Source organism: Staurois parvus, unplaced genomic scaffold, assembly GCF_062004578.1.
Source record: "Staurois parvus isolate SC_StPar_1 unplaced genomic scaffold, SC_StPar_1.0 ptg000183l, whole genome shotgun sequence".
Taxonomy (NCBI): domain Eukaryota; kingdom Metazoa; phylum Chordata; class Amphibia; order Anura; family Ranidae; genus Staurois; species Staurois parvus.
In genome coordinates this window covers 292,838-404,526 of record NW_028317979.1, presented here as the reverse complement: position 1 = coordinate 404,526, position 111,689 = coordinate 292,838, and the positions used below count along the sequence as shown (strand labels likewise).

General features: G+C 41.8%; 1 protein-coding gene across 2 annotated transcripts; it reads left to right on the top strand.

Moving 5' to 3' along the window:
• The first annotated feature begins 34,122 nt into the window (after positions 1–34,122).
• On the top strand, positions 34,123–110,557 carry SOAT1 (sterol O-acyltransferase 1). 2 transcript variants are annotated; one of them, XM_089677265.1, is made up of 16 exons: positions 34,123–34,215; positions 51,093–51,213; positions 80,453–80,511; positions 83,084–83,232; positions 85,307–85,369; positions 85,585–85,692; positions 87,240–87,519; positions 88,511–88,589; positions 90,250–90,331; positions 90,562–90,607; positions 92,431–92,560; positions 93,420–93,517; positions 97,246–97,344; positions 100,114–100,249; positions 101,593–101,738; positions 103,674–110,557. In XM_089677265.1, exons 2-16 carry the CDS (start codon positions 51,096–51,098, stop codon positions 103,728–103,730), a joined length of 1,650 nt encoding a protein of 549 aa, XP_089533391.1. In that variant the 5' UTR covers positions 34,123–34,215; positions 51,093–51,095; the 3' UTR covers positions 103,731–110,557. The 2 variants fall into 2 exon arrangements, with proteins under 2 accessions (XP_089533391.1, XP_089533390.1); XM_089677264.1 differs by having other exon boundaries at positions 34,147–34,371.
• Positions 110,558–111,689: the final 1,132 nt, after the last annotated feature.

Genomic DNA, 111,689 nt, shown 5'->3' with positions numbered 1-111,689 from the left:
AATGATACATCTGTGCAGAAGCAATCAGGCAGCTGGGCAGCCACCAGAATGCTTCCATCTGGCAGTCAGAAGGCAGCTTGTCATATATACACATTCCCAATGGCTACAGCCATCAGGAGCCTGTGTAACATCCCCAAGTGTCAGGTCTGCACAGACCTGGCAGCAAACAGGTTACAAAATCCAATCCTGAGCCTAGAAGAAAACATTACACATCATGAACTGGATCTAATATAGAGCTAATCCAAATCAGTAAACAAGACTGATATTATTATATTGTGCCCAATCAAGAAGACAAGAGTTGATATTAGGCAAGCAATTGTTTCATATACTATATGTGTAATTAGCTGGAGAGACTTGAAACAAAACTCTGAAAGTAAATTTGTCATGAGAACAGAAGGGTGAATGCCATTGCTGACTTGCTTCTGAAAATGCTAGTTGACTTGTTATGTTACGTTCCTATACCTGGAACAAGCATGCACCTAGTTTTGTTTCAGGCCAATGACATGGGCTCAGTATTGAAGACATACCTCCCAACTTTGGAACTTGTCAAAAAGGAACACCTTGGGGTGGAGAAGATATTCAGCACATTTGGCGCACTCCTGAAAAAAATGTGTGTGGTTACATTGCTCTGAATATTGGGTGTGGCTTAACCACATGACCTCCCGAAGGTTTTACCCCCTTCCTAACGAGGGCTGTTTTTTTTGCTTTTCAGCACTGCACTACTTTAACTGGAAATTGCTAGGTCATGCAACTCTGTATGAAATGAAATGTATATACATTTTTACACACAAAGCTTTCTTTTGGTGGTATTCAATGACCACTGGGGTTTTTTTTATTCATATAAGTAATATTTTCTACTTTCTGTTATAAAACATATCCAATAAAATCAAATTTCTTCATAAATTTAGGCCAAAATATATTCAACTACATGTCTTTGGTAAAAAGAAATCCCAATAAGTGCATATTAATTATTTTGTGTGAAAGGTATAGCATCTAGCATGGTTAAAGTCAATGCATACCTTTAGTATAAGCTATACAGAGATCAGAGTCCACGTACACACAATTAACCCATTAAGGTGGCTGTAAAGGATGAAGGTTTTTTTACCTTCATGCATTCTATGCATGAAGGTGAAAAAAACCTTTTGTGTGCTGCTCCCTCCACAGCCCCCTTTAATGCTAACGTGAACCCCATCTCTATCCAGCAATGTACACGGGAGCCTTGGCTGTCCCGAGTCTCTCTCTGAGACACAGCTAGTGAGGAGAGATTGGGGGGAGCGAGGCCAAGCTGTGGCTGTGTGTGTCTTATGGATGCATAGAACGGGGCTCGGAAGAAAGCACGCACGATTGCCCCCATAGCAAGCAGCTTGATATTGGGGGCACTGTTTTATATTTTTTTTTATATGATATGCACCAATTATATTTTTTAAATGTAAATAATACATTTTGCTTTTATACATAAAATGTGTTGTCTCTGGGGAAGTTTATGCACCTCTAAAAGTCCCAAGTTTTGTTCTTCTTTTTGCGACTAGAGCAACAAGGGATGTGGTGCATGGGGTACCAACCAACACGATATATTTACACAGTCAGAGGGGACACATGGGGGAAAAAAAAGATGGCAATGAAGGGGGGCACGATGTAAGGGGGGCTGAAGGGGCACATTGGAGATCAGCAGAGGGTACCATGGTATGGTCAATGATGGCTGAGGTAGTAAATTGTTGGTCAGCGGGGGTTAATAAGGCACAGTAGTAGTCAATGGGGGCTGGAGGGCTACTTTGGTGGTCAGTGAGGGTTAACTGGGGAGCAGAGTTGTGGTGTGCTATAATGCATTGACCCCTACAATATAGTGTGTTCGGGTTCCTTTTACAATGAATGGCACTGCAACAAACCATACGCAACGTAATGCATGCATTTTACAGCATGGTAATGCAACTCACAACTGTGAATGGGCCCCTTAAGGAACAGTGGCCTGTGTGATGTTCTTTAAACAAAAAAAAATGCATATTTATAACAGAGCCATAAAAATACAGAACGCCACATTGCAAATAAAAAGAATGTGTAACTTTAATACGTAATAATATTTATTAGTTTGGCACAGAAAAGATTGAACTAAAATTACAGGATAAATCATATCGAATAGGTGTGATTAAAATTCATTCCATCATCTTTCTGTTTAGAGTAGAGCAAATTACTATTAATGAATTAAAAAGCACCTCATGTAGTGCTGTAAAATTAACATACATATTAAAGTACAGTACATAAAACTTTAAAGTAGTAACATACTGTATACAGTAAGATATGCTCATAGAGAAGCCAGCCTGTAAAAGTAGTCACAGCGTACATCTGCTAAGTTGGCCATTTGGCCCAATAGCCATGTTTTTACTAACTAAAGTTACAAACTATAGTTACATAAAAAATAACATCAGAAGTTATAATGGAAGTAATAAAACAATGCCAATAATAATGTCACATATTATTGCACTCTTTTAGCATGTGTTGCCCACTATTTTAGAAAATGGGGGGAATTGACTGTACAATTTCTTTACACCTCCGCACCTGTCAGGAACAGGTACATGAATTAGAGGTGGTAGAACTGAGGTTAGAGTGGAAAGAGAAAAAAAAGTAAAACCAGTGCTGAGGTCTAGAAGCATCCCAGAAACACGGTAACAGTCACTCGCTGAGATGCAGCCCTCTAAAGATCAGGGAATCTTGATAATACTGGAAGAAAGCAAAAAAAGGGCACACTCTCCTCATGTATTACCATTATATAAAAGGATTGATTGAAAATGACAAAAGTACAGTATATACTCACAAACCAAGAGTCATGTAAACAAACTAGGAACCAATGTGACAGTCCCAGCAAAGGGTGGTCTTGCTACAGGGTATGCTAACTCGTTTCAGGAGATGAACTCCCTTGGTGCAGCTCACTGAGCACACTGACAGAGGCATGGCCAAGTGTAGTGCAGTAGGAGGAGCCAATGGGGAACTCTGAGACTAGTTCCGCATCAGGTCTGCCTCCATCTATTGGCCAAATGTGGTATTTTCCACTTTACATCAGTGACAAACCACACAGGTTTTAACCTTTTTTTTTTCCTTCCCATTTGCACAGTACATTATACATGCACTTTCACTGGGCGAATGGCTATGCAGCTTCTTTATAATTTTAATTTAAAGTAGAAATTTAGTTAAGTCCTAACTATACTTAAACCTGCTCCCACCCCCATTCTAAGCATGTTTACTACCCAGTAAAGGAAAGATGTCTATATTTACTTATCAATTTGCCAACTGCCCCGTACAGAATCGTGTGTGTGTGTGTATATATATATATATATGTATGTATATGTATGTGTGTGTATATATATGTGTGTGTGTGCATATATATATATATATATATATGTGTGTGTGTATATATATATATATATATATGTATATAAATATGTATATGTATGTATATATATATATTTCTGGGTAGGGGTGCGTGCGCAGCAGCCCATCTACCCGTGCTGTCATTGGCTCCTGTACATGTCAATCACTGGGTCCCGGCCAGCCATTTTGAATCGGTGGCTGGGACCTGGTGATCGGTGGAGCAACTGATCGGAGAGAGGTATGTGAATGTAAACAACACAGATCTCTCTCCTATCAGTGGGAATGTACCGGTTTTTATCCCCCTGCATAACAGGGAGATAAAAACCAGAACAACCCCTAGTAAAACTCCACACAGTAAATATTAAAACACGCCCTGGCACAGTTAACCCTTTGATCACCCAAGATGTTAACCCCTTCCTGCCCAGTGTCATTAGTACAGTGACAGTGCTTTTTTATTAGCACTGATCACTGTATTAGTGTTACTGGAGATGTCAGTGGCAGTTAATCAGTTCCCACCCAGTGTCAGTTAGTGTCAGGATGCCCACCATACTATCACAGTCCTGCTATAAGTCGCTGATAACCACCATTACTAGTAAAAAATAAATAAATTCCAGTATCTATATGTAGATGTATGTATATGTAGATCTTTATGTAGATGCTATAATTTTCATGCAAACCAATTAATATACACTTATTGGGATTTTTTACCAAGCAGAATGCATTTAGCCTAAATTTATGAAGAAATTGTTTTTATTTTTTTTTTATTGGATATGTTTTACAGCAGATAGTAAAACATATTCTTTTTTTATTTTTTTTTAATTTTGAGTTTTTTTACGTTGATAGTGCAAAAAAAAAAGTGGTGATCAAACACCAGCAAAAGAAAACGCAGCACCGTATAGCAAAAAATGGCCTGGTCATAAAAGGGGGGTAAATCTTTCCGGAGGGCAAGTGGTTATGCTAAGGGTGTGCCGCTCCAGTTACATGATCTCTCCAGCAGCCAGCTTCAATGAAGAGGTCGCCAACATTGGCTCTAGTGCCTGGGCATTGAGGTCACCCATAGGCTTACTACAGGGCATTAGTTGTTGACTGTCCTTCCTCTTCACTGAAGCCGGCACTGGGAGTCGATCATGTAACCAGACTGTAGCACCCTCAGCAAAGGTAAATATATATTTAAAGCCCATACTATTTTGATAGCCCATATCAAAACCTTTAATTAAAACACACACACACGTCATTTCAAAAGCCTTATGGATCTTTGTACAACAGTTCCATCACAACATGCCTAGAAAACAAGAATAATACTTGGCAGATGCAATGCTTTATGTAAATGATTGAGTCTATACCATGATTAACAGGAGCATAGTGGGAAAAAAAGTATTATTCAACTATAATTGGTTTCCGGCTTAGGGTGGCTTATGGTATTCTTATTATTGTCCCAATAAATGCACTAGCCTTGATTTTTAAATTGCACGTGCCGATCCCAGAAAATAGGATTGTTCAGGTATACAAAACATCAGTGCCTTAATACCGAGTGGAATGTGTATATGCTCTGTAAAATGCATCCCAATATTCAGTCACAGATTCCTGCCATGCTGCTGTTGTGGCCTGAATTACATTCACTGGCATTCCTCCAGGATGGCTGATCTCATGGCATGGACAGGCCTTTGAAGAGTAATAAAATTATTTTAGAGGACACACATACTGAGACACACATGTAAATGGTGGGTTTAAAGGGACAAACTAATTAAAATTGAAAATGAAATCCTATCCTCTGGCTGCCCACAAAGCATACCTGTGGTGGCAAAGATGATGGGCTTTAGCGTCCACACACTTCACATGTATGAATCCATGGATGGCTGAGGTGTCCCCACTAATAGCAATCCCAATCCCAGCACAATGACTGAGCTGTCAAACACAGCTCTTGGTTTCTGGTCATGATTGGGAACAATCATGTGACCACTGTGACATCTGTCAAGACCAATTTAAAGGGATGCCAGGGTTAGGTGAGAAAGGGTTAAGATGCTTTTTTGGTTAGTATGGCCCCATTCCACTGGTACCAAAAAGTGGCACATGCTGGCAGTTTTGACCATTGTTAAATCCGAAAGTATATGTTTAGAATTTCCTTTGAACATTTAGATGGAATTTCTGACAAATCGTTCATTGGAGCTCACAACTGCTCCATCATTGACTGTGACGGGAGTCACTTTGGGTAGGGGGCCCATGGAACACAGCTCACTTTGGAGAGGTGGGGAGACCCCTGTCTCAGCTTCCCATATCCCTCTTATGTGTAAGTCACCCTGTGCCTGTTAGGGGTGCAGGGTGAAATGTCCTAATATTGTGTAGACATGTCTAGGAGATAGGTGGGGGTTGTTCATTGTTTAATGCCATGTGGTTGTATCCCATTGTTCTATTGTGTGCCTTGCTTGGGAGCAAACTATTATGGGATGTATGTGTTTGTGTATTGACTTGGTGGGGGGTGTTTCCAGCAGCCCTTCCCCCTGAGGGGACTGTCTGCTGATGTGTCTCTTGTTACTGGGCGTGTATTGCCCCGCCCTGTGTATATATCTTGCATCTGTGTTAAAATAAAGGAGTCTATTTCCTGATTTATTTCAAGACTGGTCTTGTCTAGTCTTGTATGGTCAGCGGTGGTGTCCGTGGATCTGTGTTCGGACAGGGAAGCGGGAGTCTAACGGAAATACCCAAGTGCAGTCAGAATCCGGTTCCGTTACATTGACTCAGCAAATTTTGTTTTAAAACGTAAAACTTTCATTCAATGACAATGCCAATGTTTAGATTTTAAAGTTCGATTTTGATAATGTACTGTGCAGAAGTGATGTCTTGTTTTATTATTATTGTATATGCATCCCTACATGATCCTTACAGAATGCATGGGATATACTTTATATTAAAGTGTATGTTACCCCAACATTTCATATTCCTGATCTCTTTGCATTGCTTCCTTTGTGTGAAATATCTGTTGATTCTGCCAGTCCCCATGCTTTCCCACCACACCAAGCATGAAAGCACATCCTTCTCAACTTGATCAGTTTGAAAACACGTGTTCAAAAACACAAAACGCACTGCAAAGTGCACCAGAAAAATACATCAATCACAACACTCTGAGGTGTGAACCTAGCCTAACACATTGAGCAAAATAAAATTAACATTCCCCAGTAAACTATTTGTTAGATGTATTACCCCAGCCCTTGCAGTTTACAGTTTTATGTGCTGCTGGCTCCTGCTATCAGTGCTGCTTCCCGGAACTTCCTGTGTTTATAGGAAAGAGTTACCACTGAACAATGCAGTTTCCAGGCAGTCTGGAGAAGGATGAGGAGGTTGAAGCAGCAGGGAACTGCCTTGCCGTCCTAGGCTATGGGGGCTGTGTATTTCTATTGGTGCACATGGTGTAGTAGGAGTAGGACACATCTCTAGTGCCTGCATGCAAGGCTCCAAAGGATTCTGCAAGACAAAGGAGCCACCCTAAAACAGCAAACTTGGGGCAGTGGTCATGGCAGCAGCTTAAACTGGGACACTGGCAAGGATTAAAAAAATAAAGATGCTGCATACTCACACCATGTCCAAAGACATGGGTATAAGTTCATCTTTGGAACATGGTACATGTTCCACCTGCTCTTAGGGTAGAACATGCAACATGTTCAGCATCTGCACCCCACACTTCAATCTCCCCCTCCCTATTACAGCGGGCGAGAGATCTTCTCCCCGCATCCGCTGTCTCAATTTAAAAATAGTTTCCTGTGAATTAATACTCATCAACTACTGTCAGACATTGCAGCTGACGGCTTGAAGCTCTCATTGATCTCATGGTGCAAGATACGAGGTACAGGCAGACAGCTATCCTGAAAGACTGCAGGAGCCTGACATAGCACAAGTGCAATGCTCTGCAGGCTCCTTGGAAAAAAATTATAAATGCACATTTTTTTTAACCTGCAAAAAAATTTGCATTTTTTATTTTTTCATAAGATGAACTTAGCCTTTTATCCACTTCAGCTCCGGAAGGCTTTACCCCCTTCATGACCAGGACATTTTTTGCTATTCGACACTGCACTATTTAACTGGCAATTGCGCAGTCAAACAAACTCAAACAAAATGTATCTAATTTTTTTTCACACAAATAGAGCTTTTTCTTGGTGGCATTTTGATTATAAATTTTGGCCAAAAACAATATTCTTTACTTTTTGCTATAAAACAAAACATAACCAATAAAATAAAAAAAAATTAAATTTCTTCATAAATTTTTGCCAAATAGATTCTACTACATGTCTTTGATAAAAAAAAAAAAAAATCCCAACGGGTGTATATTGATTGGTTTACACAAACATTTTAGCCTCTACAAACAATGGTGTATATACAGTATATTGGAATTTTTGACCTTTTTTATACCACTAATGGCGGTTATCAGCGACTTATAGAGGAACTGTGTAGTCAATCTGACTCTGGGTGGGAACAACAGTGACACTAATACAGTGATCAGTGATAATAGTATACAATGGCACTCTGCTAATGACACTGGCTAAAAAGGGATTAATATCTTTGGTAATCAAGGTGTTAAGTGTGTATTATGTGCTGCATTTTACTTAAAATCTATTTGTTTCTTCTCCCTGCTTTGCAGAGAGAAAAAACAAAGTGATTGTTCCCTCTGTACAGTGCTCTGTGTTGATAGTCAACACAGGACTCTGGGCTGTGATTGGATATAGCCAATCAGCAAGTCCTATGATTTATTGGCCCAGGACCTGCTGACAAACTCCTGCTGTATACAATCACAGCGGGAGTTGGCAGACAGGGGTGCACACATGCGCCTTTTACCCAGAAGAGCCCATTACAGGCTACCTGTTTGCAGTACATTGCAGGTGAGCAGTCCTTAAGTGGTTAAAGATAATACCCCAAAGTAGTACATTATTGTAGAAGCATTTGCAAAAGTTTACCAAGTTGGTGTAAATTGTTTGACAATCTTACAAAAATTTTATTAAAAGATAAGGAAAGGTGAAAACTGATTGAAAAGAATACATTAAGTGCTTTTCACACCATGACATCCTAGCGCATTGCATTAAATGTAACACACATTGAGATACAGTACATGTGTTTGGAGGTGCCATTTTGAATGTACCGAAGTTCCGGTGCACGTGTTGCAGCAAACCACAATGTTCATTGTGGTTTACTGAATTGCAAAAAATGGTGCCCCCACACCAAATATTGCATATATCTCCCCAATTGCACAAATCCCCCCAGCATACATTTACTTCCTCCCAAATCCCCCCCCCCCCCCCCAGCACAAATTGCTCGCCTCCAACCTCCCTTCTATTGCAAGCATAAATTCTGCCCCCCCAAGTCCCCTCTTCTAGTACAAACCAACTTCCACCCAAATTCCCCCACCCAGCACTAATCCTCTCACCCTTGCATTGAACTTGTTACCCTTCCCTGCAGGTCATTCTGTCTCCCCTGAACTTATAGTTCTCAGATACAGCATGGCATGGGAGACGTTCTCCCTCCCAGTACTCCCCTTGTCTTGTGTCATGTGGCATATCAGAGCCAAAGAGGAACTTAAGGGAAGCTTCCCATGGCTTAAACTGATATTCTGTAACAGACAGTTGGCTGGGAGAGATCACAGTGCTGCAGTGGTGGGGGAATGCAGCATTGGGGGCTGGAGCACCCCACAAGAGATGCAGGGCATGTGCCTTGGGTGCCTGGTATGAGTGATGCCCCTGCTGTGTCTGGAATTTTACAAATGATTGTAAGCAGATTATTTAGAACCAGTAATGCTGAGTATGATATTCTTGGTGTGAGATAATAACCATGAATTATTTACTAACCTTTCAGGAATAGCAAGTTCATTTTGTTTCAATTACATACCTATGCAATTTCTCATTGTATAATTCAGGGGTAGGCCACCCTGGAGAGCTGCAGATCTACCTGAACAACAAGGAAGAAATTAAAGATTGTCAGGGTGCAGTAAGCTCTTTTTTAAGGAGATAACATAACAAGGTCTTTTAAAAAGTAAACTGGTTTCAATAGTTTAGTGGTTAGTAGAAAGTAAAACAGATTTCAGAGATCAATAGCATATAATGTAGAGTACAGTGGTCAGGAGTAAGTAACACATAGAGCAGAGGTCAGTAGTATGTAATGCAGAGTACAGTGGTCAGGAGTAAGTAACACATAGAGCAGAGGTCAGTGGTATGTAATGCAGAATACAGTGGTCAGGAGCAAGTAACACAAAGAACAGAGGTCAATAGAATGTAATGCAGAGTACAGTGGTCAGGAGTAAGTAACACATAGAGCAGAGGTCAGTAGTATGTAATGCAGAATACAGTGGTCAGGAGTAAGTAACACATAGAGCAGAGGTCAGTAGTATGTAATGCAGAGTACAGTGGTCAGGAGTAAGTAACACATAGAGCAGAGGTCAGTAGTATGTAATGCAGAGTACAGTGGTCAGGAGTAAGTAACACATAGAGCAGAGGTCAGTGGTATGTAATGCAGAATACAGTGGTCAGGAGTAAGTAACACATAGAGCAGTGGTCAGTGGTATGTAATGCAGAGTACAGTGGTAAGGAGCAAGTAACACATAGAGCAGAGGTCAATAGAATGTAATGCAGAGTACAGTGGTCAGGAGTAAGTAACACATAGAGCAGAAGTCAGTAGTATGTAATGCAGAATACAGTGGTAAGGAGTAAGTAACACATAGAGCAGAGGTCAGTGGTATGTAATGCAGAGTACAGTGGTCAGGAGTAAGTAACACATAGAGCAGAGGTCAATAGTATGTAATACAGAGTACAGTGGTCAGGAGTAAGTAACACATAGGTCAAAGGTCAGTAGTATGTCATGCAGAATGTAGAGGTCAGGAGTAAGTAACAAATAGATCAAAGGTCAATAGTATGCAATGGCATAACTAGAACCTTCAGGGCCCTGGTGAAAGAAACCATGAAGGCCCCCCCTGACCCCTGGCTGGGGGCCCTTCCCTCTGAGCCCAGTGCAACCTTTGTGACCCTGGTAGTTCTACCACTAGTATCAGTAGTTTTTTTTTTTTAATTAAATATTATTTTTTACAATTGTTAGGAGCCCCATTGGGGTGCTTAGGTCTGATATGTCAGGAGTCTAAAAAGGAAGGAAGGAAGGAGGGGGAGAATTGTCAGCATGGAGCAGAAGCAGCTCTCTCTCCTCTCTTGTCTATGGATGGGGGAACTGTCAGCGCTAACTCTCTCAGCTCTGATGCAGCAGAGAGAAGCTAGATAGGAGGAGCGGCAGGAGGCCTGGATGGGAGGAGCGGCACTCCTCCCATCTCTTCAGCATGGGGCTGGGTTGCAATTGCGACCCTGTAGTCACACCCTTGGTAGTATGTAACACAGAGTTCAGAGGTCAGTAGTAGTAAATGCAGAGGTCAGTAGTATGTAACACAGAGGTCAGATGCAGTAGTATGTAACATAATGTGCAGAGGTCAGTAGTATGTAAAGCAGAGTGCAGTGGTCTGTTGTATGCAACAACATTTGAACTAGCATTCCACAGATTTATTTTTTACACTATTATACAGCATGCCCCACACTTATAAAGGATTGTGAGCATGTAAAGGGTTAGTCTACCCAAACCTCATATTTTATTTATGTGTATTGCAATAAATGCGTCAGAATTGTCACGTACCTTTAAGGAGAACTTGAGATGATGTCTTTTGCACAATTCCTATCTGAGCACCTGTGGAAGTTGGGACAGGGTCTGCAGGAGCAAGAGAAGGACACACATGCCAGGTTGTAGATAGTGAAGACTGGAACTTGGGAGCGCTTGTATCAGAAGAGCAGGAGTACAGCTGGTGATACAACGTGGATATTGCAAGTTCAGTTGTAAGTGGAATTCCATTCATTAACCTGGTCTAGTAATAGATGAGCAAGAAGGCCCCAAACCATAAGTAAGATCGGAGTCAGCAACAAGCAGAGGTTGGCAACATACCGGCAGTGAGGTACAAAGCTGATGGGCAGGATCTTGATCAGAAGTCCAGGCTGAGGTTGGTAACAAAGACAGGCAGCAAACATAGGCAGACAAGGGTAATTCAAGTGGAAGTCAGGTCAATAACATGGTCAGTTTAAGTTTCAGGATCAGGAAGACAGGAGAAAAGATTATTCAGCAACAATTCAGAGCTCAGGTTTAAATATCTTGCTTGGCACCAGTGCTCGTGCCAGCACGCTTGCGCATTCTTTGTGATGTGCACACCATTGCTTGTGTAGTTAGGCTTTTATGCCTGTTAACATATGCATTAGCCTGATGACTGGCACAATGTTCCTGACAATGATGATGCTTTCAGTGGTACAGTAGTGATAAAAAGAGACCAGAGTTTATTTATTATAGGTGTTTATATTGCACTGAAAAGTTACATTGCACTTTACATGGCCATCAGCACCCATCCTCAAGGAGCTTACAATCTAAGGTCCCTATCTCACGTACTATGGAAAATTTGGATGGGAGCAAATTAACCTGTCAGCATCTCTTCTGAGTGTGGAAAGAAACCCACAAAAGCAATAGGGAACATGCAAACTCCATGCAGGTATTGTCCTGGTTGGGATTTGAACCAAAGACACTAGTACTTTGGCAGAAGTTCTAACCCCTAAGCCACTGTGTTGCCATTGTTCCACAGAAAATGGGCCATGCTATCACCTCTGTAAATTCCTGTTTCTTATTCCATAGGTGGTCTGACATCAAAACTTTTCAATTGTCTTAATTTCAATTTGCAGTCTTCTAATTAAACAATAAAAGGAGCAAACAGTCTGCTCAACTCTTATGCTTAAAAAAAAAGGTCTTCTTCATATTGCACAGGAATTGAGGTAGTATGTGTTTATTGTAGACATGACGGAGCAGAGGTTTCTAGGTTACATACCGTACTTGGTTTCATTCATTCATTATTGATACTCTCTATTTAGATATTACCAGCAATCTATATACTTTTGTGGTTTTCTCGATGTTATATATTGTATGGTTCCAGACTCCCAATATCCACACGGTAGACAGAGAGGCGGATTTACCAAAGGCAAATAGACTGTGGACTTTGCAAAGTAAATGAGGTAATGCTTCACTTTGCAAAGAATACCCAATCACATGCAAGGCAATTAAAAAAATGCATTTTTGCTTGCACATGATCACAAGAGCTTCTACTCATTATTATTATTATTATACAGTATTTATATAGCACCAGAAGATTTGCTCAGTGCTGTACATTATAGTGGGGGACAGAACATGAGACAATACAGTAACAAGACAATACAGGAGGAGTTCGAGGGCCCTGCTCTTTCGAGCTTACAATCTAGGACTCATTTACCAAGCACTGGAGCAACTGTACTTTGCAAACTGCACAGTCTATTCGCCTTTAGCAAATCAACTCAACTGTGTGAGTGGCGGTTTTTAACGTTCCAACAATCTTAAACTAGCCTTACATTTACCAATTTTCTTGTTCAATTTCCTTTAGATTTACTTTAAACTATGTAGTACAAAGGCCTGCCTGATTGCATACAAATTGAAAGTGTTTAGGTTTGACCTCATATTATATAGTTTGGGTAAACCTACAAGAAAATTGTACAAGAAAATTGCATAATGTATGGCCAGCCCGGCCCTTTTACATGTTTGTATCATGAATAATGTGACCCATGTTATTACCCTATGGGGTATGCATATGGTTCAAATATGTTTTTTTATATAAGTAAATTATGCACATTTGTAATATGTTTTTTGTTTTAATTCAGATTGTAAATCTCATGCGATCTCCTGAAGAAGAGAAATTTGATTCTGAGTGAGGGCCCTTTTTACATGGGTGGACCCGTTTAGCGGATCTGCTTGCTCAGCGGGGGATCTCTCCACTTTTCCCCGCTGAGCAAGCAGATGGCAGGTCTGTGTCCACTCCGCTGCTGCAGAGCCAACACAGAGTAGCTCGCTCTCCTTAATGGTCGATTGGATGCAAATGGACTGCCTGCCCGGTTCCATCTAACCCAATCCAACAGATGGAAGGGGAATTGCATCCCCATCCATCCCTTTTTTGCAAATTGGATTGGATGTTGGCAGGTGTAAGAGGACAAATGTCTGTTTACAACCACTGCTACATAGAGGAGACTGGAGGTTCCCATCAGGATGGCCTGAAAAATGGGCAGGTGGACCCGATCAGAACGTACACGTGAAAGACCAAATGCATTGAGATTTAGGCTAGTCACACCCCCTGCCATTTATGTTTGATGAAATGTTTTATCTCTGACCATACCTGTGTGGATTATTAGGCTCCATGCACACTGGGCGTTTTACTAACGCTGGTAATTTTAGCTGTGTAAAGTCATGTTAAAAACGTGAGTTTTTCAGTGTTTTTTTTAGCATCTTTGTATTAGTCCTTAGCGGAATTTTGACGCATTTTTCGCATTTGCATTTTTTAGTGCTTTTTAGGTCTTTTTTACCCAACTTTTTTTTTGGGGGGGGGGGGGGGTAAAAAAAAGTCCAAAAAATGCTGGTTTGCCACAATTTGCCGTGTTTTTCAGAGTTAGAGCACTTTTACAGCTAAAAAACTCTAGAAACCCACTATTCCTGGGTTTTTTTCCAGCCAAAAAACATCCCTGCCAAGAAACATTGATTACAGTCTGTGCGCATGGACACATAGGATAACATGCTGGGGAGTTTACTGGCTGTAGAAAAAAACATCAAAAGCCAAAAACAGCATCTGTAAAAATGTCTAGTGTGCATGAGGACTTACTCTGCTTTGTACATATATTGGCAGTGCATTTGCTGGAAGTTCGACATAACAACATAACACTTTTTGGATGCGTGATTTTTGTGCAACAATTATGTTTGTTTTTTTAATTAATATACTATTTTAACAAAAAAGAAAACAATTTGTATATACATATTTGTGAGTGGGTGCCTTTAAAGTGGAAGTAAAGCCTATCTGCTTAGTTGTACTTACAGGTAGGCCTTTATTTAGGTACAGTAATTATCTTCTAAACGTGCAGCCAGTGACATCAATGGCGCATGCACACTGTGCTCTCAATGGACAGCATTCTGTCCATTGAGAGAGGAGTTCCGCAGTTGTGACTTCCGCGTACATGCGCGGGAGTGACGACATAGAGGCTTGGCTAGTCAAACAGCCGAAGCCCGTGAACCCGGAAGGAAGACCGGATGAAAATGGAGGCATCTACAGTGGTGACAGTGTGCCGCTAGAGGGCTTCTTTCTAAGGCAAGTCTTGCATAATGTGCTATTATGTAATGCATAATAGCACGTTAAGCTATTAATTTGCAGGAGAAAATTTTTCGGAAATTTTTTTTATTTTGCGGTTTACTACCGCTTTAAAAGTCTGCTTGGTGTGTACATACATCTTTTTTTCCCCATTGCAAACTTATTATGAGCTAAATAAATGGCAAAACAAGCAGACATATTTGTAAAAAAAAAAGAAGAATGTTTACATTCTTTGAAATTGTCTGTCATGGACAAAGGACAGGTTAGCCTCCCAGCAACAGAATGCAGCATGTGGTGAAATTTGTAGCAAAGCAAGTAGTTTAGTAGCAATACATGGGCAGCACAGTGGTTAAATGGTTAGCACTTTCACCTGACATCACTAGGGTTGTTGGTTTGAATTCCAACCATGGCACTACCTGCATGTAGTTTGCATGCTCTCCCTGTGCCTGCATGGGTTTCCTCCCACACTCCAAAGACATGCTGGTAGGTTAATTGGCTCCTGTCTAAATTGGCCCCAGTATGTGTACATATGAATGCAAGTTATGGACCTTAGATTGTAAGCTCCTTGAGGGTTAGGGACTGATGTGAGTACACAATATACAGTATATGTAAAGTGCTGCATAAATTGACAGCGCTATATAAGTATCTGTTATAAATAAAATATAACAGAAAGGTTAGCAAGACAATAATGGTTTAGTAAATTTATTTTTGTTCCTGTTTACAATTTTTAAGCCGATCTTATATTTTTTTCATTACCTGTTTAAAAATTACAGGAGTTGGGCTTTATGTTTTTTTTACAACATAGCAGCAAGTCATTCCGCAGGTAACCTAGATTTGTAGCGCCTGTGCTGAACATGCTGGCTGCAAGTCGTATTTATTTATTACAGGCACTTATATAGTGGGGTCAATTTAAGCAGCGCTTTACATACATATTTTGTACATTCACATCAGTCCCTAACAATAAAGGGGCATAAAATCTAAGGTCCCTAACTCAAATTCATTCACATACTAGGACCAATTTAAACAGGAGCCAATTATCCTACCAGCATGTCTGCATGTCCTTCTGGACTACCCAAAGGAAATCCATGTAGGCACAGGGAAAACATACAAACTCCAGGCAGTGCCATGGTTGGGATTCAAACCAGCAACCCTAGTACTGCCAGATGGAAGTGCCAACGATTAAGCCACCATGCTGCCCGGTATAAATTATTCAATAGTATGAACAGTATAAATATAAGCTATTAAAAAATATGCCATATCTTAACGTTCCCTGACTGCAGAGAATTAATTAAAAGTGTTATATTTTGGCTCTGAACATAATATATCAATGAAAAATATTTTTTAAAAATATATAAAAGCAAATCTATACATACCCATTGCTTTATAACTACATGATATTGCTTCTCTATAAAACTGGTATACCTAAATTAAACCAAATGACTTTATAACAATTTTAGGGCATAGTGCACACCAACACTCAACGCTGCATTGTCAGTGTCAAGAATATGTTGTAACTAGCTACAGCTAAAATGCTGGCACAATTCAATATTTAAACAGTGTAAACAATATATAAACATTGACAGTGCAAGCAATCTGTTAAGTTTACAATAAAAAAATTAAAACAGTGTGACAAAATGTGAGCATGACTAGGATAATGAAAGACCTGGGGCATCCTGGCATATGCAAGCTATTGGGGGCTCAGCCAGACTTTGCCTAACAGTGGCAGGGGCATAAAGGGGGGTGATTAAATAGAATATGTGCCTAGTCACTCTATGCACACAGCATGCATATACTACAGTCCTTGTACCCACAAAATAATCCTACTTACTATGTCACAGGTGACAGTCTCACAGATACGCACACACCTCAGAACAAAGAATTTTTTTTTAAATTATGTTTCCATTACATTTGCTATTCTGCACACCAGTAGTGTATCACTATCTTTCTGAGCATAACCTTACAGAAGAACTTCACTAAGACCAGCAACTGTTGGGACAATGAACAGTTTGGTCAGGACTATGTATCGCACAACAGGGGTTAGGAGTAAGTAACACACAAAACAACATATAGAGTGCAGCAGTTAAGGCAAGCCCCCCCCCCCATTCACATCAGATTCCCCCTCGCTTACATCAGGAGTCCCTATCAGAGTTCCTGCCTATTTCAGATTCCCCAGAGTCCCTTCCGCCCTTAGATCAGGGTCCCCAGGGTTCACTCCCTTACATCAGGGCCCCCAGTGTTCCCTCCCTTGCATCAGGGTCTCCAGAGTTCCCCCTCTTACATCATGGTCCACAGAATTCACCCCCCCTTTCATTAGGGTCCTAAGAGCTCCCTCCCCCTTTCGTTAAGGTCCACAGAGCCCTCTTATACACCAGGGTCCCCAGAACAGCTACTTATATTAGGGTCCCTAGAGTTCCCCCACTTAAATCAGGGTCTCCCCTCCTTACATTAGGCTCCCCAAAGTCCACCCCCATAAGTCCAGGTCCCTAGAGTTTCCCTCCTGACATAAGGTTCCCCAGAGTTTCTTCTCTTACATTAGAGTCCCCAAATTCCTCCCATGCATCAAGGTCCTCAGAGTTCCCTCTTACTTACATTAAGGTCCCCAGAGTCCCCACCCCTCCTTAATTCAGGGTCTCGAGCCCCCTCATTTCATCAGGGTCCCCAGAGTCCCCCCTTTCATCAGAGTCCAAAGAGTGCTCCTCCCCCACACCAAGGCCCCAGAACCGACCTGTCTTAAATCAACACCCCCAAATTACCCAACTTGCATCAGGTGTCCCCAGAGATTTCTCCCTTCTCACATCAGGGTTCCAGGAGTTTGCCACTTACAACAGGATCCCCAGAGGTCTCCTCCTCCTTGCATCATTGTTCTCAGTGTACCCCGCTTACATCAAGGTCCCCAAATCTCCCCCCATCTAATCAGGGTGCCCAGAGTTTCCTTCTCCCTTATATCACGGTCCCAGAGGCTCTCCCTACCCTTAAATAATGGTCCACAGAGGTCCCTCCCTCATATAAGCTGCCCCAGAGCCCCCCCCACTTATATCAGAGACCCTGTGGTCCCCAGACTTCCCCCCCTTACATTAGGGTCTCCAATGTTCCTCCCCCTTACTTTAGGGTCCCCAGAGTCCCCATTCTTATATTAGAGTGCCCAGAGTTTGACCTCCCCTTTTCCTTTACATTAGTAGAGCTGGGAGACACAGCTGGAAGGCAGACCACTGAGAGGAGGATGTCTGAGGGAGGAAGTTCCGTCCTCTGAATGCTGGCAAGCATGTGGAACACAGAATAAGCCACCCACTGCGCTGTCAGCCAGCTGCCCTATTTTCGCGAACAGTTCTCCCATCCACTAACTACTATGGATGGGAGAAGAAGGCTCATCCTACAGGTGTAAGGATCTGTATACCCATGTGAATAAGGTCTAATAATATTTTTTTTCACATAAAAGTACATTTATATATATTTTGTTTGTGTAAGGTAACTTGTATTATTTGTTGACTGTCCCTTTAATTATTACATACTGTATGTTAGAGTAAATAAATTACAGTACATACCAGACATACTTCTTACATTGATGTTAAGAAACAACCCAACAATAAAAACAGGTTCTTTTGTGGTTTATATTTGCATGTAACAGAATAAGCATAACAGATATGCATGCCTGTTTATATAAGATATTTTATTCTTTTTTTTTCAGAAAGGATAATATTTTGTTTATAATTTTACCAGGTCCATTTACTGTCTTACCAGCCTTTCCAGACCCAAAGTAAGTAGACTTTAAATGGTAAAAAGCTGGTTATAGAAGACATAACAGAAAAGGTAAATGGTGTTCCCAGTAAAACCTCAGCCTTCAGAGGGTGATCAGTGGAGGTGAGGTGGACAATCTCATACAATATACTGTATTTGACTTGCAAAATACCTCTGCTGAGAAAGATCTATAAGCATGCTATCTCTAACAGGTGTGGCTTATTTATCACAAGTATTTTTATGGAACCAACAATTTACGCAGTCTTTTACATATTGTACAATTACATCAGTCCTTGCTCTCCAGTAGCTTACAATCTAAGGTCCCTATCTCACATGCATACACACACAAACTAGGGCTGATTTACAACGGTGCCAAATAACCAGCATGACTTTGGAATGTTTGAGGTAACCCACGCATGCACAGGGAGAACATGAAAAGTCCATGCAGAGAGTGCCCTGGGTGGGAATTAAACCAATGATGCTAGTGTTGCACGGCAAAAGTGCTAACCACTAAGCCCACATGTTAACCTCTTCCCTCTGACCGTACGCATATATGGGGCATCACGGCAGGTGGGCTTTGACGCCAAGTAGCCACATATATGTGCCCCTTTGTAAACACTTTACTGTGCTGAGAGCACGCTCCCTGTGCTCTCTCAGCACAGTAATGAATGTGTACTGGAAAACTTTTAGTGTATGCTTTCTGATCATGTGACTGTTGTAACCGTTGATCACAGCGGTCACATAATTGGAATTCCCACCTCTGCCTCCCAGCATTTAGATCCTCTTAAAGGGTCAGGAGATGGCTGCGGGAAGGGGTTAATGAAATATGGCACAGGACACTAAACAGACATTTGGTTTGGTATAAGGAGCTAAAAAGTAAGAACACTGAATTCACAATTGCATTTACTTACATGTTCATCTCAAGTTTAAAGCAGACCTTCAATGAAAATGAAAAATCTGCATTGCTGACAGAGTTAGTCAGAAATTCCATCGCTGCTGACCGATTCTTCCCTCAAAATTGGTTGGCAGTGCCAATGGAGTGCCCACAGACACATGATTGTAATGACTGCCAATATTTTGTTAGGACGAACATGAGCATCTTAATGAATAGTTTGTCCACTATTCTTTCACATAACATCCAAACCCTTGATTTTTTTTTTTGCTAGCTCAATTAATTTTTAGTGGTTTCAATAAGAATACAAAGGTTGGAATAGTGAAACCCAAGATTTTAAAGTGAAACCCAAAAAGGGAAGCTACGCTTGTCTGCCTCCTCCCTTCCTCCTCTTTAAGTTTTGGCACTTTTTTTTTGGGGGGGGGGGAGGAAGGAGGTACCTGTTTTTGATACCTACCCACTCCCACTTGTGGTCAGATCAGATTGCCAAGGCAATGCAAAGGGAGGTTGGCCCCCCTTCTCCCACAGCCCTCTGGGACACGTCACAGGTCCAAGAAAGCTGTGGGACCATTCACAATATGCGGTTCGGCTTGCACATGCACAGTGGGGAGCTGGCTGTGAAGCCACAAACAGTCACAGACGGCTTCCCAAAGTAAACACACCAGAATGGTTGGTGCCATATTAATAAAAGTCAGCAGCTACAGTATTTGTAGTAATTGACTTTTAATTTTTTATTTCTAGGCTGAAGAACAGCTTGAAGCCTTTAACTGGGAAGTTAAAGTAATTCCAAAACCAACTTTTTTTTCATTTCACTCACCCACAGACACAGGAGTAAACAAGAACAGATGCCACCAAATCAAGTGTCCTCATTTGAAAAGTTACTCTCTAGTTCTATTTTGACAAGTGTAAAATTGTGAGTTTCCCATCACTTTCTGTTCCAATGCCAATGGTTACCAAGACAAATAGAGAATGTGGATTCACCCAATGCGATCACAAACAGCAATACAAACCTAAGAAGCAGGTTGGGCCAGTATCGTCAATGAAGGTGTGGTTGATATCTGCATTACAGAACACCTGGACTTTAGGGACACCTGGGCACTCCAAAGATAAACCCAGAGCTTAATTTTCATTTTTTTTGTCTAAAGTAGTTTCAGTTTGGAAAGTGATACAGGTAACAAGATCATATACCTTTGTATTTGTTTTAGCCAACATTACTCAATGATATACAAATTAGGTTCAGTATCATTCATGATCAATGTAAATCCAAGATGAAAGGATACAGTTTCGTAAGGGAGAACACAAGTGAGGAGGTATTGTGAAACATTGAATCTTTAATGCACAGTGATTCAATCATGAGGAAATAAATTGACATACAGTATAATCTATGAAGAAGAAAATGCTGTTTATTTGTTAGTGTAAGTGATATCTCTATTTCAAATCATTTTGGAAAAAGTTCAGCTCCTTCATGCAGTTCAGGGTACAGTTCTGACGTTACCCTCATACTTCTATTGTTAGCTACACACTCTTATTAGAGCAGTCATACAATATACCATCCTTTTTCAACCACCCTGGAGTGCCTTCAGGTTTCTTGAGGGGTGCCTTGGCAAAATGCTTACAAATTGCCAAAAAAATTGTATACAAGCCAGAGGGTGAATCAAGCCTGCCTTTTAATTCCACAAACCCACAGGTTTTCATTGTGCACTATTACAACCTTCCAGCAATCAGCGTCCTTACAACCAATGGCTTCATTGGTTGATAAGGACGATGTTGGGTACCTGCACAGCATCCTTGTTAGCCTCTCCTCTGGCCCTCTCCATCAGCACTGGGGTATGTGGACACAGAAACACTGGAATAATAGTTAATGCCAATAAAATATTTGCACTTAACACTTTTTATTATCCTACTACACAGGGACTCAGCACCTTTTTGGTGTGATCTAGTGTGTTTTTACTTTATTTTACTGTGTATGTTCAGTTTTATTAGCGCTGCATATTTATTTGTTATTTGATTTCTATTGGGTTCTTGAGGTTACCTGTATATGCTAGCAGCTACTCTATTACTCACCCAGCGCTCGGTTTACTATATTTACTTTTTATAATTTTAATAGTTAATGCCAGTGCGCAGAAGTGTATTTCCTTTGAAAGAATAAATCACCTCTAACGTTGGTTGTTCTATGTGTATGGACATAAATCACCTCTAACATTGGGTGTTCTATATGTGTGGACGTTGCTGCATCATAAAAAAAACTATTTGTTTAGTTTTTTACATTTTAGAATAGGGTTTCTCAAGAATGTGTAGAATTTTAAGCGTGCCTGGAATGAAAAAGTCTCCAGGCAATATGGCAGTATCTGAATAATACAGGCAGTTGCCTAGTTGTCCAACAGCTGGACAGGGCATTGAAACTATAATATTAAATTCAGGTGTCATACAATATTATACAAGATCCTATTTAAAAATTTACATTAGGCTCACAAATCTTTAAGACAAGGATAATTATCTTTATTCTATGTGGCTGCAATTAGCAAATATTGAAAATAAATGTAATTTTTTTTTAAATTAGTATCCCTATAATGATTTGGTTTGCTTATGTGAAATGAGCCCATCAAGCTCAATATATAATGCTGACACACCAGGATGAGTGTAGTGATTTGAAAAAAAAGTGACAGTTGTTTTCAGCTGCGTTCCTTGAGATTTGAGAATAATAGTCAGGTGCCTAAATTAGACAGCCTTATTCTTGTGTGAAGCTTTGTGAATTATGTGTTAATTGCTTATCTTTGGAAAGTGTTTACCTTTCATCTACAAGTATGTATTTATTTTATGATGTGTATGGCTGCTTTCTACTGAAGTCCATTGTCTGTATATAATGTTAAATGCGTGGACCTTTTCCTTTATAACTGTCAATTGGGCCTTAGTGTCAGGAAAATCAAACTCATGCCTGTGCTCAAAGGACTGCACATGCATGCAGAATGGTCCACGGACTGGACAGAAATAGGACCGTGTGCACATCTACATGTGCATGTGAGCATTAGTGTGTGCATGCATGTGTCAGAGAATTACTGTAAGACATCTGGAACGCAGGAATGAACATGCACATGGCATTTCACATAGAATGATGACCAGGTGCTCACATGCATGGGTGCGCCCACAGTACCTGTAGGCACTAGACGGCCAATTTAAGGATGCCTCTGCCCTTGCTCGGGTGCTGACTGGTCTTTCAGCTATTCCCCATGTCCTGCTCTTATTCTGTGTGTTCGCTTGTCCAGCTTGCTTCTGACCTGACTTTGGATCCTGCTTCTCTCTTGTCACCAGTACCTGACCCTGGTTCTGTTCCTGTCTACATCTCTGCCTATGATTTGTTACCTCAATGGTCATTTGCTGCTGACCTCAGCAATTCCTGTGACCATACTTCTGTTCCTGATTCTGACCTCACATCCTGTTCAAATGCCTGCCTGACAGTCATCTACACCAGCTCTTCTCATCACTGTATGTTCCTGTCTCCAGTCCTCTGGGAGAACCTGCAGCACATGTGGACTGCCCCTTTAACCCTAGCTGCATCACTGTGCGTAGCTACTGTTCCTGTGACCCACCAGTCTGGGATTGCATCTACTGCTGCAAGTGCTCCTAAAACACCTGCCAGCACTCATGTTTCTCCTGTCCCTCGGTACCCTCTGTTTCACCCTCAGTGGGGACTGGGCTGGAGATCCAAGAGAGGCCAACCTCGTAATTTCAGCCTCCTATCAGATACATGACAGCATGTTTGAATGGACTTTGGTGCCCAATGATCTATTTAAGCCTTTGCAGGACTCAGTATCATTGCTGAGAAGTCGTCGCCTACTTCTGGCTGTGACCAGACTCTGTGCTTACGTTTGTATCTTTATTGACTTTGCTTGTTCCTGAACCCCTGTTGCTGTCTCTGGCTTGTGACCCGACCTTGCCTCCTGCCTGCTGTTCCAGTACCTACTCTGCTTACCTAATATTGACCTCGTCCTTACCCTATCCTGGCTCCTGGATCTGTACCTACAGTATGTTGCTTGGTTGTTGCCAACTTCTGCCCGACTGGCCACACATCTGAGATTCTGCATCTGGCAGCTTTCCTGCTGCACCGCCTTCAGCTCTGCATCTGTTACAAGATCTCCCAATACAGATCTACAGGCAACCGTACTGCTCTGTGCCCTGATATACCCTGTCATAAACCCCAGGGTAAACAGGACAAGAGGTGCAACAGATAGCACTCTCATCAACTTGACCTTGACCAAGATATGAGATATTTAGATTAGGTGCACTTCACAATAAGGTCTACTCCTCAACACTTCTACAGTTTTTTGATTGAATTGTTTTCGGAGTTTTGTTGTATGGAGTGTCTCTATGAAAATTTTAAATGACAAGTATGTAAAACTCTCTTTATCAAAATCTAGAAACATTAATGAAATTTAACATTGTAAATGAATGTCAGGTCCATTGATAGAAGGAACAGCCACTGGCAGTCACTGATATCTGCATTTAATTTCCTGCTGCTAGTTTCAGTTAGTATTAGTCAGGGTGTAAATATACACTAAATTGCCAAAAGTATTGGGACACCCCTCAAAATCATTGGATTCAGATGTTCCAATCACCTCCATGGCCACAGGTGTTTTAAATCAAGCACATAGGCATGCAGATTGCTTTTACAAACGTTTGTGAAAAATGGGTCACTCTCAGGAGCTCAGTGAATTCAAGCGTGGTACCATGATAGGTTGCCACCTGTGCAATAACTCCATCCATGAAATTTCCTTGCTACTAAATATTCCACGGTCACCTGTTAGTAGTATTATAACAAAGTGGAAGCAACTGAGAACAACAGAAACTCAGCCATGAAGTGGTATGCCATGTAAATTGACAGAGCGGGGTCAGTGCATGCTGAAGCACACAGTGTGCAGAAGTAGCCAACTGTCTGCAGAGCTATAGACCTCCAAACTTCATGTGGCCTTCAGATTAGCACAACAGTGGATGGAGAGCTTCGTGCAATGGGTTTCCATGGCCGAGCAGCTGCATCAAAGCCTTACATCACCAAGTGCAATGCACTGATGCAGTGATGTAAAGCACACCGCCAATGGACTCTTGAGAAATGGAGATGTGTTCTCTGGAGTGACGAGTCATGCTTCTCTGTCTGGCAATCCGATGGATGTGTCTGTGTTTTGTGGTTGCCAGGAGAATGATACTTGCCTGACTGCATTGTGCCAAGTGTAAAGTGTGGTGGATGGGGGATAATGGTGTGGGGTTACTTTTCAGGGGTTGGGCTTGGCCCCTTAGTTCCAGGGAAGGGAACTCTTAAGGTGTCAGCATAGCAAGACATTTTGGACAATTTCATGCTCCCAGCTTTGCGGGAACAGTTTGGGGATAGCCCCTTCCTGTTCCAACATGACTGCACACCAGTGCACAAAGCAAGATCCATAAAGACATGGATGAGCGAGTTTGGGGTGGAGAAACTTGACTGGCTTGCACAGAGTCTTGACCTCCACCTGACAGAACACCTTTGGGATGAATTAGAGCAGAGACTGCAAGCCAGGCCTTCTCATCCAACATCTGTGCCTGACCTCACAAATGAGCTTCTGGAAGAATGGTCAAACATTCCCAGAGACACACTCCTAAACCTTATGGATAGCCTTCCCAGAAGAGTTGAAGCTGTTATAGCTGCAAAGGATTGGCCAACTCCGTATTGAACGCTACGGACTAAGACTGGGATGTCATAAAAGTTCATGTTCATGTAAAGGCAGGCACCCCAATACTTTTGGCAATATAGTGTAGTTTCACTTTATAATAATGCTTGATTTTCCCTAAATTAATAATTCCAGCCTTTGCCATCTCCCTGTCCATTTAGTGTACCTTTGTGATCACTAATACATTCCAATTAGGTGGTGGAATGGGCGTTGGCAGAATTTGGCTATGAAGCCAAGGAAAGTATATTAACGGTAAGAAACAAGTGAAGCTAAATCAGAAGTGTCCACAGATGTTTTTTCTGGCTGTCAAAGGTAATTCAGGCACCTTATGATATCTGCTCTTAGGGTGGATGTTTACTTATGAGCGTTTATAATGGAGTGCAGATTCCCTTTAATAACAACATTAATTCTATAAGATAATTTTATTTCATTCATTACCATAAAACACCAACTAACATCACGTGTAATAGATTTATTACTCCTCCATGTACAGTACTAACTTCCTGATCTGCAGATTCCTGCCGCCTAAGGCCTTCTCTGTGGTTTGCTTCATTATGCCTTCTCTCTGGCAGGGAGACAGATGTGATTGCAGTCTGTAACTCTATTCACAATATACGCCTGGAATTACTCAGACCTACTTTGTACACAGGTATAAATTATCTCCGTGATTAATCTTTTCAGAGCACTGTCGTTTGGACTCTTAAGAAATCACGATCTGGCATGATGCTACAAAATGGTATGATCTTCTGTCATTCACTGTAAAGAGTATACTGCAATGAATAACGTATTAGGAATGCAAACTGCTGTTTAGGAAACATTAAAAAACAATTAATACGTCAACGGTTTCTTAGTTAATACCCATCTATAGCATGCAAATTGTTTACTAATTACTTATTAGTTATTGGCTATGACATGGCATAGAGCAAAACAGAGGGTTATGCAGCCATGGAAATAATGTTATATTTGGCTTTAAAGTGGTTTTAAAGGGTCAAGGGTCAAAAAAACCTTTTGTTTGCAGCAGTCTCCCCCCCAGCCCTCCTAATAGTTACCTGAGCCCCATCATGATCCAGCAATGTGCACGAGAGCCTCGGCTGTCTGGGGACAATCACAGCCAGTGAGCCAATAAGGAGAGAGAGGGGGTGGGGCCGAGCCACAGCTCTGTGTCTGAATGGACACGCGTGTTATGGCCTGAGAAAGGAGCACGCATGCTCCGAACGTGCTCCAGCCAGCCGCTCCTCCTGCTTCCTCTTCTGGTGACATCACAGCAGACAGCTCCTTGACCATAGGAGCCCCAAATACCACCAGTGCGGCCGAGTGAGTTGCAGGACACATCGCCCATAGTGATCCAGTTTGAGAGTCTGCAGTGAGGCAACCACCTGACATGACAAGCGGTCTTTTAATTCTTGTTTGTGAGTTGCTCTATTGATTTTAATAAACCAGTCTTTACTTACTATACTAAGATAGCGCTGCTTGTTTCCCCTCCTTTGTTGTCTTTTCAGAGTTGCTTCTACTCTGACAGCTGGCTGCTCTCATAAGGAGTGTATATGGACTTATGATTCTCACCATTACCAAATGGACTTGAATGCCTATATCTTGGTGTTTTTCTCCATGGCTTTATTTAGTATCACCTTCTCTTAATTGTTCTCATTGTGCCACTTCATGTCCTCTTAATTTTGTACATTGTCCAATTTCCTGTTGCTTCCCTGGGACAGGAGGTGAAGGGAAATCTCCCCAGAGCAAGAGGTGAGGGTAAATCTTCCACTGGTGGCTCCAAGAAAGTCTCTAGGAAAAGAGATAAGGGTAAATATTCCACTGGAGACTCCCTGAAAGTCCCTGGAGCAACAGATGAGGGTAAATCTTCCACTGGAGACGCCCAGAATGTCTCTAGAACAAGAGATGAGGGTAAATCTTCCACTGGAGACTCCCAGAATGTTTCTAAGAGGGGAGTTTCTCTCGCATTAGAAGATTTCCTCCTTCCTATTTTCCTGTTGTGTCCCTGGGACAGGGGTCTCCCCAATGGTTGTTGTGTACTTGATAGAAGATCAGGATGATAAGAGAAGTCTCTCTTGTAATTCTTGCCCAAGCACTCCTGAAAGTCGAACACAGGCTACAAAGGGGAGTTAACACAAGTGCTGGAGAATGTAGTTTGCAGGACTGCAAAGTGGAAATGCCAACCAGGAATCCAGGTACTCTCGCTTGTCTGAGGATTCAAGATGGCAGAATTGTCTGATAATACTTGCAGGCATGTAGGAGAAATAAACATTGAAGTCACAGCTGAATCTGAACGTATGGAAAGCAGAAGTCACAGATTAAGCCGAGGTCAGCAACAAGCAAGCAACACTGTAGCTAAGCAGAAGCCAGATCAAGGTCAGGGACAAAACCAAAGTGAGAAACTGATTGAGCAATAGTACAAGGCAGGATTCAAAATCAGTTCAGGAAGAAGCTGGGTCGATAACAGGAAACATACACAGAACACAAGTCAGGAAGCAAGGAACACGCTGAAGACCAGCCGGCAGTGACACTGTTAAAGTATCTCTTAAATAGACCTTCTGACACCAATACTGACTCTGGGCATACACACAGGTTTGTTCACACTTTGTGATGCACACACACAAATGACTACATTCCTGGCATCGCCTGGCCATCACTCTGCGTGCAAAGCCATGAGCAGAGATACAGTTGTGTTCAAATTAATAGCAGTGTGTTGAAAAAAGTGAATAAAGCTCAAAATCCTTCTAATAGCTTTTATTTCCATACACACAAATGCATTGGGAACACTACACATTCTATTCCAAATCAAAACATGAAGAAAAATATATCACATTTGTGTTGTTCCTCTAAAAAAATTGAAGAAAAGTGAATATTAGACTGTTCAAAAAAATAGCAGTGTTTGTATTCTTCTTTACAAACTCAAACATTCACTATATAAACTGAAAAATGTTTGAAGATTTTGCTTTCCTTTGAATCACTTGATTAATATTTAGTTGTATAACCACTGTTTCTGAGAACTGCATTCCACAGTTCTTCTCTATTTCTTGGTTTTGCCTCAGAAACTGCATTTTTGATGTCACCCCACAAGTTTTCTGTTGGATTAAGATCCAGGGATTGGGCTGGCCACTCCATAACGTCAATCTTGTTGGTCTGGAACCAAGATGTTGCACGTTTACTGGTGTGTTTGGGGTCATTGTCTTGTTGGAACACCTATTTCAAGGGCATTTCCTCTTCAGCATAAGGCAGCATGACCTCTTCAAGTATTCTGATGTATTCAAACTGATCCATGATCCCTGGTATGCGATAAATAGGCCCAACACCGTAGTATGAGAAACATCCCCATATCATGATGCTTGCGCAACCATGCTTCACTGTCTTCACAGTGTACTGTGGCTTGAACTCAGTGTTTGGGGGTTGTCTGACAAACTGTCTTCAGCCACTAGACCCAAAAAAGAACAATCTTACTTTCATCAGTCCACAAAATGTTGCGCCATTTCTCTTTAGGCCAGTCAGTGTGCTCTTAGGCAAATTGTAACCTCTTCAGCACATGTCTATTTTTCAACAGTGGGACTTTGAGGGGGCTTCTTGCAGATAGCTTGGCTTCACATAGGCGTCTTCTAATTGTAACAGTACTCACAGGTAACTTTACACCTTCTTTGATCTTCCTGGAGCTGATTGTTGGCTGAGTCCTTGCCATTTTGGCTATTCTTCTATCCATTCGAATGGTAGTTTTTCGCTTTCTTCCACGTCTTTTAGGTTTTGGTTGCCATTTTAAAGCATTTGTGATCATTTTAGCTGAGCAGCCTATCATTTTCTGCACTTCTTTATATGTTTTCCCCTCTCCAATCAACTTTTTCATCAAGGTACGCTGTTCTTCTGAACAATGTCTGGAACGACCCATTTTCCTCAGAATTTCAGAGAGAAATGCACTGTAACCAGCATGTACAACATATGCTGCCTTCCTTCCTTAAATAAGGGCAATAATTTCCACCTGTTTTTCAAAGAATGAATGACCTCACTAATAGAACTCCACACTGCTATTATTTTGAACATGCCCCTTTCAATTAGTGATTCAATTACACAGAATCAGCAGCATGCATGTCATGACTGTTGGGTCTGTTGGATTTCTATTACTTTACTACACCTGCTAGTAAATTATTTGCCATGTAGAAATATAATTTCTACCAAAACCAGTGATTGATCAGGTTAGTGATGTCTGACTGCTATTATTTTGAACACAACTGTATATGCATTAGCCAGATGGCTAACAGGAATTACCTAATAATGGTACATAAACAGTAAAAAAATAATGTGATGGGGGCATTGCAAAGTTCTTTTTTCCCGGTGCCCAAAGTTGCACTTTAAGATGAATTGAATTATAATTGCTCTGTGTTTTTCATTTGATAAGCAGAAGAGATGCAATGTGTAAACTATCAATAAACCATCAATATCATAATTTTACTGTCAGTGTACACTGATGAAAGAACATTCTTACTGCCCCAAAACAATTTGACTTGTTAGTTTGAATAATGAACATTGTAATACATCAGCTTTTTTCATAAAGGTTTTATTGAACTTGAGAAATTGCAAATACAAGAACAAAAATAATCCAAAGGGTTTTGTTCAATAATGGAAAAACACAGGTGCACAGTGATGTTCAAACATACTCGAAAAGTATCAGAACTAATCACAATGGTCAGTAGCTGCAATTTTAGGTGAAGGCAGGAAGCAGGATACCCGAGGGAATAAATAAAATCAAATATGTAGAGTGCTTGTTGTCCATGAAACAGAAGTAGTATTACTGTACAGCATACAAACATTTAGTATGAGTTACCTACATGATGACTTTCCTGGCCATACTCAAACCAATTCTGGGACACCTTAAGAGGGCGGCATGTTAAGAGCTATAAAAATGCTATTAGCACATTAATTGAAAGGGCGGGGGAAGCCTCTATGTTAGAGTATTGGATATTCAAGTATGTTAGTGGCACCAACAGAAAAGAGAGACGGAAAACAAGAATTACAATGAATCACCTCCCCTGCACAATGTATTTCTATTATTTCCAACTCCAACACGCTGTACAAGTTCAGGGTGATGGCACAGTGTGGCGACAGTCTCCCACCCCACTATTTAATCTGATGCAGAGCACCACTATTGTGAAGGGATTTATTTCTAGAAGGTATGCAATGCTACTGGATACTTTTCTGTCTAACCATCCCTTGAAATTGGTGAAGTTGTGGGAGGAGGATCTGGGTCCTTTTGAGGTTGAGCAGTGCAAAGAAGCCCTAGAAATTACTCAGACAAGCTCCATGAATTTCACCCAAAGGCTCATGCAGATTTACATCTTGTTGCGGGCCCACTACACTCCACTTTAGACTGGGTGCTTTGCCAGATCCCACCTGAAATAAATATGAACGGGACCATGGAGATCGAATTCCCTTATTGTGGTGCTGTTCAAAACTGCACACATACTGGACGAGCATTGTGACCACCCTTAATGGGGTGTTCCACACCATTTTACTTGTTGAACTTAAATTATGTGTTTTGGGCATCCTGGATGAGCCACAAGTGGAATATTTCACTAGAGAAGCCACTACTAGAGACTTGTTCCAGGCCTGTAGGCTTATTCATATTCATTGGAAATCTCCTGACCAACCTACACATGCTGAATGGGTTACAAGTATGGGGGTGATACTCAAGTTGGAACACTTTATTAATCAACATAGGGGCTGCCCTGGTAAATTTGAGAAGATCTGGGGCACTTGGCAGGACATCCCAGATCTTAGCCCTACTGAGCTTATTATGGGCAGAATCTTGCTGTGAGATTGTATGCTTTGGATTTTCCTTTAGCACCTGCATGTCCTATTGTTTTAGCTACAACCTTACTATTGACATTGTTTGTGCATGTACTGTGAACTGGTTGCTCTGGATTGTTGTTACTTTTCTCCTGAACTTTTTTGTTCTTAATAAAATTGATCTTTTCTGAAGAAAAAAAAGGAATTAAAAAGAAGAATGAAAAAAGGGAAAGATAGGGATGTAAAGGGGAGTCAAAATCCCCTTCCTTCTTTGATTTCCTCCCTCCTTATCATGCCCAGGGAGTGATGTCTCTGATGTATATTGAACATGAGAGAGGTTAACATCAGCAGAAAGACCTCCAGATTTTAAGAAGGGCTCCTAGGGAATCCTCTTGGACTGCACACAGCTGCTGGTAGTCAATGGTGGTCTGGAAATGGAGCCAGCATGACCATATTGTTGTGAATTTTGTGAGTTTGCCATTAGATATGTGAATCAGCTCTTCCATCTCCATTATTTTGTTAACTCTAGCAATCCATTCCGAAATGGTCGGAACTTGTTTTGAGAGCCAATGCACAGGGATGCATAGTCTAGCTGCAATAACCATGTGCATCACTAAAGACTGAAGTAAGATTTGTGGGGTAAGCATTTATGATGCAGTAGGTACTAGAGCAGGGTATAATCTAGAGTGAAGGTAGAGACCTTGATGATGAGTCAGTGAACCTCAGGCCAAAAGAGATGGAACCTTGGACACGTCCACCAGAGGTGTAGCATCCTTCCTACCTCTGTATCACATCTCCAACACTTATTGGTGATGGTGGGAGAAAATTAATGTGACAAAGATGACTTCTAGTACTATCTAGATCTTATTTTCCTGATCTGTCACATTTAGCAAACATTTGTGGGCTAGAGTGTTTATCCTGGATATTTCAGACTTTACCATTAGCATGTATAGGAAACCTGTTTAAAGTGTTATGTTTTCATAGATTAGAAACTCTGAAAGATTTTTATTTCTGTCTGTGTCCCTGACTGGGAGATTCGCCCATCTACAGTGTTTGTCCTGATGACTGCCATTATTCAAACTCAAAGTGAGGAAAAATAAAAAACTAGAAAAGGAAAAGTGGAGAAAGCGGTAAGGATACTTGTGTCTTAAACTGGCCAAGCATATGTAGCACTACCCGCTTAGGAGTTGCTGAGTATTTGGATCCCCCTATAGTCCTGCACAGCCAGGCAACACGCATTTTTCACAGACTTGCATCCAGGAGTCAGTAACCAGTACTTGAGCTTGGGTTTTCTACATTTTTATTAGGGGAATTTCAACTTGGGTAAGATAAGGTGTGTATGGGATGCCCAATGGAACCGAGAAACCGAGGACAACCTCCTGGAACTATTTACAAGTCTCTACAGCAAAACAGGCTGTTTTGGAGAGCTAGCCAGCATCTCCTGTAGTACCACCCCCGACTCCAGATAAACTTCTCTTCTTTATCCAGCTGTCTGGAGGTATCCCTGAGCAGGGGATCCAGTGCCTGTCACTTTTAAGAAATAAGACAGTCCCAGGAGGTGGTTAATCTGGTTTCCCACCAGAGTGCTCGTTTCCCAGGGGGTGCATGCTTACTCACTCAGTCCTTCTCCTGTGCGGCTGGTGGGTTAGTGACTGCTACCAGGCCTTCTAGCTGGGCTGCCCCTTCCCTCCTACACAGGTGGTCCTGTGGGTCAGTGAGGGTCTGAGCTTTTTTCCTTCCAAGCTCCACTACCTGTAAGTGAGCACCTCTCCATCTGGGCCCCCTTCCCAGGCTCCTGCCTTCAGCCTCACATCCCCTCTGTCTTCCACCCGAATTCTCCTGCAGATGAGCAGGCTCGCTCACTTTTAAGGGTTGTCATGGCCCCTTGCCAAGCCTCCTGTTTGGGATTGGCCAGCATCCCTCAAAGGTGCAGATCAGTCCACCCACTGCTTCTAGACCTTTCTCCAAAGTTCTAGAGCAGGAAAAATTCCAGGACTGGTCTACAGAGCCTCTCAGCTCTGACCGTAATTTGACCCCTGCTATCACACCCAGGCTGCTACTTAGCCCTCCTCACTAACAATTTGAGTCTAGCTCCCCCTAGCTGATTAAGAGGGTGCTACACTTATAAGATTTCTCTCAGTCAGCAACTATTTTATACTGATAGCTGACATAGGATCTGGCTGTGCTATCTAGTAAGAGTATGGGCTGCTGCTCTACATTGAGAACTGATCGATCAAAGACTGCTGATTGCTCAGTTCTTGTGTCAGCTCAGCACAGTGCAATAACTGCCAGTCACCGCTCTCTCTCTCTCCATCATTTACTAAAGTGCTGTTCAGGAGAGTGGCTGGCCCAGGCTTTCAGCTGTGTGCTGAGAGGCTAAGCCAGATTGCCAGTCAGGCATCTAAGTGGGTCCATCGTCTTAACATTATTTTCTGGATCCCTGCAGAGCCTGCACCAGCTCTGTGATGTCAGTCAACAGCAAGATTTAACCGTCTAACTGCTACATCTGCAGGACAGCTTGTTCTGCTCAAAACCAACAGACTTACTGGCAGGATCACCAGATGAAAATATAGGAAGGAAAGCCTAAAAAAGAAAACTAATGCAGCCATCACATCTAAGAATTAGTAAGCTGCAATATAATAAATGTTTGCTTTGGGATTTAATACTGCTTTAACAGCCTCCCAAATGAGCCCTCACCCACCTTCAGGCCCCACAGTGTGGCCTGCTATGACTATTGTTGCACATACATATCTATGAGACCAACATTGCAGGTTCCCCGCTAGCTCTAAGACATAGAAATGAGTGATAACATGACCACTGATTGGTCAGTTTTTGGTCTTCACTGAGCAGAGAGGGGTGACTGTCAGTCAGTGCCCGCCTCTCTGACCCTCCAGCACTCCTTGGAGTGTCGGTCTGTGCAGGAAATGGGAACAGCTGGCTCAGGCTCTTAGCAGTAAAATTAGGCACTGAGCAGGCATCTGGGTGGATCCCGACAATATTGTCAGGATCCTTGCAGAGCCTGGAGCAGCTGTGACATCACATGACAGCAGGCTTTAGATGTATCAGCTGTCAGCTGAATCTGGGTCACAGGACAGCAGAAATAAGTGAACTTGTGTGACCCAGAAGAGCAGCATAGCCAAAAGAGCTTTACTATACTGCGCTTTGAAAATCAGTTGGCTCTGTTCTTGACTTCTCTCCCTCCCGGTCTCATCACAGGTTTCACCTCCAGTAACCTTGCTGACACTGAATTTAAAGTCTACACTTCCACCAGTACTGCTCACTATAACTAACTCAGTGTGTGTGGCAACAAATGCTGACTCGTACAGTTCACAATCACAACTGCACCTCCCTTGTTTGCATCACACAGCTTCACACCGGCCAAGGCAACTTAATATTCCTGAGCGAGCACTGCGCATGCGTGAGTGTCCCTGCGGTCCCCCGGTCCTCGGAGGACACATGCGCAGTGGTGACGGGAGCTCCATACCGTTCTGGTTACATGTACCCAGTTACCATAGAGGAGGAGCGCTGGGCAGAGCGGCGCGGTGAGTCACAGGCATTGCTTTAATACAGAGGAGCAGGAAGAGATGGGTCATATCTAAGGAGAGCCACTGGAAGCAGCTCGTTGAGCAGAGGGGGGGCTGGAGCTGGGCTCTGGAGAGGAGACATCACACGTCATCCCTGGAACCAGAATGAGCCAGGTACACCCCAGGACACGTGTGTGTGTGTGTGTGTGTATATGTATGTATGTATGTATGTATGTATGTATGTATGTGTGTCCCCTCACAGCCTGCCCTAGGAATGAATGAGTGATGGCACTCCAGCAGCCATTGTGTTTCTCCTCACACATGCTTCTACTACCACACCACAACTATGTAGACCAATGACAGCCCATAATATCTATTGCTAGAACTTCCATCACCCCCACATACTATTTCTATGTACAGCCCAAACTTGTTTTTTTTTTCTATTTTTTTTTTACTTATTAAATATTTTTTTGCTGGCTGTATCATTTGTGCGTCAGCGTAGTCAGGCAGGAGCTTTTTTTGTATGCGTATTTGTATGCACAGCTCGTAATACAGGAGCAAAATTGTGCGTTTCCTGTCCCCATAGACCTTAAAGAGTGCCATTATGGTCCATACAACAGAAAGTCAAAAATATTCAACCTTAAGGGGTCGCTTCTCACTGCTGCTGACACACACTATGGAGAGTGAAGTATATTCGCCCAAGAGAACAGCACTGTGAGAGTGTGGGAACACAATATTCACCTCCCAAGGAGGTATACATTTATTAATGCAGAGGAAGCCATAAGTAGGATGACAAATAGTGTAGTCTATGCCAGGATAGTGCGGTGGACCGTCCGCTCCTTGATGTACCCGAGCAGGGAAAGAAGCTTAGCAGCGGTGTGGCTGAGCCGGCCGGAGAACGTGGCGCACCGGATGTGACGTCACTACAACCTGGGTGAGACTTGACAAAGCACATACATGCGAAACGTGTTGTCACAGTTACAAGCACTGCTTGCGTCTCAAGGCCAGGATTCAGCTTCCGCCTTCACCAAGGTCGCGGTGACATCAGATCCGGAGCGCCGCCTTCCCTGGCCAGCTCAGCCACACCGCTGCTAAGCTTCTTTCCCTGCTTAGGTACACCGAGGAGCGGATGGTACACCGCACTATCCTGGCATAGACTACACTATTTGTCATCCTACTTATGGCTTCCTCTGCATTAATAAAGGTATACCTCCTTGGGAGATGAATATTGTGTTCCCACACTCTCACAGCGCTGTTCTCTTGGGCAGTATGCTCCACAGAAGCCTGACAGTGCTCAGGTGTGAATCAACCTGTTGAGAAGAATGGTGTTTGCCATTTTCAGAGCTGACCTGCTTTGGGGAATGGTGGGACAAAATGCCCAGGTGTGAATGGAAGCACGCTTCCTGTAAACACGTCAGGAGATGAGAGGGAATCTCTTTAAAGAAATCCCCATTGTAGTGTTGTTACAGGAACGATGTCCCCATCTGAGGATATTTCCTCACCTCTTGCTCTGGTGACAACTTGACATTTCTTGGTTTGCCATCACTTTCGGACTCGGGGACAGTGATCAGCAGGACATTAAAGGGGTGAATGATGGGGACACAGACCAATAAAAACTGGACAGGGGGTCCAACTTTTTTACTCTATTCAAACCCTAATCAAAAAAGAAAGTTTGCCTTTATATACACTTTTAAGTGATTGTAAAGGCTGAAGGTTTTTTTTACCTTCAGGCATTCTATGTATGAAGGTATAAAAAAACTTGTGTGCAGCTACCCCCAGCCCCCCTTATACTTACCTGAGCTTGATCCTGATCCAGTGATGTTCATGAAAGCAGTGGCACTCCTGGCTCTCTTCCTCCACATTGGCTCAAAGACAGCAGTGGGAGCCATTGGCTGTCATTCACAGCCAGTGAGGAGCGTGTGGGGCTGTGCCACGCTCTGTGTGTCTATGGACACACAGAGAAAGTTTGGTAGTGAGCCCTAGAGCAAGTGACTTGTTATGGGGGCACACAGCAGGGGGAGAAGGAGGAATGCCAGTGGGGGACCCGAGAAGAGGAGGTTCAGGGCTGCTCTGTTGAAAACCATCACAGAGAGCAGGTAAGTATGACATGTTTGTTATTAGAAAGAAAAAACCGCAAAAGAAAAACCATGTACCTTTAATATCACTTTTAAGTGCCCATTTGTGTGTAGAGTTGCATTTTGAAGTGTTAGGCAGGGTTTTGTCATGTGTTATTGTGTATTTTTTCCATAGATTGACATGAATGTTGACACATTTTAAAGATTTTTTGAATTTAGAATTCAGAGTAGGTTTATGAGCATTGAGCAAGACTTTTAAAAGTGTAATACCTTTTGCCAATGCATCAATGCAATGCAGAACAAATGTAGAATTTTTCTTAAAAGGTGCTGCACACCCAGGGGCGGACTGACCACTTGGAAACTTGGGCACTGCCCGAGGGCCCAGGGTCAGTAGGGGGCCCCATGAGATGCCCCTGGCACCTTTTTCATAGGCTTTTTTGAGTTTGGGCAAGGACACAGGGGCCCCATGAGTTGTCAGTCCGCCCCTGTGCACACCCATGCTGAGATGGGAATAGACCCAATCTCTGTTAGGCTAAGTTCACACTAGCTTTGTTAACAGACGTTTTGCAGGATTTTGAGGGGCAATTTTTATTGCTCTTCAAACGCCTATGAAAATTATACACATGGCAGCACACAGTGCTGTTCACACTGAAGCGTTAGCGTCAGGTCTCTGTAAAATTTACACCGTGCCGAGTCAAGAGGAGTTGAAGCCTCCCATTCAAGTCTACGGTGATGCTCCTCAAACGCCTGGTAAGCATTTGCGAGGCGTTTGTGGAGCATTAATACCATTAACTTCATTATAGGCGTTTGTGGTGCGGTTTTAACGCTTGGAAAACGTCTCAAATGCCTCAAAAATGCGCAGTGGGCGTTTGACAGACATTAGGGAAGAGTTATAAATTAGTCAAGTGTGAACAAGCCCTTATGGGTAGTGCGTATTTTAAAACATGACCGTGTAAATGGGCCTGTAGTGAGTTCTTACCTTTTTTAATTAACACTCATCATATAGTCATACATGGAGGACATTCCCAGCACAATGTATAAAGAGTGAATAGGACATTGTTTAGAATTTCAATTTGCTTCTACACAACGTAGGATGTGGGCTTTCATCATGGCCAGATATTTATACGAGCTCATTTACAGTACACTGGAATCTGAGCTGCTTTTCTATCCCATAAACATTGTTGCAAAAGTAACAATTTGGATGCAAAACATTTCCTCCTGAAAGCATACTGAATTTTCTTTGGTTCTGGGTCTGACACATCTCTACCTAATCCCTTAAACTGGGAACTACAGGATGGTCCGCTAAAAAGCCAGAAAATGTATTTTGAAACACCAAATAAAGCAGAGTATTTGACAAAATCATGAGAAAAAAAAATGTATCATGTTTGCATCTTTTTAACCCCTTGCCTACCTGGCACTTTCACCCCCTTCCTGCCCAGGGCAATTTTCAGATTTCAGTGCTTTCACACTTTGAATGACAATTCCGTGCTCTTGCAACACTGTACCCATGTGACATTTTTATCATCTTTATCACATAAATAGAGCTTTCTTTTGATGGTATTTAATCAACACTGGGGTTTTTATTTTTTGATAAAAAAAGACCAAAAATTTGGTAAAAGTTTTTTTTCTGTTATAAAATTTAGCAAACAGGTCATTTTTCTCCTTCCCTGATGTGCGCTGATGAGGCTGCATTGATAGGTGTCACCAGGGTGGATTTGATATAAATCACTAGTGAAAAGGCTTGATTTTTTTTAAGAGCAACTGTCATCTCTGTCCCGCATTTACTTTAATGGGATGGCTGGTGATGCAGCAGCAGTGACACAACAAGGTGAAGGAAGCAGCAGCAGCAGCAGCAGCAGCAGGTGATTGGATGCCCGCTAACAGGGTCTGCCATGATGGATCTAAAATAACAGGTACTCTTTAAATGTAAGGAAACTGACTCGTTCTTTCTGGCAGTTACAATCTTTAATATTTGCGAACCAAATGAAGGGTTCCTTTTTAGAATAATAAGCTGTGCGGTTAGTAAAACAGCGATATCTGAACCTATTGTAGGTTAATAAGTTAATTACACATAGTTGGAGCATTACTCAAATTCTTTTATTTTGTGTTTTTTCTCATGGTTACTGTAAAATTGTGTGAAGACATCAATGCAGTGCATGTTATCTCAGCTTGCAGAGCATGGATTCATTGAATGAGTTTACTAAAAATGTAAATATTGCAGAATATACAGCATCATGCTACATAACTAAGCTCCATTTCATGCTGAATAAACTAAATTATTAATGTATCTTAACTAGCTGCCGACCGCAGATAGCCGAATGACGGCTGCACTGCAGCCGGCCAGTTCTGAGTGGACGTCATATGACGTCCTCCCAGAACGCGCTCTCCTTCGCGCCCCAGGGGGCGTGCACCCGGCGATCTCCGTGATCGCTGTGTCCTACGGACACAGCTGATTACGTGATGTGTTAAAAGGCCAATCACAGCGGCCTTTTACCACGTGATCAGCGGTGTCCAATGACACGCTGATCACAGGGAAATGCAAGTGCCGGTTCTCGGCTGCACTTTCCTCACGCTGTCAGATCGTGAGGAAAGTATTGCCGAGAACCGGCAGTTGTCAGAGCGGGGATCGGCACCGATCATCAGGGCACTGATGATCAGTGCCCTGATGATCGGTGCCCAGCAGTGCCACCCACAAGTTCCGCCCAGCAGTGCGCCCACTAGCTCCGCCCACCTGTGCCCAGCAGTGCACCCACCTGTGCCACTCTGCAGTGTCCCACACCAGTGCCACCCACCAGTGCCACCCACCAGTGCCACCCACCAGTGCCACCCACCAGTGCCACCCACCTGTGCCCACCCACCAGTGCTGCCCACCAGTGCCACCCACCAGTGCAGCCCAGCAGTGCTGCCAGTCAGTGCCACCAGTCAGTGCCCAGGGGTTGTGCCAGTCAGTGCCGCCAGTCAGTGCCCAGCAGTGATGCCAGTCAGTGCCGTCTATCAGTACCCATCATCAGTGTCACCTATCAGCGCCGCCTATCAGTGCTGCATATTAGTGCCGCCTATCCGTGACACCTCATTAGTACTGTCTATCAGTGCCGCCTATCCGTGCCACCTCATTAGAACTGCCTATCAGTGCCCTTTAGTGCTGCCTATCAGTGCCCATCAGTGCTGCCTATCAGTGCCCATCAGTGCTGCCTTATCAAAGCACATCAGTGAAGGAGAAAAAATACCTGTTTGAAAAATTTTATAATAGAAACAAAGAAACTTTTTTTTTTTTTTCAAATTTTTTGCACCTTTTTTATTTATAGCGCAAAAAGTAAAGCGCCCAGTGGCGATTAAATACCACCAAAAGAAAGCTCTATTTGTGAGAAAAAAATGATCAAAATTTCATTTGGGTACAATGTTGCATGACCGCGCAATTGTCAATCAAAGTGCGGCAGCGCTGAAAGCTGAAAATTGGCCTGGTAAATAAGGGGGTATAAGTGCCTGGTAGGCAAGTGGTTAAATAGAAAACTATCTCTAGATAGCTTTTTACTCCAAAAGCATTTTATTAAAATAAATTTGATAAAAATAAAAAAAAATCTGATGTAAATTTGAAAAAAAATCACTTTTTTTTTTTTTTTTTAAATCTATTTTTATCCACCCTGGGTGGCACTGATAGGCCTCACTGACTGGCAGGACTGATGGCCACTGGTTAGCAGCACTGATGGACACTGTTGGGGCTGCACTGATAATCAGTGCCCTGATTATCATTGTAGATGTCCCCTTTCACACTTGCTGGTTAGCGGCTCTCCTCTCCTCATGCTATGACAGTGTGAGGAAAGTGCTGCTGTTAACCGGCAACTGTGTCTACATCATGATCAACTGTGTCATTGGACACAGCTGATCACATGGTAAAGGGCTGCTGTGATTGGCTCTTTACCGTCAGTAGATGGTCTCCCAGAACTGGACGACCACCCAAAAGCAAACATTTATTATTATTATTATTATTATTATAATATATTGCGGCTTACCAATTCTAAGACTTGTTTTACTGCATTTGTTTTGTTTTGTTTTTTTTGTTTTTTTAGGCTTTCTTTCCTTTATTTTCCCCTGGTGATCTAACCAGTAAGTTTGTTGTTTTTGAACAGAAAAAGCTCTCCTGCAGCTAGGTCGAGACAAACCATTTACCACCGACAGGGGTGTGTACAATGATCAGCTTTTTTTTATTCATGTAAAAGCTTTTATTCCCCTACATGGCCAGATCACCAGGCAAAAACAGAGGGAAAAAAGCCTAGGAAAAGTAAACTGATGTATACATCTCATCTAATGGTTGGTAAGCTGCAATATATAAAATTTTTGGGTTTAATACCAATATAAGGACTTGTGACTTGACCTGCAGTTGGGGTGTTAAAATGTACAGTTGAGCTGTATTTTTAGGGCTCTCCACTCCCCCCCCCCTGCTGCTGAGGCAGTGGACATGGGTATACAAACGCCACAGTAGCAATGCTTTGTTTCACACCCATGACAATTCCGACGCATTTGGCAAGTGGTACTGATGCATTTACAGGGTTAGAAAAGGCATTGAGAAGGCAAACATTCGCCTCCTCATCACCTGTCAAACACTTCTGAAAAGCATTTTGAACACAGGTTGCTTGTCAAAGGCACAACAGTTGAGACGTAAGTCTAAACTTATCCTTAGCTCTGGTTCACACTGAATCTGACTTTGAAATTGCGCTACTTCACTTGAAGTCATGCAAATTCAAATCCACAGGTCAGTGCGATTTCAGGTGTGACTTGCCTGACATTTGTGCGACTTCATGCACAGATGTCTATGCAAGTTGCACCTGAAATCACAAAAAATAGTGCATGAAACTTTTTTCAAATCAGTGCGGCTTCGCATAGTCGGAGTCTCACAGAATTGAACGGTTCCATAGCTGACAATAGTGTGGGACTTGTCATGCAATTTGGAACGGTCAAATAGCATGACAAGTTGCACCAGTGTGAACCAGGGCTTAGTGTCATACTAAATCAGTAATGATATTCCAGCTAACTAATAATAATAATAATTGTTATTGTAATTAATCACATATCCGCATAATATATGAACAGTTGTAAATATAACAAAATATAATGGTAGCACTGGGAATCTTGGTTTGAATCCTGGTCAGGACAATACCTGCATGGAGTTTAGATGTCCTCCCTGTATTTGTATGGGTTTCCTCCAACATGCCAAAGACGTGCTGGTAGGGTTATTGGCTCCTGTCTATGTTGGCCCCATTATGTGTATGAGATGGGGACCTTGGATTGTGAGCTTCTTGTGGGCAGGGACTGATGTGAATGTACAGTATGTAAAATGCTGCATAAATTGTCAGCGCTATATAAATACCTGTAATAATAACACAATTTAATAGTGTAGAAATCTCATAGACCTCAAACAGAAACTAGATGGGTCCTCTAAAGAGCAAAACTCCTTCCAAAGTTTCATGCACAAGGTCTCAGAGGGCCATACACTGTAAATATCAGCCGTACTTCTGTTCCGGGGGGTCACAGATGCTTACGTACAGCTGCCTCTACAATGCGGTGATGGAGACGGTGCAGATGTATTCTGGTAAATACAGATCTGAGGGTGTACGTATGCACAGGTATGGATGTACACTGTGGACATGGACATCAGTACCTGGATGTACATATGTATACACTTGGATATGCATTTACAAGCGTACAGCCACATTCTGATGTTGATTTGTGCAGGCGGCTGTATGCGACACCTGTGACCCCTGGACACAGAAACACAACCACTTATTTAAAGTGTATGGCCCTAAATGTTGCTGAGTTTAGGAAGCTTTCAGCACGGTGGAGATCACTTCTTGTTTTGGATGTTTTTCTTTGCAGATTGGCTTCAAATGGAAGTGTCTCATTTCCCCTGTGTTGAAGTGGCAGATAAGTGATAGCTCTGAGCACATGGTGTTCAGTATGTGTTAGTAGTGCTGACTTCCTTCAGTGGTTCTGACTGTAGATCAGTTTTCCCAAACCTGTCCTCATTGACTAAGAGGTCATATTTTCCAGACACTTTGTAGAATCAGAGATTAAATGATTATCTTCGTGCTTTTAAACTGCTGCAGAGTAAAAGTTTGAAAACAATATAGGGTTATGTTAGGTTTGCATTGCTGTTTGTGTCCTGTTGGGCAGATTTCACCCTCTTATTTTTCCTGGGGACTGGAATTGAGGAAAAATCTAAATTTTGAGATGTCACTGTTGCAGGATCGTTCCACTGACATATATTTAAAGATTTCAAGGTATGGATATTTTTACATAGTTACATTCCAAGGGTTTTGTGTGCTTCTTGCAGCCTGTCAAAGTCTATGATGGCTGAAATATTTGATGCACAGAGCTAAACGTGCAGTGTGCATGAGGCCTAAAACTGTTAAAATACATGTAGGTATATGTTTGATGGCCGAGAGTCGTCTAATTCCTGCTATTTTTGTTTGGGAAAATAGTTTGTTAGGATAAGTTGATTTGGATGTCATAATTTTAAAAGCAGTCCAGATACTGACTTTAAAGGACATAGTGGGGTTTTTCATACTATGTATGTTTACACATGATGGCAAGAGCTAAACAATTCTCCACCATTCAACATTCCCACTTTAAGACAAGGTCCACACTATTGCAGGTGGTTGCAAAGTGCGCTACTCTTTAGAGACGCGCGGAGCTGTCATTTATTCTTAATGGCATCCCACGCATTTTAAATTGCAGTTTGTGTATGGGAGCCACTGGGAAATCCCATGGTGTTAAAGCACCATGCAATTTTTTTTTTCTGGCTGCAGGAACTTTAAAACATTTAAAAATGCTGCAGGAACTTTATTCTTGAGTGAAACGCAGGCACAGTAGCTTATTCAAATGACTGGAAAACACACTCACAACAGTGTGAAGCTAGCCTAATGTAGAACTTTTTTTTTTTTCATAAGTTATAACCCCTGCCAGATTTTTTTTTTCTTTCTGCCATCTGTGTCCTATTTTGGAGATTTCCTTGTACTTCATGCCCCACAGCAAAACAGGAAGTGAGAGGAAATCTCTGCAAATTAAGGAAATCCCTTGGGGACCCCTCGTCACCAGAACCCCATTAGAAGATTTCCCATCTATTACTTTTCTGGGAACAACGCAAAATTAGGGGTTTTCATTTACTTTCAATAATAATGGTAAACAGAACAAATAGGGTAAATCTCCCTAACGGGGGCACAAACAGCAAAAACACAACTGACAGGGTTCCTAATCCCTCTCCACTCCATCCAAAAAAAAAATAGCCTTTAGTTATACTTTAAGGAAAACAGTGCCAAAAACTCAGATATGTGATCACTTTAAAGGATTTGAGCATGTTACTCATTGCACAAAACCTTTGCAACCACTATAAGGAGCAGCAGTAACTCGCTAACATATTCACTATCTCTTCTGACAAATATAATTCTATGTCCGTTCCCCTTTTTAAGAAAACAAAACTCTCAAAAAATGAAGTGAAATTACACATGATTTACAAATTTCCTTCAATTTAGCTAAACAATGCCAAAAAAGTGCTTGGAATTAGAGGCACCTCAGCAGTCTTTTGCCATTGATCCTGGGAAATGCTTTCTATAGTAGAGAAAAATGTGTTTGCTGCTATTGCTGCCTTTTCCTTCCCAAAATGCTACTAATCTTTCATACTAACCTAGTGTTGTCAGTACTTTAGGAGTCTCTGACCTGAAACAAATGTGCCTAATGTCTTCACTGGTGACATAATTCTTTTGGCCTTGCAGTTCAAAGTATCAAAGTCAATAGATAATGTCAGAAGGAGGTATGTGATGGCAGATGCCTTCTCTCTGGGTACAGTTTTCCTTTAACCCCTTTGCTGCCATCGCTTTAACTAATACAGCAGTGGCACCACGTAAACAAAATTCCAGTCACTATAGCATCTGAGAATTCAAATTTTTTTTTTCTGCTAGGTATGCACTTGAAGTGGCTTGGGTGTCTGTAAGGCCCTATTTAAACTTGATTCGGTAGTAGTTTTTCTGGCTTATTATAAGTATTTGTGCAGGCGTCTTCATATGAGTTTTGTTCTTGTACTGAAAAAAGTACATGAGCTTCTTTTGGGGATTTGGTGTATTGACCCAATGGACTTCAATAAAAGCACACATTTGTTGGGCATTCGATTGCCTGGTAGCTAGCTTTCTGCTATCTTCAAAAAAAAAAAAGTGTATATATAGATAATAGAAATACATTTTTTATTTTTTTTTTTGATAGCAGAAAGCTAGCTACCAGGCAAGGTAATGCCCAACAAATGTGTGCTCCTATTAAAGTCCATTGGGCCAATACACCGACTCCCCAAAAGAAGGTCATGTACTTTTTTTTCAGTGGTCAGCTTCAGTTAACACTACTCTGTTGTGAATGGGCACCATTGCATATAATGTAAAGCCTAGTGTCAAGTGTTGATACACTATTGGTGAAGCTTCAAATCATTCAGATGTGCTGCCTGATGCCCCCCTTTCTCCTGCCATGTGTCCTGGATTCGCATGTTGCTTCTAGGATACCAACATGACAGGTGTCAGAGCGACAGGAGATGAACAAATATTCATTCACTTATCTCCCCTGGGTATTATGAAGCAGGACTTGCTTAGCTCTGAGCACTTTCAGAGCTGTCAAACTCTGCTGTTCTGGTCTGGGGAAGAAGCTGTTTGAGCACAGTATGTGCTTGATTGACTTCATTTGAGTGCAGGAGTAACATTAGGGGACTGCATTGTGTAAAGTTTGGTGGAGGGGGGATTATGGTGTGGGGTTGTTTTTCAGGGGTTGGGTTTGGCCTCTTAGTTCTAGTGAAGGGAACTCTTAAGGTGTCAGCATACCAAGACATTTTGGACAATTTCATGCTCCCAACTTTGTGGGAACAGTTTGGGGATGGCCTCCTCCTGTTCCGCCATGACTGCACACCAGTGCACAAAGCAAGGTCCATAAAGACATGGATGAGTGAGTTTGGGGTGGAGGAATTTGGCTGGCCTACACAGAGTCCTGACCTCAACCCGATAGAACACCTTTGGGATGAATTGGAGTGGAGACTACAAGCCAGGCTTTCTTTTGCGACATCAGTGCCTGACCTCACAAATGCACTTCTGGAAGAATGGTCAAACATTCCCATAGACACACTCCTAAACCTTGTGTACAGCCTTCCCAGAAGAGTTGAAGCTGTTATAAATGCAAAGGACGGGCCAATTCATTATTGAACCCTACAGAGTAAGACTGGGATGCCATTAAAGTTCATGTGCGTGTAAAGGCAAGCGTCCCAATACTTTTGGCAATATAGTGTATATAAATGCAAACGCACATGAAAATATTGGTTGTACTATAATTAAGTATTGCCAGAGTAAAAGCATTAAGGCCATTGTTCACAATTATCTTCATGAGTTGTAAAGACTTTTTTAGTGTCACATGTGGATAATTTTGTACACAGTAACTTTTCACCACTTTTGCAGAGGTATGCAGTTTTTAGGGTTGACATATTTGATATTGGTTTACTTTGACACAGCCTCATCTTTTTTTAAATAAAAAAAAAATGTGAACTCATCATATTCTTGTCTTCACTGTCATTGACTTGAAGCAAGTATGGTTGATGGGATCGAATATAATTCAGGTCCCGGGCCTGCAGCTGTGTCATTTCATGTATTTTTGTCTTCACAAGTTCATATCAATAAGATGTTGTCCTGGCACATAGTGAAGACTGAATGTCTTAGTGCTTTGTTAAATTGCCAGACACCGCACACATATTTTTCCAGCTTTATGTGTTTTTCCTGAACCTCATCCTAAAAAATAGCAGGCTCCTGCCTGGTCAGTTGTCACTCTAGATTTGACTATTGAAATCTGATAAGAACCATGGTGTCGGTATTGCTGTTCCACAATGTCAGATTTCAGTGTAGGTAAACTTAGAATATCCATTTTAATATGGACATCACTTTAAAAATGTAACAGTCGGCAGTATAGATTTCTTGGTTAGATGTTGCATCAAAGTGGACCAGGCTGAGATTGATTGCTGATTGACTTGGGCTTGAGTCTGGTCAGGGTAACTTTCCAGCTAGTGGGCTAACGGAGTTGTTCGGAAATGCATTGCAGCAGTAGTCTGTTTTTATATGTGGAGAATTGATTTTTATTTCACTTTTAAATTGTTTACAAGCTCTGGTGAATAACGGTTGTGGTTCTCAAAGACACGTGTTGCTTCTCCAGCTATCCATGCATTGTGGCCTTTTTTTGCAGCAGAGTACATTTTTCAGAGAAAAAGAGTTTGTATCTGTTAACTACAATTCAGTTTGCTGCAGACCTTCTCAAACATTTGAGGATATTATTCCAGTGATAATTCACCACATTTGTGATCAGAGAGGTGTTCTAATAGTGCAGCCTTTCCTTGTAGGGACTGTTTCTTTTTTTTTTTTTTTTACTAATTTCTTGTATTTTCTCACTGCCATGCTGATACTCAGGCTGTAAGGCTATCCATGTGTTATTTGAGTGAATACTAGTTAACACACACTCAGAGTGCTCATATAAAATACACTTTCAGAATACCGTGAAATGAAAAGGAAAGGCTTTGTTCATTTACAATTTTACCCTCCACCATCAACCTAGACAGTGTGTCAAGTATCGGCTCTGAGCCTTTGCAGGGGCTTTATAGTCTGAAAATGGATTATTTTCTCTGCTATTGCAAAGAAGACAAATAAATAACAGCAAACACTTCTGTCTGGGAGGTAAGGCAGGGCATAGATGATGCAAGTTGCCGGAAGAACACAGTGATTATTGCTAGCAGCTATAGCCACTGGCAATAATTGCATGGAAAAAAGTCTGATAGGCTGGTTGTAACCAAGTCATACAACGCTTGAATTGTGTACAATCATCCTGCTCATAGATGGTTTGAATCTCGGCCGGTCCCTGCTGAACTGGCCGAGATTCAAACCATCTATGGCTGGCTTTGGGCTGCACTGGTAAAGGACAACTCCAGGCAAACTTTTATTTTCATGCTTTGTGCTTTTCGTGCATTTTTTGGTGCATGCTGGTCATGAGTTTTCAAGTGTGTTTTTAATTCATCTTCATGTACTTTTCTTGTAGGAGGAGTAGACTGGTTGTTAAACACAAAAACCTACCAGAAACCATAAATTTTAATGTTCTCCCCAAGTCTGCGGGGTCAAATTGCAACTTCCTGGTTGAAATAAAATGCCTGCACCTTTTCTAAAAACACACTGCAGGAAGCTGCATAGATATGAAGGGTCCTATAGAAAACAATGTTAAATCAAATGTCAGCAAATGCACTGAAATGAACAGGTGCAAACCAAGCCTAAACGTTGCCCAGCAGTAGGTGGAAAAAAACAACTTTGCCATCAGTTTGTAGTTAAAGGCAGTGTGTTTTGTTTTTTTAATTTTTCTAGCAGACATACTGGGAAAAATGAATTTTTTCTTCGGTGTAGTTTCAGTTTCTGTACTGTTGTCTACCTATCCCCTTGCAGGAATGGTAACCTTTTTAGCTTGCGTTATAATGTGGTGATGTGGGGAGACTATATGACTATCCTTATTGGCCATTCTATTTCCGGTTTCGTCATTTTAATCACAGCCCAGTCACACCACTTGGTATCCTCTAGAGGTTTATGGTTTATTGTAAACCTTGGGAAGTGATCAAATGATAGCATGTCCCCAGGGTGAACCTATTTTACTGAGCAGTTATCAGACTGATAAAGGATCCTCATATAGGTCAATCTAACATTACTCTGACAGTCAGTAGTTGTGCACCCACATAATCACCAAAATGTATCTGATAGATTAGATTATCGCCATCCAAAAAAAGTCATGTAGTGTCTCTAAGAAAGCGTCTCCACCTCTGCCCAGAAAGTATTTGCATTACTCTAGCAATTAATGGTAAAACAGAACATTTGTATTTTTTTGCTTGTATCTCTACATTGGTATTCCTGTACCTATGAACTGCCTCCATTGTCCACATGAAGCTCCTTAGCTTATTAATTGCTTTCATGATTACATGAATGTAATCCATTTGATGCTAAGGCTGTTCCTGTGTCAGGGATCCTACCGCGGTAGCCTCTAGCGCTCCACAGACCGGATTCCCCCAAGGCGCAAAATCTAAGTCCCTACCTGCTTGTTCACCAGGGCACCTGATGGTGGGGATGGACTTGGAGCAGGCCGAGACCAGGTTGCGGCCCCTGGGTTCACCCAGCTGTGGTAGAAGCACCATTGGAGGTGTATAGCAGGTGAGAGTCTGATGTGAGGAGGTCACAAGAGCAGCGTTGGGCAGGCCGGGTCAGTAACAGTGGTGGCGGCGTGGTACAAAATCAGCAGGCAGAGGAATAAACAGGTCACAAGCCGGGTTTGTTAACAGGAGATCAGAACGTGCAGGGTTAAGCAGGAGAATGGTCAAACAAGCCAGGGATCAGAACAGGAGACAGACAGCAAATCGGGGTCAGGCAGGGTCAGCAACAAGACAATCTACATATCAGGAACTTCAGGAAACAGGTAAGACCATACGGCACTTGAGCATTGCAAGAGCCGGGTTTAAATAGCCCGCCCGACTCCTGACAGGCGCTCCTGGGTCCCAGTGCCTGCCCGGCGCCGTCATTGGTGACATGCGCGCCTGGGTCCTAGTGCCTGCCTGCCTGTACGTTTTGCCAGGATTATACGCATGTGCAGATTCGATCTTCCCATTCCCTGACATCCAGTTAGTAGTTTATTGTAGAGTCTGAGCAGTATGAACGGGTTGTGGGAATTAAAAGGACAGTATCATTTTCCTTTTTTCATGTAAAAGGTGTCAGTGATAAATAATTGGTATTGTTTGTAAATATTGTAATTATATATGTAGATGGGGCCAGGAATATTTGCTAACCCAACCTGCTTCCAGTGACTAGTATACGAGCAAATTTTTCCCCCCCAATGTTTGCATACATGTTTAAATGCACATTTTAGGAGAGAGGAATACATACAGTCAGGTCCATAAATATTGGGACATCGACACATTTTTGGCTCTATACACCACCACAATGGATTTGAAATGAAACGAACAAGATGTGCTTTAACTGCAGACTGTCAGCTTTAATTTGAGGGTATTTACATCCAAATCAGGTGAACGGTGTAGGAATTACAACAGTTTGCATATGTGCCTCACACTTGTTAAGGGACCAAAAGTAATGGGACAATTGGCTTCTCAGCTGTTCCATGGCCAGGTGTGTTATTCCCTCATTATCCCAATTACAATGAGCAGATAAAAGGTCCAGAGTTCATTTCAAGCGTGCTATTTGCATTTGGAATCTGTTGCTGTCAACTCTCAAGATGAGATCCAAAGAGCTGTCACTATCAGTGAAGCAAGCCATCATTAGGCTGAAAAATCAAAACAAACCCATCAGAGAGATAGCAAAAACATTAGGCGTGGCCAAAACAACTGTTTGGAACATTCTTAAAAAGAAGGAACGCACTGGTGAGTTCAGCAAAAATAACAAACATGTCTATATTTATTTGTTGTGTGCAGTAGTTCTGCACAGGGTAGCTGGGATCCTTCTCTTCTCGGGTCCCCCATAGGCTCTCCTGGCCCCTCCCTCCCTCCCATTGGGCACCCTCTTTTCCATGTGCCCATTTACACATGGAGCTGCGACTTGGCCCTGCTCCCTCTCTCTCTTTTCTCATTGGCTCACTGGCTGTGTTTGACAGCAGTGGGAGCCAATAGCTCCCGCTTTTGTCTCAGCCAATAAGAATAGGGAGTCCCAGGATAACTGAGATTCCACTTCACATCACTGGATCAAGAGGAGTCTTAGGTGAGTATTGGGGGGGGGGGAGGAGGGCTGGGGGTGCTGCTGCACACAGAAGGTTTTTTGCCTTCATGAAGGTAAAAAAGACCTTAAGCCTTTTTCTCAGCGGAAGGCCTCATGGCTGACTGCAAGGATTTATGGACAAACTCACAGTGAGTCTGTCCTTAGAACAGGTTGAATTTCTTCTCATTACCATACAATGGAGAAGCCTGGCTTGTGAACCATTAACCCTTTGGTAGGAGAGACTGCTCAGTTTACAGCTGAGCATGAAGATCTGTCAGCACAGTACGGACAGGATTAATTGTGGCAAATGCTGCTGACCAGCCCCCTTATAAACAGAGTAGGATTTTGCAGTGCTGCATTTCCAGAAAGAGCATCTTAAAAGTCAGCATAACTTAAAAACAAAAGTTTACAAATTGCAGCTATGCTAATAGGGCATTTAATGCATGTAAAATAGGTGTAGTATCAATTTTGGCTGCGAAAGCGGAACTGCACTTTAATGACAGATCTGCTGATCTTTGCTTACTAAAGGTTTACAGTTCAATATTACTCTTTGCACCATGGTTAAATATTATTCCTTCTGGCTATCGTTTTTCTTAAGTTCCCTGTTGGATGATGTCCAATCATTTTGTGTTAATCTGTGTATGGTGTATTCTATGTGTGGAAAGATCTTTCTGGTTTTAATATTTTTAATACACGGTGTAAAATCCATGCTGTGGCAGTGTTCCAATGTGCAGAAATCTGTTTGCAGATCCTTGCCACTGGCCAGGAGGCAGCTGCCAGTAAGCTAGGAATAACACATAATAACATCCTGTATTGAACACATGACCAAACAAGCTTTCACCTTCCCGTCTAGCCGGACGTCTACGTGTGCTAACAAGTATTTTAAATTACATTTCTTGTTATCTTCTAACATTAATATGTACTTTTAAAACTATTATTTAGAAAGAACGTGATCTTCATTTAAATTGACATATTGTTTTAATAAAATTTTGGCGTAATTGCATTTTAATTTTTTTTTTCCATATTTTTCTAGGCAATGTCTGAAGATGATTGTCGCGTTTTACGGAGTCGTCGTTTGGTCTCCAAACCGACAGAGAAAGAGGAAGTTAAAAGAAGAACAGAGGCAGACAGACCTTTCAGGAATATGACTAACGGTAGGAGATGGTGGTGGTAGTAAGGATTGGGATCTGTATTTGTTCATATGGTTAACTCAAAGTGTAAATAAATTCTAACAATTGACTTGTTTGCTCCATTTTAGTCTTTAACCGCTTTCCGTCCGCCCTATAGCAGATATACTGCTACAGAGTGGCACAGGTGCGCAAAATCACGTATGTATACGTGATTTTGCAAATGCACCACCATTTGTGGCCATGGCTGTCAATCACCAGGTCACACCCGGTGATTACTCGCCAGCGCCCGGTGATTGCCGAGCATCTCCGACGGGGAGAACTGTTAGTAAACAAAACAGTCCTCCTCCCTGACAGCTCGTGCACACTGCTTTGCATGGCTGTGCTGTGTGCTTACAGTGAAGCACACAGACACAGCCCCAAGTAAAACCGCACACAGTTAACCCTTTGATCTCTTCACATGTTAACCCCTTCCTGCCCAGTGCCATTAGTACAGTGTCAATGCTTTGTATTAGCACTGACACTGTATTGGTGTCATTGGGGATGTTAGTGACACCAAGTCAGTTTCCCCCAGTGTCAGAATGCCCGCTGTAGTCCCACTATAAGTTTCTGATCGCCGCCATTACTAGTAAAAATTAAGAAAAAAAATTTGTGTGTGTGTGTACCGCCATTTGTAAACACTATAACTTTCACATAAACCAATTAATTTACATGTATTGGGATTTTTTTGCTAGCAAAGACATACATTTTGGCCTAAATTTATGACAAAATTTTAGATTTTTTTTTTTTAAACATTTTTTACTGGATATGTTCAATAGCAAAAAGTCAATAATATTTTTTTTTCTCAAAATTGTCGGCCTTTTTTTTTATAGCGCAAAAAATAAACGCACAGGCGATCAAATGCCACCGAACAAAAGCTCAATTCAATTCATGGGGGGAAAAAAGGACATAAATTTCATTTGGGTGCAGTGTTGTATGACTGCGCAATTTTCAGTTAATTAACACCGCACCGTAACACAAAAAATGGCCTGGTCAGGAAGTGGGGTAAATCCTGTGGAGGGCAAATGGTTAGATACTCTGATCAGCCATAACATTATAACCACACACCATAACATGACCACCCACTGAATACTGAGTAGGTCTTCTTTTGCTACCAAAACAGCCCTCAACTGTATAACTAAACCTCTGAAAGTATGAAAGTATTCTGGGGTATCTGGTGCCAAGCTGTGCCATATTCCCATACTGCATCCTGTTCCCATCTCTTTCTGGGGTAAGCAGTGCACATGCACCTGGCTCTCCGTATTATTTTAACCCCTTCCCGCCGGCACCTCTCGGCCCTTTAAGAGTTTCAGATGCCGGGAGGGGCGTGGTTTAGGGATCATGTGACCACATGATCGGGAAAGGTGCCGATCGAAAGAGCGGACCGGGACCTTTCCGTGAGTACCGCACGTGTGCTGGGAGCGTGCAGGGCACGCGCTCTCAGCACATGTTTTTTGTTACATGAACGCAAATGTGCGGCTGCTCGGTGTCTAGGCCCAGATGCCGGGAGGCCGCACATTTGTGTGCGGCCGGCGCAAAGGGGTTAAAGAAAATGACCAGAAATGACCTTCTTCCACTGCTCTGTGGTCCAGTTCTGATGCTCATTGCCAATTGTAGGCACTTAGCTGTGGACACAGTTCAGCATGGGCACTCTGACCAGTCTGGCCACGCAGCTCCACACACAACAAACTGTCATGCACTGTGTTTTCTGACACCTTTCTATCAGGACCAGCTTGAACCTTTCTAGCAATTTGAGTTACAGTAGCTTTTCTATTGGACCTGACTACAAGGGCCAGTTTTCGCTCCCCACGTACATCAGTGTGCCTTGGCCACTCATGACCCTGTCTGCGATTCACCGTTTTTTTTTTCCTTTTTTAGACCACTTTAAGTAGGCCCTGACCACTGCAGGCGCGGAACATCCCACAACAGCTGAACTTTTGGAGTTGCTCTGACCCAATCTAGCCATCACAAATTGGTCCTTGTCACTGAAAATTCTTACTCTTTACTGTTTTTTTTATGCCTTCAACATATTAGCTTCAGGGACAACATGTTCACTTGCTGCTTAATATATCCCACCAATTTTCAGGTGCCATTGTAGTGAAATAATCAATGCTATTCACTTTACGTGCCAGTGGTCATAATGTTATGGCTGTATACTATTGAAAGCATTTTTTTTAAAGATAATCTTGCCAGAAATCTTGTGAAATAATAACTTGCTGAGCACTATTTCCTGACTTCGGTCAGTTATTATTTTCCCGGTGCTCTTTGGAAACTACAGAAAACCTCCCCACTGTGTTAAGATGAAGAAAGCGGCAAGAGTTCTGTAGTACAAACATTTACTGTTTTAAGGCCCTAGATACAGTACAAAGAGTTAAGATAGTCACCCTAGGACAGGGAGTGTGTTTCTGGTAGGATCACTTAAGTGATAATAAAGGACGATATGTCTGGAAAAAGAAAAGTTCTGTAACTACCACTGATAATGACTGTCAAGCTTCAATATAAAATGTTTTTGTTTTGGGTTTAAATTGGCTTTAAGAGATGGTACATGACAAAATAACTATTGAAATTCAATTTGGATAAATGCTTTTTTAAGGTTGGCATTGCTAGAGCTCTTTAGAGCGCTGAGAGTAACATAAATTAAACCCGTCATGAGCAATACAAGTGATGATTTTAGTACTGAAAGTATTAGTTACTTGGCTGTTCTGCTGAGCCACTGGCTTCAGTATTTTGTCACTGACCCAGGACAGCTATCATTTTCTGCATACTTATTTCAGATCATTTTTTCAAAGTATGAAAATAAGTGGGTCAGAGTGATTACCAGGCAACAAGCACCATGTGCTACGTTTATGCAAAATGATTAGCATTACATACATAGTTAGGTGTGACCTTGCACCAACCTATGAAGCTAGCTTTTCACTAGTCTGAAGCATAATTTTTACAACAAGGATATCTAAATCTTATAGCAGAACTTAGGCTGGGAGAGGGAGAAGCAGTACATAAAGCCAATCAGTTGTGCAGCAGTTCTCATTTTACTGATGAAGGGCGTGTGAATAGGAGCAGCGTGCAAAGCAACTGAGATTAGATCAGTGGTGTGTTGCTTCTTCATTCACTGCTTAGTCACGGGTTCAGGAAGGGACAAGACCTTTAAGTGTTTCTTTAAAGCGGTTCAAAGTTAATTGATAAGCTAACCTTATTCTCTCTTCCACCTGCGGCACTTAGAAGGAGGTAATGTTGGCATCCTTCGCGCAATATCCCAGGAAATGCTGAGTAGCTCAAAACTCTGCAAGCAGATGCTACTGCAGCATACTTCAGCATCCTCTTGCAAGAATTGGGGTACTGTGGATTCCCAGGATTATCTACAACAAGAAAAGGAAAAAGAGGGTGCACCAACCTAGGAGGAGAATTTTGCTTTGTATTCCCAGGAATCTCACCTGAAGGATGATGATGTCACTCCATGCAGCTTGGAAGAGCTAATTTTTAGCTTTTTTTCTTTTTTTTTTTTTGCCCCAAAAATTTTTACTGGCGGTGGTTTAAGTTGATGGAATAAAGTGCAAAATCCATTTTAACTGTAGCAGAGAAAAATTAGTTCTCCTGCCCTGCCAGACAATTGTGTGCTATGTGACAGCTGTGTAAATCTCAGGACTTGATGGACAGAAATATAAATCCACTAACATGTAGTTTATGCTGTTCATCTGTTTATTTAAAGTGGTTGTAAAGGCTAAATGCATGAAGGTAAAAACTTTCTGTGTGCTGCTCCCCCTCCAGCCCCTTCCTCGTACTCACCTGAACCCCTCTCTTGTCTGAGACACAGCAGCGAGAGCCACTGGTTCCCACTGCTGTCAATCATAGCCAGTGAGCTTATGAGGAGAGTGGGGGGCAGGGCCAAGCTGCAACTCTGTGTCTGCATTGTGCGGGACTCGGGAGCGAGCTTGCTATTGGGGCACTGGTCAAGGGGGAGGAGCTAGGAGCACTGGCAAGGGACCCAAGAAGAAGAGAATAGGGACTGCTCTGTGCAAAACTATTGCACAGAGCATGTAAGTATGACATGTTTGTTATTAAAAAAGAAAAAAAAAAAAAACCTTTTAGAATGACTTTAACTGTTTGCTCAGATTTCCTTAAAAAAAAAAAAAATGTAATGGGGTAAAGGGGCATATCACTGCAGCTATGAGGGGCAGGAACCCAGAGTTACCTGCTCCTAACCTCAGCAGCAACCAAAAATGTCCTGTAGCAACCGAATCTTGGGCCATTCTGACAACAAAGCTCCAGCACTTCCTGATAACAAAAAAAAACTTCCCACTCCTTAGTTCCTGCACATTCTTATTATCCAGTGTGGCTGTTGATCTTAGACCCCTTTCATAAGGCTGTTCCAATCAGATCTGCATGTTAGTTTTCAGGTAGATCTAAACAGAAGCTTAAGGTTTAACTAATGGACAGGCAGACGTTAAACAGATGTGTGTATGTTTAAATCTGATCAGCTTTTGAGCTGGTCTAGGTCTTAAAAAAAAAAAAAGCGAGGTCGTGTTTTTACATACAGCGTGATCTATTTTGTGAGTTTTGTTATACATTGTTTCTTAATGTATTTGTGCTTTTTTGTGGCCACTATAGTTTCACATAGGAGCCTTTCATATCCACATCTAAGCTGTCAACTAATTTACACTGAAGTGTTTTTACCTTTCTGAATTTCATTCAGTTTTTTGTGGATTGCAAAAAATAATTCTAAAATGCTCCTTGTTTTGTAACTTTTGTAGTTTGTGCAAATTTCTTTCATTGGGCCAAATTTACATTTCAGACCTTTTTAATAGAGATGGACTGTCTCATGTGATAGTGACTCGAGTACTTCCTGTGACCTTCTACTGTGTACGTCCAGGCAGTTTTCGCTGTGTTTCATCATGATGACCTCACTGCGACTAACAGTCTAAAACTGAACTCCAGTGAACTCAATAAATGGAACAAAGCTAAAGGTTTTTGGAGGGGAAAATAGTCACATTATAGACCGCATTACACTCTTCTAAGATTATTTTTGGATGTTATAGTTAAAGTGTTTTTTAACCCAAAAATGTTAATATAAATTAAAACGGCTTTTCTCAGCACTTACCTTGTCAACTGCCTATTCTTCTTAAAGTCGATCTCCATGTTTTAGAGAAGCTTAAATCGTTTGTTTGGACCAAGCTAGTGAACTACTACCTTCACTACTAGAACTGGAACTTCCTGTCCCACTCCTGGAACAAAATCAAGTTAGGATGCTTAGCCATTCAAAGGGAGCTTTGTATTCTATGAATGAATACAACGATCTCTCTTAATGGAGGAACCAGAGATTGAGAAGTCATTCACCTGCCTCTTCGCCACAGCCAATCAGAGGGAGCTTTGTATTCAGTCATAGAATACAAAGCTCCCTGTGAATGGCTGGACAGACTCGATTTTGTTCCAGGATTTCGTTCCCATCCCACTGCCAAAGCACAGCCCTTTATAATGTATGTAGCTGAGGCTTCACACAGTTCATACAGTGCACACAGCAAGCAAATCTAGTAGTGCAGGTAATAGTTCATTTGCATGAACATGGTCCAAACAAACTATTTAGGCCTCATGAATGTTATAGTGCTGCTCCTAGAGGCATCTAGCGTTTTTTTTTTTTTTCCCTGCCTCTAAACTCCCCTGCATTTTAGCCTATGTGTCCATTTAGTGGCAGGAAAGTTTAGAGGCAAGTAAAAAAATCTGCCAGTGCATCCAGGAGCAGCTAAATGCTAGGTGTGAAATTCTGGCCAATGAAAGTAATAAATGCCCAAACACCAAATTCTGCTAAACGTTGCTAAACTGATTTGTAAAAAGAACCTTGCCGAAGGTTTCCTGTTCTCTGTTGCCTTGCATGGCCCTATGGAGCCACCTTTTCCTGCACGCTTCTGGGAGAGATGCTCTAAGCTTATGTTAAGTACCCCACCTGTGCCAACATTCATAGACAGCCAGAGAGGACTGTACAAAATGTGCATATGCAGTGGAATTATGGGAGTTGTAGTCCCGAGGAAGGAGATCAGAGCGTATTCTGTGTAGTTGTGAGTACACACTCCCTGACCGGAAGGTCTGAGAAGTAGAGCAGAGCAATCTGGAGATGGCAGTTGTAAGCTCTCAGATTTGTAAGTGATTTTGACGTTTTTCGATCAATTCACTAAAGAATATTTCATGAGATAATTGAATAACATGTCACGGTCTTTTCCAATTCACTCATAGGATGCTGAACACAACACAAGGTAAATATATAAGGAAATAAATAAATGCATGAGTTAACTAAGCAGTGGTTCAGACATTTAAGTAATGCAAAAATATAATCGCCATTTTGGAGTAGTCTCTACCTTTTTGGGTCAGTTCTCTCAACAGTAATTAGAAACCTAAGTATGGAAAAGCACAGAAACATTGGGGCTGAATTACTTGGTAAAGGCAAAATCTTTTTTAAATGTTGTATAGAGTGGAAATGGAGTAGATCACCTGGTCAGGTTTTTATTACTGTCTGGTTCCCATTAGTGGAGTCTCTCTCTCCCCTCCCTCCCTCTCCCTCTCTTCCTCCCTCCCTCCTCTCTCTCCCTCCCCTCCTCTCTCACTCCCCTCCCTCCTCTCTCTCCTCCTCCCTCCTCTCTCTCCCCCCTCCCTCCTCTCTCTCCCCCTCCCTTCCTCTCTCTCCCCTCTCCTCCTCTCTCTCTCCCTCCCTCCCTCCTCTCTCTCTCTCCCTCCCTCCTCTCTCCTCTCCCTCCCTCCTCTCTCTCCCTCCTCCCCCTCTCTCTCTCTCCCTCCCTCTCTCTCTCCCTCCCTCCTCCCTCCTCTCCCTCCTCTCCTCCTCCCTCTCGCTCTCTCCCTCCCTCCTCTCTCTCCCTCCCCCTCCTCTCCTCTCCCCCTCCCTCCTCTCTCTCTCCCTCCCTCCTCTCTCTCTCTCCCTCCCTCTCTCTCTCTCCCCCTCCCTCCTCTCTCTCTCCCTCCCTCCTCCCTCTCTCTCCCTCTCCCCTCCTCCTCCCTCTCTCCCTCTCCCCTCCCTCCTCTCTCTCCCTCCCTCCTCCTCCCTCCTCTCTCTCCCTCCCTCCCTCTCTCCCTCCCCCCTCCTCTCGCTCTCCCGCTCCCCTCCTCCTCTCTCCTCCCTCCCTCCTCTCTCTCCCTCCCTCTCTCTCTCTCTCCCTCCCTCTTCTCTCTCTCTCCCTCCCTCTTCTCTCTCTCTCCCTCCCTCTTCTCTCTCTCTCCCTCCCTCTTTCTCTCTCTCTCCCTCCTCTTCTCTCTCTCCTCCCCCTCCCTCTCTCTCCCTCCCCTCCCTCCTCTTCCTCTCCCTCTTTCTCTCTCTCCCCCTCCCTCTTCTCTCTCTCCCCCTCTCTCTCTCTCTCCCCCTCCCTCTCTCTCTCTCCCCCTCCCTCTTCTCTCTCTCTCTCCCTCCCTCTTCTCTCTCTCTCTCCCTCCCTCTTTCTCTCTCTCTCCCTCCCTCTTCTCTCTCTCCTCCCTCTTCTCTCTCTCCCTCCTTCTCTCTCTTTCCCCTCCCTCTTCTCTCTCTCCCTCCCCTCTCTCTCTCTCTCCCTCCCACTCTCTCTTCTCCCTCCCTCTCTCTCTCTCCCTCCCTCTTCTCTCTCTCCCTCCCTCTTCTCTCTCTCCCTCCCCCTTCTCTCTCCCTCTCTCTCTCCCCTCCCTCTTCTCTCTCTCCCCTCCCTCCCTCCCTCTTCTCTCTCCCCCTCCCTCCCTCCCTCTTCCTCTCTCTCCCTCCCTCCCCCCTCCCTCTTTTCTCTCTCCCCTCCCTCTCTCTCTCTCCCCTCCCTCCCTCTTCTCTCTCCCCTCCCTCCCTCTTCTCTCTCTCCCTCCCTCCTCTTCTCTCTCTCCCCTCCCTCCCTCCCTCTTCTCTCTCTCCCTCCCTCTCTCTCTCTCCCCTCCCTCCCTCCCTCTTCTCTCTCCCTCCCTCCCTCCCTCTTCTCTCTCTCCCTCCCCCTCCCTCCTCTTCTCTCTCTCTCCCTCCCTCCTCTTCTCTCTCTCCCTCCTCCCTCCCTCTTCTCTCTCTCCCTCCCTCCTCCCTCTTCTCTCTCTCTCCTCCCTTCTCTCTCTCCCTCCCTTCTCTCTCTCTCTCTCCCTCCCTCCCTCTTCTCTCTCTCTCCCTCCCTCCCTCTTCTCTCTCTCCCTCCTCCCCCTCTTCTCTCTCTCTCCCTCCCTCCCTCTTCTCTCTCTCTCCCTCCCTCCCTCTTCTCTCTCCTCCTCCCTTCCTCTCTTCTCTCTCTCCCTCCCTCCCTCTTCTCTCCCTCCCTCCCTCTTCTCTCTCTCCCTCCCTCTTCTCTCTCTCCCTCCCTCTTCTCTCTCTCCCCTCCCTCTTCTCTCTCTCCCCTCCCTCTCTCTCTCTCCCCTCCCTCCCTCCCTCCCTCTTCTCTCTCCCCTCCATCCCCTCCCTCTTCTCTCTCTCCCTCCCTCCCTCCCTCCCTCTTTTCCTCTCTCCCCTCCCTCTTCTCTCTCTCCCCTCCCTCCCTCCCTCTTCTCTCTCCCCTCCCTCCCTCCCTCTTCTCTCTCTCCTCCCTCCCTCTTCTCTCTCTCCCTCCCTCCCTCCCTCTTCTCTCTCTCCCCTCCCTCTTTCTCCTCTCTCCCTCCCTCCCTCCCTCTTCTCTCTCTCCCCTCCCTCCCTCCCCTCTCTCTCTCTCCCCTCCCTCCCTCCTCTTCTCTCTCTCCCTCCCTCCCTCCCTCTTCTCTCTCTCCCTCCCTCCCTCCCTCTTCTCTCTCTCTCCCCTCCCTCCCTCCTCTTCTCTCTCTCCCTCCCTCCCTCCCTCTTCTCTCTCTCCCTCCCTCCCTCCCTCTCTCTCTCTCCCTCCCTCCCTCCCTCCCTCTTCTCTCTCTCCCTCCCTCCCTCCCTCCCTCTTCTCTCTCTCCCTCCCTTCCTCTTCTCTCTCTCTCCCTCCCTCCCTCTTCTCTCTCTCTCCCTCCCTCCCTCTTCTCTCTCTCTCCCTCCCTCCCTCTTCTCTCTCTCTCCCTCCCTCCCTCTTCTCTCTCTCTCCCTCCCTCCCTCTTCTCTCTCTCTCCCTCCCTCCCTCTTCTCTCTCTCTCCCTCCCTCCCTCTTCTCTCTCCCTCTCTTCTCTCTCCCTCTCTCCCCCTCCCTCCCTCTTCTCTCCCCCTCCCTCCCTCTTCTCTCCCCCTCCCTCCCTCCCTCTTCTCTCCCCCTCCCTCCCTCCCTCTTCTCTCCCCCTCCCTCCCTCCCTCTTCTCTCCCCCTCCCTCCCTCCCTCTTCTCTCCCCCCTCCCTCCCTCCCTCCCTCCCTCCCTCCCTCTTCTCTCCCCCTCCCTCCCTCCCTCTTCTCTCTCTCTCTCTCCCTCCCTCTTCTCTCTCTCACCCCCCCTCTCTCTCCCCCTCTCCCCCTCTCTTCCTCGCTCTCTCCCTCCCGCTCTCTCCCTCCCTCTCGCTCTCTCCCTCCCTCTCTCTCGCTCCTTCCCTCCCTCTCTCTCGCTCCCCCACTCTCTCTCTCTTCCCTCTCCCCCCACTCTCTCCCCTCTCCCTCCTCCCTCCCTCTCTCTCCTCCCCCCTCTCCTCCGCCCTCTCTCTCTCCCCCGCCCCCCCTATCTCCCCCTTTCCCCTCTCTCACTCTCTCTCTCCCCTTCTTTCCCCCTCTCTCTCCCCCCTCCCCCCTCTCTCTCTCCTATCTCCCCCCTCCCACCCATCTCCCTCTCCTCTCTCTCTCTCTCTCCCCCTCCCCCCCTCTCTCCCCTTCTCTCTCTCTCTCTCTCTCTCCCCCCCCCCCCTTCTCTCCCTCTCTCTCTCTCCCCACTCAAAAAGCTTTGGCTGTACTTCTCCTTTTTAAAGAGGAAAATAACTCTTAGTGAATTGAGCCCACAAACATTTAATGTCCTATGCTCAACTAGCCAATACACAAATGTACCTATGAAAAAACCTGTGTGCTTTTAGCACTACTTTAACCTGTCTGTGACAGCCTTTTGGATGCTACAACCTGCCCTAATAATGAGGCCTTATTCACATAGCAGTACTGCACACTGCATGTACCGCTCGAGTATTGTTCTATCCCATTCTAGCCAAAGGTCCAGTTACGATATCTGCAGCAATTAGTGAGCACTTTATATAAAGTTTTTAGTAATAGATGTCTTCCTAGGATTTCTTTTCGGCACACTCAAACCGTGAGTTCTTGTGACTGATGGTTTCGAGTGTACTGTATGTCTGAATGAAGCTATATTTATGTGGGCATGCTCCAGGAACAGGACAGATGACGTTTACTCGTAATGTGCAAATAATACTTCACTAGCATAGCATCTTTGCTTTGTGAGTCCCTTTCATCAAGCACGTTTTTCAGACATCAAGGTTGCGCTGCTCAGCAGGGGTACTTGGATCACAAATTGTGGCTACACAGAATTTAGCAGGTAAAGCAGTTCCTATGTTGGATGTATGCCATGTACAGTGTCTTGTAAAAGTATTCATTCCCCTTGAAATTTTCCACATTTTGTCATGTTACAACCAACAACGTAAATGTATTTTATTGGGATTTTATGTGATAGACCAACACAAACTGGCACATAATTGTGAAGTGGAAGGAAAATGCTAAATGGTTTTCAAAATTTTTTACAAATATCTGAAAAGTGTGGTGTGCATTTATATTCAGTGCCCTTTCTCTGATACCCCTAACTAAAATCTAGTGGAACCAATTGCCTTTGGAAGTCCCCTTATTAGTAAATAGAGTCCACCTGTGTGTAATTTAATCTCAGTATAAATACAGCTGTTCTGTGAAGCCCTCAGAGGTTTGTTAGAGAACATTAGTGAATAAACTGCATCATGAAGGCCAAGGAACACACCAGATAGGTCAGGGATAAAGTTGTGGGGAAGTTTTTAAAGCAGGGTTAGGTTATAAAAAAGTACCCAGGCTTTGAACATCTCATGGAGCACTGTTCAATCCATCCTCTATCACATAAAATCCCAATAAAATACATTTACATTTATGGTTGTAACATGACAAACTGTGGAAAGGGGTATGAATACTTTTTCAAGGCACTGAATTTCAACTATGTATTTAGCCGGTAGTCCAGAGATCAACTTATTAATGTATTAAATATACACTATACGAGGCATAGGGGAGCAAGGGATGGTCACTTTTAGAACCCTTATGTAAAAACCCTGTTTTTCAACAGAGCAAATCAGATTCCAACCACCAATGTTCTAGTACAGATCTGAACTATGAAATAAATCATCTACTTTGCTGGTTTTGAAATACATTACAGTGGGTTGTAGCATATCAGAGATCTGACAACTGTATGTCTTCCCTAAGCAGTTCTTTTGGCATATAATTATAATGAAGGGGAGCCTGACACTAAGATTAGGATTTCTGGGCTCCCATCCACTACAAGATTATGTGGCCTGCCTTTTTGTCTGTTGATGTAAGACCTTACAATACTCCAAGACTTTCTAATAAAAGGACCCTTATTTTGATCTATCTCAGAGCAGTGGAGCATTACAGCATGTGTCACACTACAGTAATCTCTGAGTTCATACTCCCCGGCTGATCACGCAGCATAATAGCCACATGACAAAGGAAAGAACTGAGAGTCTCAGTGTTTTGTCTCTGCTCTGGGTGAATGGTCAAAGACTTAAAATTAATTACAATGAACCTGAGCAAAGTTTTAGTACTTTGGTCACAACTGTCAGGTTATATGTGTATATGCTTTCTTCTTGCAATTGTACTGATTTACACTTTGACTTATGATGGTACATTAAGGTTTAGTGATCAGGAGGCTGAGGAATTATTTGATTTTTTTTTTTTTTCTGTAGCAAATAATAAAGTTTAGACTTGCTATTGGTAGGGAAAACAGTTTTTGCGCCTGACCTTTTTTTCTTTTTTTTTTTGCGTTCTGAGTGTCTCTCTGTGAAGTCAGGAAAGTATCAAGTATTCTTGACTTGGCAACATGAATCACTATAATATACCATATATTGCAACCTATCGGTAACTTTACAAGTCTTTGAATGAATTCTTGACATGCCACGATATACAGCCAATAGTGTAATTATTCAGAATGCTCGATCATTAGGTAGCAGTCATTAGTGCCATACTAACATTAAGTACAAGTACGACTGTCCCCCTTCTTCACTCCCTTGCTGGTCTGCTTTCACATTGTGCCAGGCCCTATGAAGCCTGTCATCACATGCCAGACAGACTACCTTGATGCCTATTTCCATGCTTCATGAGTGCTCAGTGATCCATGAGAGTTCTGTGCTCAGGCACAGTTAGTAATCACAAATATACATACCGTGCTGGAGTCCAACTAAACCCAGCCCGAAACTACCTCTTTCAAGCAGGTCATGGCATAGAACACTGAACCATACCCAAGCGCAGTTCAGAGTGATCACAGTAGTCATACCAAATGGACCTTGGGGTTTAAATGTTCTCGGGCACAGTACATAACATCCTAGTGTGAGTTCACCCTAAAGTACACCTGTGACAAGCATTCCATGTGCTGGTGGCTGCTCTGTTCCTTGAAATCTTCATCCTCTTCACTCTGGATACCCCTGCAGCTTTGATCTTCCAGTGCTGCAAGGGTCACTTTACCTGTCACAGGTACTTGTCAAAAGCGCTGACTTTGCCTGCCCTTTCCACCCACCCCTCACTCATTCATGGAAGCTGTACTATTAGTTCCTACAATGAAAACCACTCCATGAATTGAGGAGACAGACCTTTCATTCATCCACCCATCTATTCATAGAGTGTTTTTCATTGTGGGAACTGATATTAAAGTTTCAGCGAATAAATTCCTAAAATGCTACTTTCACACTGGAGTATTTTTGCAAGCGTTTTTGCATTTAAAAAAGCGCCTGAAAAGCTCAAGAAAACTGCTTCCCTGTGTATGTGACTGTATATCTATGTATGCTTTCACACTGAGGTGGTGCGGTGTAAAAACTCCTGCTTGCAGCATTTTTGGGGCATGTTTGGGGAGTTTAAAAAAACGCCCCAAAAACTCCTCTTCCCATTGAAATCAATGGAAACAACATGAAAAGCACCTTAAAAACGCCTCTTAGAAGCGGTTTTGGTGCAGTTTTTAAGTCACGAATCCTTTAAAAAAACGTCCAGAAAGTGCAGTAAAAATGCCTATATGTTTTTGCAGCGGATCAGTGTGAAAGTAGCCTAAGGTTCCTTTTACACAGTTGGCCAGGGGGCAATCAAAACAGGCGTTTGATCTGCATTTTTCCTCCCTGCAACTGCCAAACAACAAGGGTACACAGTGCTGCTCACAGCACCACACATTGCTGCAGCTGCGATGCTTTGCAGTTTTAACTCTATAGACAGAGTTGTCAGGCAGCACCGCCTGTCAAACTCTCCCATGTATGCGAATGCGACTGCACCAGAACTGAAAGCTAAAATCCAGTCATGTAAAATTGCCGTTCAGCAATAAAGAAAAAAAGCATCAGGAGGCAGTTGTATCGCCACCTGAATGCCTGCTTAACTGCTTTCATTGCCCTCTGAAAAGAGATCTACCATGGAGGGGCGTAAATGTTACCGCTAGTGTGAAAAGATCTTTTTAAAAAAGACTTCTGTGACCTTCCAAGCTGCTTGGACTGTGTAGTAATTCATATACACCTACTGTTTACATTAGAATGTTGGAAGGTTGCCAGGATTCTGCTCTCCATAGAAAGGGAGCTGTGATTTAGATCTCTTTTGTGAAATTTGCAGATGAATTTCTACAATATGCCTATAGCTTACAGAGGTGAATAAGAGCTAGTCTTAAAGCACTTTTTTTTTGCTTGTTTGGAATGTAAATACTTTAGTGAACTTAGATTGGGCAGCAGTTCACCTTTAAAGTGGTTGTAAACGCTTAGGCTTCTTTCACGTGGTCCAGATTCATTTTTGCTCAGCAGGGGATCCATTCCTTGATCCTCTGCTGAGCTGACAGGAGCTGCCGGATGACAGAGCAAACGTGGACACAGGCCACTCACTTCTATGGGCAGTTGAATGTAAACGGACCGCTGATTAGATCTGGCCAGACAGAGAGGAATGGATCCCCCTTCTATTTGTTGTTGCTGGATTGGATCAGAGGTAGTCGGGTGTAAGCGCCAACAAGTCTGTTTACATCATCCAGCTACCCCTACAGGAGAATGAAGAGTCCGGTTAGTTCCATCTGAAAAATGGACAGGCAGACCCGACGGACTACCCGTGTGAAAGGGGACTTGCATAAAAAGCTTAGAGAGCTAGGGCATGAGAAACAGTTGCACACTAGTCTTCCCAGTGAATGGCTGTGCAGGCGGGGGCGGGGGGGCATACCAGGATGAGTCTGGTCATTGGAGGTGAGCAGGCTGAGTTCTCAGCACAGTTTGAGAACAGACCACTCTGTGCTCTCATGCCTAGTGTGGTCAGTTTTTAATAAGACATCAGGGGGACTGGCAGGAACACCAGGGATTTCATACAAAGAGAACAGGATACTTTTTCATACAGGTATGTGGTACAGCAGGCACATATTAGGAAAATGAAATGTTGGGTTTATGTATTCTTTAATGACTGTGCCATGTAAGGGCTGACACATCTTCGTTTGGGAAGTAGAGGTGGACTGTGGATGATGCCTGAACAAAGATGTGCTGGCTAGTACAGGGCAACACAGTGGCTAAATGGTTATCACTTCCGCCTGGCAGTACTAGGGTTGCTGGTTCGAATCCCAACCACGGCACCACCTGCCTGGAGTTTGCATGTTCTCCCTGTGCCTGCGTGGGTTTCATCCAGGTACTCCGATCTCCTCCCAAACTCCAAAGACATGCTGGTAGGTTAATTGGATCCTGTCTAAATTGGCCCTAGTATGTGTATGTATGAATGTGAGTTAGGGACCTTAGATTGTACACCCCTTGAGGGTTAGGGATTGATGTGAATGTACAATATATATGTAAAGAGCTGCGTAAATTGACAGTGCTATATAAGTACCTGAAATAAATAATAAATAGTACAGTGAGAAAGAAGGATAAAAGCATTGTCTGAAGGAGTACGCTTGCATGTTAATTCCTATGCATATACTTGAAGTGAATTTCTGGATTACACCTAACTAGCCTTTATAATTGTCACCTCCCCCCTCCTAACACCTGTGCTACCTAACCTGTGTAAGAATGATATATAGACAGTACTTGCCTATTGTCAGGCCCCTCCAGCCTAGTCACATGATCTGGATCCACTCTGTCAGCCAGCATGGCTGCAGGGAAGAGGAGGGAGCACTGACAACAGATGGTTCATTGAAGCCTATGGGTGATGTTCCAGGCTTTACTAGCTGTTGCCAGAGTTCTTTCTCCTCTCCCCTGCAACAGCCACTGGCTGACATGGGATCAAACAATATATCTGATTCTAGGTCTGATTCTAGTTACCAGTTTAAAGTGATTCTAAAGGCTTATTTGTTGTTTAGAAAAAATAATGTCAATACTTACCTGCTGTGTGCAGTGATTTTGCACAGAGCAGCCCGGATCCTCTTTTTCTTGGGTCCCCCGCCTGTGCTCCTGGCCTCTCCATCCTGTCGGGTGCCCCCACATCAAGCAGCTTGCTATGGGGGCACCCGCTGCTTCCTTTATCCATTCACACACTGAGCCGCAGCTCGGCCCCATCCCTCTCTCTTCTCCTTGGCTCACTGGCTGTGGTTGATAGCAGTGGGTGCCAATGGCTCCCACTTCTGTCTCAGCCAATGAGGAGAGAGAGTCCCGGGATAGCCAAGTCTCCAGTGCACATCGCTGGATCGAGAGGGGGTTTAGGTGTGTATTGGGGGGGCTGGTGGGGATGCTGCACAAAGGTTTTTTTGCCTTCATGCATAGAATGTAAGAAGGTAAAAAACCTTGAGCCTTTACAACCACTTTAAGGCTAGGTTCACACTTGTGGGGGTGCGGGAATCGCACCTTATCCCCACACTTAAAACCACCCGCAGCCAAAACGCACTGCTCTTTACAGATTTACTGGGCTACCATTCATTCTTAATGGCACCCCTGTGAGAGTATGGGAACTGCCTGGAAATCGTATGGTGCAAAAACACTATGCAATTTTTCCCTGCTACTGTATTTTACAAATGGTACAGGAACCATTTTTCCTGCATTAAACGCAGGCAAAGCGTTGGCTGCCTTGTTCTCGCAAACGCAACTTGCAGAGCTGCAAAGGTAGGAACCTATCTTCAAAGGATTCAATGTCCTGCCCCTTTAATCTAGAAAGCATCTTTAAGTAGCAGTATTATATTGAGAAACCTTTGAATATATAAGCTGCCTGCTCATACCTTTTTATAGTTGTAGACTTTTCTGAGTGGTGCACGTGATTTTCATATCTGTGTATCAAAATGCTAGATGAATATAGAAGTATATTGAACCATTTGTCCCAGTGCTCCCGTTTTGGTGTTCATGTGAATTTAGCCTAGGGAATACATTCAGTGACCTGTGCCCCTCAGTAAAACACGTGGAAATTCTTTTGTTCTGAGCCTCCATGCTCACTGGGCGTTTCAATAATGCTGGTAACGTTAGCTGTGTAAAGTCACATTAAAAACGTGAGTTTATCAGCGTTTTTGGATTAGCATTTAGCGGTGTTTTACCGTGTGGTTTTTTTGTTTTGTTTTTTTTAGGAGGTTTTGTTTTGGTTTTACTTTTTTTGGTAAAAAAGTCTAAAAAACACTGGATTACCGCAATTTACCACATTTTGGTGCGTCTTTCAGCGTTAGAGTATTTTTACAGCTAAAAAACTGCCCTAGAAACCCACTAGTTCTGGGGGGGGGGGATTTCCCAGCCAAAAACGCTGATTACACTGTGTGTGTGCACATAGGATAACATGCTGGGGAGTTTATTGGCTGTAGAAAAAAAAATGTCAAAAGCCAAAAACATCAGCTGTAAAAAAGTCTAGTGTGCATGAGGACTCTCTGTTCTGTACCAGTCATTTCCCAATGTAACCTTGTAATTGTAGATTTTGTACGCAGTTGGTGGGTATTGCTTAAACCAGAGATAAACACAAAGATGTAATATATTACCAATTCTCAGATGTGGTGGTTGCATTAATTGCCTTTTTTCACCTGTGTGTGCTTTAGGTGCATCAAGCGCTTGGGTGTTTATTAATTTCATTGCTCAGAGTGTTACTTTATTCTGGACATTGAAATACAAAAAAAAGGCTCAAGCTTGTCTAGCGCTTCGATGCATTTAGGTGCGTTTTGGAATTTTTTTCAGCCAAAATGCTCTTCTCTTAAATGCACAAATGATGCTTTTTTTTGCTTCTAAATGCCCCGCCTCTAAACTCCTTTTAATGCCTATTTTGCATTGACACATAGGCTAACATGGATGGGGCCTTTAGAAGCAGAAAAAAACCCCTACCAAACTCCTGTAAAACAGGCGTTTTTGAGCTGCAGTGTGCATGAGGCCTAAAAGAAGTGCACAAAGCAACCTTTTCATTCATGTCTGCACAGCAGCACAGTGACATGCGGTGCCTACCTGTGCAGTAAAATGCAGCTCACTACACTTCACCTCCAAGCTGCGTTGCAGAGCGATTGAAGGATATAGAAAAATGTATTTCTATGTGCCCTAGAGGTGACTGGCATTTATCCAGGGCGGAAAAACAGCAGTCACCGCACCGTATTTGAACAAGCCCTAACAGACAAAGCTGCCTAGCAAAAAATGAAAATCAAAAGTTTGCTATTCGTTTTACTTTATGTTAACTTTAAGAGTCATGTGTTTAACCGCTTTCCACCCGCCATATAAGGAAATGACCGGAGAGCGGTGGTTCTCTCGTTCTGGGAGGATGTCTTATGATGTCCTCCCACTGTAACCGCGCATGTGGTGATCATGGTGCACTGTGTCCCTGAGACACAGCGAATCACCGTTCAGTGGAAAGAGCCGATGACATCGGCTCTGTCATGTGATCAGCTGTGTCCAATCACAGCTGATCGCATGTAAACGAGCAAATGCTGGTTATCGGCAGTCCTCTCCTCGGCAGCCCCATCAGTGCCACCTGTCAGTGCCCATCAATGCCACCTGCCAGTGCCCATCTGAGCTGCCTTTCAGTGCCACCTATCAGTGCCAGTCAGTGCTGCCTATCAGTGCCATATGAGTGCTGCCTTTCACTGCCCATCAGTGTTGCCTGTCAATGCCCATCAGTGCTGCCTATCAGTGCAGCTTATCACTGCAGCCTCAGTAGCACACATCAGTAATGGAGAAAAATTGCTTACTTACAAAATTTTATAACAGAAACTAAGAACATTTTTTTTTTTTTTTTTTCAAAATTTTCAGTTGTTTTTAGTTTGTTTACTAAAAAATAAAAAACCCAGAGGTGATTAAATACCACCAGAAGAAAGTTCTATCTGTCTCAAAAAAATGATACAAATTTCATATGAGTACAGTGTTGCATGACCGCGCAATTGTCATTCAAATTGCAACAGTGCTGAAAGTTGAAAATTGGCCTGGGCAGGAAGGGGGTAAAAGTGCCCGGTAGGCAAGTGGTTAAAGAAAGATTTGAAATGCAGCTTAATGCATGCATATATATGTGTAATATAGTGTTTATTATTTTCTTTTGGAAATGTAATATGGTTTTGGCATTTTTAGATAGTGCTGGACATATTACAGATATATCTCAAGAAATTAGAATATCATCAAAAAGTTAATTCAATTCAGAAAGTGAAACTCATATATTACAGTTGCAAGAAAAAGTATGTGAACCCCTTGGGACTACGTGGAGTTTTGCATGAATTGGGCATAAAATGTGCTCTGAACGTCATCTAAGTCACAACAATAGAAGAACACAGTCTGCTGAACATAATACTACACAAACATTAGATGTTGCCATGGTTTAATTGCACATTACATGTAAACATTTCACAGTGCAGGGAGGAAAAAGTATGTGAACCTTTGGACTTAATAACTGGTTGACCCTCCTTTGGCAGCAATCACCTCAACCAAACGTATCCTGTAGTTGCAGATCAGACCTGCACAACGACCTGGAGTAATTTTGGACCACTCCTCTTCACAAAACTGTTTCAGTGTAGCAATATTCTTGGGATGTCTGGTGTGAATCGCTCTCTTAAGGTCATGTCACAGCATTTCAATCGAGTTGAGGTCAGGACTCTGACTGGGCCACTCCAGAAGGCGTATTCTGTGCTGTTGCAGCCATTGTTTTGTTGAATTACTTGTATGCTTTGGGTCATTGTCCTGTTGCATCACCCATCCTCTGCAGAGCTTCAGTTGGCGGACAGATGGTCGTACGTTTTCCTGCAAAATGTCTTGATAAACTCTGGAATTCATTTTCCCATCAATGACAACAATCCGTCCAGGCCCTGAGGCAGCAAAGCAGCCCCAAACCATGATGCTCCCTCCGCCATGTTTTACAGTGGGGATGAGGTTTTGATGTTGGTGTGCTGTGCCTTTTTTTTCTCCACACATAGTGTTGTGTGTTCTTCCCAAACAACTCAATCTTGGTTTCATCTGTCCACAGTATATTTTGCCAGTAGTGCTGTGGAACATCCAGGTGCTCTTTTGCAAACTTCAAATGTGCTGCAATATTCTTTTTGGACAGCTTCCTCCGTGGTGTCCTCCCATGTACTCCATTCTTGTTTAATGTTTTCCTTATTGTAGATGTGTCAACAAAAATGTTAGCATGTGCCAGAGATTTCTGTAGGTCTTTAGCTGACACTCTGGGATTCTTCTTTACCTCATGCAGCATTCTGCGCTGTGCTCTTGCAGTCATTTTTACAGGACGACCACGCCTAGGGAGAGTAGCAACAGTGCTAAACTTTCTCCATTTGTAGACAGTCTGTCTTACCGTGGACACATGAACATCAAGGCTTTTGGAGCTACTTTTGTAACCCTTTCCAGCTTCATGCAAGTCAACAATTCTTGATCGTAGGTCTTCTGAGAGCTCTTTTCTGCGAGGCATGGTTCACATCAGACAGTGCTTCTTGAAACCAGTAAACCCAAAACAGGTGTGTGTTTTTTAAGGGCAGGACAGCTGTCAGCAACACATCCAATATCATGACACTGCTTGGAGTCAAGGTTGGCTCACTCCTGGCTCCAATTAGCTCTGGGAGAAGTCATTAAGCTATTGCCTCACATACTTTTTCCTCCCTGCACTGTGAATGTTTACATGTTTTATGTGCAATTAAATAATGGCAACATCTAATGTTTGTGTAGTATTATGTTCAGCAGACTGTTCTTCTATTGTTGTGACTTAGATGACTTTCAGAACACATTTTATGTCCAATTCATGCAAAACTCCACGTAATCCCAAGGGGTTCACATACATTTTCTTGCAACTGTATATAGATTCATTATACACAAAGTGATCTCTTTCACGTATTTCTTTCTTTTTCATTTTGATGATTATGGCTTACAGCTAGTGAAAACCCAACATTCAGTAAATCAGAAAATTAGAATATTACATAAGACCAATAAAAAAAGGACTTTTAATATAGAAATGTTGGTTTACTGAAAAGGTCACGGTCAGGGCTCCTTTTTGCATGAATTACTGCATCAATGCGGTGTGGCATGGAGGCGATTAGCCTGTGGCACTGCTGAGGTGTTTTGGAATCCCAGATTGTTTTGATAGCGGCCTTCAGCTCATCTACATTGTTGGGTCTGGTGTCTCTCATCTTCCTCTTGGCAACACCCCACAGATTCTCTATTGGGTTTAGGTCATGCAAGTTTGCTGGCCAGTCAAGCACAGTGATACCATGGCCATTAAACCAGGTATTGGTACTTGGCAGTGTGGACAGGTGCCAAGTCCTGCTGGAAAATGAAATCCGCATCTCCATAAAGCTGGTCAGCAGCGGGAAGCATCAAGTGCTTTAGAATTTCCTGGTAGAGGGCTGCGCTGACTTTGAACTTAAAACACAGTGGACAAACACCAGCAGATGACATGGCTCCCCAAATCATCACTGACTGTGGAAACCTCACACTGGACCTCATGCAGCTTGGATTCGGTGCCTCTCCACTCTTCAGACTCTGGGACCTGAGGAACCTAGCGGAAGGTCTGCTGTAATATCCTCTCATGACAGGCCAGAAGTGACTGGGCAGTCTGAGCCGCTGCGTCTATCTGGAATTGTGGCTACTACTGGGGCTTCTGCCTCAGCATATGTAACCAAAGAAGATCTTGCTTCAGCCTTAGCTGGTTTAGAAGATCAGATCATCGGGATGATTGCATCAGTTTCTCAAGGGACTAAGAAGCGGGATAGATCCCCGTCACTAGAACCACCAATCCTGGAGCAGGAATGGTTGGAGCCTGAGGATGAGGAAGAACTGTAGGAAAGTTAGGCAGTAGAATTTCTGTCTGAGGAGTCACAGCCTGAGGAGAAGCAGAAGGTTTCTGCCTCCCAGTCTCCGAGATTTTTAGTTCAAGATCTCAGTGATATGGTCATAAGCTTCTATCAGGCTACCTCTGATAGAAGCCTATGAGGTTACTTATTCTTCCCTGGTCTCTTTGAAGCCTCCACAGAGCACTCAGGCCATTCCAGTGCATTATATTCTGGAGCAAATTGTGTACGCTGACAGGGATCACCCAGATAGGGTATTTGTTGCACCATGTCCTGTGGATAACATGCATTTTTCACTAGGGGGGAGGGTAGTCTTCCTGTCAGAACACAGTAGCTCAGTGGGGGGAGATCGCCACACTAACATCACTTAGTACGGCGACCCCTCATTATTAGTATTTTTTTTCCCTTCAGCCCACTGGGTTGAACAAAAAAAAAAACAACTTCCATGTGTACCTTGCATTAAATTGATTGAAGGAGCAACAGTTTATTAAGATCTTCCCTCCTGTCATGAAGTTTTCACTGTTAGATTGACAACACAGTGTAATGCAGCAGAGTTTGCGTGGCTCACTGTGTTGCCCCTCCACTTCCCAGTTCAGGGCTCCATTCACACCTAGTGTAACTGCGTTTTGGCATGTTTGCGATTACCCTACATGCAACAATCGCACAAAGGAAGAGTGAGCTTTTTTTTCTTTTTAAATTGCATCACACTACATTACGTGCCAATCAGTTGCCACGTGTTGTGGTGCAATTTAGCAGGCATGCATTGACTGGTGTATTAAAAATGAATGGCACTGCAGGGGACCTGTCAGAACATAGTGTGTTTGCAGTACTGTGTGTGATATTTCACACATCTCCTCATCACTTGAGTGTGAGTGGAGCCTAATTCCTGCTGTGGAGTGCTATTACCATCACAGATTCACATACTTATTCTAGTTTTATCAAGTTTTGCTTATTATGCGAACAAATTATATAAAATATTGTTCTGAGTTTAAACGACAAAATATAAGAATTCAATTCATGTAAGCTGTGCCAGAATAATATGTGCTATTCTAACACAAATAAATCAACCAAACAAACATAAATTAAGAGAACAGCTGAAATACTCAATAAGCCAATAAACAAATCACCTTAGTAAAAAAAACTACAAAAAGTAGTGTAAAAATAGAACTTTTATGATTTTTGTTATTGTGGATTGATGGCACTGATGTATGCTTTTTGCGAAGGTTATTACTTGTTTATTGAGTATATAATATAGCAGGGGTTAAAATTTTGAGTTCAGACCTACTAGCCGGTCACAAAACTTACTCGCCACCAGTTGCCCCACCCAACCTTGCCCAGGTCTGCCCCCTTAAGGCTTATGAAATTACATTTTTCTTTAGAATAAATAGTCCGAAATATAACACTGTAATGTGTATCCCAGCTCCCCTGTACTCCAGTATAGTGATATGACATGTATACAGTAATCATAGTAATGTATATCCCAGCTCCCCTGTACTCCATTATAGTGATCTGACATGTATACAGTAATCATAGTAATGTATATCCCAGCTCCCCTGTACTCCATTATATTGATATGACATGTATACAGTAATGTATATCCCAGCTCCCCTGTACTCCATTATAGTGATATGACATGTATACAGTAATGTATATCCCAGCTCCCCTGTACTCCATTATAGTGATATGACATGTATACAGTAATCATTACTGTATACATGTCATCACTATAATGGAGTACAGGGGAGCTGGGATATACATTACTATGATTACTGTATACATGTCATATCACTATAATGGAGTACAGGGGAGCTGGGATATACATTACTGAGTAATGTATTTCCCAGCTCCCCTGTACTCCATTATAGTGATAGGACATGTTGTATACAGTACTTACTGTCCCCCCCGAGTCCCCCGCGGCAGTGGAGATGGTGTCTCCTCTCAGCGTAGGAGAGCGGACCTCTCCTGCACCTGTCCCGTCGGCGGCGTTGCCGCAGAAGCCGGAAATCGGAATTTGTAAACCGGAACTCGGCGCTTTGTAAACTCAAACAATGAGGCTAGGAGCGCAGGTGCAGTCGCTCCAAGCTTTATCTATGCTCGCCACAGAGGAATTTCTCCTCGCATTTGGCAAGCGGGCGAGTAGCTTTTTCAAGCCCTGTATTATAGTTTATTATGCAACTGAATTAAATTGTGTATTTATAACAGCCTGGAGCTTAAAGTGGTATTAAACATAAAAACAAACCTTTTATTATTTGACAGCTTACCATGTCTTAGATGTGGTGGGTGCATTACAGGGTGGATAAAAATCAATGATTTTTTTTTAAAAAATCTAAAAAATCGGATTTTTTTTTATTTAAAAAGGATTTTTTTTATTTAAATCGGATTTTTTTTATTTAAATCAGATTTTTTTTAAATAAAATGCTTTTTGAGGAAAATATATTACCATCCAACGGTTATTCCATCATAAAATAAAGATTAGTATTTTAATTATGTAGAATAAGGCTGTATATGTTTAATTTTTTTGGTAAATAAATTCCATTAATCCATTCACAATGTCATGCTCTTCCAGAGGTTTTTGTAAGATTATTGGGCAGTTTCTCTGCCTACAAGATGTTATCACAGATGCTTGGTTTACTTTTCCAGTTCTCAAAACTGAATTTGACTCAGTGGAGATCACATGCCTCTTCTTCACAGCAAAAATGTTATAACATGAACAGAGTTAAGAAAAAGACCTTCATCCTAACTTCTACAAACCTATGAATACAGAATCAACCCCTTCAGTGCTAAGTTTCAAGAAGTTCAGTGAATAGAATAGAAACAATATTTTTCTGATTGTTTGGAGTGGAATAGATCTGCACAAGAATAAAGTGAAGCTAAGTGTGAGGAGGAAGGGGCTGACAGTCTAAGTTTCTTAAAATATACCGTATTTGCCGGCGTATAAGACGACTTTTCAACCCGTGAAAATCTTTTGAAAAGTCGGGGGTCGTCTTATACGCCGGCATACGGCGAGCCGGTGTCAGGGCGGCACTTTTTCGAGGGGCGGCGCCACCCCCCCTCCTCCTCCAACAGACACCAAGTACAGGGGTGGGCAGAGGGTCTGCTGTACCTTACCTGGCTCCGGTCCCGGTCCCACGACGATCCGGTCCAGGAAGCGCGGCTGCTCCTTCTTTCAGTTCGGCCGCTTGATGGTCCCGCCGCCCGCTCGGCTCCGCCTCCTCACCGGTGATTAGGAGCCAGCACTGGAAAGGCACACAGGCGACCAATCACCGGCGAGGAGGCGGAGCCGAACGGCCCCGCGAAAATCAAGCGGCCGAACTGAAAGAAGGAACAGCCGCTCCTCTCCCCCACTGACACTAACGATGGAGCACTATTCCTCCTCCACACTGACACCAATGATGGGGCACTATTCCTCCCCCACTGACACCAATGATGGGGCACTTTTCTCCCCACTGATACCAATGATGGGGCACTATTCCTCCCCCACTGACACCAATGATGGGGCACTATTCCTCCCCCACTGACACCAATGATGGGGCACTATTCCTCCCCCACTAACACCAACGATGGGGCACTATTCCTCCTCCCCACTGACACCAATGATGGGGCACTATTCCTCCCCCACTGACACCAATGATGGGGCACTATTCTCCCCACTGACACCAATGATGGGGCACTATTCTCCCCACTGACACCAATGATGGGGCACTATTCCTCCCCCACTGACACCAACGATAGGGCACTATTCCTCCTCCCCACTGATACCAACGATGGGGCACTATTCCTCCTCCCCACTGACACCAACGATGGGGCACTATTCCTTCCACTGATACCAATGATGGGGCGCTATTCCTCCCACTGACACCAATGATGGGGCGCAATTCCTGCCACTGACACCAATGATGGGGCACTATTCCTTCCACTGATACCAATGATGGGGTGCTATTCCTCCCACTGATACCAATGATGGGGCGCTATTCCTCCCACTGACACCAATGATGGGGCACTATTCCTTCCACTGACACCAATGATGGGGCACTATTCCTCCCACTGACAACAATGATGGGGCTCTATTCCTCCCACTGACACCAATGATGGGGCACTATTCCTCCCACTGACTAATGATGGGGCACTATTCCTCCCACTGACACTAATGATGGGACACTATTCCTCACACACTGACACTAATGATGGGGCACCATCATTGGTGTCAGTGGGAGGAATAGTGTCCCATCATTGGTATCAGTGGGAGGAATACCGCCCCATCATTGGTATCAGTGGGAGGAATAGTGCCCCATCATTGGTGTCAGTGGATGAAATAGTGCCCCATCATTAGTGTCAGTGGGAGGAATAGTGCCCCGTCATTGGTATCAGTGGGAAGAATAGTGCCTCATCATTGGTGTCAGAGCGAGGAATCGTGCCCCGTCATTGGTATCAGTGGGAGGAATAGTGCCCCATCATTGGTGTCAGAGCGAGGAATCGTGCCCCATCATTGGTGTCAGTGGGAGGAATACCACCCCATCATTGGAATACCATACTGAAATACCATACCATATTGAAATCAAATCTGATGTTTTTTCATTTTTATTTGGTGTGCGTTGGAAGGGGGGTAGTCTTATACGGCGAGTATAGCTCAAACCCTATATTTTAACAGGAAAAGTAGGGGGTCGTTTTATACGCCCAGTCGTCTTATACGCCGGCAAATATGGTATATATTTTGTTTAGCCAAATTAGTTAACAAACATGGATGTTTGTTTAAGCAAATAACATATGCTGTAATGTTATTGTTTCAGTTGAATAAATCTATTTAAATTGTTATTAACCATTTCAATACCGTGCAATTTTACCCCCTTCCTGCCCAGGCCATTTTTCAGGTTTCAGCGCTCTCACACTTTGAATGACAATTGCGCGGTCATACAACACTGTACCCAAACTAAAATTTTATCATTTTCTTCACACAACTAGAGCTTTCTTTTGGTGGTATTTAATCACCGCTGGGGTTTTTATTTTTTGCTAAATTAACAAAAAAAGACCAAAAATTTTGAAAAAAAACCCACATTTTTCTTTGTTTCTGTTATAAAAGTTTACAAATAAATGATTGTTCTTCATAAATTTAGGCCGAGATGTATTCTGCTACATGTCTTTGGTGAAAATAACCCAAATTAGGATGTATTTTTTAGTTTGTAGGAAAGTTATGGAGTTCACAAACTATGGTATAGATCTGAAAATTGATCAATCCTGAAGTACTGACAGCCAATCTAATTTCTTGAGGTCCAAGAATGTCAGAATAGTACAGATATCCCCAAATGACCCCTTTTTGCAGAGTAGACAGTCCGACGTACTTCATAAGAGGCATGGCGAGTTTTTTGAAGTTGTATTTTTTTGTCATTAATTTTTCGGAAAATGAAAAAATTAAAAAAATTATTTTCACTATTTTTTTTTTACATACTGTCACCAGTGCAGTACAGCGTCATCATATAACTGGCATGGCGGTGAACAGGGACACTGACTGGTGACAGTATGAAAAAAAAATATATATATATTTTTTTTATTTTTTTATTATTTTTAATTTTTTATTACATTTTTTTTAATTTTTTTTTTAAGATTTTCTTTTCATATTTTACTATGACCAAAGTAGTACAATGTTACCATAGTAACATTGTACTACTTTGGGGAAGTGATCAGTATTTTTTTTTTTTTTTTTACTCAATTTGCTTATAGCAAAGAATTACTTTGCTATAAGCAAGCATTTACCTGAATGAAATCGATTCATTCAGCTTTTTTTTTTTTTTTGTGCTTAGCTGTGATTTGGTCACAGCTAATCACATGTGATTTGGTCACAGCTAATCACATGACATGTGCATGTGATTAGCTGTGACCATTCACAGCTAGGCACTAGTATACAATGGATGGCATGAATGAAGCCATCCATTGTATACAACTGTCATGTGACCTGCTGTGATTGGTCACAGCAGGTCACATGGTACCAGCAACGGGAGCTGGTACTCAGATCTGTCATCGGCCGTGTCCGAGGTGCACGGCCGGTGACAGATCGTGCTGCTGCGCTGCTCTGCATTAGTGCAAACTGCGCATGTGCGGGAGTACGCCAAATGGCGTGCACCTGGAATGCAGCAACACATTTGAAGCCGCCAAATGGCCATTGGCCGGGCGGCTAATGGTTAAGGTAATGATTATTTTTCTCCTTCCTAAGTACAACAGAAAAGTTGTCCAAATATGAATGATTAACCTATTAAACTGGGGATAAAAAAACTAATATGAAAAGTTGTTATTCTAAAAATCTTCATCTACTTGCATATTAAAGTTATACCAGCAAGAATTAGTCTTTGTAGAAAACTATGATTTAAATCAAGCCTTACTGACTAGTGATTTAAATCGTGATTTAAATCAGTTTGATTTAAATCAGTTTGATTTAAATCAAATCCACCCTGGTGCATTAGTTTTCTTTTTTAAGGCTTTCTTTCCTTTATTTTTATCTGGTGATCCTGCCAGTAAGTCTGTTCTTTTTCAGCAGAACAAGCTGTCCTGCAGATAAGAACAGTTAGAGGGCTGAGACAAACCATTTAACAGCAACAAGTGCTTACAGTGATCAGCTTTTATTTATCCATGTAAAACCTTTATCCTAAAAGAAAAAATGTTGCTTTGGCTTCAATTTATTAGTGTATTTAAATCTGCTAGTGCATCTAACACTTCCCTCCCCCCAGATTAACAGTGTCATTGTCCACAGATGTCTCTGTTGCTCCTTCATACAGCGTGTAGGCACCCTAATACAGGAAGGGTGTTACTGGTTTTGATTTTGGGTGTAATACTGCTTTAAATTTAATGCTGGCCATGTACATTGTAGTTTCCAGGCAGTTTCATCCAGCTTTTGAGTGTAAGAATGACCGAATAGAACAAGGCAACTAACTGCCAACAGTTCCCTAGAAACATCTAGCAATAGGCTGATTTAGTATATATAAATCAAGCCATTTACTATATATATTTGGCCTATTAAGGGCTATTATGTACCTACACATAATTGTGGTGGCAAGAATGTGGCTGGGTCTAGGCTCTAATATTTGTCCCTAACTGCAGGTATTCTCGCCAGTGTTTGCACATAATCACTCACATGAAGGAGGCCTAAATTTGATCTAAAAGTGGATGAAATTGACTGACAGTTGCTGTTTGAAGCGAGACCTGAAACTGCTGACCTCAGAGACTCTGGTAGCTGAATTTTCTCTACATTTTCTTTCCCAACACTCTCACATGCTAGTTACACATCAGTAGGAGTGAAAACTGAATATCCTATTTCTATAGACAGGGTGAATCATTTGTGTGACTACAAGTGTATTCTGTAATCTGGAGTTAAATAATAACACTTAGGTGTGTAAGACATTGGCGTGGAAAGGGGGTTATACGAGTTCACAAGACTGGAAAGAAAGGGCTTGGAAAGCCCAAGAGGTGTTTGTCATCAGTAATGGCAACATTCCAGCCTAATGTTGTGCTTTTAGCACTAATTGCCTCTATTACTAGTCTGGAAGTATTTTCAACTAAGTAGCAGTATGCTCCCAAGAAGGTCTCTCCTTGAACAACATTGCAGTGGTCTGAATCTAGGCCAAAGACCCCAAAAATGTGTATAATTTGGCGGATGGAGTTGCTTGAGGTGATGGAGTTAAAACCCTATTTACTCTAGTAATCCATACAAATCCGGGCTTCCTGTTGCACTGGATCATGCGAGGAGCACCTTGGCTATGGTCATACAGTTTCTGCTGAAGGGGGGCTTTGAGGAGTCTCTTCCATATTTTTCACAGCTCTGGGTTCCCTTAAATCGGAGCTGCACCCAAAAAGTCCCCCGCTCCATGTTAAGGATTGGCACCTTTTGGAGAGCGAATTTGTCAGGTACCTCTTCCCACTTCCACTGCAATCTATGCTGAAGATGTTGCATAGTGTTAAACTGGCCTCAATGCATGTTTACACTCATACTGTCAGTGTTCAGTGCACAGTGACCTGACTTGTGATTTCTTACTGACAGGTTTTATGGACTTGGAACATGTGATCAGCAAAAAAATGGATCTAAAGAGGAAGGCGGAGGTAAATATCTTTTTCCTACCTGCTGAACCTAAACATCCCACGTATCAGCTACTTCACTGCTTGGCTGCATTATCTATTGTATCATTGCACACTGGTGAAAAAATACCTGAAGTGGAGACTGCTGGTACATACTAATGTTTGGGAATGCACTGAACCTCACCAAAACAGCACCAAGTTGCCAACAACACCCTTTTCCTGTATCAAGAAAAATATTAAAATAATAGCAAAATAAAATCTGTAGGAAAGGAAAATGTCTGTATTGGCAATCTGTCCAAATACATATTTCGATTTGTCTGGTGCAAGTTCAGAAATAAACATACAGTATCTCACAGAAGTACACCCCTCACATTTTTGTAAATATTTATTCTATCTTTTCATGTGACAACAATGAAGAAATGACACTTTGCTACAATGTAAAGTAGTGAGTGTACAACTTGTATAACAGTGTAAATTTGCTGTCCCCTCAAAATATCTCAACACACAGCCATTAATGTCTAAACCGCTGGCAGCAAAAGTGAGTACGCCCCTAAGTAAAAATGTCTAAATTGTCCCAATTAGCCATTTTCCCTCCCCGGTGTCATGTGACTCATTATCGTTACAAGGTCTCAGGTGTGAATGGGGAGCAGGTGTGTTAAATTTGGTGTTATCACTCTCACTCTCATACTGGTCACTGGAAGTTCAACATGGCGCCTCATGGCAAAGAACTCTGAGGATCTGAAAAAAAAGAATTGTTGCTCTACATCAGTGTTTCTCAACTCCAGTCCTCATGGACCCTCAACAGGTCATGTTTTCAGGATTTCCCTCAGATGAAACAGCTGTGGTAATTACTAAGGCAGTGAAACTGATCAAATCACCTGTGCAAAATAATGGAAATCCTGAAAACATGACCTGTTGGGGGTCCATGAGGACTGGAGTTGAGAAACACTGCTCTACATAAAGATGACATAGGCTATAAGAAGATTGCAAAGATCCTGAAACTGAGCTGCAGCACGGTGGCCAAGACCATACAGCGGTCAGAACAGGCCTCGCCATGGTCAACCAAAGAAGTTGAGTGCTCAGCGTCATATCCAGAGGTTGTCTTTGGGAAATAGACGTATGAGTGCTGCCAGCATTGCTGCAGATTTTGAAGAGGTGGGGGGTCAGCCTGTCAGTGCTCAGACCATATGCCACACACTGCATCAAATTGGTCTGCATGGCTGTCGTCCCAGAAGGAAGTCTTTTCTAAAGATGATGCACAAGAAAGCCCGCAAACTGTTTCCTGAAGACAAGCAGACTAAGGACGTGGATTAGGACCCATGTCCTGTTCTCTGATGAGACCAAGATAAACTTATTTGGTTCAGATGGTGTCAAGCGTGTGTGGCAGCAACCAAGTGAGGAGTACAAAGACAAGTCCGTCTTGCCTACAGTCAATCGTGGTGGGAGTGTCATGGTCTGGGTCTGCATGAGTGCTGCTGGAACTGGGGAACTACAGTTCATTGAGAGAACCATGAATGCCAACATGTACTGTGACATACTGAAGCAGAGCATGATCTCCTCCCTTCAGAGACTGGGCCACAGGGCAGTATTCCAGCATAACGAACCCAAACACAACTCCAAGATGACCACTGCCTTGCTAAAGAAGCTGAGGGTAAAGGTGATGGACTGGCCAAGCATGTCTCCAGACCTAAACCCTATTGAGCATCTGTGGGTCATCCTCAAATGGAATGTGGAAGAGCGCAAGGTCTCTAACATCCACCAGCTCTGTGATGTCATCATGGATGAGTGGAAGAGGACTCCAGTGGCGACCTGTGAAGCTCTGGTGAACTCCATGCCCAAGAGGGTTAAGGCAGTGCTGGAAAATAATGGTGGCCACACAAAATATTGACACTTTGGGCCCAATTTGGACATTTTCACTTAGGGGTGTACTCACGTTTGTTGCCAGCGGTTTAGACATTAATGGCTGTGTTGAGTTATTTTGAAGGGATAGCAAATTGACACTGTTATACAAGCTGTACACTCACTACATTACATTGTAGCAAAGTGTCATTTCTTCATTGTTGTCACATGAAAAGATATAATAAAATATTTACAAAAATGTGAGGGGTGTACTCACTTCTGAGAGATACTGTAGTTGTTAAAGGGTAGGGCCACCATTTAGGAGATAATGCAGTTCTATGTGGGGTATAGCAAGCTAAGTTTGATTTTTCTATATGCCTTCCATGTTCCTAACAGCAACATCCCTTTACGATAACACCCAACGGTTCCTGGGAATTTTTGGGTGTCCTTGCCCATCTTTTTAGCACATCCTGTTGCATTTCAATAATCTAAAATCCAACAAGGATAGTGGAGAACAGCTCATATCGGGTACGATACATGTGCAGACCCAGAAACTCATCATTGAGGTCTCCTCATCTTAGGAGTTCTCGAGAAATACAGTAAACTATTTTGACTCTCCAGGATCTACTTAGAAGTGTAATCTCAATTTTAGGGCCACTAAGCTTTTTTATTTTTTATATATATATATTTATTATCTCCTATATATGAAACAAAAATACATCTCTGTACATTTGAAGTGTTTCCTTCTACCCTATAGCTTTTAAAGAGTGAGTTAATGAAGGAAGTGGACATTCATTTCAATGAGTTTGTAAACAACTTGATTGAAGAGTCAACAGCTCTTGAAGCCTCCACTGCAGCCACTAACTTCTACCCTGGAAATGGCGAAAAAGATGTCCACAAAGGAAGGTAATAAAGAATAAACTACTGGATTTCATTATTTTACTCACTTTGATAGAATGTTATATTTGCCTTACTGTAACCTGAAAAAATACTTTTTGTATTGTACAGAGCAAGGAAGGGATATAACCTCTGTTGGGATTTTATGTGCAGTCTCTGTCCCATCTTTGGAGTTCGCTTTAGTAAAATAGGGAGGGCTTAAGACCCCGTCCGGCTGTTGGTACAGTTTGTGGTCTTCTGTCTCCATGACAACCACACAAATATTGCTTCTGATCGTTCAATATTTACTTGAACATGGTGCCTACCGTAAAGAATAATGAGCCCATACTGTGGGTTTCGTTGTATAGTAACTTGGCCTACTCATTTGCTGTTAATAATTATGTCTTGGCAGACCTCTGTCTACAGGTCCCCGTGGCACTCTAGTGCTTCCTTTTGCAGTAGGCCTATTTTATGTGAACATTTGCAATAATAAAGTGATATAAAAATATCATTGTAGTAATACCTTTGTTTTATATGTGTATGTGTGGTTGCCGTTGTAAAAGATATGCCAAGGAAAAGACACAGATTGTATGCTATGCGTACATACAGTGAAGGAAATAAACATTTGATCCCCTGCTGATTTTGAATGTTTGCCTACTCACAAAGAAATGATCATTCTAAAAATCGAATAGTAGGTGTATTGTAACACGATAGACAGAATAGCAGCAAAAAATTCAAAAGAAATGCATGTCTGACAAATTATGCAGTGATTTGCATGTTCATGAGGGAAATAAGTATTTGATCCCCTTCACAAAACATCACTTAGTACTTGGTGACAAATCCTTTGTTGGCAATCACAGAGGTCAGACGTTTCCTGTAGTTGGCCACCAGGTTTGTGCACATCTCAGGAGGGATTTTGGCCCACTCCTCTTGGCAGTCCTCCAAGTCATTAAGGTTTGGTGGCTGACGTTTGGCAACTCGAACTTTCAGCTCCCTCCACAGATTTTCAATCGGATTAAGGTCTGGAGACTGGCTAGGCCACTCCAGGACCTTAATGTGCTTCTTCTTGAGCCACTCCTTTGTTGCCTTGGCCGTGTGTTTTGAGTCATTGTCATGCTGGAACACCCATCCACAACCCATTTTCAATGCCCTGGCTGAGGGAAGAAGATTCTCACCCAAGATTTGATGGTACATTCCCCCGTCCATCGTCCTTTTGATGCGGTGCAGTTGCCCGGTCCCCTTAGCAGAAAAACACCCCCAAAGCAGAATGTTTCCACCTCCATGTTTGACAGTTGGGATGGTGTTCTTGGGGTCATAGGCAGCATTCCTCCTCCTCCAAACATGACGAGTTGAGTTGATGCCAAAGAGCTCCATTTTGGTCTCATTTGACCACAACACTTTCAACCAGTCCTCCTCTGCATCATTCAGATGTTCAATGGCAAACTTCAGACGGGCCTGGACATGTGCTTTCTTGAGCAGAGGGACCTTGCAGGCACTGCAGGATTTCAGTCGTTGTCGGCATAGTGTGTTCAATTGTTTTCTTGATGACTGTGGTCCCAGCTGCCTGGAGATCATTGACAAGATCCTCACGTGTAGTTCTGGGATGAATCCTCACTGTTCTCATGATCATTGACACTCCACGAGGTGAGATCTTGCATGGTGTACCAGACCTAGGGAGACTGACAGTTGTTTTGTGTTTCTTCCATTTGCGAATGATTGCACCAACTGTTGTCACCTTATCACCAAGCTGCTTGGCGATAGTTTTGTAGCCCAGTCCAGCCTTATGTAGGTCTACAGTCTTGTCCCTGACATCCTTGGACATCTCTTTGGTCTTTGCCATGGTAGAGAGTTTGGAATCTGATTGTTTGATTGCTCCTGTGGACAGGTGTCTTTTATACAGGTAACAAAATGAGTAAGGTTAGTAAAAATTTTAATGGATTTCCTTTATAAATGAAGTGCGTACCTGCCTAATGATATACAGTCCTTTTTGTAATAATAATGAACCTTTTTGTACATAATATATGTTCTCTGAGCCTGTATTACTTTGTGTAGCATTGCTGCTGTGCATAGAACAGTAATAACACAAAATCTTATTTTTCCTTAGGTCACTGGCCAGACCCCCACCTGAGCATGGGAAGCTGTTTATGTCAAGACGTTCTCTACTAGAGTAAGTGATAACCTTCCTATTGGATTACATAATAATCTGTGTTGCAGGTTATTGCCCAGGGGCATTGTAAACAAATATGTTTTATATCTGTTTGCTTAATAAATCATTAAATCTCTATGTAGGAAAAACTAAAATAACACACATATATACAGTATATTATACCATTATTTGTTGTGGTTTAACCATTTGCACTTGACTATTTTGTTTTTCTGTAGTGAGCTCTTTGAAGTCAATCATTTTCGGACTATCTACCACATGTTCATTGCCCTCCTCATCCTCTTCATCCTCAGCACACTGGTAGTGGATGGAATTGACAAGGGCAGGTGAGTGTCCTAATAAAGAATGTGCTTTCTTAGGACGGTTTATAGTGCTGGATTTGCTCTTTATCAACAAAATTATCCATTATTTATAATGCAACAACATATTCTACAATGCTATACATTAAGGCTACTTTCACACTGAGGAGTTTTTGAAGCGCTTTTGTGTTAAAAAAAGCACCTGATAAGCTCAAGAAAAATTATTCCCTATTCATGTTTATGTATTTTTTCACACTGAGGCATTGCGCTTCTATTGCGGTGTAAAAACGCCTGCTTACAGCATCTTTGGAGCACATTTGTGCAGTTTAGAAAAAAAAACGCCCCGAAACCGCCTCTTTCCATTGAAATCAATCGAAAATGCCTGAAAAATGCCTCTGGGAAGCGTTTTTTGTGCAGTTTTTAAGCCAGGTGACCTTTTAAACGCTCAGTTTAGAAAAAGCGTGGGCAAAACGTGGCAAAAATGCATACATGTTTTTGCAGAGGATCAGTGTGAAAGTAGCCTTAATAATGTAGTGGTACAAGTTACAGTCCCCAGATAAAACTGGTAATGAGACATGGTACAGGAGAAGAGGGCTCTGCTTGTGAGAATATACAATACAAGAAGTGAAGAAACGGGCATAATAGGTAAATAAGCCCCCTCCCTCAATCCCCTTGAACACCTGTGTGGGTTTCTTTTTTTTTTGGAGACTCAGTAGAGCAGATCTGATAATTGAGACAACAGGGATACTGCTAACCTCTGACATGAAATCATTTGATTAGATTGCAGAGCACAGTGCTAACTTATTTTTATTATGTTGTACTTTTATTTTGCAGAAAATATGCAGACAAAAATGTCCCTTTAACAGTACATTGGTGTCAGGGAGTTTTTTTTGTTTTTCTTTTGTTTTTTTTTGTAACATTTTTATAACCATTGAGAGAGAAATCAGTTACAGTATGTGTATTAATCAGATTTTGCCTTGCAAAAGACTTCTTTCTATGGGCTATCACGCATTTCTCTGGCTAAGCCTGATTTCACAGTTACTCTGCAGTGGCCTTAGCCAAATGTCCTTCATGCAGTCTATGAAAGTGCAAGCCTTTTCCATTAATAGCATGACAGACCTTGACTGTTTCATTTTTCATTCTGATAACAATAGGATTTAATAAAAGGCAATGATATTATATCATATACAGACTTTGTACTGTTAAAATAGTAAATAGAATGTGTATATAGAATTCCTAAAGCCAGACTCACAATTAACCATTTAGTGCAGTTGTATACTCCTTTACAAAATAAATGTATTTTTCCATATATCTAGCATCAATCTATTCTGATCTCTGCCTCCTGTCATCTTCTGCACAGCAGCAATGACACTGGAAGAGTTATGGACAGCACTAAGGGCCAGCTGGACTCCGCTGTAAGCGTAGGTGCTGACAGGAGGAGAGAATGGAATGGGCAGAGTAGAAGACTTTGGGTTCTAACATAAAATGCTAACGCCTGTTAGATTTTAGACAATCTAGGTGAAGCTGTTTGTAGAATTTGTTATAATTCTTTTTTTGTGGCCTTTGTCTTTTAGACTTGTCCTGGAGTTTGATCTCTTGGAATACGCCTTTGGCAAATTCCCAATTGTTTTCTCTACATGGATATGCATGTTCTTGAGCACATTGATCATTCCATATGTACTTTTCTCAATGTGGGCCCAGGGATACAAGACCTCTTCTCATCGCAAACTCCGCACTTTGTTTTATGGATCCCTGTATATGACATTCCAGATGGGTCTTGGCTTCTGTCCAGCATACATAGTCCTGCAGCACAACTTGCCCCCAGCATCCCGGTTTGTTGTCATTTTGGAACAGGTAATTTAGTTTACTACAACTTAATGTATTGATTATTTGATTCTTGGGTCCTTTGCACTGAGATTTCTCTTTTGTGGATTTCCTTTTCCCTTGTTCTTGCCCTCCTGCAGGTGTAGCAAAAGTGTTTTTTCTTTTGGCCCATACATCTATATCTTAAATCATGTGCGACAATCAAATGTTTCATTTAAAATTATACTATAATTCTCTACCTATCCTATTCTAAACCGTGATTGTACAGATTTTAGCATAATAAAGTAGCTGTCATTTGTAACACATCATTTGTGGCTGTTTATACCTCCTCACATGTTTGTTAAAGCAAGCCTATGCTTTTGCTGATGCAAAAAAATCTCTTTAATGCCCCCCATCCAGGAGAACATGTTCACTATTTCTTCACTCTCCACCTGGAGCACAAAAATTACCAAGTATGTGGCAGCACTGGGACTTGATGATTGGCCCCAAGGATGCCACCTGGAGACAAGTAAAGTCCTTACTAACCCCAACTAGAGTGACTTGCAGCTTACCCAGGACTTCCTTCCCTTTCTCCCATTGGGTGAACGGAGAAGCAGGAGAGCATGTTGTAAACCTCGAAGAGGTTTTTAATGTATACTATGTATTTTTTACTCTTGTAACCTAGTTTTGACTACAATTTCATGTCTCACTTTAGGAGTAATATGGGGGCTGGAATTGCTGACCTCCTCGTAGGAATGCTAGTTGCCTGTCTGTCATACAGCTAGCTGCCGGGTTTTCAGTACTGACCCATAGCAAAGAGCAGCTACTAAAGTCAGAGGCCTGATCTGCATGCTTGATTCAGACAATTGACGGGAAAGGTATTGAAACCAGAGCATCATCATGACAGCCAGGCAATAAGCATTTTCAGAAAGTGGTCAATAGTAGCTGCCGAAAATTTTTCTCATGACACATTTCTTTCAAAGGTCTAATACAGTAAAAGAGGTATTAGGAGGTTAACTTACTTCTAATGTTGTCTTCTCAGATTCGGCTGATAATGAAAGCGCATTCATTCGTAAGAGAAAATATCACTCGGATCTTCTCTTTTGCCAAGGAGAAGACATGTGAGTAATAAGTTATCCAGTGTCTACAGTTGGATATATTTTCCTGCTCTTCTTACAGCTTGGTAAAAAGATAAACTTGGTTCACCTACCATCTAATTCCCCGAACACATGATCAGAAAATCAGATGACAAAAATCGCTTTCAGAGAGATCGTACAATAGTCTGATCGTTAGTACACAGCTTTCATCAGCCTATTACGACAGTTCAATGCAACAATATCCGAAGGAACAAGCATGAAAGATTTTCTTGTACGATAACAGGATGAATGATTTTTGTTTAATCAGTAAAGCATACGTCTGAGAAAATCAAGAGACCAAGACCACGCATGCTCAAATGAAAGACTACATTACAATACATCACTTCTGAAGTTGTATTCTGTTGTATGAGAATTTTTGTAACTTTAGTAACCTCTTCATTTTCAATATGAGGCGAGCATGGAACATAAAACAATAAGTTGTCCGATTATCTGATTTTGTGTACTAGGCATAAAGTTAGAGACCTTCTTATCCTGCTTTTCTGACAGTTTGATAACAGAAAAAAAGAAAAAAAAATTAAAAAGAAAAGAAACAAAAGATTAAAGATTGCCCTAGGTGACCAGTCAGGGTATATCTCTGGGGAATTAAACAAATAATCAGATTGGTCACCATAAACGCCTCTCTTTATTGTAGATGCTTCCTTTCAACATTTCAGAGTTTGATGAGTAAAGTCAAATATAAAAAAGTATTTTGGCAAACATTTGTTCAACAAATCCAGTAGTAAACATTCACATTTTAGTTTTAAACATTTGCTTTATAATTGTTATACAAATTCCCAAAGCTCTGTAGCAGTTTTCAGTCTCGTGTGGTCCCCGAATTAATCAGTGCAATGTTTTCTTAGATTACCCTGCTCCAGGTGTTGATATCCTTCCGCAGGAGGTACACAACAGACAGGGCCTTGGGTTACCAGGAAGCATTAGTATGACAATTAGAGGGAGGAATTGTGGATAGGTTAAGCTGGCCATGCACTATACATTCTGATTGTATATTACAAAAATGTAATAGGAGGATACAGTCCAAACAGCAATCTATTCAGTTTGTATCAAAGGCAGCACCTTGCATTAAATAGTTGATGGTAGTCTAAAGGAGATTGTACAATCAGATTGTAAAATGTTTGGTCACCCCTAGGATTACAGGGAGAGATAATGGGGGAGTTCATGTTAGAGATACAGGGAGGGTTGGTTTAAAGGTCAGTGTTAGGGTTACAGAGAAGAGTAATGTTTTAGGGTTACACAAAGGGTTATTGCAAAGGGACCTTGGGGTAACTAGGAAAGGCTGGTATGATTGGGGGCCTTGGAGTAACCGATACTGGAAAGGTTGGGGTTATAGGGATGCGTAGTGATATGGTTAGGATTACAGGGAGGGTTAGTGGGAAATTACATGTTCTATGTAGAGGTAGCGCTAGTTTGCAAGGAAGCATAATGGAGGGATTAGTGTTGTGGTAGAACATTGCACTGTTTGTCAAAATGAGCGCACTAAAATGCCAGGTATTCATATTTAGCCTTTAGAGTCATGGCATTTGACATGTCTGAGTTATATGCTTTGTATGGAGAACAGCTTTTCTAACCTGGGTTGACCAGTACAGGGTCTGTGTAAATTTATTTATTTTTTCTCTCTCCAATTTAGCTATTGCTCCAGTCCCACAAGTTACACAATACCTGTATTTCCTGTTTGCTCCGACTCTGATCTACAGAGACAACTATCCAAGGTAGATTTCTCAACTTTGTTCTGCACTCTGTGACCTTTGTCTAAAAGTAACACAGGTGACCCTTGTGTGCTAACTTTTACCTACAAATAACAAGCCATTTTGTATTGAGATGTTCACTGTTGTCTATTCAGTGTCTTTATATCAATGACATAGGTTTTATACTATGTACTAAGTATATAGCATTGTTCATATACATGTATTAAGCTTAATTTTTGCTTTTTGCATTATAGGAATCCATCCATAAGGTGGGGCTATGTTGCAACCAAATTTCTTCAGGTAAATGGTTTTCTGTATTAAATCAGAAATGAACTGGAAAAAAATATCTTTCCATTAAATGGTAGCGGTAATAAAATGACTTGAGTTCACAATTTGTTTTGCTGGGAAAGCTGCACAACATTGTACAAATTGCCTGTAACTTGTTTGTCACCTGTACGGTGTGTGCATTTTTCTCTGTATCAGTAGTATGCCGGAATGAGTTCTTGATGCCAGGGGGATGTGAGCAGTCATTCCATCGGCATCAGGAGTTCCCAAGATAAAACAGAACAGTTTTCAGCTGTTCCTGCACAGGCACCATGCGCAGTCATGAGAATTCACTGACCTGCAAGTAATGGGCAGATGCTATTCTAGGAAAAGGACATTGCAGCGCAAACCATTTAAAAATACAGGATTAGGACCTCTTTAAAGGCTAACTTTATTGGGGACTGTGCAAACTTTTGTTTTATTAAAATATTTCTTTCAGATCCAGCTTTGAATTGTATTCTTGCAGTAGACTTTTTACCGAGTGACTGGATTCAGTTCTGCTGTACACAGGCAAAGAAATGCTCATCTCCTTTTTTGCCTTCTGTATAGTTACATGGAAAGCCATCACTCAACCCCCAGCTTTCATGTGTCTCAAAGGTTTTTTTTTTCTGAGCCAGCTGATGGGGAAAATTTGGGTATTGTGGTTCATTCGTTTTAAATCCTTAGTGCGGTATAGGAGCAGTGTTATTAATCAAGTTACATATGGTAGTGCAACAGTGTAACCGTCAGCAGAACAAAAGTGGATAACTGCTAGTATATTGGGAAAGGGTTTCCATGTCCAATTAAATTCCCCTTTTTTATCATGAGAAAAATGTTGTGATTTCTTTAGTTTTATTAAGGGAGTTTGATCCAAGTTGTCATCTGTGTTTATTAAAGTTGATTGTGAGTATGAAATTCCAGAAAAAATGTTTGATAGCCACTGTTGTTCTTGCATTGAGTTTATTAAAGACATAGGTATTCTAGATGTAGTTTTATGATCTTTCTTGTGTAAGAGGGTTAATTAGATACTGGGGTTTATACTGGCCACAGTATAAACCCAGGCAATTCAAACTAAGCATATGAGGAAGATCTTAGGAAATTCATTCATAAGCAGAGGGTACCTTTCCTTCACTAAAAATAGCTGTGAAAAATGATCAGACAGCTAAAGTTTAATATGCAGATAATGGCATCCTCCTTGGTCTCCCTAATTTAGAGATACAGATGACCTCATTGACATCATTTATCATTAGAGTAGTGTGAAATCTTCCTAGTTGAGACACCAATAAGAATCGGACTGATGTTTCAACCCTTCCCAGCTCTATTAAAAACTTAAAATAGGCATCTGTGTTTTTTTTTGGGGGGGGGGTTTGATATATATATATATATATATATATATATATATATATATATATATATATATATATATATATATATATATATATACACACATACACACACACACACACACCACATGATTGCCGTCTTATTTAATATAGCATTTTTTTTTAACTAGCTGCCAGAAGACGCAGTTTGTGTGTTCATGTACAGTATATGTTTGGAAATAAACAGAAACATACTGTATGCATGCAAGTCTTTCTAACAATAATAGGGCTCTCAGTTTTACAATGCTGCGCTGTCCCAAATTGCTGCCTCTTTATTTTAGAATGGGTACTACTGAATATTTACAGCTAGCTGGAAATACTCAGTCATTTTATGTATGTATTTGGTAAATGCACTCTGGACCTACATATCACACAGGTATCCGAGTTAAATTTGTTTTGTCATTGACATCTTTGCCTTTAATCATCTTTTTTATTTAGGTGCTTGGCTGCCTCTTCTATGCTTACTATGTCTTTGTCCGACTCTGCATTCCACTTTTCCACAACATGAGCCAGGAGCCTTTTAGCCTGAAGGTCCTTGTCCTCTGTATTTTCAACTCTATCCTGCCAGGTATGTTTCAGCCACCTTTTACATTTTTGCACTTAATTGTATTGTTTGTGTAATTTTCTTGTATTATTCTTGCTTATTTTAAATAAAGTAAAAAAAATATGTAAAGTGCAGTAACCCAATAGCAATCAGTTTTCCTGTCTGTGATCTCTCTTCAGTAAACTGCCGTGAGTTACAAAATTGTGTACATCATTGCTTTCTGCTATACTGTGCTGTTTAAAGTTTTTGTCAATATCCAAAAGCATAAATGTAATTCACTGCAGCTTACTAGTGCTTAGATGTGGTGGCTGCAACTGTTTTCTTCAGAGCAGCACTGTCATTCTAGGCCAAGGACTAAAGAACACCTAATAATAATAATAACACCTCCCACTTTCATTTCAGTTACAGAGTGGAAAGGTGTTCTGTAGCTCACAGAAGATGAGCTGGGAAGGATGCTAGCCTTGAGATTTTAGTTCACTGCAGTATTAGCGGGAACTGAAAATATTTTTTTTTTATATGCAGGAAGTGTACTGAAATGACTGAAAAAAAGGAAACTAGGGCAGCCATTGCATCTAAAGACTGGCAAGCTGCGATATGTTACATTTTTGTTATTGGGTTTAGATATACTCTAAAAAACAACAATCAACTATAGTAAGCTAAGAGCAGGGTGATTGATATAAGTACCCCTGGTATTGTCATAATTGTGTCCTAAATTGAAATCACCGACATGTGGAAAAAATTTATTTATATACTAAATACTATGAATATAAATATTAACCATATACAGCTTTCAGAATACAATATTCTTGGTTGTATTGATTAAGTTTCATCATTGTGTTTGTGTTTAAGTTACTGTTTCTTAGTTTGCTCCCTCTGTTTTCAGGTGTGTTGATTCTGTTCCTGGCCTTCTTCGCTTTCCTGCATTGTTGGCTCAATGCATTTGCTGAGATGCTTCGTTTTGCTGACCGGATGTTCTACAGGGTACAAACTCTCTTACCTCACCTACAGGGACATAGGGGACCACTATCCCCCACTATTAATAGTAGTGTGTTTTGGCCCTTTTTTATTTTTGACATTTTTCTAAATTCAAGTGACAGTCATCTAGGAGTGCGTGGTCCTAGATGATGCAGAGAGTAGCAATGATGTGATGGTATCTCAGTTCTTTGCATCAATACACTGAGTCCGGGTTCACACTTATGCGGTGCTATGTGGAGTGCCGTGTAGCGCACTAATATTTATTTGCTGTGTGATTTTTACTTTGAAGAGATTTTAAGATCTATAGCCTGTGAGAATCACATCTGAACTCTGCACTAAACTGGAACAGGGTCCTTTTTTTAACTGCACCAAAATTGCACTTATGTGAACAGCCTTCATAGGAAGCAATTTTTTTTCACTTGACATGTGAATCTATGTGTTCTGGGAGGCATCAGATTTGCATAAGTGTGCAGGGTGCCATGCTCTGGGGACGTGACAATGATGGCCTTCATTTCTTTCCTCAGTCTTGTGGGTTGAGCTACTCTGGGTATTATTCAGCCTAGAAGACTGAGGATATCCTTTGGAAAAGAAGAGGTAGCGGGAGACAGCTCTGGATTGATGAGTATTACACCCAGAGCTGCTTAAAAAAAGAAAACAATTACGTTTAAAAAAAGTAGCGGTGCTGAATTTGGATTTTATGAAGCACATAATCCAAATGGAGGTAAATTTTGGCAATGTATTTATGACCCAATTATGATTCTAAGTCATTTTTTTTCTTCTCTAAGGGACACAGAACTAAGAATTCCACCAATGTGTTTTATATAGTTAAATGTCATGACAAAGAAAGGGCAGAGTAAGGGGGATTTTAGTTATCATTTTTAGTTCTGTTACCTCAGATTTAAGTTTTATTTTGGAATTTAACGACATGTCAGTTTTAAAATGGAATATGTACTTATTGTTTCCTATGTATTTCTACAAGGTTTAACACTTTACTGCTGCAGACATGTAGGGGGTTATGTTGGAACAGAACTTCAGCTCCGGTAACCCTTACACTATCTGCATTTTCTTAGGCTGGAAATTTCTGCTGCTTCCATGACTAAAAACCTACAGCCATTTGATGCCCAGGTCTAACAAGCTGCTGATCACATCCAGCTGGGAGCTGCAGCTTTGTTTGCATACCGTTACCTCTTTCCTCTTGCCGCCTTATGGCTTTTTTTTCCAGTGCACAGCATGAGCATTAGTAAACAATACTCTAGTATGTACTTATCCCTGGCTATGTAAGAAACTGAATCCCATCTGTGCATTGTTGTGTGCTGAAACTAACATGAATTGAGATGCGTTTTCAAGGTTTTTTGGGGTGCCATTCAAAATGAATGACACTGCAACTAACAACATTGCTGTTTGTGAATTACCTCAATGCATAATCGTGAAGCCAGCCTTAAGGGTTTTAGCCTAAAGTGTATTTAAAAACATTTTGGCCATACATGCACTTTTTATATCGGTATTTGCAGCTTTGCATTCTATTTTCACTGTTTTACAAAAAGGCGCAATTTAAAATGTATTTCCAGTTTTGCGGCCAAATTGTTATAGCAACTATGTTATGTTTGTTACACAGAATCTTTTACATTTGACAAGCTCTGTGATTTTATATAGTAATATGGTTTGGGAAGGGGGGGGTGGTCTTTTACAATTTAGACCTTGTTCACATCTGGCATTTTGTGATCTCTGGCAGAATTGCAGCGATATTGCCCGTGATCCTAAATTGCAGTGCAATAATGAAAAAATGCACCACATCTGTTCAGTTGCCATTCATTTTCAATGACACCTAAACATGGTGCGTTTTGCCACTGTTTTCACGTGATAAATCATGGCAAACTGCAGCATGCAAAGCTTGTCTCCCTAAAGAAACTCTTGCTCCTTTTTGGGCAACAAGCTTCACGCATTGCTGTTTGCCATGATTTGCTGTGTAATTTATCTCACAACAATCATGGCAAAACTGCATCAGTTAGATGCCATTGAAAATGAATGGCACCTGAACAGGCATGGTGTGTTTTTGTCATTATTGCAGTGCGTTTTGGGATCGCGAGCAAAATCGCATGTATTATGCCTGTGGTTACTAATAAAAAAACAATACTGGTGAAGCGCTTCACATGAAAAACTAAATAAGTAGGTGCAATGATATAAAAATACATATAAAGTGACCACACTGTATTGAAAGGTATTGATAACTAATGCTAAATAATCCCCCCAAAAAATATATAAGTGCCAAGTGCTGAAAGTGCAAAACAGGTCATGCGTTTGCTGACTAGATCGTGCCAAAATACAATAAATGCATGGTAAACATAATACACAATAACATTGCACACTCTAACTGAAAGTGGAAAGTGCTCAGTATGGGTATGAATATAGGTTAAAAGTAAGATCCACAATAAAGTGCAAAACAGGTCATGCGTTTGCTGGATCCTGATCAGGATCCTGATGAAGCCACGTGATATCGTGGAGTAACGCGTAGAGCGCAGTGACGTACTTCTGGTTAAGCACTTTCGGCAGACGCCATCTTTGAACACCCAGCACCTTGCAGTACACCCACAGCACATGGGAGACCAGCTGTATGAGATCTGCTATACTGTGAGTGTTCTCTTTCGGCTTGTTTTTATCTGCTATATGGAATAAACGGCATTTCACTATGGAGGCTCTCTTTGTCTACCTCTCTATGGCATTGTGATTATCCCGGGGGTATTGCCATCTGAGGGCATAAGTGACCTGGCAGAGGAGATCGAGTGGTACTACAGGAGTATTATTACAGAGATCCCCAGTCTGGTGGAGCTATATTACCTAAAGCATTGTGGCCCTTAGGGGTCGCATGGTTAAGGTGAGGAGGCACTTTAGCCATTTTTGGATTACGATATACACGTGTAGCATGCTAACACGCATCATGTTTGGAGTGAAGAATTGAAGCACTGACATCATGGTGTTTGTTTGCACATGAAATTTCAAGCACTTTGTTATTGCACTTTATTGTGGATTTTATTTTTTACCATTATTCATACTCCTACTGAGCACCTGTCACTTTCAGTTAGAGTGTGCTATGTTATTGTGTATTATTTCACTGTGCATATATTGTATTTTGGCACGATTTAGTCAGCAAACGCATGACCTGTTTTGCACTTTATTGTGGATTTTACTTTAACCAATATTCATACTCATACTGAGCACTTTCCACTTTCAGTTAGAGTGTGCAATGTTATTGTGTATTATGTTTACTGTGCATTTATTGCCTTTTGGCACGATCTAGTCAGCAAGCGCATGACCTGTTTTGCACTTTCAGCACTTGTCACTTATATATTTGTTTGGGGGATTATTTAGCATTAGTTATCAATACCTTTTCAATACAGTGTGGTCACTTTATATGTATTTTTATATCATTGCACTTACTTATTTAGTTTTTCATGTGAAGCGCTTCACCTATATTGTTTTTTTTATGTCATACATCCTGTGGTATTGGGAATAGGTGGTAGCAGCTTTCATATATTTAGGGTTGTGTTTGTTCATACCAGTGGAGCGCAGGGGGATTATATATTTTTATATTCGTGGTTACTAATAGCCAGATGCGAAAAGGGCCTTTTAAGTTTTAAAAATGGTCTGCCAATCTGAGGAGGAAAAATGGCTTGGCCTGGCAGGGAAAAGCTTACCCTTTTAACCATATATTTGTAAATATCTCCTTTTTTCTTTAGGACTGGTGGAATTCAACCTCGTTTGCCAACTACTACCGAACCTGGAACGTGGTTGTCCATGACTGGCTGTATTATTATGCCTATCGGGACTTTCTTTGGGTAAGAAGTTTACATACTTGGTGACTTTGAATGTTTTAGGGTTGGATTTTTCTGCGTTCAACTCCCGAGAAGGCCACCCACAGCTCTAATTTTGTCCAATGCAGCAGCAATCAGCCAAAAATCAATCCGTGTATGGCCAGCTTTGGGGCTTAGAGCTGTGTCCTCTTTTCTGCTTATTTGTTGCCAAGAAGTAAACCACCTAGTTCAGTTGTGGTGTCCACTGGACCTTTAAAAGGGAGCTCTTCTGTTTGGTTAGGAAATGTGCCTTAGTTTGCATTAGTGTTGATGTTCAAAGCCGGTATGCACGTACTGATTGTGGGATACAGAGCTGAGTGCAGCTAGAACGCTGTAATCTTGAGATGTGCAATTATCTCCTAGATTGTAAGCTCCAAGGAGCATGGCCCTCCTTTCCCTCTTGTATTGAACTGTATTGTTGCTGTATTGTCTCTCATTATATTGTAAAGCGCTGAGAAAACTGTTGGTGCTATACAAATCCTGTATAATAATAATAATTGTGAAACCCATTTTATTCTAATATACAGATAATGTCTTCTTCATATTAGTGAAAAAAAAGGTCTCACAAGCATCACACATCCCAAGGCTACATGATGCAGATACATTTGGTGTGCAGCACAAGTATTTGCCTAAGAAAAGCCACAACTGTATTAACAATGTTACTCTTTTTCACCAAAAAGTCTCATTTTTATCTTCCGTTGAAGGATATGGGACTGTAGTAAGTCTTGGACATGATGTAGGTTATGCTGCCATCTACAGGGGGCAGTATTACCTTCAGGTCCAAAACTTGCTACAGTCTTGTGTCCCTCAATGGTAATCAATAAACAGGTTTTACAGCAAGTATAAAAATCTTATCTTTACATTTTTTGTAACACTTGGTTCAAATGTAAATGTAGATTACCAATATAGTGTGTTTTTGACTTCAGAGTTATTCAAAAGGTATAACAAGTCTACTTGTATAACAAATAAACAGAATTTCATTTATCAGCCAAGTGGTTTATTGAAATGTGTTTACTATGTGTCTGCCATTCATTTAAATGATTTGTATGGAGGAATAAAAGCAAAGTACATAGTGATCGGTCACTGGAAGTGTTTCTAAAGCCAACACTTTTTTTTTTTTTTTTTTCTTTCATTTTGGAGCAGGGGCAGACTGACAACTCATGGGGTCCCCGGGCAATAGGGGATCATGGGGCCCCTGTGTTCTTGCCCAAACTCAAAAAAGCCTATTAAAAAGGTACCAGGGGCATCTCATGGGGCCCCCTACTGACCCAGGGCCCTCGGGCAGCGCCCGTGTTTCCAAATGGTCAGTCCACCCCTGTTTTGGAAAGAGCAGTAAGGGTTAGAAACCAAGTCAGGATTGATTGGTGTTTGCATAACCATTGGGAAAATTAGCTTCACAGTTTAAGTGACAATTGTTGCTGGAACGTAAAGTGGTGTAGAATTTAGAATGTTACAGTTGTCACCAGAACAAGAATAAAGAGTAATTCTTTCAATGGGGACAACCTGTTCAAGTGATAACTTTTTGAGATTCGATTTCCTCTTTCTTTGGAGAGATTTCATCTTCCTAATGTATCTAGAGAAAAGGAAGTGAAAAGAAATCTCCCCAATATGATGCAGGAAGCAAAAAAAAGTGTAGGGAGTTTTAACCCTTACTTTCTCTCAGAAATTGAAACAAAAAAAAACAAAATTTAGCTTTATATATACTTTTACTTCTCTCAAAAGCTCCCTTTGCACATTTGCTTACAAGCTTTCTAGCACTTTCTCTTCTGTTCTTTACCACCTATGTTATTACTGCTTATTTCCCTCTTTCTCTTCTAGTATTGAAAGCATTGCTAAAGTCTCATTGTAAAAATGCTGGTTGTCTGGCTGTTTTTAGTTGATCTTCTCTCTTCACAACTTTTGGCGTCCATGACCCAGAAAAAGTGTAATGGTCAAGATAGTTCACTTGCTGCATGTTTTTTTCCCCACTTCAGTTGCTCATTAAAGCTGTTTTTCAGGCTATTTGGCCAAAATTAATAATCCGCAGCTACAAAAACTGTAGCTGAAGACTTTAATTAGACAATCACCTGCCCAAGGATCCAGTACCATGCATAACTGAGCTGGTTTCTTCACCAGTCTTCAGTCTCCAGCGCTGGATTCTTTGAGGTCTCACAGCCGACTGCCCACTGCACATGGGTGAGCTGCGCTGCACTTGGTGAATGGTCCTGCAGCCTTCTGGGACCTATGACACGTCTTAAAAGGATGCAGGCAGGGTGGTGAGAGCAGAACTTCTGCTCGGATCGCCTCAGCGACCAAGAGGAAGTGGGAGTTGGTACCTGTCAAAACCAGGTTCTCACCCCCCAAAAAATTATGCGCTAAAAGTTAGAGGAGGGTGGGAAAGAAGATCAGAATGTCCCTTTTTTTTTTTTTTTTTTTTTTTTTTTTTTTCTTTTTTCTTTTTTTTTGTGAAGTTCTGATTTAAGCATTGAAGCTGCTAGAAAAACCAAGCAACTAGCATCATCAAAGGGTTTATTTTAAAATCTGGTTGGTTATCATTATATTGTAGTGAAAATTGGCTAGTGAACATGGAACTCGTATTGCTTGGGATAATTTTTTCTTTCTTCATACATTTCTTACTAGGGTTTTGTTTTCTTTCTTTTGAATCTCTATTACTGAATTTCAGAAATAGGCTTACATTTATGGAATGTCATATTTTACAACGTTGCTAACAGTATAACCTAATTGCTGCTGTTTTTCTATCTTTTATGATTCAAGTTCTTTGGCAGAAGATTTAAAGCTGCAGCCATGTTGTCTGTGTTTACTGTGTCTGCTGTGGTTCATGAATACGCACTGGGGATCTGCTTTGGATTCTTCTATCCTGTTCTTTTCATTCTGTTTATGGGCTTTGGCAGTAAGTATCACTTGTTAAATATGCAAGACCTGTATGGTTATACTATCTTGCCCTACTCTATAGAATCTGTGGTTTTGCACTAATGATATCCATTTTTAGGCTAGCAGTTGCAGGCTTTTTGTCCATCTTTTCTCTATACACCAGTGGTTCCAGATATGGACAGAGGGTGAAGAACAATGGGTTGCATTGACCCCTGCCAACCTGAAATGAGGATTATTTATCCTCTCATTTTTGGAATATCTGCTGCAATGAGACCTGAGAATAACTTTTTGTTTTCAGAACGCCTTATTGCGTAAACAGAAGAAGCGGACTTCAGACATTTAGAAACAGTAAAGGTCAATGTAAACAAGAACAGGTAAAAAACAAAGTGACAGGGATTGTAGCTACAAATGGCCATCTAAAATGCATGTATGGTTGTTATAGGTGAGTCTCGGTGACCTACCTCTGATTGGCAGGTGTTTTGTAAATTTTTTTTTTTTTCGCTCTGGTTTCTAAACTCCCATAGGGCCCATTTATAAAATGTGGGCTTTGGTGTAGAACCCACAATGCTGCTTGGAGATTTGTCTGCTTAATGTAGCAGAGAGAGCTCCGTGATTTGGAGAGAGTCAGTCATGTAACCATCGGAGGTCACATGGCTGGGCTCTCCTCCCAGTGTTTTTTTTATTTTTTACAAGTGCTTGTTTTATTGCACTCTGTTGGACTTCTGAAGCTAGCAGAGTACAGTGCACATTTGTAATGCCCATCACTGTGCTTTTTACATGTGCAACGCTTGTGATATTCATTTATACAGGTGTCACCTGTTGGAGAACTAATGATTTGTAAATCAGTTTTTCTCCTTGTGCAAGTGTTAATAGGCTATATATAGCTACATGTTAAGTCAGTTTCCTGAGTTTCAAAAAACGTTACATTCCTGGCATGTCAGGAATGCTAACCGTCATGTCAACTGTTGCTTGTTCTCCCAGCTTGACTGTCAAACCATCATATGGCTGTGTCATAACTGTTTACATGTGCAGCACCATGGCAGTTGCAGATCAAACAGAGGCTAAAACAGCTTCCTTGGCTTAAAAGGATAAGAGGATTTAGTTCTGCATTTATGGCATGCCCTTACCTTGGCATTGCAAATATGGACAACAGAACATTCTTATAAAAACAATACAATTGTCACTTGAATCATTAAGTGGCTGCACAATGCAGGAATAGGAAACTAAACATTAAAAAGAATTGTCCTACAAAAGAATCAGTCTGGTAAAATTAAAATGTTTCTTTATTTGATTCTACTTTTTTCACAGTTACCTCTGAGGTGCAGTATACTTTGTTAAATCATCCTGTTTCTTTAATTGCAGTGATTTTTAACTTCATCCTTCACGACCGTCGGAAAGGGCCTATCTGGAATGTGGTCATGTGGACATCTCTGTTCTTGGGTCAGGGTGTTCTACTTTGCCTTTATTCCCAGGAGTGGTATGCACAGAAACACTGCCCCATCAGCAATGTGAGTGTATATAAGTAGCTGTATTGGTCCATCCAATAAAAAATTCTTGGCCCATTGTGTATTTTCTTAATGGGCGCAGTCATGCAAGTGTGGACAGGTATATATCATAAAGCAGAGCAAAAGAAGACTTGGAGAATCATATTATCATCAATTATAATTATAATATCAGTGCAATGCTAATAGCCTTTTCAATAAGTGAAGATATTCTAAAGACTTTTTCAGTGTAAAGTCTAATATAAATGTAGATGAGGCAGGCCTGGTTAGTTTCATATGGAGGCTCTGCTTCCTACTTTGTAGCACTGCAGACTAGCACTAACTGCACTTTACTGGCTGTAACTCTGTAGGTCTGGCCTGACCCTATGAAAATGAGCTGCAAGACTAATTAAAGCTGAACTAAAGTCCTGCTGTCAGAAACTGTGAGCAGGCAGGCTCGTTATTGCAGAATAGACACATACAATCTCTCTTCTGCAATAAAAGTCTGCTGGCAGTCTTCTTTGGGATGTACAGGGAGCTGCACAAACACAGCTGAGTTTACATTTCATTACAACGGCTACATGCTGAAATGACTGTATGACTGTGAAGCCATCCTACACTGGCTAATGAAGACTGCCAAAGACTGGCACTCCGCAAAAGATGCTGGCTCTGGTGAGGGACCATTTAAGAAAAGGAAGTTTTAGACCAGCTTTAAGGCTAACAAAAATGTAATAAACTGCAGCTCACCAATTTCTAAATGTTGTGACTGCATTAGTTTTCTTTTTTTCTTTATTTTTTCACCTGGTGATCCATCCAGTAAGTCTGTTATTTGGACTCCCGTGCCCACGACACGCAGGGAAGAAGTCCCTGCACTTCTTCTGAAAATGCAGCCTGCACGGGAACCTCGGTTCCCAGTACGGTTGCGTTTTCCAGTGCAGGCAGCGTGCCATTAGAACTAATGGCAGCCACCCGTGGGTCCGCATTCTTCTGTGCGGGTGATGCGACTGCACGGATCTTCGTGCGGATCCGTGGCGGCACCACCCGCACAGATGGGAACCTAGCCTCAGACAGGAAGTGTTTTACTCGCTGAAGCGCCAGATGAAATGAAGAGGAAATAGTACATAAAAAAGAATACTTAAGCAGACACCATAAACTTATCCCATGAATCTATGCATATGCTGAATAAATGTATTTATCATGATCAATTATGTGCTCAGCCAGACAAAACTGCTAGCGAGAATGCAAGATGAAATAAAAGACTAAAAATACACTTTTTAAACTCCAACTCCTGACCCCCTTTATGAGTGACCCTCACCCCTTTTTTTTTTTTTGTAACCATTTTGGTCTCGTTACATGCACAGTCTCCGGGTTTTGGGTAGATTTGGGAAGACACAAATATCACACAATTCTGTATTCATTAAAATATAAAACAGTATATTTTTTACAACGAGCAGTGCAAGTACCAAACTTCGCAAATCATACAGTTGTGAACGAGAACTAAGTGCCCAGTCATACCGGTGCGATTTGCAAATTGAAATCGCATCTAATGAATGTGAATGTCAGTGTCTTAACATGTGCGATTTGCTGCAGCGCGCCCTCTAAAGTAGTTCTTGCATTACTTTTTCTCCAGGTTTGTTGCAATTTCACATACATAGAATATAATGAAAATCGCACTGCAAATTGCTAGAAACCATTGAAAATCTTCACAAGTTGCAATAAAGTCTTCAGAAATCACATCTGAAATCACTCTGAAATTGCACACAAATAGCGCAATTTTAAATTGCAGCGGTGTGACCGGTGAATAAAGCTACTTAGCACATTGTCCTTGTTGTATTTTTGCCAGTTAAAGAGGTTTTTCTATTTTAATTGTTAAGGGAATCTAGGTTGGCATTGGTAAAGACTTAACATAATGAAAGTGCACTGCACATTCTTTCTAAAAAAAAATAAATCTTTGTTTTCCAGCCTGCGTTTTTGGACTACTTGAAGCCACGGTCTTGGACCTGCCATCTTGATGAGTAAACTGGACAAACTGCAAAAGCTTACATTGTCAGAGACTAAAGTCCTCAATTTGTTACTGAATGTTTTTTGTACCAGTTCTGGAAACAGTCTGTAGTCAGTGACTACAGCTTTTGTAAAGGATTCATCTTTCCTTTTTCATGACAAACCATCTCTTAATATAGACAATTACCAGCGTTTCAGCATCATGCCTTGATTGATGTCATTCTGATGTCTGTAACATCATACATTCCTTTAGCCTCAGATACATTGAATTCAGTTTACAGTGGAAGTTACTGACCTTCTCCCCGGAACATACCATTCTTCTTCCTTTTCATCTAAGAAAGATGTGTTCTTGTTCTGATTAATGGTTGTGCCTGTCAAGCAGGACCTTGAAATCAATAGGCATAACTTTGCAGACTGATGTTCTGGTGCCTTTTGCACATTGTACTTCTACTGAATGTATTTCCCTTTGAAACCAGCGTGGCATGAGTAGGCTTGCAAAGTGCCACATCTAGCAGCTATAGCAACCTTTACCAATGCTGCATTACAGAGCAATGAGTTATGTAACATCATTACAACCATAACACTTATTACCAAAGATGACCTTCTCTTCCCTCATTAACTTTTTTTTTAAGTAACTCTTTTCGATTTGCCTTTTTAATATCACTAATCTAGAAATAACTATCACTGTTTTTATTTGGCCTATCACATAGGACCTGTTACTTGGTAGAAGTCAGCAAAGAAACATACATTTCTGAAGGGATTCTAAAGTTTCCTTCTTTTACCAAAATCACAGTGCAATAGCTTATGCACATGTTTTCTAAAACTTTACTGAAGCCTACTCCTTTAGAAATTATGATTTAATGCTGCTGGAATTGGTGTAAACAGAACAGGATGTGGGTCCCACTATTTTTTTTATAAGCGACTCATTGGAGGACACTACAATGCTACTATAACAATTCCTAAGCAAGACATTTTACACCTAAACATTCATTATTCTCTCTTCTCATTCTCCCAGTGTTTGATTTCATGAGCAGAGTGTGAAAAAGCAGACCAATCGTAATTCTTATCTGTAGCAAATCAATATGATTTTATTCCGTAGGGTAATATTAGTTTCTACATTGTGGATATAAAGGGACCTCTGTTCCATCAAATGTGACCCTATAACTTTACTTGTGTCATAATGGCTGTAAATGATCTTGCATGCTCAGTATTGCTAGGATGCAGCATGTGCTTCTTTACTGGGCATATAAATGAAATGCAAGTCTATGAAGAAATGAGGGACAATTCTCTTTTAATGATTGTATATTGTTTAATTTATTTTGGCCATGAAACGTTGGCCTGACGATTGCACGCATTGAGAACCAAAATGAAGGTTTGATTACAAGGTACTGTGACCAATGCAAGGGTATGGCTTTGATCATCAGAAATCTTCCCAATATGGACAGGATAAGAGAACCCACAATGTACTTTGACTGGATCGTCCATAAAAATACTGCCTTTCACACAACAATGCCTACTACTATGCCATCTGCTGCTGTTCTGTGTTGTTTAGTTCTGCAATGGGACATAAGTTGATAATGCAGAAGAGGTTTCATATATAGTCTGGTTTAGGTGTTGGATTACAGTGTGACTTTTGTTGTAGATTACATGTGCCTGTGTTGTATACATTTTACATAGGCTTCACTGGTGTCAAAGCCACAGAATTTGTTTCCACAGCGGAATTTAAAGGCTAACTGGCCCTAACAGGTTGGTTTACTTCCTGGCTCCTTATACCAGGCTAAGAAATATGTTTGTTTTTTCTTTATGGGTTATCCATTGGGGAGCATTCCACCAGATTATGTCAACTTCCCAAAAACTGCAAAACTGAAATACAAGTTGGTTGGAGTTGGCCTTTAAGAAAAAGTGGTGACAATTTGACTGTGTGCCTTGCTTTTATACTGCTTATACCATTGGGCATTTTTACTGCATTGTGCTACATTTGTTCTAATTTGCATTCTCTGATAGTTGACAGTGTTAAGTAATATTGATTTTTGACTTACTGCTTTTAAAAAAAAAAACAAACTGTGAAGCAATTCAAGTAAACAAGATATCTACAGGCATTGTAGTGGGGTGTAGGAAATATGCTTTTGTTAAAACGTGCGGTAGAGAAGAGCAATATTTAGTTACAGTTAAAGTCAACCCAAAGTGGATTCTGCCACCAATGTTTTCAGTAATTCCCTTTTTTTTTTTTTCTTGATCAATCAAAATTGGAGTGGCAATTGAAAAAAGTATTTTTACTGTCATTGTAGTAATTTAACGTATGGAGTTGTGAACATACAATGTTATAGACCCTTTATTTATAACTATGCAGGCACCACAACTGCTTTTGCTTAGATTCAGAAATTATCTCTCTCACTTTTTTTTTTTTTTTACGGCATTAAAAAGTTCTGTCGTGACCAAGCACCGCTTTATCCTGATTGTAGGGGATGGCGTTACAGGACACTAGACACATAGGGGTAGATTCACTTAAACTGGCGCAGCTGTGCATGGCAGCCAATCAGCTTCTAACCTCAGCTTGTTTAATTTGGCAATACAACCTGGAAGTTGATTGCTTTCTGTGCAGAAGTGAGCCTCATTTTGCACTCTCCAGCTTTATTAAATAAACCCCACAGTGTGCCTTTATTTCATAGCCTGTTCAGCCTGAGGCAAGATCCAGGCTGCACGTGAGGTGGGGATGTGTTCAAGAGGCAGGCTGTGATTGGGATGGTGGCTGAACAGACTACCCAAAACAGGCATGCTGTGTGTATGCAGTGTCATGTACCTCTGAATAGCCGGCCAAATGATGCAAGCTGACCGTGCATGCACAGATCAGCGTCAGTGCCATGTGTGGTCAGTTTAGAACAACAAAGAAAGGTGACTGACAAGATTAACCAGATACTTCAGATGAAAGAAGTACATGAAAATGACAGTCTATGATTTATAAAATACATATATGTGAACACACGTATAGAAACAAAAATATTTAGGGTAACATACACTTTAATATTCACTGCACTTTCAGTTGTTTGGTCACTTAAATCTGGGAAATAATAAAAATTGTTTGTCAGTTTTCTTTTGGATAACTGAATCTCGTGAGCTTTAATGAATTGAGAAAAAAAAAACCTCAGCTGCTGCCAGAAAATTTTAAAGTGTATGTCAAGGCAAAAAAAAGCAGTATATCTCTTCAGTACTTGTAGATTTATCCCATGTTTAATCCCTTTATACAGAAAAATACCTGTTGCTCTACCAAAATGTATCCAGTTCCTCATTTTTTTTGTGGGCTGACAACATAACAATTTTGGGGAGTTGAGTCTTGTAGTTAAAGAATTGAATGGGGAGGGCTAATTATTTTCCTTGAGATTAACAAAGGAAAGCTTTACATTTCTGACATTCAACTGCTATTTTTAGCACTTCTTGAACAGATATAACACATCTTTCAAATTATATTTTTAACAAAGAAGAAGGGAGCAAATAAGAGTAGTTCATTGTCAGGGTTTCCTCAAACTTCAATGAAAATGTGAATTAAGCATTGCTAATTCAGCAAGTGACATTGACATATTTTTTAAAAAAAATCAAACACAACCTGTCACTACTGTTATATAATTTGGAGGGAAAATCTCAACAATGGAGGATCCACAAAAAGTGGGATTGACAAGCACCCAAAAAAGAGAAAAAATCTGCTACACTCTGAAACTTTGTGCTTCTTTCCCTCTGCTTTCTACTTTAGTAAACTGGGGGCTACTTAGACCACTGTGGAGCAGCAAGTCTCTGGTTATGTTAGATCAACTGCAAGGCCACAAGAGCAGTGGGAGCTCTCTTGTTCCTGATTTGAAGTTGCTTCATGCCAGTTCATCACTCTGTAATGGATCTTGCACTTTATTCACTGAACAATGAGTGCAGTTAAAACAAATGTATACCATGTGCAAGGAAAGTACCTGTATGTACAAGATGCCAGGCCTTTCATAGCAACCATGGTTGTTTTTTTTACAGTGTTACTCAAGGGAGAGCCAGCCAGCAATGCTGTTCATAATTATATACTAAAGTGTTTGTGGAATATTGATTTTCTTCCAGAAATAACTCCTGTATCTCTTCTATACTTCATTACTGTCAAGGCTGCTCAGATAAGATGGTGATTTGCCAGTTTAATTAAATGTAATTCTTGTATATGAAAATGAATGTCATTTAAGTTATAAGGCGCCATATGTTTAGCCATTTAATGTGACTTTGTCTATGTGTGTGACTTTGTATTTAGAATTTAGCCTCCGGCTGTCTTTTTTTTTTTTTTATAATATATATTATTGGAGTTGAATTCTAAACCATCTAAGATGACCATTCTCAGCCAGGGTTTCATGGAACCATGGGGTTCCTCCAGAAGCTGCTAGGGGTTACTTTAAACTATGGCTGATTTACCTCCTATGTGATGGTGCCTACATAGTTTCAGACCTGTAGAAGTCTGGCAACCATATATCTTCTGGTTGCTTTGAATTCATGGTAATACTGCATTCCTAAGGTTAATAGAGAGTTAGTAGGCTACTCATACGTTTATAATATAATTTCCTACTGCACATGCGCGAGCAGTGCTGGTCTTTGTGATTAGTCCCATAGTCTTCTGGGACTTGTGATGTGACCCAGAAGACTGCAGGGGGGAGGAGGAGGGTCTGGAGATCACTGCTGAAAACTCAGCCGGAAGTGTCAAAACCAGCTACCTGTCACCCCCCCCAAAAGTGCCAAATGTGACAGTGGAAGGGGGGAGGATGCCGACAAGCAGAACTTCCCCTTTTGGGTGGAGTTCCGCTTTAAGGATTCCTCTGGGGTAAATAGGTTGAGAGAGACTGGTTTAAGAGCATTGCTAACCCTAATGCAATATAAGAATACACAAAAAATATATTTTCTGTCTCCAGTCCAGTGTAATATCTGCTGCCCATCCTTGCCCTCTAATATGTAGGTTAGCACATGATACAAGGTTATTTACTTTGGTTGTAATTAACCAGGGATGTTTTAACAGTACAAGCGGCCAAGCTGCTCCTTGAACCCATCTATGCCCAGATAGGGATAGTTTGTTGTGGCATTTTATTTCTGCTGGTCCCTTAAGATGTGAATTATGAGATATTACTTTAGAACTGGTATATAAGTACTATACAACTTGCAGTATCTGTCTAGGGCAGACAAGCCTCAGTACTAGTCACTGGTAAAATTGTGTATGTCAAAACACGTGTATTTGCATATTGGTGGGCTGCCTCTGCTAGACGAGGTCTACTTATTGTCAGTTTACATTCCGTCCTCCAAATATTTTCTTTCGCAATGGTCTCAGATTGTCTATGTAACCGTTCAATTGGTAAAAAATGGCAGCATTAATGGCCATGTGCTATCTTGATTTATGATGAACATGGCCAAATTTAATGTTGAGTGAGAATGATGTATAATTAAAGTGAGCTGAAAGAAGGTAGAACAGCAGCAGTCTGTAGGAAAGGAAGAGGCATACTTTTCTATTTAGTGGACCTTGTTTAAAATCTTCAGCTACAGCCACAAGATAACACTGGGTGTCAGATGCCTGGTCCCATGCTGTGCATTGTAGTTCCTTCTGCCAACCGCTGCATCACTACATAGCGTGGTGTTGATGGAGGGGGAAACAGTAGAACCCACAATGCACATCAGTGAGATGCATTATTGGACATACCAAGTCACCGTTGCTATCTGATACTTCAAAGTGGTCAGATAGCGCATCCCCCAGTGCACCATCCTGCTGACCTCTGCTTTACTACTGTTTCCTGTAGTGATGTAGGCATTGCAAAGAGAAATCACAGCATGCAGCAGGGAACCATTCATCCATCACACCCGGAAGTGTCATTTGCCAGTAGTGACCATAACTCTTCAACAGAGAAGATTTGATTCATTGAAAGTTAAACTAGGATTTTTTCCCTACTCTTTTACAGAGTGCTGCTATTCTAACTCCATTCAACGAAAGTCATATTTGCTTTGAAGCTAAGGGAACTTAGTTTGCTTAAAGTACTATGTTTTATAAACTATTGCCATTTTTGTTAAATCTGTTTTAAATTTTTTTTTTCATCCTTAGTGCTGCTGATCTCCCAAGGGCTATTTCAGCCACTTCCTGTCTACATGCGCTCACTCTAGCATTGGTTGCACACCGTTTCTCTGTATTGGCTTCCTTGTGGTGACCATGCCTGCACAATGTGTCCTCATAACCTCTTGTAGTCTCCAACAGAGTGATAATGCAGGAGCAAAAGTGGGAGACAGAGTATTCTCTGATAACAGGAAGTGCCTGAACAACAACCTTTGTGGCAGGATCACCACTTATTTTGAAAAAGTTGCACATTTAAAAAAAACTGAGAATTACTTTTAAAATTGCATTAACATTTTAAAACTTATGAGATTTTAGTTGTTTACGTATAATTTAATCTTGGCATCCAATCACTTTTCATTAACTTGAGTAGTCCAAAAATGCAATATGATTTGTGTTCATATGCCACAGGTTACTATACATTGCTCTCTGCTTACTAAAAGCCAGTGTCTGAAGTGTAAACTAGGATTTCCTGGCAAAACAGAGTGCACTCTGCCAGATATATTTTATACAGATACAAAGATAATCGGATTCTGATTGATGTAAGTCATTTATACAATCAATGCTAACCATGAAATTACTGTACAATACACTGAATTTTGCAGAGTGCCCTCTGCTGGTCTAAGGCTGAAACTAATGGAAAATAAAGATGTTGCAAACTTTTTTTTTTTTATTTCAAAGACTGATAGTTTTGTGTACTGTGGAAAAAGGGACCTTTGCAAATAAATACCTGATTTATGTTTTTTAATGCGTGTGTGTGATGGAATTGTATTCTAATTAAGATTCCTAGCTGATAAAGGCCTAGTAATTAAAGTGCTACTAAACGTACAACAGTAAAATCAGTCTGTATATGCAATAAAGCATTCTTGTTATATTCACTGTGGAACCTAAGGGGTTCATCCTCTGCATACTGTAAAAACGCTGTTCGATCCTGACTTCTCTGATTCTCTTCTTCTTTCAGTGTACCCCTCCTCTCCTGATAAGACACATCCGTGTGAAGACACTCTGCACATGCTCAGTTCGGGGTGTATTGCTAGAGAGGTTTTTTTTTTCTTGGGAGAGTGCATGTGATTAGCACAGGGCCAATTGGCACTGTCCAAATAGAGGTCAGGGGTTCTGCATCCTTCTAGAACAAAATGAAAACTCCTACAAGCTTTTACATGTGCTTTGATGGACACTGATAGAAGTCACAAGACTGCTCTAACTGCTGATGAGAAAAGGTATTTGGCAGTTTTATATTGACTAAAATATTTGCACTTCCATGTTGTGTGTACTGTGGAGACCAGATATAGTGAATGCGGGGTCCTGGGTTTAGTAACACTTTAATACACAATAATGTGGTATGGTCTACTAAAGACTATGCAAGCTAAATGTTATCTCTCCACATTTCTTTTCAACTCGGTGGAGTTGATTAACTAACGGGATTCCCTTAGCAAAGGACTATTTGCATTTCAGATGTAATGCTGACTTTTGGTGAATCCGGCAGAGGCGTCTTCACTTCAGTCATTCTTACATAAGAAAGAATTCCTGTTAACTTTCAGTAATGAATATGCCGATCGCGGCGTCAGACCCCAGCCCTTCTCACCAAACTCGTGACCGAAGGACTAGCCAATATAAAACTGCGCTGTCACGTGCGTAACAATGCCACGCCCAGCTGCACCCTGCACAAAGATTTTCCAGCTCACTGGACCACAATCAATGTACCGGCAGCCTGAGAGCGATTGTTACTGGGTCAGGTTAATTACGCAATTAACCCTTCACACTGCCACCACCTCCTTTTTTGTACAGAGAAAAAGGAAACTCGGCAATATTAGCAATACACTATGATGTTTGAATAATCGTTTGTACACACAATGTCACCGCAGACAGATGTATGCAGA

Coding starts and splice junctions, on each gene's coding strand:
- SOAT1 (XM_089677264.1), top strand. Junction 85,693..87,239: donor GATGGAATTGACAAGGGCAG/GTGAGTGTCCTA, acceptor TTTGTCTTTTAG/ACTTGTCCTGGAGTTTGATC. Junction 90,332..90,561: donor TACAGAGACAACTATCCAAG/GTAGATTTCTCA, acceptor TTTGCATTATAG/GAATCCATCCATAAGGTGGG.